At 41.8% G+C, this 144,179-nt stretch overlaps 2 protein-coding genes and 1 pseudogene across 2 annotated transcripts; 2 read left to right on the forward strand and 1 right to left on the reverse strand.

The window, feature by feature from the left end:
• The first annotated feature begins 18,014 nt into the window (after positions 1 to 18,014).
• LOC147888459 (uncharacterized) lies at positions 18,015 to 28,343 on the forward strand. Its single transcript, XM_087392437.1, has 4 exons — positions 18,015 to 19,148; positions 20,285 to 20,490; positions 27,371 to 27,517; positions 27,635 to 28,343. The coding sequence occupies exons 1-4, from the start codon at positions 18,263 to 18,265 to the stop codon at positions 28,082 to 28,084; spliced, it is 1,689 nt and encodes a 562-aa protein (XP_087248563.1). The 5' UTR covers positions 18,015 to 18,262; the 3' UTR covers positions 28,085 to 28,343.
• An 18,711-nt stretch (positions 28,344 to 47,054) lies between these two features.
• Positions 47,055 to 115,970, forward strand: LOC147888460 (ferredoxin-dependent glutamate synthase, chloroplastic-like). Its single transcript, XM_087392275.1, has 33 exons — positions 47,055 to 47,668; positions 49,204 to 49,516; positions 52,203 to 52,645; positions 52,827 to 52,958; positions 53,337 to 53,435; positions 73,215 to 73,285; positions 77,240 to 77,336; positions 77,651 to 77,743; positions 78,153 to 78,298; positions 85,090 to 85,249; positions 85,404 to 85,514; positions 85,969 to 86,184; positions 86,523 to 86,680; positions 89,184 to 89,313; positions 89,535 to 89,593; positions 90,271 to 90,376; positions 96,555 to 96,651; positions 97,501 to 97,616; positions 97,726 to 97,923; positions 98,014 to 98,124; positions 105,930 to 106,169; positions 106,283 to 106,381; positions 106,682 to 106,777; positions 106,884 to 107,081; positions 107,240 to 107,314; positions 111,676 to 111,804; positions 111,935 to 112,033; positions 114,062 to 114,204; positions 114,419 to 114,512; positions 114,610 to 114,848; positions 114,954 to 115,032; positions 115,135 to 115,218; positions 115,486 to 115,970. The coding sequence occupies exons 1-33, from the start codon at positions 47,408 to 47,410 to the stop codon at positions 115,645 to 115,647; spliced, it is 4,854 nt and encodes a 1,617-aa protein (XP_087248401.1). The 5' UTR covers positions 47,055 to 47,407; the 3' UTR covers positions 115,648 to 115,970.
• A 12,083-nt stretch (positions 115,971 to 128,053) lies between these two features.
• Positions 128,054 to 128,867, reverse strand: LOC147888461 (uncharacterized; annotated as a pseudogene).
• Between the last annotated feature and the right edge of the window lie 15,312 nt (positions 128,868 to 144,179).

Consider the following 144,179-nt stretch of genomic DNA (forward strand, 5'->3'; position numbering starts at 1 on the left):
TGGTTAGTCACTTGACCCCCCCTTGCGATCCTCACTACACCCCCTTCACAAACTATAGCCTAAATCTCTAAGATATTAGACTTTTTTAATCTCCCCCTTCCCCTTCTCTCGCTGCTCAGCTCTATGCTTTCACTTCTCCATCATGGATCTAATGCTCGCCCTTCCTCCAATTCCACCCTTGCCTCCACCAACACCAAAAGATGCTACCCCCCACAACCTCTCCTCAAGATCTCCAACTTCCCTTTGTCTCTTCTTTAAGTCTCCCGCAAAGACTTACCTAGGCATATCAACAATCTTAGCCACCTTTAGGATTTCTACATAGATGGCTCCCTACAATGAGGGAGGGTTGGGTAGTTGAGAGGCACAGAGGGGGCATGGTGTGATAGACTCAATCACGGAGTGGGGGGCAACTAAGAGAAAAGGAGGGATATAATGAGAGGGGGGGCTCGATGAGGAGGGGTAAACATAAGAGGCAAGGAGGGGATCGATGAGGGAGCTTAGACAAGGGGTAACCATGAAGGGGGGAATAAGTTTGGTAGTCGAGCGGCAAGGGGTGGGCTCAATGAGGGAGAAGAGGGGGGAGGTGCAGTCAGTGTGAAGAGGGGGGCCGCAAGGGGAGAATGAGTTTGTATAGAGGGAGGGGGGGTGATCAAGAGGGAAAGGGAGGGGGGGTGGATTAAGAGGGAAAGTGAGGGGGGGTGGAGGCAAGGGGGGGTGTGTGAAGAACGGGACAGTTGAGAGGAAAGGGGCAAAAGTCTAAGTGAAGAGTCAAATCAATATTTTTTATTGGGAAAGCATTTGCAACAAGCATTCTAGATATTCAAGTATATCTAGTTGTCCATCTATTTGTTCAATTGGCATACATAAAAACTATGTAGAGTCAATGGATGTTCTTCTTGGAGAATCCCATGAAAATGGTTAGTGAGGCAAAAGGCATGGCCAAAAGGCAACATGGTAGAATGTTGATTAGTATAAGAATCAATGTTTTATGTCGCTTAGTCTCTCATGCAATGGGATCCCTCAGGACTCAACTTTCAGATGATCCACATGATCTAAGAGTTGAAGGGAATGTGGCACAAGGGAAAGGCATGAGAAGAAAGATGTGTTAAATGGGAGATAAATGTGAACACAATTTGTCTCTATAACTATAAGAGAATGGACAAATGATTGAACAAGATGAAGATGACAAAAGAAAATGAGAGGAAGACAAAAGACTTTTAGAAGAAGCAATAGAGGGGTTACGTATCCAAAAGATTCATGTCTATATATTGCCAACCAAATACAAAACTAAATGGCTACAAGATGCAATTATAGCAATCTATTAAAGAGGAGATATTGTGAGTAGAAAGGAATGAGAAATTGCCAAGGGCTGTGATCTTCACATAAGTAGCAGCTTCTCCCTTTATGGTTCTCACGATGAGAACCATAAAGTAGGGGCTTCTCCCTTTATGGTTCTCATGATGAGAACTTGGAAATAATCCAATAATGCAGCAATATCAAAGTTTAAGCTTCTAGAAGTCCAAGCACCTATGGAGATGGAGAGGCTGGGGAAACTAGTAAGAACATCTATTCCATCAACCGACATCAATGAGAGAAAAAGCTCCATGAACCTCTATAAAGAGGTCTTCGATGAAAAAGATGGAGATAAGAATATAAGTTTATGTTTTTTTAGGGTGCTTTTGATTTAGTGTTCTGATTTTTAAGTAAGAGTAATGATCTAATTATTGCAATTGTAAGGATACCATCAAAGTCATAATTTGGAATGCGACATGGGGGTCAAGGGGAAGCATAGTGTTGATTTTTTTCAAATACTAAATTTTCTTTCAAATTCATGTTTAGAATATTTCACTCAATGTAATTGTAAGACATTACAAAGATATGGTGTTGTAGGCATAACGTCAACATTATGGTTGACCAGTAGTACTTGGGTACTATATATACCAAGTACTTGTATTGTTTCATTTGAACATTTCTATTAGATCTTTCTTGTGTGTGCACTCTTGCTCACTTGTGTTCACAACGTGTCTCCACTTTGTTCCTACCTTTGGTATCACTTCGTCTCTAGAGCCCATTCTCGCGCTTGCTTCCAAACACCGACAAGCTTGGTGCTTCAGTGTGCATTCCTAGTTCTCACATTCAACTCTCCAACTTTGATTTGAGGTAGCTCTAGCATTCAGCTCCTTCTCTAGTTCAGTCCGCCTCGTTCTGTTGCCAAAAACTTGTTTTAGAGCAAAAAAAAAAAACATTGATCATATTGCCAGGATCACTGATCTACGTGATCAACTCGCAAGTATTGATGAGGAAATAGAAGACAAGAAGCTCATCTCTATTACTCTCAATAGCTTAGCGCCCTCATATCACACATTCATCACTTCATTGACCATTGTTCTCAAGGCAGCCCCACTCTCATTCGATGAGTTAGTTGGGCTTTTGTTGCAGGAAGAGGAGAGAAGCTCAAATTTTGCCCAAGCCTCTCGTTAGGTTGAGCAAGCGCTTGCTATGGATGGAAAGGGTAAATTTCAGAAAAAGTTTAAGCCAAAACATAGCCATACAACTCATCCCAAGGAGGGGAATGCAAGCAGATCAAGCAAAAATTAAAAAAAGGGCAAATGCAACTATTGTAAGAAGCCAGGACATTACATCATAGAGTGTCAGAAAAGGATTGCCAATGAAAAGAAAAGGCAAAGGGACAGCTCTAGCAATAATTTTGTTGCCCCCACTGAAACTCGTGCTTCAAATGCACATGGTGAAGCTCATCTTGCCCAAGGTGATAGAGATTTTGTGTTTCCTGCATTTAACGAGAAGATGGATGCCAGGGGGGATTTGACTGCTGAAAATCAATCAAGGGATGCTTCCCTTGTTGGCAAGTGATACATGGTATATCGATAGTGGTGCTACTAAGCACATGACTCCTTGCCAGGAGTGGTTTGAGAGCATCACACCTGTTCATGGCAGACAGGTTACATGTGCCAATGATGCCTCTAAAGACATCATCGGAGTTGGGAACATTCCTATTCAGCTTGATAATGGGAAAGTTAAGTATATGCAAGATGTTTGGTATGTTTTAAATTTGAGGCAAAATTTGATTTCAGTTTCAAATATTGCCCATGATCAACATATGTTGGTTGAATTTCAGGATAACCAATGCCGGATCAAGGATCTAAAGAAAGGGTATGAGGTTGTAGCAACAGGCACATATGACACAGGCTTATACAAGCTTGATGCTTAGCCTTATGATCAGAAGGTATTGGCTATAGCAAACACTTCCCAAGCTGATTTATGGCATGCTAGGTTTCGACATGTCCATCACAGGGCATTGTCCTACTTGTTCAACAATAATATGACTCAGGGAATGCCAAAATTGCAGCAACCAGCAAATGAAGTGTGTGAGGGGTGTGCACTTGGCAAATTGCATTGCTTGCCATTCAGTAAACAAGGCAAGAATTGGGTCAAGGCAACCAGAGTGTTGCAGATAGTGCACAGTGATGTATGTGGCCCCATGACTATTCCCACACATAGAGGAGCAAGGTACTTTGTGACCTTTATAGATGACTTCTCCAGGTTCACATGGCTTTTTCTCATGAAGGAAAAATTTGAGGTGTTCTATTGGTTTCAAGAGTTCAAAGCTATGGCTAAGAACCAAACCAATTCTAGAATTGGAACACTCAACTCAGATAGAGGGGGAGAGTACATGTCACATGCATTCTAAGGATTTTTGAAGCAGCATGGGATTAAACATCACTTGACATGCCCTTACACACCACAACATAATCCACTCTCTGATAGGAAGAATCGTACTCTCATGGAGATGACGAGATGCATGCTGAAATTCAAGAGAGTCTCAAAGGCTTTTTGGGGAGAAGCAGTTGTAACAGCCACTTACATTCAAAATAAATGCCCTACCAAAGCTTTGGTTAATGTGGCTCCATTTGAAGCTTTGTATGGCTTCAAGCCAAAGGTTAGTCATTTTAGAGTTTCTGGCTCACTGGCATATGCTTTGCACATTGGACAAAGCTTGATGACAAGAGTGTCAAATGCATTTTCATGGGGTATAGCACTAAAAGCAAGGGATTTAGGCTTTATAATCCTGCTACCAGGAGGGTAATAATCGACAGAGATGTTCTCTTTGCTGAGAATGAGTGCATGCAGCCCACTAGTGCAAACTTGTCTCCATACGATGACACCCCTTTGGACATCATCCAATTTGAGGATGATGAGATGGAGTCTTTGATGCTTCCTCTTACTTCTCATAGTTCAAATTGCTTGCCACATGTTGAGGATGGCTCTCCCTCAAATGTTTTAGATTTGCAACCAATTAATGAGAATAGACAACCTCATGTTTGGAGGCATTATCAACCTTGTGAGGCTACTAAAGATGTTGATGCAGCCTCGAGTGGTACTCAAAGCTTCAAGGATGCTTAGCATAATCCGGCATGGCAAAAAGCTATGGAAGCTGAGATTAAATCCATTGAGAAGAATGCAACATGGGACTTGGTTGATGCACCCATTGAGAAAAATGTGGTTGGCACAAAATGGATTTATAAGGTGAAATACCATTCGGATGGCACAGTTGAGAAATACAAAGCCCATTTGGTTGCCAAGAGGTATGCACAAGAGGAGGGGATAGATTATGAGGAGACTTTTCCTCTAGTGGCCAAGATGACCACTATTCATTCTGTCATCTCTCTTGTTGCATTTTATGGTTGGTCAATGTACCAGATGGATGTCAAGACCACTTTCCTCAATGGAGATCTTAAAGAGTAGGTCTCTATACATCAACCCCAAGGTTTTTAGGCAAAGGGACAAGAGCACAAGGTATGCAAGCTCAAGAAGGCTCTATATGGGCTGAAGCAAGCACCTCGTGCGTGGTATCAGAAGATACATCAGTTTTTGTTGTCCCAGGGCTTCGTAAACACTCATAGAGAGCCAAATCTATATGTTCTGTAGCAAAAATCAGAATTGGTCATGTTGGTACTATATATGGATGACATCATACTGACTAGCAGTGATTTGCAACAAATTACAGCAGTGCAGTCCGCTTTATGTCACAACTTTGACATGACAAATTTGGGCCTATTGCATTATTATGTTGGCATTGAGTTTTGGCAGACCCATGATGGGATTTCTATGTCACAGATCAAGTATTCAAAGGGGTTGTTGCAGAAATTTAAAATGGAGAACTGTAAGCAAACTCTATCTTCTGTGACAGCCAGAGTTGCATTGCCATAGGCAACAATCCTGTCTTTTATGCTCGCATGAAACACATTGAAAATCATTATCATTATGTACGGGATTGTATTTCTGATGGCTTCATTGATCTCATCTATTGTTCATCTGAGGACAATGTGGCGAATATCTTCACCAAAGCCCTGTCAGCAGATCTTTTCTTATGACATCGACCTGGCTTGGGGATCAGAGACATTCTCACAATGTCAAGGGGGGTTGTGAAGTGATTCACAATGACATTGTTTTCATGTACTCCCATAGGGAGCATATCCATCTAGATGAAAGCTCATCAAAGATTAGCCCGGGTTTTGCCCTTTCATAACCGGTCGCTTCGCTTGTCATTTGTGCAACCATCGTACTTTAGGTATTGTAGGGTACACCTGAGATGTTTCCAAGGTACTTTTAGCCATATCTTTGAGGGGGGATTTGTAAGACATCACAAAGATATGGTGTTATAGGCATAAACTCAACCCTATGGTTGACTAGTAGTACTTGGGTACTATATATACCAAGTACTTGTATTGTTTCATTTGAACATTTCTAATGGAGCTTTCTTGTGTGTGCACTCCTGCTCACTTGTGTTCACAACCTGTCCCTACAGTAATGTTGTTACATGGGTGTCAATTCATGTAAAGAAGATTGATGTGAAGTGTAACACATTTGATCATAAATTCATGGCAAAATTTCCCAAGAGAGTCGAGCTATTGCAAGGGGTACCCAAAATAGTGGAAAGTGAGCTGGATTATGTTGGAACCATAGAAGCTATCTTTTGAGAAATTGAACTTGGATTAAGCAACTACGAGAAAAGATTCGAATGGTTTTTTTGTCATTGACTTAACCAAATTTGGGGATGACCATACATATACATTTAACCTACGTGATCGTTGTGAAAAAGTATGTACATTTTTGTGTCATTGACTCAATCAAAGATTGGGAGGACCTTACTAATACCTTTGAACTACCTCATCATTGGGATAAAGTGTGTACATTTTGTATTATTCTTATTCTTATTGGATAGTTTGAATTGTATATATTGTGATTGTTGAGGCACCTAATATTATTGTTGGTGTGTAGATATTCTAATTGTTAATGCACCTAATAGATTGCTTTCATGTCATTTTTCAAGGATTCAAGTTGCACCAAGGAAGCAAAGTGTCTTTGAAGATGAGGACGTCAAGGAAGAGATGCAGGTGGCTTACAAGCTCTAAAAGATTCTGACAATTTCAGCTCTTTGGATTAGTACCTAGACCTAGATGTGGGGAACCTAGTCTTTGATGCAAGGACACTAAAGACTTAGCACATAATGAACATGATGGTGTTGATCTGATATTAGAGGCTCATGCAAAGATTCATCGAATGATTTATTTATTTTTTTGTAGGAAAAGGACTTCAAATTTGTATTAAAATGGAAAATAAGAAATGTACAAATGTAAAAAGAAAATCCAACTAACTTCTTGTACAAAAGCATGAACATCTAGTCCCAAATACGGCCCATGATTTTGAAAGCTTCATGTCTATGTCCAAAAAACTAAACTGTCCTCTTAATGTCCACTATAACCTCATCAACAAGCATCATTCCAATCCGGGTCCTTCTAAAAACCACTTTGTTCCTAAAATTCCATGCAAAATCACAAGGCCTCTTATCATCTGTCAAAGTTCATACATAAGATCATTCAAGCCTCCTTTGTCCCCTAACAATGCCATCTTCCATTTTAGTTTGATGTAAACATGAATATTAGACAACCTATTTGCTCTTTCCCTCCACCAAAGATCATGATTTGTCATGCATTCCCATAGTAAATGCATATGGGTTTCCTTAAACTTGTTGCATAATGGGAATAAAGGGATTACTTTCGAATTCCACTTGGAAATCCTAGCCTTTATAGGGATCTTTCCCACTAGAGCTCTCCACAATAGAAGATTTAGTTTTAAGGAAGGGGTTGCCTTGCAAATTCTCTGCAACCTCATACTCTGCATAGCCAACCTTTCAAGTGCGGCGTGAACTTTCCACTGCTCTCTTGGCACTCCTGACTTCGTCAATGAATTTTCCTCCTCGAAATCCTTCAGGTTCACCTTGGATAGTGGCTTGTCCATCTTCCACATGAACCCTCTAAAGCCGGCATTTTCTTTGAAGATGTGGCTAGTCGGCCACTCATACTTTATCTACTCAAGAAGGCTCTCATCAATTCCCCCTCTCCATTTGTCAACCTAGCATTTGCTCAATCTACCATTCTTGAATCTCCGATCAGCCAATCTTGGATGACTAAGTATCAATGCAAGGCCATTGGTGAAAGCCCAGTCAATGAGCCATAGTGACTTGCCTAGTGAGGAATCTTAGTGAAGTGACCTAAGACCACCCCATGTGCATCCTTTAGCTTTACATTTCCATATTTGCACCATCCTTGCCAACAATTTAGACTATGGGATTTTAGTTGGAATCTTTGAGAGGATTACATCTTGCCAAGGGTCATCAGTCCCTTTGGGAGGTTCAAACAAATGAGCTTTCTTGCAATTTTTGCCCATGGGTTGCCCACTCCCCAACTGCAACAACCATTTTGAGCATAAGGCATTAAGTTTTTGCCTTCATCTTCACCAGCCCAAGGCCACCACCCTCTTTGGAAGTAACAACTAACTCTCAATTAAATGGATGCCATCTTCCTTCCCAAACAAATTTGGAAATACAACTGTCAACCTTCTTAAGGCATGCGTTTGAAAATGGCAACATAAGTAATACATACACGATCATTGACTCCATCACATGTTTTGCTATAGTGATTTTGCCTGCTAAAGAAAGCATTTTCCTCAACTGTTAACCTTTTTAAGGCATGCATTTGTAAATGGCCACACATATAATACATAAACCATCACTAACTCCATCACATGTTTTGCTACAGTGATTTTGCCTAGTAAAGAAAGTTTTTTCCTTGACCATCTCTCAAATTGAACCACCTCATGTAATAAAAGCCGTACTGATTAGGGTGGATTACTCTCCCCACTGTAAACTTTATCATGTTTGCTAACAGCTTGGCTATTATCTTATAAAAGGAGTTGAGCAGAGAAAGCAACCTCCACTAGCTAGGACGCAATCTATTATGGCTCTTTGCGATCAACTTAATGACTCCCATGTTTAACTTGCATGTCATCTCACTACTCCAATAGCACCAGTTCAATTGCAGCATCTCACCTTTGCAAGTCTCTCAATAATGTTGGAAAATTTCAACTGGCATCCCATCAGGCCTAGGACCTTGTCCTTTGCCATTCGCATTAGTGTAAACCTAACTTTCTTTTCCAAAAATGGTCTTTGCAGTACCATTGCTTCATACGGGCACACTCTTCTAGGCATATTAGCTAGGAAGTCATTCAATCTTTCACTGTAGTTGCTAGGAGATTCTGGTCTAGTGCCAGCAAACCTCGTTGAATGCCTTGCAAACCTTTGCAATTACTGCATCCCCCATAATCATCTTGCCGTCTTCATCACAAATCATTGTAATGCACCCCCTTTGCTTTTTCTCTCTAGCTGCCTTTAAGAAAAAGAGGAGGGTCTGTCTCCATCTTCCAACCATCTTAGACTCGACTGTATTCGTGCTACTACAAGTTTGATGTGCTCTTGAGCCCTTAGAAAAAGCTCAATTGAGTTCAATAGAGCCACTAATTGAGCATCATGGGGGGACTCCTGCAAAGCCTACAGTAGTGATACCCTTGCCCCACTAAGCAACCCCTTCTGCATCTAAGCATGCATTTCACCTCCATAGTGGGTGATTATATTCTAGGTGTTGCATTAACCCACACATTGAACACCTTCTCATTGAAATACTTTTTGCCCATAAATGAAGCATTCCATGTGAAAGGTATAGGGCCTTTCGTTAGCTGCCTCTGTACCTACCAGATTGAAATATAGTACAATTGGGAAATGGTCTCAGTCATAAGATTCCCTCAAAACCTTCCCCTATAATAATGGCTTAATCCACCAACTACCGTGACTGAAATAATTTTTGTCAAGTTGGGCCGCCCTCCATGTGCTATTTGAATGCTTGTTGTGCCAAGTAGACACCTGCAAATTCCTTAAGGCATCAAAACTAACCCAATCCACTAATCCGCAACTCATCTCCAGTTGTTGCCAAGCATTCCTTTTACTAAAGTGGAATATCAAAACTCTCATAAGACTTGCCCTTAACATTTCCTTTCCTAAAGCGACATATTAGAACTCTAATGAGACATGTCCTTAACATTACTTACATTATTCCAATCACCAAGCAACACAACATGCTTGTCGGGTATCACTAGCTTAACTCTTTCCCAAAGGCACACTCTCTTACTTGATGAGTTTGTTGCATAAACCAATGCTACAACGAACTTTGTTTCCTCATACACAACATCAACCAAAACAAACTCACATGTAGCACTGCTAACAACCAACTACACAGAAATATTCTGGCTGACTAGAAGGGCACTTTCTTGCATGAGGGGAATTACAAATACACTTGTATCTGAGCATCTGTAAACAATCTAAATTACCACTGACTTCATAGTCAAGTAGATAGCAAAATGCATATACCATGCTAACTTTCCCCAACATGCTCCTCCTCTAAAAAAGCATTACAAGATTGCATTAGACCATCAATGCCTATGACAATAAAACATGCTTGTAAATGAAATTGTGCAACCCAGTTAAGCAAGTCCCAAGCACTATGTGTTGGATGTGCTAGGATTGAAGTACACATTTAATTCTTATGTAAAGCATTTCAACACAAACCATAACTATTTGTTATTGGTGATGGAGTACACACTTGGATCGAAGGAAGACTACCATCTTTTATGATAACATAAGATAGGCCAAGTAGCGACAACAATGTTGTCACTGTCGATCCCCATCCAAACACATCGATTCTTGAACATGTTCATTATCTGATTCCCATCCAACTACATTGAGTCTTGAATGTGGGTGCTATCTAACAAGGTGTGCAGAAGCTATGTAGAAAATTGAGGCAAGTCTACAGTGTCTAGACTAGTAGGGGGTGGAGGGGGGGATTAGAGGTAATAATTAAGAGATGGATTATGGCCTTTAAGCCAAAGGTTTAAGAAAAAGAAAGGCAAGGGATTCTCACGTAGGGAAGAATAGGATATAAGATGGGGTATGTAGCGACAACAAGGTTGTCCCCATCCAAACAAATAGGGTCTTGAATGTGTGCGCTATCTAATTCCATCCAAACACATTGAGTTTTGAATGTGTGCACTATTCGACAAAGTGTGCATGAGCTCGATACCAAGTTGAGGCAAGTCTACACCAAAGTAAAAGCAAGCCCAATTTCTTAAGGGTTAGAGCTAATGATTAAGAGATGGATTATGGTGATTAAGCCATGGGTTTAAGAAAAAGAAAGCCAAGGTATTGTAAGGTAGGGCTTTTCCGTGTTCTTCTTCTAGCATATTGCTTTGATTGTGAAGCTCTTACTAGGAGTTGCTCTTGGACCTCCTCCTTCCTTGTCTCTGCTCCCTTTGCTCCCTCACCACCACTAGTGTGGACCCGGCCAGTGTTACATCAGTAAACAAGCAAGGAGTCGAGAAGATATCGAGTTATCGAGGGCTTGTTTCCACGCATGCCTTAGAGTAGCGTTGTGGATAGGTGCGATGACAGAAGGAGGAATGGCCACTGAGGCCACGCACTCCAACACTAACTTGGGTGTTGCTCTATTCTCATTGAAAAAAGCATGCTTGATCAACGTAGCGACGATGACAGGACAGCTAAAGTGGAGGAAAATGGGTTGGCCGAGGATGGCTTCAGCATAGGTAAAAAAACGACCGTTGCACCTACACAGTGCTCGTTCTTCGAATCAACCAAAAAGCTATGGATCTGCGATCGCACTGAAATGCATGAAAGCGTGCTGCCACTCATTACAATAGGTAGCCTAGGGAGATGTTTGGGTTTTCTCACCCCTCCTTGAGAACTTGTCATGAATCTAAGCCTTTCATCTTATGCCCTTGGTTTTGTTTGATGTAAAAGCTAAGCTTTTGACTAAAGCACATAGGTGCTTTTCACAATAAAAAGGCTATATAAACGTTTCAAACCTATTCGATTTGAAGAGATGGTCTACTTGATTTGAAAGTTTGGGCTTATTGGCATGTGAATCTTTGGAGAGCCTCACGATGACCTTATGCTCCACTCTCACAAGCCTAAAAGCTCGACTTACTACAATGATCAAACTCCCATTTTCCCGAGGTTGGAGAGGCACGTAACGCTGACTAAGTAGAGAGTGAGAATGCTACATTCTCTACTTCAAACTTCCTCTAATGATAGTTGTCTTTTTGTGTTGCCCAAGGACACACACAGATCCTCTCAAGGTCACATTGGCAATTTTTTGAATATTGTCTCTCGGCGTTCAACTACGATTACAACTATTGATATTTAGGTAATATGCCAGTTTCTTATAAATTCGCAAGACTTATCCTCGATGCTTATATTCTCGATGTTATCTCAGTACTCATTCCTTAGATTATCACTTTTGGGGAAGGAAGCGTGCCGCCTCCCCGCCCAAACTGTGTGGTTATAATAATTATATATTAAATATTATAATATAAATATTTTCAATTATTGGTCCATTCAAAATTTCTTGTTTTCAATTTGAATTCTTACAACATTCCTCTCGTTTAATGCATGTTATCGATGCAAGGGAGCAAGGAAATCTAAGATGGATGCAAGATTGAAGGATGACTACACCTTTATTCATATGGTTGTAGTCCATGTGACAATATTGTAAAAACTACAACGAGACTCAGTTATTGTATCTCCTTAGGGCCTATTCCCACTGGCAATTACATTATATTAGTGAGCTTAAGATAACCAATTCGGTTAAGTTAAAGTTAACCTTTAAAAGGGAATTGCATTCCCATTGGTAACCCATTATGTTATGAACTAAGTGGTCTTAACTAAAAATTAAGGGGTATTTTTCCTACAAAATGGTTTATCTCATCAATCCAAAGTCTGTTTTTTAAAGTGGTCACAATGGATTCTTCTTTTTGAGACCTTTCAAACGAGTACCCATCCTGTATAGTTCCGAGTTGATCTTGACTATGAAAATTTCTTAACAAGAATCTTGCTTAAATAGCATTCCCACTACTCACCTTCTATACTATTTCTTAAGGAGACAAATACAGTGCAATTGATGTGGCACGAATTTGGAAGCTTGGGGATAAATTTTAGAGCTTCGAGGGAAAAGGAGGGAGGCTCGGGGAGAGAGGAGGAGGTTTGGGAGTCCAAAGTGTGGAAAGGGCCACAATTGGCAATCTTAAAAGATCCAATAGTTCCCATTCTGGGGGAGGAAAGGAGGATTAGGGAAAGGAACAGACCTACCAGCACATGACAATGAGGTCACAAGGAGAGGGTAAGGAGAGGAATCAAGGGAGGGATTAGGCTCGATGATAGCCTTCATGGTTAAGCAAGGAGATGAAGCCTGGGATTGTGCCCTTGAGTTATGATTTTTGCTCTTCCAACTGAAGGGTTAGGGGAGAGAACAAACCTAGCAGCGATGTCATTGATCCTGATAATGATATGGCAATGGCGATGCTAGAAAGGCAAATACAAAAGCTTGCAATAAAAGAGACGACTGCTACTCACCTTTGAGAAATAATTATAACGATGAGGGTAAATAAGTCCACATATCGACGTTGGAAGTTGCTCTAACCAGATTCTCAAAGAGAGAAGTCAAATTGGATGTGCGATCATCACCGATTTAGGGGATTGGAATGAAAAATATATAGAAAGAGCAAGGGTGGTTTCTACTACTCTAGCATAAAAATAAATATCAAAGAAGAGCATGAGGGAAGTAGATGGTATAAAGATAAGTACATAGGGAGAAAGTATGTAATGCATAATTAGATCATAGTAATTTGTGAGCCACAAATGGGTAAGGCTCACATAGAATTGATGCACGTGCATCACGAATGGATAAGTCTTGATACATGTAAGCATGTGTGCAAGCACACACATATACATATGTAAGCATATGTACACACAAATAGACACGAAGGCACATTGATATCACCTACATATAACATTACACATGCACATGCTCAAATGTTTGGGCACAAGCATGTGCACATGTGTGTGTGTATGTGAGAGAGAGAGAGCATGTAGATGTGTTAATGTACATATGCATATAGATTAGAAAGTGTGCCTGCACGTGTATCTTGCTTCTCTAGGCATGTGTGAGTGTGTCTTTATGTGATTTGGAGGGCTTAAAAAGCTCCCTTATTCTTTTCCTTGCTCAATCGCTAGAAAGAAAAAGGAGGAACATCCATCAAAGCTCAACCATGGTTGGCTCCTCCTCACTTTCGTTAAACGTACCAAATCTTTGTAGGCCTCCCTTCCATCATCCCTTTGACTTTCTCCCCTTAAACTCCTTCCTATGATCTCTTGCTTGCCTTGCCGACACTGTAGAGCTCATGTAGCCTTTTTCCTGTTTTCCTACTTAAGGATCTCGAAACAGGTGACAAAAGGCATGGCATGCTATGCACAAGGGCATTATTTGGGTTGGCTACTGAAACGATTTTGTTGTCCTATCCTATATAAGATACAATGACAAGGTATTGATTAGGAGAATCTCTCTCCAACTCTATGACATGGAGTGGTATCCAAAAGAAAAATTATTGGAATACATCAACAAGGACTATTGTTGCTTCCGTCACATCTATATCACAATATGTGGAAAGAGAGATTCCCACTTTGAGATAGAAGTGGAAGATTTGAAGGTCACTACAACGCGCAAAGAAAAGAATTTGAAACATATGTAAGACATTGCGAATCTTAGTATCATCCAGAAAACAACTCTCCTCTTAAGAGCCTATTCCTAATCAGAATGAAGTGTATTCAAAATTGATCTGTCGAGGTGATGCTTTTGAGGAGGACCAACATGCAACACTTAAAACTTTGGAGTAGGATTGTTAGGTATATTGGAGAAGATCCTCTAAAAATATGAGATCTGTAGACAATAAGTGTTCAAGGACTGATGTTGCTTCTGTCACATCTAAATCACAATATGTGGAAAGAGAGATTCCCACTTTGAGATAGAAGTGGAAAATTTGAAGGTCAATGCAATGTGCAAAGAGAAGAATTTGAAACATAAGCAAGACATTGTGAATCTTAGTATCATCTAGCAAACAACTTTCCTCTTAGGAGGCTATTTCTAATTAGAATGAAGGCATTCAAAATTGATGCGTCAAGGTGAAGCTTTCGAGGAGGAGCTACATGCAACACTTAAAACTTTGGAGTAGGATTGTTAGGTATATTGGATAAGATCCTCAGAAAATATGAGATTTCTAGACCATAAGTGTTGAAAGGTACTTAGACACCACGTTGAAAGGTATTTAAAAATCACTTGGAACGAGACGACTACAAGGTATGAGAGCACCTCAATTTCTAATCTACCATCTCAGATAAAAGATACCAATTAGAACTTCAAAGAAATGGTTAATGATTCAGAATTTGCACCTGCAAGCTTGAACAAACCTACTAATAATTTCAAGTCACCTTTGAATGAAGAATCCTCCCAAATTCCCATCTAGCTTCAAACACACACACACATATGTATGTGCGTATGTATGTATACACACACACACACATATATGTATGTATGTATGTATGTAGAGAGAGAATATATTTATATGAATAAATAAACTAATAATAATAATAATATATATAGACACACACACACACGCATGCACATGCACACGCACACACACACATATATATAGAGAGAGAGAGATAAGCTTTGCAATTGGGAAAAAATTATGAAGGGATGTCCCACCAGAGAAGATTGCTATAGAATCTAAAGATATAAGGGAATTCAAGTTGCCAAGTGTAAAATTGATGGGGCCTACTTTATGTAGTAAAATGCCACAACAAGTCCATGACAGTTATTCCACAGGTATTAAAGTAGTCATAGAGGGCACTAAAATATCCAAATACACGAGACTCTGCATACTTTTACTAAGTAAAGCGTCGCTCACCCATAAAATTTTGCATGGGTGTGACATAGAAGCTTCCAATTTGCAATTCGGACATTGTTGAAGTTGGTGATCACTGAAACTTTCAAAATGATTGTCAGATTTGCATGGAAACAATGCCATGTATTTAATCAATTGTCTGATTGTGACGTGGTTTCATGGACTATTATGATCTTGGGATATGCCAAGCAAGAAGATGGGATGTTGTCTTTGGAATTATATGCATTGATGCACCAAAAGGGTTTCAACCACATTATTGAACTTTTATTGTTGCCTTTAATTCCTACAATAGGATGGTAGCACTATAAGAATGGGATCAAGTGGATGTAAGCTATGTGAAAATAGGGTGCCCAGCAAAAGGCAGAGCTATGCACCCCCATGTAGTGAATCATGGATGTGAGTTAGATGTTTATTGGGCATGTACGCACAGCATGTCTTTGGTGCAATGGTTATGGTCAATGCTTAGAAGGAAGATGATGCGCAAGCTTTGGAGCTGGAGGTACCAAATTACTCAACGAGTTGCTTTGAGTCACATTCATTTGTAAGAACCTCTTTGGTGGATACTTATGTGAAATGTGGGAGCATAAAGGACACATGTCATGCCTTTGATGAGCTGCCTCATCATGGTGTGGTTTCCTAGACTACTATGATATTGGGTTATGCCCAGAAGGAAGATGATTTGTTGGCTTTGAACTCTATCCATAGATGCAATAGGAGGGCAATATCCCAAATCATCATACTTACGTTGGCATATTGAAGGCTTGTTGTAGTATGAAAACACTTGATGTGGGGATAGAAATTGATGTTAGAACATTTTGAAAATAGGGCCCTTCGAGAAAGTTAGAGACATACACTCTCAAGCAGTGAAGGAATGCTCTGAGATATATGTATCCACTTTGGTCAATAACACTCTCAAGCAGTGAAGGAATGCTCTGAGATATATGTATACACTTTGGTCGATACTTCTTATATTCTTTACAGAGACTAATCCCATACCTATGAGGATGGAGGTTTGCATGAGGCTCAACATGAAGAGAGGAGTTTCGAGGGAGGAGGGGGGAGATTCGAGTCTCTATCTAGGATTCATACCTTATTTTGTTGAGTTTAGAAAGACCAAAGTTACTCAAGCTCATTCGATAACAAGATTCGAGAGTTGAGAAAGCCTCTTCTCATAGAGATGGGAGTTGTACTAAGCATGCATCAACCCAACCATGAGCTTCACCATCAGATACAAAAGCATGGGCATAATGAAACGCATGAGAGGAGATTTGCTTACTGTCACTTAGCGGCAGACTGATCACGAGCACAATGTTCAACTTTTGGTATGTAGCTCAAGGGAAAGGTCGAAGAATCCTTGGTTTCCCACATAATAAAAGAGTGATGGACCAAGACTAGCATATACTCTATTAAGGTGTTTCGAGTTTTCCAAATTTACAAACAACAAGAAGGAAACTTTACGACTGAGGTTGACATACATTGGCATGCAAAAGTAGAGATAAACTACTAGGAAACTATGAAATGGAGCAACAGTGGGCAATCATGAATAGAGATTTGTTTGTGGTAAAGAATGTTAGTTGGGGTGTAATCTTGGTAAAATGTAGAATGCAAAAGATGAAGATGAACGGTGATGTGGGATTTTGATTTGAACCGATAGGTGCACAAATCATCTTGAAAGAGGATGTTGTATTTAAAGCACCTTGCCATGGCTGGATGCCCCCCATTCTTACAATGCTTCAATGTCCCTATCTAAGCAACAACCTAAACTTGGGAACAACACTTTAAAGAAGGAAAAGGCCTCTAAGGAGGTCTGGTGGTTGTATATAAAGAGAGAGAGAGAGAGAGAGAGAGAGAGAGAGAGAGAGAGAGAGCACACATACACACACACACACACATGCGTGCATGCACATATAGAGAGAATGAGAGAGTTTATAAGATATTTTAATATTTAGTGTTTTGTGTGTGTGTGTGTGTGTGTGTGTGTTTAGAAGTTTGGTTTAATGGAAGGCTTTTGAATTATTGTACAACTGAAAATTCTTGAATATTTTTTTGTGTGTGTGTGTGTGTGTCTGTATGCATATGTTTTTCATAAATTTTCTTAAAATGAAACCTTAAATTTTATTAAAGTAATCTATGATTGCAACTTAGAGACCTAGCGGAGCGGGTCTCTTGCCCGTCGTAGACGGGTCAGGTTACTCGTTAACTTAAACATAAAAAAGTCCTTAAAGTACCTATTTTCAAGGGGTTAAATTTACAAGAATTTTTAACGAGCTGTTAGGAGATTTAACTTAACTAGACTCTCTAAATATCAATGGGAATGCACACTTAAGAGAACACTCCATTAAGAGCCTTAACTAGTGCTCCCTAACTGGTAGTGGGAATAGGCCCTTATTCATGTATTTGTTGGAGTTCAGCTTCCAAAATATGGACATCACAAAATCAATAATAAATCACCACCCCTGACATTTGCAGGGACGATTTGGTCCTCGTGTCGCATCTCATGTCCACTATTTTACTCATTCTCTTTTTTCCTTAAACAATTGATAAAAGAGTGAATTTCGAGTTAGCAGATACTTGCTCCACAATGGAAAGACTGCCTACCGCAAATCTAGTTGACGTAAATCTAATTGGTGCGGGGAAACAGGCCAAGGGATACCTAATTGGGCCAAGGATGGAAAAAAAAAGCTTAATTTAGGTGAGATAAAACGAAATTAAGAGATGGATTAAGGAAGATAAGCCAAAGGGTTTAAGAAAAGAAAAGGAAAGGTATTGTAAGGTAGGGCTTTTCTCTCTTCTTTTCTGTTTCTTCTTCTGTTGGGCAAAAACTTGAAGCTCCTGCTTTGCTGCCTTTGAGCATTCGAGCTTCTCTTGGAGCTCCCCCTTCCCTTTTTCTGTTTCCTTCCCCCCCTCGCCATCGCCATGTCCCTCTAGAGCTCCTCTCCAGCTTCCCATCCATATATTGTACGCCTGCATTCTGGCGAAAATCGCCCTCCCCTCCTCTCCCCACTTGTTTGATTAGGGTTTCCTTCTCCCTGCCCCTACCATGGCCGGTAACGACTGCTCCTCCTTCTCGGACTGCGATGGCCTCGCTCCCTCCCCCGCATGCAAGGAGGGACCCGTGCTCACCATGCTCAACAAGCGCCTCCGTGCCCTGAAGAAGAAGTATAACCGGATTTTGCAGATTGAAGACAGTAAGTCGCAGGGTAAGACTATCAACAAAGAGCAGGAGGAGGTGCTGAAGACGAAGATTGCAGTCGCTGCGCTTATCGATGAGTATGGGAAGCTGCGGGAGCCGGTGTTGGTGGCGGTCAAGGAGGAGCTGGTCGAAAGAGAGAAGGAACTCATGGCTGCCACTCTTCGAAGAGGAGAAGAGGAAGAGAGTGTGACGGAGGAGAAGGAATCAGAAGTTCATGAAGTCAGTAGGAAGGAAAAGAACGGAATTTCACCGGATGAGGTTCGCAAGGACTTGGAAGGGCAGGCAGCCGCGGTTTGCAATGGAGCATCGACCAAGGAAGCTGATCTTGAGCCTGCGCAACTCAAGGAGGAGGGGGAGAATGCGCAGGAAGAAACTGCGACTGATGGTCTGGAGGCCAGCGGTCCTTCAGACGGGCACATTGCTGACTTGTTGAAGCTTCTGTATTTCGCGCAGCTCTTCGATGTGAGATCGCAGGGAGAAGCATCTTCCCTCGTGTGGACGAAGGTTCACGAGCGAAGCTCTTGCCTTTCCTATGATTTTGTAACAGAGGACTCCACCAGCCCTCTCTTGGAGGGTGATCTCGATGCGCTTTCACTTTTTGGATCGTTAGTCACCTCTCGACCGCCGAATGTAACGTTTTCGCACAAGGATGCGCTGCAACAATGCATTGAGCACGCTTTCCTCTGGCTGCACAGTTCTGATCGTCCGATTCGCCCCGACCTTGGCATAACCTGTATCCTTACTGTCCTTGTGTGGGCATTTGATATTCTAAAATTGTTCTGGATTTGTTTTGCTTCCGTTTAGGTTGGGTGAAGTTTGGTGTATTTTTGTTCGTGTGGGTAGTCCTGCACCCCGAGGATATGTGCTTTTGTGATGGCTGTATACTCTATGTTCGATACGGTGTACTCGCATGTTGAGTCAGAATCAGATTAAATGATTCGCTTATCTGCAGTTCAGCACCCTGAGAATATGTGCTTTTGTGATGATGCGGTGTACTTGCATGCTGACTCAGTACTCAGTTTAAATGATTCGCTTGTCTGTAGTTCATTCACGCACAGTTTTTGTATTTCTGTGTATGAGAGAGAGAGAAAGAAAGAAAGAAAGAAAGTCTATTAACGTCCACTGGACAGCAAGAAACCCTCTAGTACATCTGCTTTAGGGAGGGCACATGGCAGCTCCCAAGGAGTGCAAAAAGCATTTTAGGTGGAACAGGCTTTTTTAGACTCGCGAGCTGGCATGACATTTTGTTGCACGATGTCAGAGTATCTTGTGTAATCTTAAGAATGGATCGCATAATATTCAGCATCATCTTTCCGTAGGGGTGCCTGTCCCTCCTTCCTTCTTCCCACTTCTCTCGTGCCTGTCCCACAGAAGGTGATAGGAAATAATGAGGTTTTGCCACTCCATATATACAAAAGCTGTGGCTACTGCCTGATATAAGATTCCGAGGAAGCAACTAGGGTACATACAACTTAGAGCTTAACGGTACGAGAGAACACTTATTGGAGCTTTGATCTTAGTCAAGGGCCTGGGTTTGTTCTTTAAACAAACCTTGGGGATCTGATCCATCGATCTGTAGATCTGCACGCTGAAAGATATGGCCTGTTTTGTGTTTAGCTGTGGGATATGGGTGTGTTCAAGTTTCTTGTTATTCATGTAGGGCCTGAAGAAAAAGAAAAGAATGGAAAGGGCGAGCATGTTGACACACATTCATTACTTTAGTCGTTGCATCTAGGAAATCTCTTAACATACCGGAGGGGGGCTTATTTTCCAGGAGCTGTTTCTGCCGTAGCATGCTGGAATATAACAGCTTTTTGACCTGCATAAAGCAAATGATTCAGCTTTTATGTTCCTTGACTTCTTGTAAAGATTCACATTTAAGGGAAAGACTCAATAGGATCTTGTCGTCTGAGTACTTCACCATGACTCCGGAGTTGCAAACTGTAAGTCAGCAGACAGCAGCTGCTGCAGCCTCAGCAGCAGGGCAATATGCATCACAAATACTCTTGCACGAGACCTCAGCAGGAGCTGGTGTCCTGGATCCAGATGGTTCTTCAATGTATTTCTCCCATCAGGTGCGAATGGATCAGACCTATAGCATCATTATTGCGCATTATCACAATCACAAACATCTTTGTCAACTTGGTACAAATACGTGGTATGATCTGAGATAACCGAAGGTGATAAGTTTCTCAAAAATCCACATTTTGGAATTGATTGTCTGTCAATTGAGGGCTCCAAACTGTCATGTGTAGGGTAATGAATGACTTGAAAGGGGTTAATTATCTACTCAATCCTTTGGAATAACAGGAAAAGGAAAAAAACAATTCTCTATCATTGCAACTTTTATTTCAACTCAAATAAATGAAACAATTAGAGAAGTCAGAACAAAATAGACGTAGAGACCTCAGTTTGGGCCAATGTGGGCCTCCTGTCTCTGAAGGGAATCTTGTTGCTTGGAGCATTACTACTCATTGTAATTTGGCATTATTGACCTCTACCTAATGAGAACCATAGTTTACCTTTGCTTACTTAGTAGTTTCTTTCCTACTTGTTACATTTCTTCTTAAGACCCTCAAGTGTGAGAGCAACATAGGTAGCGTGCGCACCATTGCATTGCTTGTCATGCAAGATAAACTCCTTAGGAGGCACATGCCTTGTATTGCTCATGTGCACCTTCATTCTTGAGACATTTTCATTGACAGGTTGTATTCTCAGGTTGCAATTCGCAGTTACGAATAATATACTACTTCTCAGAGTCATGCTTTGCAAAAATTGCTTAATAAACTTAGTGTTAGAAAATACCCAGCAGAGGGTACACGCAGCGGAAGACTTATAGTAATGCCCAGGATCTCATAGTGTGCGTGGGGGGTGTGGAATCACAAACTTCTTTACTTATGTGCATTCAATAGATGTGCAGACTCATCAATAGACAATGAACCGGCCAGATAGAGAAACCACCAAAATATATATTTCCGTCCAAAACTATGGACACAATACAAAATAGATAGATCCAGAGTCCCACCAATGGTGTGGTCCTCTGATCTAACCACAAGGTCCTTCTTCAATCTGCTGGCTATCTCTAGACTCGAGCCTGCGTGCTCCACCTCGAGCGTAAGTAGACTTTCTGTCCAAAGATCTCAGCACCTTGCTGCCCTAGTAGACAGCCTAGGCTTCAGCCCCAAGTGAGCTCAGTCTGCAGCAACTCTGGCCCTGCTTTGCCTCCTGGATGTAGGCCCAAAGATCATAAGGCATGCCACTGCTCACTGGCAGCCCAATTTGCTGCTCCACCAGGCCTGCTGGTTCTGCCCTCTGCCAGGCTCTTTCCAGCCACGTGTCCTGCGCCGTACTGCTCCGTACATCCTGCTGAGTCATCGCACCTTTCATGGGGATCTGTTGCAGTCCGTACGCCTGCCATGAAGCTTTGTCTTGCCAGGCCAGATCCAGGGCTACATGCCCCCCGCCATCTTTCCTGCACAAGGTTTTCTTTTCTTGTGAGGTGCTGCCCATGTGGCAGCCCCCTCTCTCTCTTCTTTGGGCATCTTCTGCCCTAGGTCTCCCTCCCCCACGCTCTCCTCATTTGGGGGCTTACAGATGGGGAGGTGACCTTTCCAACACTTAGAATTTCAGATAGTCATTATTTAGAAATTAAAACACACATATTATTCAGGTTCCACTTAAGGATAGGATAGAGAAATGAAAAAGAGAGGACTCCAGAACCCTATGGGGTGTGAATGACATTCTCTACCTAGGGCGACTGCCAATATATTTCTTATTACAATAATGTGAGGCTTTAATTACATTAGCAATATAGACCTCGGTACAGGACCTGAGAAGTCCTAGACATGAATATATAGTCCAATGTATACAATGTTCTCCCTAATGAAAGAAAATGGGAGATGAGAATCCAGAACTGTAGAAAATAGTAGAAAGTAATGCAGCCCTTGGAGATAATCAGGTGAAGAAGGGTCCCTTATCTCTCTGAATGGAGCCCAATCTCAAAATATCAGGGGTGAGTGCTGTAGAATCACTTTATCGGCACATACCGATCTCTCAGGCCCTGAAACACACAGAATTTAGATTAGAAACAGTTAGAGTTAGAAATGCTGATTAGAAAATTCTTAGGAGTCAATGCTTTCAAACCAAACATGTCTAAAATCATTATAGTTCAAAGAAAGTAAATTAGGAGAAAACTATGTTGTGTTTTTAGAGAATGAGTTTGGGAATGTTCCTGGATTCATCTAGGTATATAGGAGTAACTAAAGTCACGTTAAGAATGAAAAACGAAATTCAAGAGTGAGAAAACCAGCTTGAAAGTGAATCTCAATTTTAGGAGTAGGTTGAATTAGAGTTGGAAATTCTGATTCGAAAATTCTTAAGAGTGTTATCAAACCAAACATGTCTAGATTCTTATAGTTCAAAGAAAGTAAATCTGAATTGCAATTTCAGGAATAGGCTGAATTTGCAAAGTGAACTTTACCTCATGGCTTGTCCCTGGTGTGGAAGTAGGAAAAACTGCAAGTTGAAGCAAAATTGCAGCAAATCATCAACTTGGGAGGAGAAAGAACAGATTTAGGATTAAATATGCATGTAGAAGCGATCAACAATGTCATGGGCTAAAAATCCATCACAAGCTTTTTGGGAAAGTCTTGCTGCTGTGAACCGATTTCCAGCACATCTCCTTGCTGTAGAGCCTTTGTTGCAGGTCTGGCCAGGTTCAAAACCCAAACTCCTCTGGAGATAATTACCTCCTGGATGTGAGTGCAAGGTCCAGGAAGCAAGGAAACAGCAAGAGTGCAGCAAAGGGGGGCAAGAGCAAGGAAGCAGTAAGAAAGTGATGCGAAATAAGGAGAGACTCAACCAGCACTCGTGGAAACTGATCGCACTTGTAGCCTCCTATGGAAAGCAGGAAGCTCCTTAAGTTGTGAAAATCAAACAAAGCAGGTTTGGAAATCTCTAGGAACTTGTAAAATGATTTCTAATATATTAGTTTCTAACTAATTAGTTATTGTAGTTTAGAATAGTATTTAGTAATTAGTTTAAAGTTTTAATCAGGTTTTTTTAACATTTTTGCCCCATGAACCCTTTACCCACCCATAAGATCAGGTGGTGTTGAATCGGGAGGCAGAGGTAATCTTCAAAACCCATAATCTTTGAGCGTTAGGATTAGCACCTAGATCACTAACATACATACACATTAGCAAGGGTATATCGAGATCTAAAGGATGGCTTTAGTTTGGGTAAATTCTCAGTTATCTAGGTCAAGTTATGAGCCTAGCAAACCTAGGACTGTATTTGTTCTAGGCTTACTTGTTTGATTAATTGTCCCTGACATAAGCCAAGCATCATTGTCCACCACACAAAGGCTGACTCCCAAAGCCAATCTCAAGGTGTCTGGAATAAACCTTAGGTATTGGAGACCCAATGGGTGCTAGAAAACCCTCGTTAATGTGGGAAGCATTGTCAGTCTGGTACGACATGTCGATAATTTACATCAGGTGGAGGGTGATTCGGTAGAAAATAGTCAAACGACTCATAACTTCACTGATATGAAGTCCACATCATGCACTAGCTCCCAACATCCTGTCACTGGATGTGACTACCGTGGATATTGAAGATCATACCGTAGATGGTGTAAACAAGACCATACTTAACATGGCAAATGTAAACCATAATAAAGATGTTAAAGTCATGCTGAACATGACAAATCCCACTGAAGTTGATAGATCACTCTGAAGGTGACATGGACACAATGAAGGTGTCATAAAGGTGTCATAGGCTATACCGAAGGTAGTGGTGTAAATAATATGCTCATGCTTAAGTTGATATCGTCACACCGAAGGTAACAAGAGCTAGCATACATGGTGATCGGCAGCTCTGAACTGTAAATAATGCTCGCAAATCTTGTAGAAGATAATTGGATGGGGTGTGAAGTCTTGTCACAAGAAATCACACAAAGAAAACTTATATGTGTGGCTAGCAATCATATGGTCTTAAGAAAACCAACCCTTGTCACGATCTGCAACTTCATCACATGGAGCCACTATCTTATGTCTTGTTGATCATTTCTTCGCTGTCATCAAGTATTTTTATCATTGCTGAGTGGTGGTTTTTCTGCTTGATATCTGTTGCAACATGTTCTATAAAAACATGATTTCAATTTCAATGATAGTCCACATTTCTTGTACTTCCATGTAATTTTTCCTTTCTTAGCTTCCTTCTAAGGGCCTTAACTAGCTTTACAATTATTGAAGCCCCCATCTAAGTGTACGACTACCTTAAGAGTAGCAAGGACCTATCGCTCATCTTATAGACAATTATCCTCTGGATCCAGGCTAGGGTGATTTGTTTTTGCTCTCTTGCAGCATGTTCTAGACTTCTAGACTCCTTGATCATAGCACTTGAAACCGGCCTCTAATCACACAGAGGGCAGTGGAACTAAATCTTTAATCACTTCATCACTTATTTACAGCTCACAAAGCATATATCACAAGCATTAACCAATGCATGATCACCATTTGGCATTTATCCATTTGTTCATAAACAAAACCACTGAAAAAGGGATGAAGGCTAGAATGTCCCTGTTCAACAAACATAGACAAGTGCACCCGATTGGCTCCAAACACCGTGGCGTCCCTTTCGGTATTTCTTTAGATTTTACAGCGAAATGATTACAAGTTGCATCTGGGAGACCTTCCTTGCAACTGAGCACGTAGTCCCAATTCACTGAGCCTTCGCAAGGCTTTCAAGCATAGAACATCATCACATAAGTGCACTTAACTCATAGGCTCAATCCAAAGGCATTCTCTTTCCAAGTGCAATTCCATTGGCTGTCCAGAGGCAATCACACTGCATCCCAACTGCACTCTCTTTGAGTGGTTTCTAGATGGCATTCACAAAGCTTTTCAAAGCTCCAGAATAAAAGCAGGAAAGTACCCAAACAAAGAATGATTCATGTAGCATTGCCTAGGCACTTGTGAACTAAGAAAGAGGCGGCACATGAGGCTAACCAATAGCTTATGGCAAAAAGAAATTGCAGCAACAAAATCACAACTCACCGAGCCTTGCAAGTCCTCAATTGCCAAGAGGACATAGTAGCCAATGCCCAATTGCATTCTCAGCCAAAGAGGAGTGCAAAGGCATGAAGAAAGAGCATTTACAAGAGCCGACCAGCAAGAATTTCATTGAAAAATGCGAAAAGAAGCACTTCTGTCGCGAAGAAGTGGAAGTTCTTGGGCTCAAAAAAAGCGTGCTTCAGAGAGGAATGCATTGAGTAGGTTTTGGAGAAGTTTCATCGCCAAAAAGTCCTCCAAAACTGAGAAAAAACAGTCAACCAGTGCGTGGGACCACTCAAAATTAAACAGAAAGTTGTAGCTTTGCAAGAGGAGAGGCCCAGGAGGCTGTACAAGCAAAAAGGTCTAGAAAAAGCCACTTTTGCAAATTTGACCAGCAAAAGAAGTGCTCAGCTCTACCCGTTCTACCAAATGCACGGAGGGAAAAGCATATCACTATGAAGGGAGAGGCAGAGGGGAAGCCATTGGGCCAAAGGGAAGTCAAGGAATCCAAACGGGTGAGGAGTTTTGAAGAAAAACGGAATTCAGCTGAAGGAGGCTGAAAAACCAGTCCAAAATCTCAACAAAGGGAGAAGATGAGAGAGAAAACCACACATGTGAAGTTTAGAAGGTCCAAGAATGGCAAAGGAGGAGCATGTAGAAGGCACTAGAGCCACCTGGAGCTCTAGGGGGGCCACTGAAGATACATGGTCCTCCGAGGGGCCCATTAAAAATGCCACATCATCATTTTCCAACAACCACTCTTTTAATTCCTTGGAATGCCTTTGGGCCTAGGGATTAATTAATTACGCTTATGTGCTAGGCACCATGCCGTGTTTAATTACACGTTATTAAGCCCACGCTTGGACTTTTAAAACTGAAGTATTCATAGTCTTGTAGTACATTCAAGTACTTAGAATTTCACGCCCCCGTGACAGCACTTCTTGCAAATAGTCATCCTGCACAGGGACGACATTTTTTAGACTGGGTAAACTCTTCTCCCAGCTTTTGTTACACATTTACTTCACAACAATTTGGCTGTTGCATGTTATCGTTTTCAGCTCTTAATCATTACTAGTTTTCTAGAGATCCTTGCTTTGTTTCCCTCACCGTGCTGTAGTTCTCATTTATTTTCGAAGGAGTGCTCTCGTGGTCTATTTTTCACGCAGTATTACAGGGCCCTCATTTAATAGGATGCTTGATAGGCTGATTTTAGCTGATACATATTCCTCTTACCGAAGACTTTGAAGCTCCACAAGATTTATATGGAGCATGAAATGTTTTGAATGAGAACTCAAAGATATTGGAAGCTCGTCAAGATTTGCCACAGAATGCCTCATGGAGCACGATTTGTTTTGAATTAGAACTCCTGTATCCTTTGTGTCATGATAATACGACATGCGTTTTGAAGAAAGTAGTTCAGAGAAGAACAAGAGAGTGCATGATGGAGACTGCTGCAATGGAGCTGTGGCGTGTGGCTGTATTTTGTGCGTGGGGGCATGGGGGAGAGCAAGAATGGCAAGGACACTTCCATAGATTGCAGGGAGAGGCTGATGCAGGCCACAGGCTGGAATGGCAGATGTAAAGGGTTCTGAAACAGAATGAGACTGAGTTCAATAAGAGTAGCAAGGATGGGTGGAGAGGGTAAGGAGGACGGATGGAGAAGCAGCAGGGGGAGTACAATTAAATGCACATAAAAGGCACGGCAGGAAGAGCCAAGGTTGCAGATAGTGGAGGAGTCCTATGAGGGAGCAATTTGCTTGTTGGGTTTTTCAAGCATTGGATTTTATGTTCATGATTTTAATCTTTGTTTTCAACCTGTAGCTACAATTAGTTTGTATCTTTTTAATAGCAGGTAAAATACTAGTTAGTGTACTTGAGCTTACACCTTTAAGAACAACAGAATCCAGCTACAGCTCAACAATTGCTTTTTCAAAGTGGGGAGCATTACACGGACAGTAACGGCATAGAAACATCAGACTTGCACCTGACGCTGAATGCTGCAGCACCTTACCTGTCGGATTCCACTGCTGCAGATGAGATACCTGAGGTGCGTCTAATGTCTTCATGGTTGTGGAACAAGTCAGCAAGTTTATTTTTGTTTCTCCAGTTGTAATAGCACTGCTGTGATTTAAAGTGGGTGCTGCATGGATAACTACTGCCACAGGTTGATGATACTGAGAAGTCTGCCGATACGCCATGTGTTGATGAAGCACAACAGGAGCTGCTTCAACAGGAGCAACAAACTGCCCCATCAACCCAACCTTCTGAACCTGAGCAGCCACAGAATTCTGAGGGACAGCAAATTGAGGAGCAGTCGCCTGTTTCTAATGTAAGTATAGGCCCAAGGGGCTATCAAGGACCAAAGGGTGGTAATTGGGGTTCGAGTTATGTAACAGGTGGCCGGGGAAGAGGCTACATGAATGGACGTGGTCGTGTTGGGCGTGGAGGGTTTGCCAATGGCCGTAACGGACAGTATTATGATCAGGGAGGATATTATCCTAGAAATTATTATGGACGAGGGGGTGGTCGTGGGGTTAGAGGTGGTGGTCCTACATACAATGGCTATGCCAATGGGCAGTCTATAAGAGCCACAGCTAACACAACTGTGATGTGACTAAGTGGTTACTTGATTGGAGATGTAACCTTGCAGGTTTCTCCTGTATGAAGTGAAAGGTATTAGGCCTTTGCAGCTAGGAATATAAAGACTTGCAAGTTTCTCCACCACACCAAGTGGCATTTCTGCTCAATTTGGTTAGTGTGGACTGTCTTGGGTTTGTGTTATAGTATAGATATGTTGTTGCTAGCGCTTTACCTTTTTCAGACAGAAAGCAGATTTGCATGTCAGTTGCCTTCTTGTTATCTGTACCGGTGTCTTGTCTAATTCTTTCTTAGATGATACAACTTTGCATTTGTGTCTTTTTAGTTTAAGGATGCTTATGTACAGCCTCTGCCGTTGACGTTTGGACATTCATAGTCCATTTGCTTTTGGAAAGTTGATGCTCTTTCCCCACTGTGACCAATTAAAAGTGTGAAGCTGATTTCATTGACATGCACTGCATGAGGGTTGTAATTTTTTAAGAAAAGCTTTTAAGCTTGCGCAAAGAAAAGGCCTAAAAAACAGCTGCACTTTCAGTAAGGTGCATTGCAAAATTGCGTAGGCTAAGAATTTGTAAGTGTTCACGAGTCAAGCTCAAGTATTTGTGCATCCAAGATATTGCTAGTGTTGATACTGCCATTTCACCAATGTGCTCGATCAAGTGAGTGATAAACCAATAAAATGGCTTGTATGTAGTCTAACATCTCCTATGCAACTAGGTCTGGCTAGCAAGAGCAATTACTGCACTCAGATAGTGTTACTGAGTTTACAAGGAACGCCTTATCATATTGGTGGAAGAGAAAGTAGATAGGTAGTTTAATCACACTAATTCAATCTTCTCTTAGCCAGTAAACTACTTTAACCTCCTCTTATTGAAACGTGCATTGGACTAGGCAGTGTTGGGTAGTGTTAATGCCATTTGGAGGGTTCTTGAGAGACTGGTAATGGTTATAGAACCAAGTTTAGCGTAAGGGAAGCATTAACAAACCCTTCTCCCCATGGAGTGACACTTGAACTACTAACTTTTTAGATGAAGAGAAGACAGTGGAAGAGTGACCATGAGATGCATTCCAAAATTTGACGATCAATTGGGAAAGGGGAAAGTAGCCATTCTTTTGAGTCCTGCCCCTTGTGAATTGTCATATATGTCTAGAACTGATTGGGGCAAATATTTAAAGGAATTTTAGTAATGAAGCCACATAAAGTAGTTAAAGCTTCGACAGGTTGGCTTGTTGATGATGTCTTGTTTTCTAGACAGAGCCGGGTGATATCTATGCCTAACTAATTAGAAAGTATCATGGTGGCCATGGGGAGCCTGCATTTCTCTCTCCACAATGTCACCACTCCTATGGAGAAGATAAGGGTAACTACTTCCTCGTCACACCATAACCTGTCACCACTCGGGAGAAGATAAGGGTAGTCACTACCTCTTCACAATCCATAGGTGCAAATATATATATTTTGATATGCAAAGGGTTGCTTGACGGAGATACAAGTTTTAAAGAGTGGCATCTTTATGTGGACAAAACAGTGCATAAACTTAGTAGGCAATTAGTAATGCCCCTATTTTTACGAGCCCCTTTGTGGTCAATTGTGTTCTTTGAACATTTTCAAATGCATTGTTGTATACTAAGTTGGCCTTCGTGGCTTCAAAAGGATGAGTTTGGGCATGGTCTTCGACACTCTGTCTCTCTAATCATGTGAGGAAGTTTACAGACATTCAAAGAAGTGTGATTGTTGCTACATCAAGTGGAATAGCGCCCCCCCCACCCCTCGTCCCCCTTCTCTCATGCTCTCTCTCTCTTTTTGTTTATTTATATATTTATATCTATAAACAACCATGTGAGAAGTATAGACAGATTTCAAGTATGATGTCCTCTAGCCTTGTGAATTCATTGCAACAATAAATCTCTGATTGTTTGTGAATTGCCTCTTAATCACAATTTTTGTAGGGGGCTTCAAATATTGTTGCTACATCAAGTGGAATAGTGCCCCCCCCACCCCTCGGCCCCCTTCTCTCGTGCTATCTATCTCTTTTTGTTTATCTATATATTTATATCTATAAACAACCATGTGAGAAGTATAGACACATTTCAAGTATGATGTCCTCTAGCCTTGTGAATTCATTGCAACAATAAAACTTTGATTGTTTGTGAATTGCCTCTTAATCACAATTTTTGTAGGGGGCTTCAAATATTGTGATAATTTGCTTGTAATTAAATTTCGTGGTGTTACCTCAATTGTTGACTACATGGATGAACTTCTATGCACTTTGCTAGCTAGTTTATGGCATCAATGATGTATTGAGCTTAAGCCTTTTGCCTTTTGCATAGGGTGTATGAAATATAATGTAATCCTTGTCTTTGAATGGCTATTGGACAAGCACTCTTTAAATTTCCCATCTTGTGGCCAAAGCAGTTTTGACAAGTCTAGGAGTCAATGTTTAAGAAAGAATGGCTCTTGTAATGATATTTCGAGAAACTTAACTTTGAGAAGCTCATTGAGAGATGGCATTGAGCGCCAGAGGTACTTGTGTGCTAAACTTTTTATACAAGGGCCTTAACACATTGATGGGTTTAGGATAGGAATCTATTTCTCTCCATTACTCCCATGGGCTACGATGTGTTTAGGATGGGAATAGCCTCTTTTTCTCCAATCTGGGGCATGGCCTCAAGACCTTGGGAACTAGAATGGGATCCCCATTTTTAGGGATTCGAAAGGCAAAAGAGGACAATGTTAGATCCTACAAGGTTTGCATTTACGGAGAGCACATACATATTTTACTTTTAATTTTCCTTGTCATGAAAAGTTTGACCCAGTGTTTGCATTTCTGTTTTGAATTGCTTCTATGAGGGAACTTTATCTCATCTTGAAGAGAGCATTAAATATAGAAAAGGGGGTTGCGGGAGGGGGTTGATTGTGCCTGTGTGTGTGTTTTAATGATCTAGTGAAGTACAAAGGAGGGACTTGAGAGTGCATAGTCTTCGGCGAGAGGACACAGAGTTGGAGCAGACGGTTGATGGTCCACGGGAGGAGTCTTTGAGTCCGTTGTGCTGACCACGCGAAATTTGGAGGCAGGCATGGGGGCGCAGAAGGTAGTGTTCTCAACGGTGCCTTCCCCTTCCCCATCCCTGCTGGTTTAGCCCCTTCAAACACTAGTTTTCACAGCTTTATTAACCTTGACCTCTTATCCCTTGAAGACAAGGCTTCTTTCGAAACCCTCTCTCTATCTCTCTCACAACCACCTAAGCCCCTTGATAGTAGAGAGGTCAAGAATTTTACTTCTTGTGTGCCCCTTCTTCCTCTGAAACACAGAGAATTGAAAGTTCTTGCTATTGATCATAAGATTTGGTGTCTTGATAACCTCAACTCTCTTGCACTCTTTTCCATTCCATCCCTTGCCTTCATTTGTAACCTCTCATCAAGAGAGATGGATCAATGCAAAGAAGATGCCTTCTAGGGGTGTCAACATCTTAACTCAAATTACTTCAACACCCACTTTTTCCTAAGCTCTATTGACCATTCTAAATGTGGCCTCGCGAAGGAGGTGTTCTTTCGCTCAAAAGGTGCCATTCGTAATGATGCTAGCTCTTCAAACAAAAATGACAATTATTATGTCAAGAATTGTTGGAACGTCTTCACGTCTTACATAAAGTGTACATGTCTTATTAAGAAGATGAACAGATCCTACAAATCCTCTATTGTTTGGTTTGATCATGTTGTCCGGTACATACTCAACCATTTAGATATGTTTGTCTTCTTAAATTGGTTGTCGTAATTACCTAAAGAGGTAATCTTCTCCCTTGTCACCTTATATCATTTCAGGATCCTACTCCTTGAAACAGCAAAGTCTCTTTCCCCCTTCGTCGACTACTCCCTCCCCTCTTCCTTTCTCAACCTCCCAGGTCCCTCCCTAGGCCTTAACATTCTTTCCCTATCCTCTACCGCTAAACTCAACCCTCCTCCACACAAAAGAAGACAGTTTCCCCCCCAAAATACACCCCTAAATTCTGGAAAGTTATCCCTTCTTCCCCGCTCAGCAACCCTCCTCTCATGTTAAAGATTCCCAAATCTTCCGCCACCTTTGCTCCAAAAAGAAAAACACTAGATAATGATAATACCTCACACTACTCCATTGATTGGGATAAACACTGATCGTCTCTGTCTTGTTGGCTTTTGCAGATCGCTCCCTCTGACGTTCCCAAAGTACGTACCACCAAAATACTCAACAATGGGTTATTTCTTTTTCAGCCAATTCCAAAGGAGAAAAGTTCGGAGTACTTTCATGTTCTTTATTCAAATAAAATGTTAACTGAAATTCCCCCTAAATCTCTTTTCAGACATATACTTCTTCTACACTTAAACATTGATTCCAACATTCTCCACACTTCAACTCTTTTTCCTTCAATTGAAAGTTTACTCCACCCCTTAGATCCTTACTTTACAAACCCAAGCTTACCTTCTTAGCTAAACCTTTTAGCTCCACCTATCACTATAATTCACTTAAGAGATATAAACCTTTTGATAATCAGTTGCACATCTGCACCTCGGACTCTAGCTTCTTTCATCATCCTTTTCTTCGTTCTCACATCCTTTTTGGCCTCAATCACATTCCCATTACCCCCTTAGATCCTCATGCTGCACTTCAAGCACTCACTCTCATCTTCCAAGAGGTCTGTCTCTGTCTCAATTTGGATCACACCACTTACAAAGCAAATATTTTCCACCTTTATCTTCTTTCATTTCCCCAACCTTAAAACCCAACGATCCATTTTAGAAAACAAAACTCTTCTTGATGAAATAAATTGTCTTTCTAACCATGTGTTTATCACTGGGTTGGACAAAGCATCCCAAAATCCCATCTTTCTTTGCAAGTATTTAGTACAAAAACTCACCCTTGTCAGAATAAACTCTCCCAAGTTTGTACCATAAACTGCATTGCCTTCTGATACACTAAGATCCATCTCAAATATGCTTGACTCCCTTAAGATTCTTTATAACTCCAATAACTTTCCTTTCCTCATGTGCACTTATAAAGCACACAAACATGACTTTCGTTGGCTTACTTTTCTTTTTTTTCAAAGAAAGGAACCTTCTATTAATGCTTGAAAGATTTCATACAAGACAACATCCCCGAAGGTGCTGAGTATGAAAAAATCGAAAAAGGCTGAAAGAAAAACTGGCCTATTCCAGAGAAGCCCAACTCACTACCTGGGGGGTCTCGGGAACTGGAGCTAACAGCCAAGTGGGGGGACTATACAGCCACCGAATCCCTCGCGGAGTGAAGATGTAGAAAACACCTACAGGCCAAGCCTTGCAGAAACGAGCATGCCTCTCAATAGTCACCCTAGAGCTTGGAGTCCCCTTTGTGAAGACTTTGCATGCGTGTCATGATTCTGAGGGCTCTCATCCAGATCCTCGCTGCGCTCTAGGACACCATCTAAGCAGCAATGGCACTGCCCCTCCACTCACATCTGCTCCAACCATGGGCCGATGGGCAAGCCTCTGTGGGATGCCAGCCAGAAGAAGTAAGAAATCTTCCTCAGCTATAAGCTAGACCACAACCGCATCCAAAACCTGGAGCGAACATCCCAAGGCACTCTCTAGGTCTCCTAGTGTGTCTCCCTCAAGGGATTCCATCTCGACGAGTCCATCTAAAGTCTCCTGCCAATCCATGTGGTGTAGGAAAAGAAAGGCACCTCATCTATTGTCTCAGCTAGGCCGCCCCTGGAGGGCCAAAACCACTCCCTCCGATCCCAGTGGACCTCCCTTAGGGGTCTGCCCTCCCTTAGCTAGAGGCGCCATCTAGAGGCGTCTTGCTCTAAGATATTGGGAGGATCGATGTGCCACTCCTTCCACAAGCATCCTACCACTCTGATCATCTGCCAATGTATCTCATTAAGACTCCCATCCATCTCAGAGTCACTCCCACTGAGGGGCTGCAGTAGGCCTCCAGGTCCTACAGGGAAGAAGCCGAGTGCGTGCTGCCGTGCTGCATCAAAATCCTCAAGGGAACACCAGTACGGGAAAACTGCCCGAGCCATCTATTGTCTCTCCAAATGTGAAGTCCTTCCTGCCACCAGGACTCAAGAATGGCTAAGTCGATCTCGCCCATCCACTGCCCTACCTCTCTCAGATGCGCTAGGGTGTCAAGCCTCACCTCTGCCTCCATAGGTAGTCTGCTTCAGCAACCAAAAGACCCTACTGGACCATTGCCCCACTATGCCCAACCAATGTGAGTTTGCTGCCCAAGCATACGTTCCTCTTGATCTTTGACCTTTGGGTGCCACATAAGGGGCTGACACTCGAACTCCTCTTTGCATCTGGGTGGAGCATGGATGAGACCCCCAACTAGTCTCTGCCAAACTCTGTGAAGTCTCCTCATTAGGGGGGATCCCTTCCCCATAAGGGGGCCCTTTGAGAAGATCCATCTATGTGAAGGCTGCCACTATCCCCCGTGGGGTGTTCCTCAGAAGCCCTCGTTGTAAGAGGAGCTTCCAAGGCTCGGCACCTGGGGTGAGGCCACGAACCACCAGCTTGCCCAAAAGGATCAATGATACCCAAGCCTCCCAATGCCTGCGGCATGATCACCGTCTGCCAAGCTACTCGGGCCCTAGTGTTCCTTGTGCCGTCTACTTTCGTTGGCTTACTAATGCACGAGACTATATCTTCTCTCCTCTCACCGACCTTATTTCTTCAGGACTTTAGGAGCTTAAAAATGTAATCTCCATCCAATGAGATAAACTCCATGCTACCTATAAAAGATTCCTTAATGCAAACACCAATTTACTATGGGGCATAGATTCAAAGTTACAATTCCTTATTAATCTACCCAAGAAATCCACTCTCTACTCTGCTAATATTGCAAACTGTTATGAAGCCATCCCTCACAATGGCACCTCCAATCTCATGGCTTCCCTATCTTACTTTTGTAAACTTGCTACCGATCTAGGTTTTAAGGGATTCTTCCCAAAAAACGGTTGTTTTTTCCTTATAAAATCAACAAAGGTCCAAACCCTTTACGGTTTTGATACATTTCTCAGTTACAACCACTTCCTACTTGCCTTTTGTGTCATTCAGGTTGGCCCACGTTGCTGGATCCAATCTAAAGGCATATCCATGGGTTTCTCATGCTCCCCTCTCTGGTGCCACCTTTATCTTACCTTGTTCGAATTCAAATTCATTAAAAAACTAGCATGACTTGGTTATCCCCATCTCCTCTGTCACTTCCTCCATACCTTCAAATTCATTGACAACATCCTCTTCATAAATAATCCTTCCATCAACAAGTTTCTTGACCCTTCCAGATCACTCCATGAAGAAGACCCCTTTACCATTTATCCACTACACATTATTTCCCTTAAATGTAGTCTTTCCTCTTCCTTTGTTGACTCTAATCGAAATCTCATTAGCCACTCTACCACTTTTCTTAACACGCACATCACCCTTTGTCCTCCTTTCCTAAGAGAATTCTTTACCACATGCATTTGGAAGAAAAAACTTCTCAAATTTCCCACTATCTGCCTCATTAATTGCCATAGTAATCGACCTCTCTCCTCCTCATACAAAGTCTACCTAACCTTTATCCTTCCCATCCTCTATTCTTGTTTGGACAGTGTCAAAGCTTTCCTTCACCTATCCATTCTCATAGACTTTTGCAAGCACAATGGCTGCCAACCTGACAGAATCATAAAACTTATCCACGATTGCATCTCTTCCAATACCTTTGCTCAGCTTAAACTTGATTTATTTACACTTCTATCTCTTGTAGGTAGACAATAGGTCATCACACTAGGTGATGACCTACTGTCTCACCTAGTGTGATGTACCCTATTGGAGCAAAGGTGGGTACACACACACACTTTCTACCTCTTCCTCCTTTTCTCTTTCCCCCCCATTTTTTCGGACTACATTCGACTTTTCCCTTTTTCTCGCATTTAAGGGCTCATTATTTTTTCCTTAATTTATAATTTTCCTTCTTGCTCAAACTTTCCCTAATTTTTTTTAACATTTCCTACATTTTCTTGTATCTTATTCTTACTTTCTTTCCTCGTAATTTTCGACTGAGTAATGCTTTTATAATTCTCTTGTGTGTCATCTTCTTCTTGCTTATTTTTATGTCCTTATTTTTCATCTTCTAATTTCTTATTTATTACCTATTATTTATTATTACTCTTTCTTTTCTTCCTAACTCCTTATCTCTTTTCTTCTAATTTTTCCTTTTGTAATTGTTTTTTATAAAAATTTCCCTACTTTTCTTTCCTCTTAATTTCTCTACCTTTATTTCACAAATTTCTTAAACTTATTTTCTAAAGTTTCCTTCTTTTCTTTTAAAAAAATTTCGCACGTCCCTCCCTATCTTTACTTTAATTTCCTTACTTATCCCACTAACAAACCCCTAACCTTCACTTTCTTTCCTAACTAACCCCCCCGAAATGACCAAAGCATGAGGAATTTTCCAACAGATAAAGGTTAGTCTTACTATAGCGGCATTACTCAAGATTTCACCTTATTACATGGATTTTCTATTACAACAACTTCAAACTAAACAACCCACTATCATGACTATGGATTCACTGGCTACTATTCCCATCATTGATACCTTAATGGTAGGTGACCAATTCCCTGTGATTATAGCTAAAATCAAAAAGCAAATTGTGAATGGTGGTTTCGGAGTCAATATCATCTAGGTAGCTGTTGTGAATAAGTTACAACTAAAGAATATGAAACCATATCCATTCAGAGTTCGAATGGCTGATCAATGGATGAGAAAAATTAAGATTCCAACCAATCCAAGTATAGTGTCCAAGAGTTGCAAACCTCAAGATCTAAAAATCAAGGATCAATTTTCACAAGATGTTGAAACTCGGCTTATGGAGCTTCAGATTTTGCTAGTGGGAGAGATTGACATCTCCTATATAACTGTTGGCTTCAAGTAGAAGATTAAAGAAGAAAAGATAGCTACACACAAAAACTTGTACCCCAGCAATTTCATTGAAGATATAATTAAGAAAAGTAACATTGCTGACTCTCAACTCATAATTACTTACTTAGGTTTTGAGTAGTTACTTCTAGAACCAATTCAAAAACCAAATTTGGGACTAGAACAAGAACCTAATACAGTAGTCATCAGTGCTTATGTGGTAGATGATTATCTAACTAAAGTTTAAAATCTGTTTATGTCGTACAAGGATGTTTTTGCATGGATGTATAAGACAACAAAGTTATATAATGAACCCAATTTCAGAGGATTTTAAAGTTAAACCAACAAACCCTCAACCTATAACTAATGTATGATCTCCATTTGCTTTCTTCTTCTCTTGTTTACTAGTTGAACCAAATGAAAAGGGAACTTGACATGGTTATATCTTGTATTTTGAGACATAATACAAAAAAAGGGAAAAAAATTGCTCGAAATAATAATAATAAACCCAAATTATACCAAGCAAGTTAAAGCTGAGCCAGATAAGATCATTCATCTAGGTTTCATCCACTCTATAACAGAACTAATTGGTTTTTTCCTATAGTGGTAGACCTAAGAAAAATGGGAAACTTTGAGTTTGTGTGGATTACAAAACTTTAAATGCCCAGACTATTAGACCCTTTTCCTATTCCGTTCACAAATGGTATAGTGGATCAAGTTGCAGGTTATTGAGATGTAAATCATTCACGGATGGCTATAGTGGCTATGATTAAATTTATGTTGCATCGGAAGACCATACCAAAATGACTTTTGTGGCTGAATGGGGTGTGTTTGCCACTAAAGTTATGCCCTTTGGACTCATGAATGCACCTTAAACTTTTCAGAGATTTATGGTTGAGACTTTTAGGGATGATCTAACCGAGTTTATATTTATTTGGATACTTTTTGTGTTACTTTGCTTTTACTATTCATTTGCATTATTTGAGTAAGGTCTTTGATAGGTGCATACAAGTTGGTATCTCCCTGAATCCAGCAAAAAGTGTTTTCTATGTCTGAGTTGGTGTATTGCTTTGTCAAGTGATATCTAAAGATGGTATAGAATTGAATTTAGAAAAATCAAAGCTATTGAGTCTATGCCTAAACCAATCAGTTTGACTCAACTCTAACCTTTTGTTGCATTCATCAGTTTGACTCAACTGAGCTCAAAGTAGCTACTCCATTTTATGAGCTCACTAAGAAGGATTTTGCTAAAGTAGCTACCCCATTATATGAGCTCACTAAGAAGGATGCTAAGTTTTCCTAGACTCCCAAGTTGTCAAGATATTTCCATGAACTCAAGCAGAAGGCTTCCTAAACACCAATTCTTAGACAAACAAGATGGGATGACATATTTCATGTGCATGTAGATGCTTCTAGATATGTTGTTGGGATCATTTTCGCTTAGCCAGAGGGTAAAATGGATTATTCAATTATTATGCCAGTAGACTGATGACCTAGCCCAAGTGCGATTATAGCACATCTAAAAGAGAGTATTTGTTAATGGCTTACTACATTAAGAAATTCCATCATTGTTTGTTGGGTAATCAATTTATTTTCTATGTGGATCATCAGGATTTGTCATATCTTATCAACAAAATTGTCATTCAAGGCAGGTTGGTGAGGTGGACGCCTTTGTTGCAAGAGTTTAATCTCAAAATTATTCACAAGCCTGGTGCTTATCTCTTTGCTATTGACTTTAGTGAAACTGAGTAAGATGACTTGCTACAATATTTATCTCAAAATACTTTCCCTGAGCAAATACCAAAATAGCACAAGTAAATTGCTGTCAAATCCTAGAAATTCACTTTGATTGGTTGTCAACTATATCACCAATGTGCTAATGGTGTCTTACGTCGATGGGCTTTATCACACGAATGAACTATGGTGCTCGTTGAGGCTCATAAGGGTCTTGCTGAAGGTCATGTTATAGGAGATCTCATAGCTTAAAATGTGTTGCAAGCAAGATTATGCTGCAGTACATTATTTAGAGATGCCCATGCATTTATTGTTCAGCATGATGCTTGTCAATGCACAGGAAGAATGCTTCCACTAGATGATATACCTTTGCAACCGAGTGAGCCTTGGGAATCCTTTCAAAGATGGAGCCTTGACTTCATTGGTCCTTTCAGAACCACTAAATATCAAAATAAATATGCAATTGTTGCAACTAATTATGCTACTAAGTGGGATGAAGCAAAAGCTGTTAAAGATAACATGTCCCACACTACTATTTTCTCTTCAAGAAAATTATTTGCAAATATGGCTACTCAATTGAGTTTGTAAGTGATCAAGGCACTTGTTTCATGAATGAGGTCTTTGAGATCTTAACAAAAGAATTCATGATTATTCACTGAGTTCCTACTACTTACTACCCTAGGTGTAATGGACAAGCCGAGTCTACCAACAATACTTTGAAGTGGTACTCACAAAGACTATTAATTATAATTGCATTGATTGGGATACCAAATCACATGCAACATTATGAGCTTAGTATTTGGTCCCAAGTTTATGGGAAGCTGCACAACATAGGTTAGGAGAACCTCGTGCAGCACAATGCCACATAGAACATCTCAATAAATTGGATGAATTGCACGTAAGCTATGTGGACACATCTGGTAATTCAAAGGAGGAGGAAGGCTTGGCATGATAGGTACATTGTGTCCAAAACTTTCAAGAAGGGTATGCTCATGTTGTCATCCAATATATGGGATCATAAGATGAAGCCTAATTTGAGATTTGGTTTATATTGGTGGAACTTCATGGACAATGGGATGACCTAAGAGCAAGATGATTCCCGAGTTGATTAATGGAAGCTAAGCTAAGACTTACCATAATAAGACAGTGAGTTTAGTGATTATGGACAGTGGAAGCTTAATTAGGTGCCATGTGGAACTGAGTCTCTTAAACTCACCACTACCGGCACTAATCATGAGGATTATAGCTAGTGGGTGCCGGCCGAAGAATCACATGGGACACTTAAGTTAGATGTGAGTTGTTAGCATGAGTCAACGATGCTGCCTTGTGTTACCCTTGTCTCACCCATTTTGCATTCTGATACCCATAGCTTCTCTCACATCTTTTCTAGCAAACTTGTCTATCCGATACTCCTTGTCTTCCTCATTTTCTCTGTTCCTACTATAGCCATCCGGCAGGAGGAGCTAGCTGCCAAGAGGCAGTGAGTAGCTTTACAACTACAAGGACCTTACACCATCGAGCAATTGAAGCTCACCGTGAAGATGCTAAAGAGGAATAGGCTCTTGGACATGGCAAACTTGCCATGGATAGATATGTGGAGTCCTAGAGTCACTTGGGAGATATTGAATTCTTATGAAGTAGACACTCACATCATCAACATTTTGGAAAGGAGGATCCATTCATATAAGCGGCTCTACACCAAGGTTTTAAGCCTGGCTTCACTGTAGTAGCAAGTTGTAGCAGCTCACTACAATAGACAATTTAAGGACCACACCTTCCATCAGTTGTAGGGTTATTTTATCAGTAAGCCATCAATGCTAACTCCCATCCCTTTTATAGATTCCTCATTGAGTACATCAAAGTCAAGAAGAGCCCAAGTTACATACCCCATAAGTTTGTGGCCAAAGCACTCACTGCTTATAAAGACAAAAACCAGATTGACTGGCTAGACTTTTTTACGTAAACATTTGAAGGGGGTGTGCATAGTAGACCAGGCTCCTTGCAAGTTGGGTCCACATCTATACATGAAGTGGCACCATCTTGAATCTAAAGAAGTAGCAAAACTAGAAGCTTGATAATAAAGATACTTGATGCAACCATGAAGCCAATCTCGCCAATGCTTAAAGTATACTCTAGACTATGTGATTTTACATTTCTTTTAGTGAGTCTTTAGTGATTCCTTGGTCAAAACACACTCTGTATGGTATGGATGCTTGACAAGAGAGAGTGTTGAGACATAGATGATCATAGCATCCACTACCATTGGGGATATGTGTACCTAAGCAGAGTGTGTTTTCTAAGGTTCTAGTTGTTTGCTAGGCCACATATGGGTGCTATGTGGCAACTATTTGTTGTAATCACCTCCTTGCATGTGTAAAACTTAGAGGTGGTGTTATTTGTGCTGGGACAAGTGGAATTTTCCACTTTCCTATTTAAGTCCTTGTACATGAGTGTGCGATAAATCTTTGTGATTTGTATCCTCTTAGTGATCAATACACGTTTTGTTGCTTTTTGACATCTTTCTCTCATGCTTATTCCACATTTCACTTAGTCTCTCTCTAAATTTCATCAAGGGGTAAGTCAATCATGGGAGGAAGGATGGTGTGATGAAGGAAAAAGATGAGATTGATTATAGGAGTTTTGCTACAAAAGGCTAGGGAATCTTGATAATCCCTTGAGGGAGAATTTTCAAGGCTATGGAAGAATGTAGGGGTTAAAGGATGGTATGATTGGGATTTATGTATGATATGGAAATAACTAGAAACATGGGCAAAGAAATATGGAAGGAAGTATGGATTGGATTTCATTGGAAGGTGATGAGAATGGAGGAATGGGGGTTTTGACATTTTGAGAGTAAAGTTTTTTGTGAGTTTGCGAGTTTTTCAAGTATTTTTATGTGTGAATTTTATAGCTAGTGGCTAGTTATAATTCTTGCATATCACCATGCAAGTATAAATAATAATAAAAACACAACTTATCCACAAATTTCACTTTGAAGTCCTCCTTCGCCTCTAAGCTCTTTTTTAATTATTTGGAATTCTCTAATTGGTCTTGCTTGATTTACTTCATGCTAGCCAAAACTTCCTTTAACTAGGATAGTTCTACTTCTTGTGTCTCATATAAGCTTTGAAGCTTTATTGAGATGTTTTTTTGCTTGCTCCTTGACCATTGTTGCATTCAATAGTTTACCTCGTGCTTCTAGCATGCTTGCAACGGCTATCTTTGCACTCCATTGGGTATTTTGTATTACTTGCTACATGCATGTTCTTTCCATTTCTAATAATTCCTTTTAATAATTGATTCTCTAGCAAAATGGTGACTTCCTACTTTGTCGAACATGGCCTACAAGGTGTTAGCTAAGTTACTTGCTACAAGTATCAATTTCTTGCTTCCTTCATGAGCATCCATTAAAATATGGGTTACACTGTGAGACACTATACACCTTTTAAAGCTTGTTCCTTTCCAATTTTTATATACTAACTTGTTGAATGTTGATATGGAGCTACCATTATGATCAATTTCCTTACATCCTAGGTTTAGGGACGGTTTTCCCAACATGAGATAGTCTATGATATTTGCACACCATTTAGATACTATATCTATTTGAATGAATAAAGAATTAGGAATGTCATCTTGCACTCCTGTATCTATTTGAAAGAATGGAGCATCAGGTAGGTCATTATCCACTCCAATCCTAGGTTAAGGGATGGTCTTCCATGATGAGATATCCTATGATATCTGCACACCATTTAAAAACTATATCACGTAGGTCATCATCTACCCCAATCACTTCTTCATTAGTCCTTAAGACATATGATCTACAAGATAATATTGTGTCTTCTGTCCAGTCCACAATTTTCAAACCGAATTCTTGTAAAAGTATAATACATCTAGTAGTTCTACTGATATAGCAAGGTATGATAATCAATGTAGAAGACGAAATCTTGAAAAAAAATACTGTCCAAACTTCTTCATGCTAATATATCATTGCTAATGCTTCCCCCTTGGTGATGGTATAATTTACTTTTGTGTCATCAAGTTGACAGCTTGCAAGGTAGATTAGCTAATTTGACAGCTTGCAAGTTGACATCTTGCAAGGTAGATTAGCCAATTTGACAGCTTGCAAGATAGATTAACCAATTTTTTAAAATATTCTCCTGATGTATAATTCCCGTGGCATAGTTGGATCTATCGGTGTGTACATGGAATTATTACAATTTCCATACCAGGGCTCTTAGTATTGGTGTAGTGCCAAATCTATACATCAAAACTTCAAACTCTTGTTCACATTTCAGGGTATAAAAAATTGTAGAGGGTGCTCTCTTAGTAGTACGAGCAAGCACTCTTAGTGGGCTCTTGCCTTGGGCCACTTGTACTAGCTTAGGAAGCCTAGAGTGGGGGGGCAATTTGATGAGAGGTGGCACTAGCTTGCATAAGGGTGATAGATTCATGGTATGAAAGGGTTTAGATATGTACTTTAAACTATTTAAACCCTTTCACACCAATGGGGTCTAGCGTGGTGGTTACAAGTGTGTGTGTGTGTGTGTGTGCGCGTGCGCGTGCACATGTGCATGCGTGCATGTGCATGTGCATGCGTGTGTGCGTGTGCATGTGCATGTGCAGGTGCAAGTGCGCGCGTGTGTGTGCACATGAGTTTGACACCTAGCTAGGCCCCGACTACACCGTAAAAAACAAAAAGGGGGTATTTTAGCTTTTGTCTCATAACACTCCTCAAGGAACAAGGGGTGCTACTTGATCTCTTGTTTCTTATATTTCTCTTGAATTTACTACCTATCTTCATTCTTATTGTGAAATCCATTTGTTTGATCTCTTTTTTCTTCTATTTCTCTTGAACTTATTAAACCACTCAATTTGTAATAATGAAATTCATTTGGATTGAGTAGTGAATTATGGTTAATTACCCTGTAGTATCTCATAGCTATTACTACTCTCTCTCTCTCTCTCTCCCTCTCTCCCCCCCCCCCCTCTCTCTCTCTCTCTCTCTCTCTCTCTCTGTTTACTAATGTCCCTAGAGAGACAATGTGGCTGGGACCTAGGGAGGGTGACACGATAAACCTACTAGTGTGTTGACCCAATCTTTGAGATATCCCCTCTATATTTATTGGCTCATGGATACAAGTGACTGGGATGATAGTGGCACTTGCCCAGGGCAAGCAACTACAAGATGGCCATAGAGGCTACTCAAGTCTATTGTTAGTACCGCTTCATCATGGGTTCTATCTATGATTGACACACTGGCCTTTGCTGGAGCCACAGCCTGCCATTGAGACCCTTCTGTCCCTCCGCAACCGGCTAATGGAATGGTTTGTTAGACAACATACAGGGGACCTTCACAATGACATTGAATTGTAAATCTTTATTTCATGGGATTTAAGTATCTATAATAGGCTTCGAGTTCTAGAATTTCATGGGTTTTAGATATTTATATTAGTCTTGGTTTTTTTAAATTTTCATGGGTTTATATATTTGTATTAGTCTTGGGTGTCATGCGCAATTAGTGACCCCACCATTGGTTTTTTTAGTCTCATAGATGCTTCAGTCTTTTGAAAATTTTAATAAAATCTCTCTCTCCCTCTCTCAATCCCCTCTTAACATTTATTAATATCTTAACTTGTTCCTTTGACCATATCATGTCATGATAACCTTTCTCTTGTATGCTTTATATCTATATCATGTGATTTAGAGCAACATCTTTTTGAGAATCACATATTTGTAATATATGTCACCATTTACTTAAAATTACCAGTTTTTAAGATCCAATATTAAATACCTAATGGATAATAATGACATTTTAAAAAAGGAATCTCACATAAATTATATCATAGCTTCTTGGTATCATAATTTCATCGAGGGAAAGCATATTGATTACGTGTAAGCTAGATGGGGTTCCTTTTTGCATTGGCCAAATGGAACTAAAGTTGGAGGTGAACCTTACAATGTCACCAAAATTGCATGCTTCCAATACAAGGAAGTTTTTGTCATGATTTCAATGCAAAATGTAAACATTTCATGGTGTTTTTAGATTAGGTGCACGAAAAACTTAATGAAGTTGAAATTCCCTAAAAACAAATGGTTTTTAAAGGGAACTATTGGAGGATTCTTTTGTACATAATAGCTTCCATTTCAAATGTAAACATGTTTTTTGTGGAAATGTCCTCAATCATTTGTGGATGTCTCTACCTCTATTGCATTTGTGGCAATTTTCATAGCTAGTTATTCTATCCTTTCATTGCATTTGTCAAATCCATGATGGCATGTTTTCTATCTTATACCTTCTCACCAAACACATTAAGTTAGGAAGCAAACATCTTACAAGTAATTCGATTGTTAGCTAAACACATATCAAATCCATAGATGACATGTTTTCTACCTTTTTATTAAACACAATAATGTAGGGTTGTTAGCTCCACACATATCATATCCATGATATGTCATATTTTCTATCCTAATTCAACCACATAGCCCTTTTGAAGTGAATTCTCGATGTCACGAGTATTCAAGTAGAACTATGATAAGTGCTTATTGCTCTCTATTCAACCTTGCATAGGTAGCACCATGGGTCTATTTGAAGAAAATGATAACTGTAGATCCAACGATCCATTAGATTCCATTGTAAGAATTTGAATCTTGGAGGGTATCAGTTATTCCCTCAAATTGTCTTAACCAAATTATAAATGATTGATAGCTCGCAAGAGTTAAATACATTGTTCCAATGCAGTAAGCTCATGAAACCAACATGTAGACTTGACTTTGTGAATACCTTAAGCCATTTGATCCATGATTGTTTTGTCCCCTCTAAGTTGCTACCTTCTTTGCAGCTCGCCACCTTATCTATTCTTCAGGTCAGACCTTATCCTTCCACTCCTCTAGCTTTGTATCTCCTTTTGCTTTGTGTGATACCTACATCTTCCCTTTCCTATGCATTGCTTCCCTTTGAGTGTCACCCGCCCTTAGTTGCTCCTTGTTTCTTTCGTCTCTAACATGAAGGGTTGCTTTCTCCCCCATTTACTAATGTTAAACATACTGTTACATTGTTCCATCCTCTTGCTTATTATGGTATATGTAGTGCATAAAAAATGCCTATTTAAAGCAAATTGAATCTATTTTCAACTGGCCATGGTAAGAAATAGCCTTATCCAGTGATTGGTTTGGTAAATTTGACCAGTATAGAGAGGTCAAGTTTGTGATGGATTTTCCTCCTTTCCCTTTGTTATCATTTCATTAGAAAATATGGATAAATGTTGAAGTCACAATGAGAGAATACTTGAAGAAACAATAAGAGAAATTAGAAGTATATGGATATTGTGTTAAATTTGCATGGGAGATGACGTAAGGTTATGTACGTTGGCAATATAAGTCAAATGCGTAAGGGAATAAACCAGGAGACTAGGTTAAGGTGCATGCTAAATGTTGATGATATTACTGATGGTGGATGCTATCTTGATGATGACTAGGATGATGAAAATGATGTTGAGAGAGAGAGAGAGAGAGAGAGAGAGAGAGAGAGAGAGATTCTAAGGTGACAAGCATTAGAGCAGGTCCCCATGGGCCAGATTCCCGGTTTCTCACGAAGGGAGACCATCAATTGCGAGATGGAAGTGGAACACACCCCTAGCTTCTTTGCAAAAATAAGAAAGGAGCCCCCCTGGAAGACGAATTTCTAGCTATAATTGCCTTTTTGGGTGGAAACATTGGAGTGAAGTTCCTTGGCTACCAGGGGGTTCCCAAACACAGCCTCTCGAATGGGGTTAAATCTAGAATTTTGAGGCAGCTTTACTAGCTTCTCCATGGGAATGTGTTTGTTGCCTCGAATCTCTAAACAAATTTGGATCTCTAGTGCATGGGGACTTGTTCTTACCTAGAGCAATGGAATTAGAAGTGTGGTGAGAGCGAGTTCCTGCAGCACGATGGGCTGGCAAATATGCTCGCACTGAGTTGTGTAGCCTAGCCTTCAACCCTATGAAGTGAAATTTGCCAGTCCAGCCTTTCTTTTCAAGGATGGGGCCTTGCAAAAATCAGCCGGCTACTTGTTGAGAGATGCTCTAGCAACAAGTGGATGCAACCGCATTGTCGGACAAGTATAGCAAAATGAGGTTTGCCAGAATGGGCTCGAAGTAGTGGTGTGTGGGGAAATTGGAGCAGGGATGGCATGGATGTGGAAACTGGTGAGAGAAGGAAAGGAGAGAGGAAAGTGGGAGAGGGAAGAGAGATATAATGGAGATTCAAGGGGGGGAGTGGATCTGAGGACAAGGAGAGCCCTCCGTAATCCATCGATGAGGGGGGTGTGGTGGGCTGTGAAGATGCTTCTTTTGCCACACGTCCTTAAGCCTTACCAATCGTGATAAAACAAGGCAAAATGGCCAAAGGAAACAAAATACTTTGAAGTGGCAAAGAGAAGACAAGAAGAATTCTCTTCTTCTTCCCTTTGCCACCACCACTCTTTCTTCATCTTCTTCTTCTTCTTCTTCTTCTGTATGTATAGCTCTGTTCTGCTTTCTTATGCTCTGCTCTGCTTCCTTGCCCTAACTTTCACCATAGCTCTGCTCTCCTCCTCCATCGCTCTGCTCCTCCATCGCTCTGCTCCTCCTCCATAGCTCTCCTCCCTCTTTCCTCCCCCTTTCCTTCCCCTTTCTCCCTCATTTCACTCCTTGCTTCCCTTTCCTATGGCTCTCCCTCGCTTTCCCTCCTCCTCCCCTCATGACACCCTCTCCTCCCTCCCTCACCTCCCTTCCATTTTCAAGCCTCACCACATTTCTTCTCTCCTCCGTCTCCCTCCCTTCAGCCCACCTCTCGCCCCCCATCCCTGCCTCGGCTCTTCCAATGCCCACTCCATCGGACGGAGACGAGCGCGCCGTCTCCGAAGCTGGAAGCATTCTTGCTCTGCTCTCAGTCCGCAAGCTCGTGAACGCTGCCAAGTGTCTGAGGTAGGATCAGTATTGTTTGTCCGAGAGAAAATTCGCACTGCGATCGTAAAGTTCGATTTTGTTTGGTCCGATTTCTGCCCATACTCTCACGTCAAATTGGGTCCCTATCAATGCAATCGGAGAGCGATAAGCCTTTATAGTATCCCAGAAGTCAACTGGCACTTTTCGTATCCAACACCCAATCTTGTTCTTACAAATGGAAATGCACAGAGTGAGTGTCGAGCTCTCTGACAGCATTTGGTTGCCTTATGTGGGTGACCAGGTTGGGATGCCTCCCCAATGCCTACGCCATTGATTGGTGGAAAGCATCGGTATTGGTATTTCTTCCTTCTGAACTTTTAATGGGGTATTGCTAACTTTCCTTCCTCCTTTACTGCATAATTTAACAGCTCCTGGAATCCACCTCTAGTTTCGGTGTGTGGGAATGACGAAATTTATTGTAACAAAAAAGAAGAAACTATTGATCTTATTTTCTGCCCGTGAATTGTTCAGAACAAGATCGCTGAGTGCTTTTAGGCATTTCCTTGTGGTAATGAGATGAATTCTAAGGGTTGAGAGAAGCAAGGAGAGTTTAAAAGGGAAAGAGCTCTTCAACCAAAATTTTCCACAGAAACAGAAAGACTTAAAAATCACACTAATAAGTCAAACTATTCTCTAGTAATTTTCTAGATTGGGTAGACTCTACACCTGCAGGGGGATATTCAATGGGCTCTTTCGTACGACAAGCTGGTTTGAGAACTTTATATGTGTTGGTTTTGCGCCGTGGATGGACTGCCGTCTGCCCTTGCTTCCTTGTAGGTGACAGCTTTTGTAGTGACTGTGCCTTCTTTCTATTGCCCTGGAAAAAAGCGTAGCCTAATGTGAAGGGCCATCCGATATTGTATGACGGAAGGCCTATACATGGTGCTTTGCGTTAGAAGTTGCATTTACTCTGTCAAGGTCAATCCTTGGCCGGGCCACTGAAGGTCACCTTCAGAAAGGGTTATGCTTTTTCAAACTGTGCCTGATTGGACCAATTGCAATCAAATTGATCAACAAATGTTTTTTGCACAACATATCACATACTTGGGAGGGGTTGTGGATAACTTTTGATTGAATTAATGTCTCACACCAAGCTGGAGTCTGAGAGAACAGAATAAGCCAGATTTGTCTCTTGCAGAATAAGCACTTATAACGGTTTGCAGAATTGATCCAGGATTATTAAAATGAATTTTCCTGTTCGACCAAAGTACTTGCTTTACGAGGGGAACACGAAAGCCATTGTTGGATGTTATCTGTTTTAGTCAAACAGCATACATAAAGCATACAATACTACTTTTTTACCTTTTTAGTAAGCTGCAGTGTTACCATCCGTGATCTGATGCTTGACTCACCAAACCTACACCAGCTCAACTAGAATGCCTTTCAAAATTGAAAAAAAGGTGGCAACTGAAGCATCGTTTGTAGCAAACTCGACTCCCATTTTTGACAGATCTGCAGCAGTACATTCAATAGATCACATTGGAAGACAACTTGAACGACGGTTTTGTTTGCAGGTTGTGAAGCTTGAAGACCTGTTGGCAGAACGAGATGCATGTGGCGTTGGTTTTATAGCAAACCTGAAGAATGAGGCATCACACAAGATTGTCCAGGATGCCCTCATCGCTCTTGGTTGTATGGAACATCGTGGAGCATGTGGAGCAGACAATGATTCTGGAGATGGTGCTGGTTTAATGACAAAGATCCCATGGCAACTCTTCCAGAAGTGGTGTGCAGATCAAGGGCTTCCTCCACTTGATGAAGCTAAAACAGGTGTAGGAATGGTCTTTCTGCCTAAGGATGAGTCTCTAGCCTCAGCAGCTAAAGAAGGTAAATCGGGTCCCACACCTACATTTGAAGAGCTCCTGATTAGGAAGAATGCATCAAAAACCTTACCTTGCTCTGGTCGTAATTGTTTATTTTTTAGGTAGACAAGGTCACTTGAGTGCTTTTTGAAATGTGCTTCCCAATATTAGAGAAAGAGAGAGAATTGTCAAAAGTTATGCATGTCTACAAATAAGATTTTGTTTGTGTACATGCCTCTGTGTAGAGAGAGAGAGAGAGAGAGAGAGAGAGAGAGAGAGAGAGGTCTTCTGGGGCTTGACGGGCTTATGAGACAAAGTACAACCAAAATAGTTCTTCATACAGGCCACCATGGGCTGGTGTAAGGGCTTGCTAAAGCCTTGTTGAGTGCTATACTAATTTACTAAAACATGCGGAGTTTGTATGTCGATTGTCCAAGAGTCTATCATGGTGGGGTCCTTTGGTGGGATGCGATGATATTTTGTACCTGCCTCTATTGAGTCGTCTCTTGAGGTGGTGGGGGGCATAGTTGGAACTGGGGACACGTATGGTTACTCCAGCCAGACATATGAAATCCCCCTTTCCATATGCGTATGGAAAGGGGCAAACATACTTGGCTTTTTATTGGTTAAAAAATTGTAGCCCTAGACATTTAAAAAGTGACCTTTTTGCAAAAAGCACTTGTCTTTCATGACTTTAAAAGTAATACTAGTTTGAAGTTAAAAGCTCTGTACAATACATACATATACATAATTATGCTTTTGCCGTATTAGTTTGGGAATGTTCCTGGATTCATCTAGGTATACGCTTCTGCCATATTAGTGGACATGCGAATTTTACCTTGTGAAGTTTTCGTCCAAGTTGCGGCCTGCTGGTATTGCGATAATTCTTTCTATCTTAAATGGTGCGTTGCCCTATCAGCTAGATTCAGATTTAGATGCTCGTTTGGGAGAGACTAAAATGAAATCGTTTAGACTTCACGAGCAGTTGTAGCTTGAATGGAGAGATTTGGACTACTTTTTGATTAGCCTTCTCCTTTAGTGCTAGCCTTCGTCATGGCTGAGTTTGCCCTTCACCTCCGGAGTGCCGACAGAAACTTAGTATGAAGACTTTGTATAAATGGATGCTCAAGTATGTGTGGGTGTGTGGATTTGTATGTGTGAGAGCATACTTTTATACTATGGTCTACACCCACTGTTGGGCACTGATGACGTCAGTGGGGATGTCATAGTAGCTAGTCCCTGCTATGCGTGATGGAGTTTACGGTTTTCAATCTTATGAGTGACTCTCGTGAGATTGAAACTGCACTATGTTGTGTTTTTAGAGGATGAGTTTGGGAATGTTCCTGGATTCATCTAGGATATATATGTATGTATGTATGTGTAAAATTAGGGTCATGTATGATTCAGCCCCAAGGGCTGAACCATACTCCAATCGTACTTCCATATCCGTATGCGCTTTCCGTGTGAAAATGTATGGAAAAGGTATGGTGGGGGGTGTGACCTTTGTGATTTGTGTTTGTGGTGGGCCATATCAAGGGTGATATCTCGCCTCTGATGATCCCCTGAGATAGGTTGAGATATAGTGGACCTCGATTGTGCGTGCTCTAGTCTGTCTCTGCTTTGCGTGCAGTGTCTGTGACTCTATCTCCACAGCCCCTCATCTCCTCTTCCCGCTAATCTACCTTGTCCTCACGAGAGATCGTCCTGCCTCTCTACGAAGATCGTCCTGCCTCTCTACGGAGATCGTGCAATGAGAGAAGATCTGTATAGTACTGCCACCCGTCCTGACCCTTGTACGTCTCGTGTCTTCCTCGTCTCATCCTTGTATGCTGTCTCCCATGTATATGCCTTGACCAGCGCTTGTCTCTATATAAAATCCAATGTCTCATCCCATGTAAGGCTCTGGGAAATTCCCTGGCCTTGACCATTGCAGTCCCAAACAGTGCAGGACAGGGTCTTGATGTGCTGAGTCTCATAGACCCCGCCCCCCTATGCAGAGAGATTTTACACATCAGCAGAGATGTGCTTTTCTCTCGCGTGTTTTCTATTAGTAATCAAGAGTGTTGCATAGACTTTTCCTTTGGTATTTGATGTATCATATTGTACTTTGTTCCATAGGCTATTCTGAAGACATTGTCATTCTATCTGGCCGAAGAGAAGCAACCATCTGATGTCTCCTGTTGAGCCATTAGATGGTCTCTGACTCCATCATGAAACCCTTTCCTCAAGCATTTGATGAACCGGCATCCAAATATCCTGCTTAGTTCGAAGCATAGTACCCGCCTGGATGTATTGCCATACTGAGTTACGTACTGGTCAAATCTCCAAGATGCCTGCCCTGCATAATGTCCACATGTCTATCCAAAGTGTCACCAACATGTGATCTTCACCAATGGTGAGGCTGTCTTAATCATTGCATACTTTTTTGGGGTATGTGCAAGCACGCCACAGTTTGAGCATTTATGCTCTCCTAGTTACCTTCATGTCTTTTGAATTCATTAAGAAATTTGTTTCATTATACCTAAGACTTTGAGTCCTTTGCAACTGTTGAAGAATCGTAAATGTTCAAAGTCATCTCTTGCTCCTTTGAAAGATGTTTGATAACTAATACGAAGTTTGTGCCTAATTCTCTGTTCTCTAGAAACCCTTTGATACCTTTATTGTTTATTGAAAAGTTTGTATTCTGAACAAGTTAGCTGTTTGTAGTACAGTTGTGGAACGGATATTTACACAGGAGGGGTTAGAGGTTATTGGATGGAGACCAGTGCCTGTCAATGTATCTATAGTAGGGTATTATGCAAAGATTACTCTCCCAAACATACAACAAGTTCTGGTTAAACTCAGCAATGAAGGCACGCATGAAGAAGTTGAAAGAGAACTTTACATTTCACGGAAGCTGATTGAGCGAGCAGCAGATTCTGAGTCATGGGGCCAGGATTTATACATATGCTCGTTGTCCAATTCTACAATAGTATACAAAGGAATGTTGCGATCTGAGGCTTTGGGAAGCTTTTATCCTGATCTGCAGAATGAACTTTATATGTCTTCCTTCACCATTTACCACAGGCGGTACAGTACAAACACAAATCCCAGGTGGCCTCTTGCACAGCCAATGAGATTCCTCGGTCACAATGGGGAGATCAACACATTACAGGTTTGCCCAGATATGTTTGAGGATTTGAAATTATGTGCTGAAGCGAAAAGGTTTTTCAACGAAAGAATTTGTTCAATTTAATATGCTCTCTCTTACCATCTACATGTCATAGCAGTTCTATACACATGTAGAGTGATCTTGGAGATTGAAATGGCTAATGCTTTGTTTCAAACATGTGCAGGGGAACTTGAACTGGATGCGATCACGTGAGGCTTCAATGAAATCACCTGTTTGGGGTGGACGAGAAGATGAGATTCGCCCCTATGGGAATCCCAAAGCTTCTGATTCAGCAAATCTCGATGCTGTTGCCGAGGCATAGCCCCATTCTTTCATGTTAATCTTGGAAGATCCAAATTGTTGCATTCCATTCATGTCTTGCTGATCTTGGAAGATTCAAATCGTGTCTGAGGCACCATGCAAATTTTTGCTTGTTGGTCCTTGATTTCGACTGATTAGCCAGACTTTTGGCTCTGCCTTATGTTTATGCCAGTTTTTGCTTGCTTTCTTGATTTCTACACCTTGGCTAGGATTCTCATTCAGTTGTGTCTTGCTACCAACGGGAATAGGACAAATATTACATTTACTGTGCTAATTACAATAGCATCTCCATTCTGTCTTTTGAAACTTTCATTTTGTTAAGAAGTCAAGAAGTGTTTTGTTTCAGTCTGCTGATTCTTCCCAATTTGTCCAGTTGTTAATGAGGAGTGGACGCAGTCCTGAAGAAGCATTGATGATCCTTGTTCCAGAAGCATATAAAAAGCATCCTACTTTGATGATTAAATATCCTGAGGTGCTCTTGACTGAACTCATCTGCTTTTAATGGATTAGATATCAATATATTTAAGGGTAGGCTAGTTTAAGTTCCTATGCTATAGATTTGACTGATGCAAACCTCTACTGATAAAAAAAGTGATCAGAGGTATAATCTGGTTCCTCATAGTCAAGCAAGACGAAAGTATTTTTGTGTTTCTTATTACAGCATGGGAATTGCTGTCGAGTTATCACTACATTTGTATGATGTGCCGTCATTCAGAATGTACACCTCTGGGCTTATTGATAGATGACAAATCTGGGGTTTCATTTTTTCCTCAGCATTAATGTGCACTAGGGACTTAAATGCATGTTTATTTTATAGCATGGATACACCAGTGCATTTTTTAGTCTTATAGAATGGGGTAGTGCTGACCATCTGCCCTGCTAATATTTAAGCAAATTGGCCATGTTCCCGTAAAGAAAGTCAGAGCAGAAGAATTATTGCCCCACATGTGAGCGCCCATGTGATACCTGTTAGAAAATACCCAACAGAGGGTACATGCAGCGGAAGACTTATAGTAATGCCCAAGAGCTCACACAGTGTGCGGTGTGGGTGTGGAATCACAAACTCCTTTACTTATGTGCATTCAATAGATGTGCAGACTCATCAATAGAATGAACTTGCCAGATAGAGAAACCACCAAAATATATATTTCCGTCCAAAACTATGGACACAATACAAGAGAGATAGATCCAAAGTCCCACCAATGGTGTGGTCCTCTGATCTTACCACAAGGTCCTTCTCCTATCAGCTGGCTATCTCTAGACTCGAGCCCGCGTGCTCCACCTCGAGCGTAAGTAGACTTTCTGTCCAAAGATCTCAGCACCTTGCTGCCCTAGTAGTAGACAGCCTAGGCTCAGCCCCAAGTGAGCTCAGTCTGCAGCAACTCTGGCCCTGCTTTGCCTCCTGGATGTAGGCCCAAAGATCAGGCTTCTGCTGCTCCTCTGTCTGCTGACTTGCTGGATACTGAAATGAGGCCACAAGCCTCTCCTTTTATAGGCCCCAAGGGCCCCTTGAACTAACTGACCAGCCAGCCCCAAATGGGCCGACTGGCTGGTCTGTTTGGGCCGACCAGTCTGTCCCAAAACAGCCCTTTAAGGGCTCACAAAACTAGGGCCCTTTGGCCCACACTTCTAGGGCTTTTGGTCCTCCAATCAAGGCAGGGGCCCAGCGTATATAAGGCATGCCACTGCCCACTGGCAGCCCCATTTGCTGCTCTACCAGGCCCCATGCAGCCCTGTACACCTGCGCTCCTGACCTGCCATGTCAGCGCCTGTATGTCCTGATCTTCTGATCTGTCACATGTGCACCTCAGCTCTGTACTATTCCGTACTGTTGCTGACATCATCTGTGGTCTCTTCTCTTGGGTCCCTACTGCTGTCCTCTGCTCCGCCTCATGCTCCTGCAGATCAGCCAGGTACCCGCCTCTCTTCTTTTGGGGCACATCCTGCTCTAGGTCTCCCTCCCCCATGCTCTCCTCATTTGGGGGCTTACAGATGGGGAGGTGACCTTTCCAACAATACCATCAGGGATTGACACCTTTAGATCCACCTTGGGCTTAGATGCATGTGCCATAGTGGCATAGTATGCATCTCAATCGCGGGTTGAGATGGGGACTGATGCATAGGCCATGGTGACATGGCATGCATCTCAGATTAGGGGTGGTATCCACAAATGGACAACCACAGGGAGGCTCTTTCCATGAGCCATGTATGAGCTGCCTTTTGGGCTGCACATAGGCTGCAGTATGGGCAACCATATTACATAATGGCTGCCACATGGGTAGATCTGGAGCGCAGCCATAAAGGCTGGAAGACTTGCAATGAGGCATTTGTACTGGTATGCATTGTCTGCAGACCCGACAAGGGCCCATATTGGCCGCCACAAAGGACCAGAACTGGTAGCAGACCTGCTAACAAGAGAGGGACAGGGCTGCGCATGTAGAGAGGACCTGTTTATAGGCAAGGCAAGTCAGCTGTCTGCAAACAGATACACAGCAGACAAGGTCACCAGGAGCAGGATGCAGTATGAGCAGAAGACACTTCAGGTCGGCAGATGGTGCAGACAAGGTTGGCTGACAGACCGGTTGGCCAGTCTGTCAAATCTGGCTCGATTAGATCAGGGGGCCAACTTGAAGATAGTTGAAATAGACTCTACCCAAGACTTCTAGTGAAGGTGAAGATTCTTAGAGATCAACTCGGAGCAGTTGCTCACAAGCTGGACAATAACCAATCAGCCATGCTCTTGGTTAGTAAGCTTCTGAGGAGCTACCGAGGAGCTACCGAGGGCAGGCTATGACTCTCACTACTGGAGAACGAACGAGGCCATTCATGCTCGAGGAGCCGGGTCCATTGTTGCTTCTGGAAGGAGCTCAAATAAAGTTGTGTGACAGAGAGGATGATGACGATGATGACCAAGAGCAAAGGAGACAAATTGAAGCCACGGAAGAAAAGAATGCCAAGAATGAAGATGGGGATGTTTCTGATGGTGAGAATGAGAAGAAACGAAAGAACCAAAAGAAGTGCTTCTATTGTGACACAATTGGACGCTTTGCCAAAGATTGCAAAAAGAAGGCGGCGGACCAGCCCATTTGCAGAAATGGAGAGGCAGACCTAGAGATAGAGCTTGATGGACTAGAGGGAGCTTAAATACTGGGTTACATACAAACACCGAGGCTGTTTGTTTGGAGATTTCAGTAGATTACTTTGGGACCAGTGTAGCTGCTTATGCTTGGGCACTGATGACGACAGAAGTGTTGCTTTACTTGCTAAGTATGTCTTCCTTTTGTTTTTCAAAAAGTTTTTGTTTTCTCTTTCTAGCTTGCCGTGAGGTAGGTATTAGTGAAGACGATTCCCAAGAAGAGAAAAATCCTCGTTTTTTGATTTTCAGAAAATCATGAGTTATTATATGATTCACTTAATATTTTCTTTTCTAGAAATCCTCCATATTTTTAGCCACTCTCTCTCTCCCTCTCTCTCTCTCTCTCTCTCTCGCTTCAATTCATCATCTCTCCACCCTCTGTTCCGAGCTGCAAATCCAATTGTCTTCTTTTTTGGTATTTTAGATTTTGGTCAGGCCTTATGAATCATTTATTATCATTCACCTTGTTTCTTCTCTTTTGTTTTCTCTCTTATCTTCTGTGTAGATTTTTGGACTTTAGAACAACAAAAAATGTAAATTTGTATGATTGGATATATTCTAATCTTACAAAGGTATAAACTTTGGTACCAGTGTTTATATAGTTGCCTTCACTTGGATGGAGAGTGGAAGGTAAAAGCAGGTACAGCACCTAGATCTCTGTTAGGTCAAGGGTATGAAGGTACCTGGGCTGGTACAGCAGCAGGTACATTGCAGCAGTAGTTACATCATGGGCGGGGCAGTACAGAAGGTTTGCAGCAGGCTGGCAGTGGGAGGGCAGACCTGCAAAGGACCAGAACTGGTCAGCAGTACAGCAGACCTACATACAAGAAAGGGGCAGAGACTACACAGGTACAGAAGACCTATTTATAGGCAACGCAAGCCAGCTGTCTGCAAACAGATACACGGCAGACCAGGTCAGGCCACCAGGAGCTGATGCGGTCAGGGTGGAAGACCCTTCAGGTTGGCAGATACTGCAGACAAGATTGGCTGACAGACTGGTCAGCCAGTCTGTCAGATCTGGGTTGGCCAGCTCAAGGGGCTAGTCGGTCCATTTTGGTGGGGCTTGTCCCCTATGTGAAGTGCTCCCAGGCAGGTGGCCAAAGACAGGGAAGGGCAGCAAAGAGGGCAGGAAAACAGTTCGTGTTGGAGCAAAACCCAGCAGATCATGATCAATCCTAGGTGCACACATACATCCTGTAGGAGAGCATAAGGAGCTGCAGAGGAAGTGTCCGTCAACAAAGAACAATGGAGCAGAACTTTTGTAGAAGTGCTCAGCCTTGAGCAGATACTTTGACATGCGAGGCAGTTTGGTTTAGATGGATCTTAAATGATGTGTTCCACGCTTGGAGAAAGCACTTATCATATCAGTGTTTATTTGTTAGAAGACAGAGACGGAGCAGATCTGCAGATAGCTGACTTGGCCACATAAGCTCCCCCATGTCCTCCTCATATGGGGGGGAGGTGACCATGACAATCCCAACGCTCCCTCTCACAGACCCATTGTGGGCCAAACACCCACATGTCAATGCGGATGCTGCATTGGTTCCCACTGAGAAGCACTCGGGAACAAGTCGGAGACGTCTCGATCATCAGTCTTTGAATCTTCTCCTCCAGGGCTGGTCTTATATAGCAAACCATTTGAATTCGTACGATTGGATATATTTTAGTCTTACAAAGTTATACATCTTGGAACACATCTGCCATCTAGGTAGCATCAAAGATCTATGGCATCACGATTCCCAAGCACGAACCCGCCAGCGTCCTCCAGCAATCCTAGCACAACAATCATACTTATTGAGCTGTCCCCCTCCAAATCTAAGGACAGCTAGCATCTTGTCAAGCACTTTGCTCCCAATGTTTGTTTCAACCCATCTACTGGCACGTATCAATATGTGCAACCAAGTGCTCCACCTGAAAACATGAAATCTCTATGGTTGATCTACATAGATTCCCAAGGCCAAGTGTCTTTCCAGAGATCTTTGACCATAAGCTCCAAATGAGCTCACAATTGAGTAATCTTGGTGACACAAGACTCTTTGATCTGTAGATGTCCTGAATAGGTTCACCTTGTTGTACTTCCAATATTTTGTAACTCAGCTTTGAAGAAGCCTCCAAGCCTCCTATCTCTGTTGCCAAGTCATGCTCTTTAGAGCCATAGTCAATGTCTTTGACAAAAGTCATGCTGGTATTGTGTTAATTCTTCTATCTTAAATGGTGCGTTGCCCTACTAGATTTAGATGCTTGTTCAGGGGAGACTAAAATGAAATCGTCTAGACTTCACAAGCAGTTGTAGCTTGAATGAAGAGATTTTGGACTAGCCTTCTCCTTTAGTGCTAGCCTTCGTCATGACTGAGTCTGCCCTTCACCTCTGGAGTGCTGCTAGAAACTCAGTACAAAGACTTTGTATAAATGGATGCCCAACTATGTGTGGGTGTGTGGATTTGTATGTGTGAGATCATATTTTTGTGCTATGGTCTACACCCAATGTTGGGCACTGATGACGTTAGTGGGGATGTCATAGTAGCTAGTCCCTGCTATATGTGATGGAGTTTATGGTTTTCAACCTTATGAGTGACTATCATGAGATTGAAACTGCACTATGTTGTGTTTTTAGAGGATGGGTTTGGGAATGTTCTTGGATTCGTCTAGGTATATGCAGCAGGCTTTAACGTTCTGTGTGACAAGACATCCTCCTCTACCTATGAGGAAGGCTTTCACTCTCCACTCCCTCATCACTTGAGAAACACAAGGCAAACATTTTGCCCAAAGCATGCTATTGAAACGTGAATGTATGCACAAATATATATATATGCCAATGGATCCAATTATTTGAATGCTTGCTTTGAAAACAAGCCAAGTAGCTCCCGGATGCACCCACAACATCCATGTGTAGCCTCATACTACCATCTTCAATGTCTATGTACCCTTTGACTCTGATCCTTGAAGTCTCCATAGAGACCCCTCTCTTATACAAGTGGTGTCAGCTTTGCTCTTCGAACATCCCAAACAAAATGTTACAGCCCTTCACCTTCACTAAGGTCTCCGGTCTCTGTGACTCGACATACCATCTCTCAATGCCATACATTTGAGCTGGTTCATCTAAATTTGCATATCTGATCTCAACAACACCCAAAGTTGTCAATAAGAAAAGGTCTCCTATGAGAGGTGGGAGTGAGAGAGAAAGAGGGAGCACACCGACACACACAGTAGACACAAGAGTGTGGGGATAATGAAGTATGTGTGTACCTCCCCAAGCACACAGTCAACCTTTTATATCGATGGATAAGGTTACAACACTAAGTACACCGTACTTAGTGTACTTAGCAATAAAAGTACTAACTGTACTGGGGTGGCCATAATGCCTTTACCCCAACAACCTCCCACTTAAAGGCAATATGCCCTCAAGTAAAAACAAATGAGAAAAATACAGCATATACACAATGGAGTACATGGCCAAATGAGGCTCAACCTATACCCATCAACTGTCGGCAATGTGCAAACCGCTCTACAGGCAAGCCTTTTGTCAACAAATCTGCTGGATTGTCATCCGTGTGAATCTTGACAAGCTGAATCAGCTTATCATCTATTACCTCTCTGATGAAGTGATACTTCACATCAATGTGCTTCGTCTTTGCATGAAAGACAGGATTGTGTGCCAATTGAATAGCACTCTGACTGTCACAATGCAACAATGGAATATAACCTGTAATGCCCAAGTCTCCCACTAGTCGAGATAGCCATAAGGCCTCCTTGCATGCCTCTGTGGCTGCAATATATTCAGCTTCCGTGGTAGACAAGGCTATGCACTGCTGCATCCTTGACATCCATGACACTGCACCTCCAGTGAATGTATAAACATAACAGGTAGTAGACTTCCGGTTATCTGGATGACCAGCATAATCTGAATCCACATAACCATGCACCTTTGCATCCTGCTTGCCAAAGCATATGCACAACTCCTGTGTGCCCTTCAGGTATCTCATGATACCTTTCACTGCATTCCAATGCTTTTTGCCTGGATTTGCCATATACCTGCTAACCACTCCCACTGCAAACGCAATATCAGGTCTGGTAGCAACCATGGCATACATGAGACTGCCACAAGCTGAAGCATACGGAATCTTGGCCATTTCAGCCCTATCAGCATCTGACTGTGGGCTATCCATTGCACTGAGTTTCACATATGGAGGCAATGGAGAACTAAGGGTCTTCCCCCCCTCCATATGAAACCTTTGCAATACTTTGCCAATATACTCGGTCCGAGACAAATACAACAAACGCTGTCCCCTGTCTTGCCGTATCTGCATGCCCAGTGTATGTGATTTGCATCACCAAGGTCCTTCATATCAAAGGCCTCATGCAATCTTTTCTTAAGGTCATCAAGCTCCTTACGAGCCTTACCAGCAATAAGCATGTCATCCACATATAAAATGAGAATGATTAAGCTTCCATTTGCAGCCCTTTTGGTATATAAGCAGTGATCGACATCACTTCTCCTGAAACCTTGGGACTTCATGAAGGTATCAAATTTCTTGTACCATTCCCTTGGTGCCTGTTTCAGCCCATAAAGGCTGTTCTTAAGCTTGCATACAAGTGACTCCTTGCCCTTGACTGCAAATCCCTCTGGCTGCTGCATATAGATCTCCTCATGAAGATCACCGTGAAGAAAAGCTGTCTTCACATCCATTTGGCATAATTCCAAATCCTCACATGCAACCAAAGCAAGTACAGTCCTGAGTGTGGTCATCTTAACCACTGGAGAAAAGATTTCATCAAAGTCCACACCATACTCCTGCTTAAAGCCCTTGGCAACCAACCTGGCTTTATACCTTGGCTTAGCTCTAAGTGTGACTTTCAATCTATACACCCACTTGCATGGCAGTATTTTCATGCCCTTAGGCAACTGCACCAATTCCCAAGTACCATTTTTATGGAGACTGTCCATTTCGGACTTCATGGCGAGTTCCCATAGCCTTTTATCATGCATTTGCATGGCTTCCTTGTAAGAGGAAGGTTCTCCACAATCTGTAAGCATAATAAAATCAGCCCTTGGAACAAATCTGTCTGGCTTCCTCGTTTGTCGAGTAGACCTTCGGACCCATTGGTCTTGCTGTCCAGCCTGCTGTTCACCTAAAACAGGTGGCTGTTCCATTAGATCAGGCTGCAGAGTTATGCCTGGGAGATTTTCCAAAGGTGGTATATCCTGTAGGACATCTTCCGCCACTGCGGGCTGTCCATTTCGACCTGCTGCAGCATCATGCATTGGCTGATTACGCTGCTGTTGTGGCTGATTTGCAGCCTGCCTGAATTGTATAGGATGTCCCGAGTCATCAATGTCAACCTCTGAAGCATCAGAAGGCTTATCTACTGCCTTAAACATACATGACTCATCAAATGAGACATCATTGCTGCGTATAAGCTTCTTATTCACAGGATCCCATCGGCGGTAACCCATCTCACCATTGTCACCATATCCAAGAAAAATGCATTTAAGAGACTTAGGATCAAGCTTGCTGCGATCTTCTCTGCGTATATGCACGTACGCAGTGCAGCCAAAGACCCTCAAGTGCTTATAGGAAGGAGGTTTTCCTGTCCAAAGCTCCTCTGGCACTCTGCCATCCAGTCTTTTATTTGGTGACCTATTGATGAGGTGTACTGCTGTTTTTACAGCCTCAGCCCAAAATCTATAAGTTAAAGCAGCATGTGATCACAAAATGCATTGAATGGATTAGATATATACTCCCCACCGTTATTTGACCGCAAGGCCTTTAGTGTTCTGCCTGTTTGATTCTCAACCAAAGCAAGCCATTTATGGAACACTGGAAAGACATCACTCTTCAATCGAAGAGGATACACCCACACCCTCCGTGTGGAATCATCTATAAAGTGTGACAAAGTACCGTGCATCTAAGTGAAGGACTAGGCATTTCACACACATCTGTATGCACAAGCTCAAGTTGAGCATCTTTATGTCCTAATCTCCTCTTATGAGGACACTGTAATTGTCTACCATATATGCAGTGCTCACAAAACTTTAAATCAGAAAATTTCAGAGACGGTAAGTAGCCAAGACGAGCCAATTGCTCCATTCCACTTATGCTCATATGTCCCAACCGGCTATGCCACATAGAAATATTCGGCAGCTCGGTGGCATGAATATCAGTATGATTACATACTTTAGCATGAAGGGTATACATCGTGTCAACCTTGGAACCTCTGGCAACAACCAGGGCACCTTTGGTGAGCTTCCAGAAACCATGACCAAAGCTGGTCACAAAACCTTCGTCATCCAACATGCCAGTAGAAATCAAAATTTTCTTGACTTCGGGTACATGCCTGACATTGTGAAGCACAAGCTGAGTACCATCAGCAAATACAAGCCTGACATCTCCAACACCAACAATACTGCATGCATGATTATCCCCTAGAAACACAACTCCATTTCTGCCTCCTGTATACCTGACAAATAACTCTCTGTAAGGTGTAACATGGAATGAGGCACCTGAGTCAATGATCCAAGAGTGCATGTTTGCAAAACCGCCTGCATGAAGAGCATGAGCATCCAAAGTAGAGAGAAATAGAACCTTTCCCTCATTGTCATGATCGTGTGTAGAATTAAGCTCCTCAATCTTCACACTGCTCTTGCCCTTGCTTACTGGTAGAATTGCCTTTGCATCTGATGTATCAGTGTCCTTGGCCTTGTCTCTCTTATCATTTTTCAGTTTAAAGCACTGCTTTTTGGTATGTCCCTTTTTGCCACAGTAGTAGCACTCAACATCTTTGTTGGAGCGGGACTTGCTCCTGCCTTTTCCCCTTTCCTGAGATTTGCCTCTTTGCTGGCTTCTCCCCTTGCATTCAAGGCATTGTTAGGCTTTATTGCGTCTTGAGCTTTCAGCTTCTGCTCTTCTTGCAAAATCAACCCTGTAATGTCTGCAAAGCTTATGAAAGTGTTTGCATTTGTCACAGCTGTGGTGAATGTATCCCAACTCTCAAGAAGAGAGATCAAGAGTGCCATACCTTTGGTTTCCTCATCCACCACATACTTCTGATTCGCAAGCTGAGTAACAATTGAATTAAACTCATTGAGATGTGCATCCATGGAGGTTCCTTCCTTCATCTTCAGATTGAAGAACTTGCACAACCAATATATCTTTGTGGCTGCACTTTGCTGCTCATATGTGTCTTGTAGCTTTTTCCACACACCCCAGGCTGTTTTTTCACCGTCCACATTCCAAACAACACTCTCATGGAGTGACAATTCAATTATGGACTTTGCCGACAGATCGGCCAGTGCCCAAGCATCATCAGATATGCCAGTGGGCTTCACACCTTTGTGTATAATAGGAGCATGAAACTGCCTGAGAATTAGCACATTCAGGACCATCTTTTTCCACATGGGGTAGTTAGCAGCACCCTGCAACTTCTTAATATTAAGAAGAGAGGACTCCAAGGATGAAGCCATTACAACCAGCAAGAAATATAACCCACACTTGGGTGTCTAACTCCCTGCAAACCAAGTGCACACAGGCACTTGAAATGTGCTCAAAAAATTTAATTCCTGCAGCGGAACAACAGGAACTGCACCTGCAACTGTTTCTCCCACTTAAACAGAGAATTATAACTGTTTACTGCTTGCTGCAGTTTCCTAACAGCAACTCTGTTTGCATCATTAAATGCACTGTTGTACAATCAGCAGTACTCTGATATTAAAGCAGCATCTGCCCTGCAATTGCAGTGAAAAAAAAAACAGCAGTGTATTTTGCACTCTGTACTTCTGTATGGTGATTGTAATCAGCCCCACAGTTGACACAGAACAGTACGTGACTGTACCAGAAAGTACAGAATCAGTAAATGACTATTTGACTGTTCAAACCTGTCAACTTCAAGCTTCAAGATACCACTAAAACTGTATAACACAGTTTAGAGTAGGATTTAGGCAAAAGCCCCTTGACTGGAAGAAAAATTCTCAGGATTTGAGTGCATTTACCGCTTCACTGACCACTGTAAGGCATTTAATTGCTTCCCCCAGCACTGATATGCATCGAATTGCAAAACCCCCAATTTGACTGGCACATACAGTGCTCAAGTCTACAATGCAGTGCTCAATGCATCTTCCACTATCCCGTAGGTTAACAAATGCATACGAATCCTGCAAGAATCAACTCCAAATAGGAGGATAAACGCAATGCGTGCGTATACAAGCCAATACTTGGCACTGGCTACAAAAGCCCCTTGATTCTGCAATTCAATGTTGAGGATTTCCTCACACAGTAGGCATAGACTGTTATCTATTCACTGTACTTGCATTTGACCAGTAATTCTCACAATGAGCTCGAAGACTGCACCTGTACCTGTAACGCTGCTGGAGCAGTTGGCGAACTCCTGGCGGGAGCTCGTAGGCCTGGCGGGCGGTTGGCGGGTTGCTCACTTGCGTGGCGAGCTGATGGCGGGATGCTGAAGGCATCGCCTGGCTGGCGACTTGGCGGCGCTGCTAGCTGGCGTCGCCTGGTTGGGCGACGCTGGCCGCATTTGCTGGCGTCGCCGCTGCTGGCGTTGGCTGGCTGCTGTCGACCCTGCTAAAGCAGCAGCTCGCTGCTGCTGGCGACGAAATGCAGCAGCTTAGGCTGCTGCTGCTACTACTTGAAGGCGCTGATGCTGGCGAGCTCCACACCACGATGCTGCTGCTGCTGGACGAATAGGAGGGAGATATGCAAGGTCAAGCTCTGATACCAGTTGAGAGGTGGGAGTGAGAGAGAAAGAGGGATCACACCGACACACACAGTAGACACAAGAGTGTGGGGATAATGAAGTATGTGTGTACCTCCCCAAGCACACAGTCAACCTTTTATATCAATGGATAAGGTTACAACACTAAGTACACTGCACTTAGTGTACTTAGCAATAAAAGTACTAACTGTACTTAAGTGTACTAACTGTACTGGGGTGGCCATAATGCCTTTACCCCAACATCCTATTTTAGCATATTTATTGCTGGCTTTAATTTCATTGAATTTTAAATTGGACTCCTTTCTTCTTTTCTATTCAACGCTCTTCTTTTTGCAGTCCTTTGCAACACACCCTAGTTGGTTGCAATAGAAGCTTTTCTTCTTTTTCTTGGTTACACTAGATGAAGAGTCCTCCAGCACTAGGATTTGTTGGTGTCACCACCACTTACACGGTGACATCTAGGATAGATGAAATTGGTCCTTGTCACGAGGGCATGAGTTTTTGGGCTCGCATATGTGCAAGGACCATGGGAAAATTGGGAAAGGCCATGGGTTGCTAAGCATGTAAGAGTCCCTACGAAAAAGGCTTGGGGGTGAATTTGTTGTTTGGTCCAAGAAGGGGGCCTAGGACCCTTAGGATTTAAGTTGGGCCATTGGTATGGTCCCAACATGTGCCCCACTAGAGGGGGTATCGGGTGTGGGGGAATGCTCTCCGAAGTAGTAGAGGCCAAGGAAGCGCTCGGAGGAGGAACGGGAAAGCGGAATCCCCGAATCCAACTATAACATGCAACGGTAATCTGATCGTGTAATTCATAGCAAGACCTTCTTTAAACCTTTAGCGAGGAATTAGCATTGTTTACCATAGAGAGAGAAAGGAGATGAGGGTAGAGAGAGAGAGAGTCGACAACTGATTGGGTCCCTGTACCCACTGAGGGCCCCCTCCCCCAATCAAGGGAGAATTTGCTTTATACTTGGAGACCTGAGAAATACAAAGAACACTCTTCGAGAGAGCACGGAATGCGCTTCTGAAGAGCTCGTTGCGCACACGTATAGTAGACCCAAAGACCTGAGAGGCAATGCTGTCCAATACTGAGACCTTGATGCTGTCCACACTGACGATGTAGGACGCTTTTGCAAGGCAAGGAAGAGGCTTGTGCTGTCCACCGTAATGTAGCGTTATTACATGAGAGAGAGTGAAAGCTAGGAGTGATAGATCCTATGAGAGAGATGAGGGATGACTGAAATAAAGAGCTGAGAATGAGCCGTGTAAAACCGTAAAAGATAACTGAAAAGAGCTGCTGAAACAGACCCCAAATCTTACTCTGTTCGCTGTGCCGACTCCCTGTCTGATGTGCTGTGTAACACTGTTCCCAGAGGGCTGAACTGATGCCAAGGGCTGAGGCTGATCAAGGGGCCACTAGAGGTGAGTGTCAGGCTGTTCAGAGGGGGCTGAGGAGGAGCTGTAGGAGGCTGAAGTGCTGGGAGAACTGAATGAGGCAACGCTGTCCAATACTGAGACCTTGATGCTGTCCACACTGACGATGTAGGACGCTTTTGCAAGGCAAGGAAGAGGCTTGTGCTGTCCACCGTAATGTAGCGTTACTACATGAGAGAGAGTGAAAGCTAGGAGTGATAGATCCTATGAGAGAGATGAGGGATGACTGAAATAAAGAGCTGAGAATGAGCTGTGTAAAACCGTAAAAGATAACTGAAAAGAGCTGCTGAAACAGACCCCAAACCTTACTCCGTTCGCTGTCCCGACTCCCTGTCTGATGTGCTATGTAAATGTTCCCAGAGGGCTGAACTGATGCCAAGGGCTGAGGCTGATCAAGGGGCCACTGGAGGTGAGTGTCAGGCTGTTCAGAGGGGGCTGAGGAGGAGCTGTAGGAGGCTGAAGTGCTGGGAGAACTGAATGAGGAAAGAGGGCCTGGAGGCCCCTATTTATAGGGATTTTGGGTCTGGTTGGCTGGCCCCATAAATGGCAGCCCTAGGCCCCATAAAGGCAACCCTAGGTCCCATAAATGCAGCCTAGGGAGGGGTGGAGGGTAGCCTATAAAGGCAGCCCTTCCCTTGCCATTCTCTTCACTTGTTCCAGCCTTGAGGGGGCCCAAAAGGGCTCCTATCCTAGGCTGGACCTAAACCTAAGACAAAAACACTACCCTACGGTTCTCCAGTGGGTACTAGTGCACAAGGATTGATCTTCTGACTTGACCTAAGTCTGATAGACAGACTTACGTAGCTTGTGCCTGACTGTCCTTGGACAAGGGCTCACAAAGGGGTCACAACATACGACAAAATCTCCTATTAGGGAACTATCACGTATTTTCGATGTAGCCAGTGTGTCACTTTGCACCCAAGTGCAAGGGTGCATGTGGTACCAACCTTTGCAGAGGAACTATTCCTTGCTTTATGAGAGGAGCAAAGCTGGAAACACTAATGAATAGTCGTTGAAAGACCTCTGTTTCTATTTGCATTGGGAAATTATTCCTAAATGAAATGTAGGTACTATGTGGCACCTACTAAAATGACTAAGGCTACATGCATGGTTTAGGAACTGCTGAAAGATGAAGCCTCTCGAGGTTGTACGCTGGTTTAAATGCTATCATTTATTCCTTTGGGTGCATCAATGGTCTAATGTGCATCTGAGTTGGCAAGGGAGTTGTGTGACCCCCTTTGGATTGCTAGTAACAGCTCCAGGCTTCATGCTAGTAATGGGAATTGATTTGGATGCCTATAAGATCGTATGGTGTGAGCAGAGCCGAGAAGGGTTTTTGCTTGGGACACTGATGCCTGCCGAGAGTGGGATTTGCATTGAATGCAAGTGTGGTTGAATCTATTGTGTATCTTATCTACAAGGATCTCCAAATAATAAAGGAATACCATAAGGGGCGCCAAGGTTGGGGGCCAATCTATGTCATTGTCTTGAGGAGAAGCATTCTAGCTCCCATACTACTAGTTGTTTGTTTGCTGAATTGTTTAAGTGAGAGCATTGGCTAGTTCATTGTCTATTACTGCCCTCTTGTTGGCCTCGAGGCTGGTTTCATGGTTCCCTTGCTAGGACATCACCATATTCTTGAAGGAGGTGAGTGTGTGGTTATCTCTTGTGCAAGTATTCCTTGTTGCAATTAAGAGAAATTCAGCAAGTATGTCACTCATGATGATGATTGGGATATGGAAGAGGAGTCGTCTCTGGATGAGCAAGATGGACAGCCCTGGAATGAGGGACTTCTCAAGAGTGCTCAAAATGGTGATGGACAACGAGCTGTAAATGCTCTTGATGTGAATGAAACACAGCCTGGAGGGTCTAACAATGCTTAGGACGTAGAGGAGGCTGATGCACGGTTCAAAATATAACTGTTAAGTGTAGTGGGAGTACTTGCTCATCTCACTCTGGACCCAAGGTTTGCCGAGTTTATGCAAACTCCTCCTAGGTCTAAAAAGAAAAAGGGTCATTCACATCCAGGTGAAACCGGTGGGGCTCAGAAGCAGCCCTATAGTTCCATGCCATTCAATGGACAGCCTTCAGTAATGCCAATGTACAGGGTGCTCCATCCACTCATGGTCCTGGAGTTGAGTTGCATGGTCAAGGGAATAATTTTCAGAATGCAAATCGGGGACAGCAAACCTTTCCTCAACCCTTAATGCATCCAGGATATTTTGGTGGTGGTTCAGTGTTCCAGGTAATGGCTGGGTAAACTGTGGATTATCATGGAATGTCTGGAAACTACCGAGTGGGTTTTCAGCCTGGTATGCAGGGTATGCAAAAGAATATGTTTGGGGGTATGCAGTGCGGGATGCATAGTATAATGTATGCAATATTATCGTGCAGCCAGGGATGCAAGGAGGAATGCATGGTAATTTGGGAGCTCCTGCAGGTATGTTTAGAGTGCAAGGAACTGGGGCTGGTAGGACAAACCCACCTATGAGCGGTGGTGATGCTGGTCAAAGTGGTGGCAATGCTCGACAGGGTTGAGGTAATGCTATGTCTCCTCAGCCACCTGTGTATGACAATTTGACGCCCATAGGGAAAGCAAAGGAATTTAAGGAAGCTGGGGCAGCAGTTTAAGACCTTCAATCGGGCATTAACTTTTGTTCAATAGTTTGATGCAGCCTTCTCAGGAGGAAACTTCATTGAATCCTTAAAGATGCGTAAGTTAGCTACCTTTCTGAAAGGGAACGCCCTAGAGTGGTGGACAAATTTGCTGCTTCAGAATAGAGCAGTGATTAGCTGGGTTCAGTTTAACAGTTATTATCAGCCACCTGGTTGTCCACCACATTTGAGGTTGATGTTATGACAGCATGGCATACGTTGGATGTAGCCATTTGCGAGAATTTGGAGGAGTACAGTAGTTGTAGGAAACTTTATTGCTGGTTAGCTCTTATCAGCATGTGCCATTGTCAGAGTAGTTTGAGAAATACTGCTGTGGGTTGCCTAAAGACATCAGAGATTATTGCAGGAAGACAAGGATAACCAATATGTCCCAATTGATTGAAAATGCAACTACTACTGAGGTGTTTTGCTTGGGAAAACAAGTGGTTACAAGAGCAACAAATTTGACACCTTCAAGAAATCAGGAAAGCCAAGAAATCCTTCAAAAGCTCCATTTAATAAGGGAAAAAAGCATGATAGGCCAGGCTCTAATTGGCTGTCACGTGAGGAGAGTAAAGCCTTAATGGATGGTAATAAGTGCTTTTATTGCAAGGAAGAGGGGCACATGGCACGTGATTGCCCAAAACACAAGCTGAAAGGGAAGGCCGATGATAGGGATGAGCAGAAAGGCAAGAAGCACAAGCCCACTACGGGGTTAATGCCTAATGTGATTGGCGTGCAGCCAAATGGGGATGCGTTAGAGTTATACAGCGCATGGGGCAAAGTGGGAGATCAAATGACATTGATTTCTTTGATGTTGGGGCTCGTGCAAATTTTATTTTCCTTGAGTTGGCAAGCAAGCTTGGAATCTGTGCAGAAGAGATGGGGCCTATGAGTAGGGTTGGCTTGTCCAGGGTCACGTACACCAGTCCCCCCTATTATTGGGAAGCTCCATTTGCACATACAGGTTTTATGGACAGTGATGAATTTTATATTATGCCATTAGAGGGCTGTGATATTTTGCTAGGGATGCCGTGGTGTCACAAGGTGCATATGCTATGTTGGACAATTCAATCAGAAAATTACTGTGATGCATAGATGGAAGACCCATGCATTGGATGTCAAACTCAAGGGAGAATCAGTCCCCTCTGAATTTCTTCGGTAATAGAAAGTCATATTTGTGCGCATTAGTTTTTATAAAGTATATTGAGTTTGACGATCCGCAAGTTGTTTTATCTAAGCTGGATAAAGAGCGGACAGGTTTCCTAAATCAATTTGGGGACTGTTTTTCTGACTCTTTGCCAGCTGAACTTCCACCCGAGAGGCCCGAGGATCATGGCATAGATGTAATACCTGGTAGTAGCCCACCAAAAAAGTCACTATACAAGGTTAGTACAGCCTAACAGGAAGAGATCATGAGCTAGACGAAGGACTTACTATAGGGGCTGATTCAGCCCGGTTTATCTCCTTACTGCTCACCGATTCTGTCAGACCAGAAGAAGGATGATTCCTGGCATATATGCATAGATTATCGCGCCTTGAACAAGATTACAATTAAGAATCGATTTCCCATTTCGAGAATTGATAATATCTTGGATTGGTTGGACAGCCGCATAGATTTGAAGAGTGGCTATCATCAGTTACACATTCAATTGGAGAATGTGTCCTAGACAGCTTTTACAACCTACTTTGGGTTATATGAGTTCTTAGTAATGCCATTTGGGCTTACAGATGCTCCTACCAAACTGAATGATGGACAAAATCTTTTTGTGAGCACAAATTCTTTGTGGGTACTTTCTTTGACGATATACTCACGGGATGAGAAAGAGCATAAGAAGCATTTGGCCATAGTGTTTGCAGATCTGAGAACCATAGGCTAGTTGTTAGTGCAAATGAATTCTTTATGCTTGAGAGTCACTTACTGGGACACATTGTCTCCAAGGATGGAGTGCATATGGATCCTGATAAGAGGAAAGCAATCCACAATTGACCACAATTAAGGAATTTGCATGATGTACGGAGCTTTTTGGGTTGATGCTTGTACTATAGATGCTTTATATGCCATTTTGTTGAGATCCAGTGTTGATTTGGCCATATCTGCAAAAATCTGGGCCTTGGAGCAGTTCTGATGCAGGAAGGGTGGGTTGTTGCCTATGAGAGTAGAATCTTGCAAGATGGTGATAAATATTTGGGGATTATGAGAAAGAGATGTTGGCTGTAATTCATGCTCTTTCTATTTGGAAACGTTATTTGCTTGGCCTGGAAGGCTCCTAGAAGAAGTGTGAATCAGATTTGGGCATCTATGAAGGTACGAACAGCAGGCATGCAGGAAAAACGAACTGATCTAGAGGCTCTTGGCACATAAAGAAAAATCGTTTTTGAGCTTCTGCCAGCCCACCTACAGCCCACAGACTGCCTTAGTAGTCGAAAATCAGCGAGTCGATGTGATAGAATAGCCCTGGAGCACTTTCTCAGCCTGTGACTTTCAAGTTTTTGCCTTGTCCCTCAAGTCAGCTTGCCAAACGTAGTTCTGGAGCTATTTTTAGTTAAAGGGATTTTTACCCGGCCCATGGTATTAATTGCACTGAAGTTTCCTTTGAACTGTTTTAATCAGTTGGAAGCTAGGGCATGCACTGTAAATTCCTAAAGCTTAGAAATTCACATGCCCGTGATAGGAGGTGTCCATGATAATTCCAGCATGAACATCACCTTCCCTCCCCGATCCAATATATGAATTTATCTTTAAGCTTTAGAAGTCAACTGCCCACTAGGGTGATGTGCGTACAAGCTTTCGTGGGCTGCTTCACAATAATCCCTACAAGAACTTGTGAGCAGCCACAATTGTAAAAGCACTCATGACTCCGATCTTGCAGGATCCCTTCGATCTTGCTTCTAGGTAGAGCGCAAGCATAGATGATGTCAAGCTAGATGGCTATTAAAGCAGCCACATGTCAACAAAATTCTGAATTTGTACAATTGGATATATTTTAGTCTTACAAAGGTATATATGTAACTAGTCACATGTCAAGTCTATCGGCCATTCATCAGAAGCCCAATGGGTAGTCTAGATATGCATGGTGGTAATGTTGACCCTTAATATGATAAGCTCGAGAGCTGTCCACAGCCTGAATTTGAAGCATGCTCCATCTTTATGAGTGAGGCAACCATCTAGGTCACTGCCCTTGGTGCCCTTGGGTATGTGCGAGAATCCTAAGGGCATGTCTCTAGAGCTGTAGTGCTTCTTTGCAGCTCTCAAGGCAATGTTGTATGGCCACTAGTGGATGACTTCCATTTTCTCCATTTATGCAAAGGTGAGGGTTGATAGGTTGCTGACGCCACCCATAAACGGGATGAGATGCGTTGTGGAATGGCTGGTTCATCGGCTGAGTAGGGGGGATCTGATAGTAGACATGCTCTCGAGGACATCGTTCTCTTGGGAGGGTGTTCAATCTAAGCAAGCAATTGGCAAGCGCTTGCAAATCTGATGCTCAATGAAAATTGTAGACTAGTCTCTTGAATTGGCCGATACGACTTGTGTTGAAGCATTAGTAGGTGGCAACATAACAAGCCATTGCAAACTACTCTTGGTTATTTATCAAAGCTATATCTAGATGCAAGGGAGAGTGTGGTAGTGGTCCAATAGAGAAGCATACATCAAGAATCGTAGCAACTTGCTACCATGCAAAAATGGTAGTAGCTTTGTTAAAGCTTAGGTAATCCAAGGTTAGATTTTGAGTTTATTTTTCCTAGAAAAAGCACGTATGCATGCATCGCAGACGTTTGCACAACCCGCAACCATGCTAGACATTTATATATGTATCTATATATACGTATTTGTCATTGCGAAAAAGACCAAGCTTACATAAATACGCATCTATATCTACATCATTACAAAAAAGGCCAAGCTTACATAAATATGCATTTATATATGTGTTTGTTTATCTATCAATCTACGTTTCTTTATTTCTTTGCTCATATATATTTGTGTAGCATGCTCTTTCACAATCATTTTTAGTTTTCTAATGTATTCTTTCTAGCTTTCACAATTATTTTTAGTTTTCTAAGAACATCAATACCTTGACAATACTAAGAGGGGATGGAATGTTTGAAGTATCCAAACTATGTTATTTTCTTGGGGTTCTTTCTGGGAGGCTTTGTACTAGTGGCAACATGTCGATAAGCTAAACATATCATGCTAAGGTTGAGCAATGCTTATATGTGTTTCTATTTTACATTTATTTACATATGTTTCAAAAATTTCACTATTGAAGTGACGATGTTGTGCACTTGATGTCTCAGGTGGTCGATTTTTATGACTACTACAAAGGACAAATGGAGCCTTGGGATGGACCAGCTTTGTTACTTTTTAGGTGGGAAACTCTCTTGAAAAGTACAAACCATACAGCATTGGGACAACCTCTTGGCCACATGCCTGTCTGAATTTGAAAGCAGAACTTTGTTAGAAAGGAAGTTTTTTTGGTGGAGTTGTATTAAATTTTCATAATGTTTATTTCAGCAAAGTCACATTTTTGGTCTTGCGCTTGATGGGATAGTGTCATGTGTCATTTTACAGGTTTTACATGTGATTATATTAGGTGTGATGCTGACCCAGCCTCATAGTTTTGTGTGACTATGGCGTGTGGATCGATTGGGCACAAGGCTAATGGACTACTAATTGGCCTCGTTAAGCTTGCATGCATTGCTTGGCTCTTTTATTCACACATGTTCTGTGTAAGGTTCCAACTGCTTTAAGGAGCTTGGTGTGGATCCATGTCATACCGAATGCCTCTTTTATTTGAGCAATGAGAGTTTAAAATTATCTCATGCTAGTCTTTTATTTTAAATGAATGTTTTTTTGAAGTAACCTAAAATAGCTTGTTAGGAACCATCCCAATTGCTTTTTAAAGAGCATTACTATGGATACTGATTGTGATTTCAGCAGGGCCTGGCATTACCTTTCCGTCCATAGGGGAGCTAGATAGTGCTCTTTATTGGGTGAGTTGTGCTGGAAACATTGATAGCTAGAATTTGGCTATAGTTAGTTTGAGATATAGACAATAGTATTTTACGAGAGTCATGACTCTTCTTTCGCTTTTCAATTTGCAATGCCAAATTAATTTTGGACAATAGATAGTAGAATGGTGAAGATGAACATTTTTTGCCTCATGAAATATGACTTGATCCGAGCACTCTTGAAACCTCTAACCTGCAAGCAAACACAAGAACACACGAAACATGAGGAATCTGAGTAGGTTGCTCACCACCCAACCATGACATCTTCGGGATAAGATCTCGAATCGTGAGATGTCCCCTCGGAGCCACGAGCTGAGCTATTGGCACGAACTCCCAACTAGATCCTGACCAGCCTGGTGTCGCCCAAAGGCCTTGGATCTGCTACTGAGCCTTGGGCTACGCTAGGATGTAGCATGCGTCTGCGACTCAATCCAGGATCAGACCTAGCACTAGGGAAATAAACTTGCTCCCCTTGGCTCTCTGAAGACGGAACCATTGGGCCCCCTTTCTACGCTCAGGCCCAAATTCCCAAAAATAGTGGAGACCTCTATCTGGTTTGTACCCTTGCCACTCATCCCGAGAATGAAGCCTGCCTAGCCCTAAGCCTCCCCAGGCTACTTGAGTTAGTCTTGTGTACCACAATACACATCAGATACCAATTGGCTAGGGAGGCTTGACTCTCGGGTTGGGTGGCAAGGGTACGAGCCAAATAGAGGTCTCCGCTATTTTTGGCGCATTGGGCCCGAGCCTATAAAGGGGGCTTAGAGGTTTAGTCTTCAGAGAGCCAAGGGGAGCAAGTCTAGTTTCCTAGTGCTAGGTCTGATTTTGGATCGGACGCGTGCCTGCGTCCTAGCGTAGCCCAAGGTCAGCAACAGATTCAAGGCCTCTGGGCGCCACCTGATGGTATGGGACACCAGGCTGGTTAGGATCTGGTTGGGATTTCGTGCTAGTAGCTCAGCTCGTGGCTCGGAAGGGACATCTCACGATTTGGGATCTTATCCCGTAGATGTCATCGTTGGGTGGTGAGCAGCGTGCTCATATTCCTCATGTTTCATGTGTTCTTGCAGGTCAGGGGTTTCAGGAGAGCTGGTGTCGTGTCAAAATAGATGGAACGAAAGATGAGCAAGTCAAAGGTAGTAAACACGAAACCCTTATATGCATGACTTTGGACATGAATGAGCCTCGGTCTTTTAAAGCAGGAGAAAATTCAAAGCAATGGATGCCATCCAAAATTGAGAATGATGTCATTGTGAAGGGATGCTTGGGTACTTGTGGACTTACCAACAGTTACAAATTCTTGGATGCAAGTGGATTTACAGGATTTACATTGGACTTGCCAGCAGTTACAGATTGTTGGCTGTAAGTGGATTACAGGATAAAGTACACAGCAGATGATGGCATAGATAAGTATAAAGCAAGACTTGTTTCTAAAGTATAGAGCAAGACTCCTTTCGGACCTTTGATCTGTGGCTAACTAAGTACAACAGTGGGAAAATATTGATAGTGATAGCAGCACAGCACAGCTGGATGCTTCACCAAATGGATGTCATGATGAGTATGGAAGGAGTCTCTCATTTTGAGAGCACTCATGAAGTACTTAGGCTTGCCTCGACAACCTTTGATGATGTGATGACTCTTCTTCTCGAAAAAGATCGCCGGAACAAAGAATCTCCGCTTTTTACATCAGGCACTGAAGAGGCTCTTGCCTCCACCAGCAAATGGAAAGCCCATAAGAACATCACGTGCAGCCTTTGATGCTAGTTTGGCCTGATGGTTAGCTTTTGGATGCTGCCTTTCATCCTTTTGTTTCTACTGCTCTATCTGTTCAGCTCTCAAATTTGCTAATTTTGGCTTTTCTCTCTTCAGCGATTTACCAAACAAGAACCTTCGAATTTGCACGTTGAAATCAAAAGGAAAATGAAAAATTCTCAAACAGATTCAGTTCTCATCACGATATTCACTCCATACATAATTGTCAAAAACCTTCCTCAAATTTTTGACTGAAGAGCTCTATCTTGTGCATAAGGAGACGGAGTATTTTGTGCACACAAGGATCTTTCAGTATAACCTCAACACTAGCAGCATCCAACATTGTGATAAGTTCTTTCAACTTTGGGATTGTCTCCAATGTGGTGCTTTTTTTATAAAATTGCCTTGATATTCCAATGACTATAGATCTATAGCTTTTGTATGCATGTCCTATAGGATAGTCTTGCATTTAATGCATGGTCACTCAAAACCAAAAGACTCAGTCTTAAACTGATGTAAGGCCAACTATATATATGTGTGTATGTTTTATCTAGGCTACGATATAGGTACTCTCTAAATAAATGGAGCTGCTTTTGCACTCCTTGGGAGCTGCCCTGCGCCCTCCCTAAGCTGATGTACTAGATGGCTTTCATGTTGTCCCATAGACCTCTTGGTCTCCCGTGGACGTTGATAGACTTTCTTTCTTTCTTTCTTTCATGATTTTCAAATGTAATGCTCAACTTATGAGTTGATTGTTCGATAGCCCTTTGAATTGAGTTGATATACAAATTACATGTTGCAATATTAGGCCGACATGGCAGCTATTGCCATGTGTCACTAGGAAGTGCATCCTAGAGCAGGGGGTTTGACTTCAGCATTCTAGCATTTACAAGTTTAAGCATTCTTCTTTCTTGTTTGTGTTCTACTAGTTTTAGGGTTTTCTAAGATCCTAATATCATTGGTAATATAAAAAGTATGAATTCCATGTTATGTTTTCATTCTAGCATTTTCAAGTTAAGCATTCTTCTTTCTTGTTTGTGTTCTACTAGTTTTAGGGTTTCATGTTCTAAGGTCCTAATACTTTAGTCAGGCTAATATCATTGCTACCCCTGCTCAGAACATTAAACAAGCGGTGCTGCCATTACAATTCTTTCTTATTGTTGTTGTTCTCACCTATTGTTTGTGTTCCCAGTATTTTCTGAGAAGTATCGTTGTTTAACCCTTAACTGGACCATACAAATTGAACAATTATACTGTGTATCAGACTCTCAAAATTTTTTTTCTGTTTATATACACTGTATGCATGATATACATTGATTCTGTACATGATTTTCATTGTAGCATTTTGCATTTGAATATTCCTACGGGTTATTTGGGGAGATACATATTTCTGGTTAGCCTTAGAATCTTTGGATATTTGTAAATTATGACGACTGTCTCTAAGGTATTTACTTTTTGATGGAGTGTTCATTTTCTTTTTTTTTTGGTCATTGTAATTCGTTTAGACTTGTGCAAAAGCTTTACTAACGTGTATGGCCTGTTGCTTTCTTTGCTATGTGTAGTGATGGAAAAACTGTTGGAGCTTGTCTTGATCGCAATGGGCTTCGGCCTGCTAGATTTTGGCAAACAGCAGATGACATGTTATATGTGGCATCTGAGGTTGGTCCCGTTTTGTTTTTTCACATGTTCACAGCCCCGCCCCTGACTCCAGGTCTTTTCTCGGCATGAATACTGCAATGATGCACATGGGAAATATCATTGCAACTCTCTAAGTATGCATGCAAGTTCTGTGGAGATACCGTGATTCGCTCTCTGAAACTATTTCTAATGCAATGGGTTTGTTGAGCTGGATACACTTCAATGATTACATTTTTGTTTGGTTTCAGCTCTGAGGCATGTCCCTTTACACACTGTTGTCTGTTGGACAAACTCAGAATGTAGATGCATAATGATCATGGTGTGTGAATTGGCAGGTTGGAGTGCTGAACATGGATGAGTCAAAAGTTATAAGCAAGGGGAGGTTGGGTCCAGGAATGATGATTGCAGTAGATCTTGAAACTGGACAAGTAATCTCAGAACACTATCTTCTGAATTATTGTTTTTTGCATATCCATTAATTTCTAAAAGTTTGTATCATGCTTTGTTTTATTTTTCCTTTACAATAACTCCAGATGACAATGCTGAAGTCTTGTTGAATTCTTGTCAACTCTGGTAGCATCCTATTCTTTCTCCTCTGATACCAAAACCAGCCTTGTTATGAGATAATGTCGTGTAGTAAAACGTGCAGGGGTCTGAATAGTAGCAGACAACTGTCTGCAGGCCTTAGTTGCAAGAACAATTTGTATGTTTAGTACAAAAGATACTAACATCTATTTAGTGACAAGGCAAGATTGAACAGATGCTCCTCATCTGCTCATGAAGCAATTGTGCATAATAATCCAAGTGCTTTACACAAGCTTCACAATGTCTGGACAGGTTTTTGAAAATACTGAAGTAAAAAAGCGTATTGCAAATGCCAAGCCTTACAAACAGTGGCTGACCGAAAGAAGCCGCCCTTTGCAACGTGCAAAGTTCTCTGGCACTAATCATTGGGACAGTGACAAAGTTTTAAAGCTCCAGCAGTAAGTATTTTGTTGTTGATGTTCGCCTTAGCATATGGCAGGAATTTATGAAGAATATTGTTTGTGTGTGTGCTCATGCAATGAGTCGGGCACATGATAGTTGCAATTTGACAGAACAATGATCTGGCAAAGTGCCTGTCACAGGTGGTGATGTTGCCACTTTCCTGTGTGAAGTTAGTAGTTTTAAAAGGAGTTACCCTTTGTTCTATATGTACTGAAGTTTCTACATAAGTGTAAGGTCTGCTATGATGCCACTTTCCTGTGTGAAGTTAGTAGTTTTTTAAGGATAATAGGTTCTACGTAGCGTAAGGTCTGCTATGATAATAGTTGCCACTTTCCTGCTTACTATTTGTGTGTAAGGTCTGTGATGATAATAGTTGGAATTCGCCTTTGTATAATCCTTTTACTGTCCACATTCATGAAAGAAACAACAAAACTGTCACTATGTGAAGTAGCAGATAACATTGCTATCATATCAATCTGCCTTTTGCTTGCACAGGCTCAAAGATTTCGGTCAAGGTGAAGCTTGATAACCTTCCATCTTGGCCAGAAAGGCTCATGGACATTAATGTTCTTCAATCGTAAGCATTTTTGCAAGAGGTTAGAAAGAAAGAAAGAAATAGAGAAAGAAAATTTATTAGAGTCTTCCGAAGACCGATGGGTCTATGAGACTGAAAGAAAACCTGAAACAAATCACAGTAAGGGTGGAGCTACTGAAACGAGCGTCATCACCCGTGCTGAACCCTAAGTCTGATCATACATAATCAAATACATCTGGATGTAACAATGAAAAGAAAAGAAAAGGACTGGAGCGGAGCGGAATCCTCCGTATGTCAGGTCGCCTTGGTTGGTGCATAGCCAGTGATGGGACGCTGGCGCCCGTCAAGGTGTGCCGTGCGTCTCGGTCTCCTAGACGAGGCTCGATACAAGACCAGAGCCACCGTGACTCCCATGGGATGTATCCCCGGTCTAAACAATGACAGGAGGTCCCCCAGAGTGATCTGTGTTCCCCCTCGATGTCTCGTGTGTCGTGTTGCGGTCGTCGGGTCAGGGTCTCTGTCACGTCTGCGGCTAGAGACTAGACGATCAATGTCACTCGATGGGTAGAACTCTGTGATCCTGCTCTGAGAGGTGTCTGATGATGTGGCCAAGCCTCGTCGCTTGAGTAAGTACTCTCTGCGTCGGACCCCTCGTGAATAAAGGCCGCGAGGCATCTCTGATCTGGGTAGGCGAGGAATCTGGAAAGGAGCTCGGAGCCGTCTCTGAAGAGGCAGTGGTAGCAACCTCGGATCTCGTAGTACACTGGGCACCTAAAAATAAAATGCTCCTCCGACTCAACCTCTTGACAGTTGCACAGATGCTCCTTAGGAACTCTGCTCTGCCGCTCTCTATGCGGAGGCGGTGTGATGATACCCGAAACTGTCCGATGGAGATCCGTAGTGAGTGAGGCATATGAAGCTCAGTGTACCCCGGTGGTGTGATGAATCCCTCCTCCGAAATACGAAGATAGTAATCTCTGTAGAAACTTAGCTTGAGTGGGAGCTCCCTCGGCTCCAACCAGGTCCTAAAGGTGTGTAGCTGCAGGAGATCCTCTCGAATGACATGGTTGGTGTGTGGCCCAATCGGGATGGTGGGTGGGAGTATCGGAGGGGCATCTAAACTGTAGTGAAAAGGAGGTATCCTATCGATGTGGAATCATAGTCTCACAAACCATGTGTGAGTCCGTGCATACCAGCATCGCTCGTCTCCCTCTGCTGCCAACCTCATGGAGGAATCGAGAGCCAACCATGGCAACCTCTATTTCCCTGATGTGCAGTCCCCATATGATCTAACCCGGTGTAGACCACTGGGTAGATATGTGATGGTCTGAAAGGATGCATCTAGCTGGAGTGGAGAAGCACCAAACTTGGCCTGAATCATGTGATGTAGTACAGACGGTTTCCCCCGGATCATCCGTGAGAGCATGAGGATCTGCAGGCGCTCCACTCGTGTCCACTCTATCTCTGACATGTCAGGCCCCTAACAAGGGCTGCCATACATACCGGCTTGTCGGACCAAGGAGTCACAGAGAAGAGCCTTGGTCCGAGGGTCTTGGAATTGGGAGTGAAAGCATTGTCTCTCTAGCCGAGCCAGTGAGGCGTATCCCCTGCTCTGTCTGGCCTGCATCGCTGGTCTCCTCGTGAAGATCGGGCCGGAGAAGATGACCCCCAAGTAAGTGTATGAGGATACAATCTCAATTGGTGGCCCATCGAAAGTATAATTTTTGGAGAGGAAGTGTGCCAACTCTCCCCCCACATAAATTTGTGGTTATATGCTAATCGCAAAGTACTACATGCTAAGTTCAGATAGCTATGTGCAAAATGCAAAGTGCTATGTGCCAAATTCAAAATGCTTTGTGATAAATTCTGAATGTTGAGCCATCAATGGCTGTAAGTTCAACTTCTCCTGTACCACGAACTGAATAGGAGGAGTTGTTGGCACATGTGACCTTTTTACCAACGGGTGGTGGATGCAAAGATGTGAAAAGACACTTCCTGGAAGTGATATGCTTTGAGGCACCGCTGTCAAAATACCATGTATTTTGTGTCTTATTGACACTGAAAGCTGATGCATCCTTGGAAGAATCATAACTGCATGTCAGAAAAGCATAAGAGTCATCATTACAAGTGGCTGTACTATCCGGAGCAGCCAACTGAGAGTCTGAAATGCAAGACAAGAAGGCATAGTCGTGCTCCACAAAGTTGGCTGTAGCTTGCTCATCGGCAAGTGAGGAACCGGTCCCTCTGAACGCCCCCATAAAAGTCTCAAGCTCATCGATGTAGAGGCCAAACAGGGTCGGTGATAAGGGACAACCTTGTTTGACCCCTCTGGTACTTAGGATCTCATCTGTCGAACCTACGCTTGTGTGAACTCGGCCTGAGACTCTCTCATATAGTGCCATGATTGCCTAGATGATCTCCTGATCAAATCCCAGTGTCTGTAGGCGTGTGATGAGACAAGCTCGAGATACTGTGTCAAAGGCTTTGCAGAATTCCACAAAGCAACAATACACCTCTCCTTCCGTGATCTGGCCTCCTCAATGACACTCCTGAGTGTGAGTATGTGATCCATAGTCCCATGGTCTCGCTTGAAATCAGCCTGACCCTCTGCTCTGAGCCCTCTCATCTGTGTGAATAGGCTGACCGATGCATCCAATACAGCTGCATAGATCTTGGACATCACATGTCCAATCATGATAGTCCTGTAGTTACTCGGGTCCATGGGATCCGCTACCTTGTGGATGGGGGTGATGGTGTTGAGTGTCTAGGTGCGGGGGAAGCCAAGGCAAACAACGTTATTGAATAGCTTTGCTAGGATCGGGGCTAACGTGTCAATCCCATATGCGATAAACTCAGTGCATAGGCCCTCGTGATCCTTTGCTTGACCATTGTGCAGTTTCAATGTCGCGTCCTTGACTCCCCCTCTGGTGAACAACGTGCAAGTGGTGGGGCGAGGTGTGTGTATGAGATCTGGAGTGGGCTGGTGTGGGACATCATAAAGATGGTGTGCATACGTGTGCGAGACTCTCGTGTCGGTGAGGGGTGATGGGGACCTATGCTCAAGGAATCTCCGCAAAAAATCCTTAGAGTTGCTGCTATACAAGATGTGCATCAGCTCCTCCTCATTTTGATGAAGAAATGGCTGCTTCTTTCGACGTATGAGCCGTCGGTACTTGCATACCGTGTCTGGTGTGTTTGGGAGGTAACATCTGGTTTCAAATTGGAGCTGTCGGCGATAAGCCTTGCACTCCGCATCGTACCAATTGTTGCAGGATACAGAACCAAGAGGTAGGTGTCGTGCTTCCTATGTGGTGTGTGGTGTGGCTAAGCGTGGGGTGGCGATAGTGAAGAATAGGTTTGTGTGATCAGCTCCTAGAGGGAGTGGTGCTACGGTGAAGTCGGTGATACATGAAGTGAAGGTAGGGGATTCCGTAATGTAATCTACTACACTAGTGCCCCCCCGTATGTGAAGCAAGTAAAACCACTTGAGGAGGGCCATAGGTCGAGCCCATTGTAGATGATGAGATCATGCATCTTGCCCAGATTAAGGAGCGCGTGTCCATATGGTGTAATAGGCCCGTGTCGGTCCGATGAGATCTTGGTCATACCTACTCCGTCTAGGTCCATGTCTGGTAGCATGATAGAGTCGTCTCGGAAGTCCAAAAGTTGGTGCCTGGCGCGTGCTCGTCTTGGCGTTGAAGTCACCAACGAGGAGAACTTTCCCACGGGCTGAAAGGTCTGGGATATACTGATGTAAGGGTGCATATGGCGATGTTTCACCCTCCTCTCGTGCCACTCTGGCGAAGTGGGATGTGTCTGGCTGGAAGTAGCATATTGCTATGAAAAGGTCACGAGTGTCTGTGCGTCGGATCCGGATCCACATGAATCGGGAGTGTGCGTCCTTCCTCTCAATGGAGATGGACCCCAAAGAGGGAAGACCTGTACAATACTGCGACCCCGCCTGATCCTCGGACTCCTCCTGTATCCCTCGTCTCATCCTTGAAGGCTGACTCCCATGTGTAGCCACTGGCTATTGGTAGTGGACGCTCTGGGCTCTGGTGTGTCTCCGTGTAAAAGACTATGTCTCGTCCTGTATAAGACTCCGAGAAGTTCCCTGGGTCTGACCATAAGGTACCATTACAATTCCAAATGGTGCAGTTTAGGGTCTCAAAAACTTGAGTCTCATAGGCCCCGTCCCCCTAGGAGGTATGGGTGGGAGGCCGACGGTTGTCGGTCAGCAACCTACCATCTCGGACCACGGCCCATTTTCCCTCCTTGCGGGCAACATCCCACTGATGCAGAAGAACTCGTCGCTCCTCAATCTGTAGTGGTGTCAAATCCTCGTCCATGGACAGGGTGGGATGCTCTCGTAGAGAGGCTTGGCGTCGGAGTGTCGCTAGTCGAGCATGTGAATCTCTGAAGCGAATGACTAGGGGCTGCTCTCGGTTGGGATCTCTCCCAACACGCCATGCTCCCTCTATGCCATGGTCGGGGACTCCCATGATTGTGGTCACAAAGGTGATCGCCTCCTCCATGGGTGTCATAGTGGTGTTGTTGCTGTCTCGCATGATCCCTCGTACCCGGATGTTGAGGGCCTTCGAAGCCCTCTGCTACTGCTCCTGTATGGCGGCTGAAATGGTTGCCTTTGTGGGCTCCCGTTTCGCCACGTCCACCCATCTAGTCGTCTTTGCTATAGCCGACTGTATCATGGCTATTTGTGCCTCCATCTCTGAGACTAGGGCCTCCAGGCGTTGCTCTGAGGGTCCCGAGCTCCTCTCGAAGTTGTGTGATGTCGTGTCTGAGCCCTGGATAAGGGTGCCCTACTCCTGTATAATGCGGACCTGATCCTGGGTGTATCGGGCCTGCTCCTGGGTGTAATGTGTCAGCTCTGCTGGACGGGCCCGGATGCTGTGTATCTCAGCCAATAGGGAGTCCCAAGCATCTGGCGGGGGCCTAAGATGTCCAGGTTCAGGTGGGAATTGGATCTCGAGAGGGGTTGGAATGAAGGTGGGCTGCTGAGGTTGTACGACAGCATGATCTAGGCAGGGGAGTGATATGTAGGAGTAGCGAGGCTGGATGAGGTGATGAAGGGTGGCTGACTGAGAGGTGGAGGTGATACGAGGGGAAAGTACTGTGGAGCCGTGGCTAGTGGGGCTAGTGGTGAGGCCACTGGAGAGGAGACTTGTGATGATGATGTAGGAGAGGGGGAGGAGAGAGGTGGCGTAGATGATGAGGTGGATGATGGTGGTGAAATAGTGGTGGTAACCATAGAGGTCGAGGATGTGGTGAGCGGCATGGGTTTTGGGTGGGCCCCTTTCTTCTAGGCCGCGGTGCTGTCCACTGTCAAACCGCTCCGGTTGCTGCGTTTGTTGAAGTCCTCCAGAGTGAGTTGCTTTTGTGTTTTCGCCTTGTCACCGTTCCCCTTCCTCATCTCCACGCGTATGCAGATTTGGATCGAAGGGTCTCCCGCCTAGTCTCCTGTCCTCACCCCTTCATTATGGGGGAAACAGTAGTGGGCAAAGAAGGGAGTGCAGGAGGTCGAAGCTGCTTCTCTTTCCCCCCCCCCCCCCCCCCCCCCCCCCCCCCCCCCCCCTTTTTTTTTAACATGCTGGTCTGCCAGATATTACTTTTCTTTCATGCTGGTCTGCCAGATATTGCTTGCAACAGGTGAGAGAGGTGGGTTGAATGATGTTTCAAGAAAAGCAGACTGCATCTGTCTTCATGCTCGATTCTGCCAGTCTCTTCTAAGGTCTAGTAGGTTTTATATATTAGTTTCATGATCCGATACCTTTGCTCTTGTACACTGCTAAAATGAGTTGGCTATATTATTCCTTTTTGTACACTGCTAAAATGGTTTGGTTTTCCCTTTTTGGATTGTTTTTTTCTTCTTTTTCTTTTTCTTTCGTTTTGTTACCTCTTTTTTCTTCTCTTTCGTTTTCTCTTTTATTTTCTGTGTAGATTTCTTAATTTTTACGATTGGATATATTCTAGTCATGCAAAGGTATATTTTTGGCTTTTCTTCATACGCAACTGAGGATGTGTTGTATACACAAGTTTTGTAATATACACACAGCCCAACAATGTTAATTGTCTTATGGCCTTTTTGTGATGTGACATGGTATTGCCATCATCCTTGCTTAGCTAATTTCTCGGGAATCACTTAAGTCAGGATATTTTCATTGGCCAGATCTTGTTATCTATATTTGGGTCTGTTTGTTGTTCCTCAATCAAATGTTGTGTTGATTCTCTCAGGGCCTTTGGCTATTCTTTAGAGGATGTACAGATGGTGATAGAAAGCATGGCTTCGCAAGGAAAGGAACCTACTTTTTGCATGGGAGATGACATCCCTTTAGCTGTGCTCTCGCAGAAACCACATATGTTGTACGATTACTTTAAGCAACGGTTTGCACAGGTAATTTGAAGTCTATGAAGCTAGAAATGTGAGTTTGAAGGTTATAGATAGACTAAGATAGTGTATCTTTGTTTTTAATGTAGTCTTAGTTACTTTTTGGTTTGAATTGAGGGGTCCAAAGTATCATGTTGTGCTTGCGGTTAAATTGTTGCAGGTGACCAATCCCGCCATCGACCCATTACGTGAGGGCCTGGTAATGTCTCTTGAAGTCAATCTTGGAAAGAGAGAGAACATTCTGGAAGCAGATGAAAAGAATGCAGATCAGGTGGGTGCCCTTTGATCTTTTGGAGACCCGTTCCTTTTTCCACGTGCCATCTCTGTATGCTAAGGCTCAATGATTCTTGCAGTCATGCTGTTACGTCTATAAATCTTCAACTATCATGGTAGACTCGGCCCGTCATCTTCCAAGACTTGTTAAAATTTCTTTATGAGGATGTTTTTGCGTGTGCTGTGTGGGCACACACATGTGTATGCGCGTGTGCCCCTGCATTTTATGCTCTTCCGGTGTTGTGATGGAGGTTGCTGTTCATGATGAAGTTATGGTTTGTAACCTTGGTAGTGACTATCTTGAAAGTGAAACGACTGCTCTCTGAGAGTTGGGGCAAGTTTTGTGAACTCATCCTTACTTGTTTCTACTCTCCGTCTGAAATCACAGGGCATGTTGATCTTTTTAATGTTTTTAATGGGAGAGTTTGATTATGTTTGTTGGTATTTTGAAGGTGACATTAACAAGCCCAATATTAAATGAAGGAGAATTGGACTCCTTGAAAGCAGACACAAAGCTTAAGCCTTGTAGGCTGCCGATTTTCTACGATGTTAGCAAAGGGGTTGAGGGATCACTTGAAAGGGCTCTAAACAAACTATGTGAAGCTGCTGATGAAGCTGTCCGTTCTGGATCCCAACTACTTATTCTCAGTGATCGAATTGAGGAATTGGTACTCTACCTCCTCCTGTGTATCATAAACCATAATTGTCTGAGGATGGCTTCTCGAATATACAAGTTGTTTTAAGTGGACATACTTTTTCATGGTCCATATGCATTGTCTAAATTTCTTTGTTTGTTTTCCGCTTGGGGTTTCAAAACTTGCTTGTCAACAATTGTTTCCGTACGTAGAGTAGATAATTTCCAGCAGTTTGGGAAAGTTGTAGACCAAGATAGCTCTGTACAGTTTGGTGTGAACAGGTGCTTCCAGCTTATGAGTTCTGCACAGTTCAGATTCCGCTGTCCAATTGTTGAATGATATTTTCCTTCCTTTCTTGGTGGGATTGTAAGGTACCAACCAAACCAGCGATACCTGTACTTTTGGCAGTTGGAGCCGTACATCAGCATCTTATTCAGAATGGTCTACGCATGGCGGCATCTATAATTGCAGAAACAGCCCAGTGTTTTAGCACACATCACTTTGCTTGCCTCATTGGTTATGGTGCCAGGTTTGTGCATTTCCTTGTTGTAGCATTTGATGCTGCGCCTGTAGTTTCAGTTCTTGATGCCCCATGTGTGTGAAGTAGCTGGTCTAGTTACAAATGCGGGTCCTTATTTCCAATGCCATAACAGAGTGATTCTGTGGTTAGGTATACTATATTGATGAACACGGAGGTGATGTTGTATCATCTTATTTAATGGTGATTCATGTTTGTGAAAGATGATATAATACTATTTATCACTCCATCTGTCTGTGTGTATACTTTACTGCATGTTGTAAAGCCTGTTTGTTGCTGCACAAGCCTGTCTGTGTGTTGTATATCCTGTGGGAGAGATGGCATCGGTCTGGGATGGAGACTGGTGCAGTCAGTAGCGACTCTATGTAATAAGCAACTAAACAGCCAATACTCTCACATCAACCAACAGATTAGGAGCTAGAATGCTTCTACTCCTAAACAAAGGCACAGATTGGCCCCAAACCTTGGTGCCCCTTTCGGTATTTCTTTAATATTTGTAAAATCCTGTAAATGGGTCACACAACGGATACAATCTCTCTTGAATTCAGTGCATTCCACAACCCATTAGACATCAATGCCCCATGCATTGTCTCTGTTGTTCACTGCTCACACCAAGCATATCCTATGCTGGACTCTGCTTCAACCAGTCGCTGGCAAAAGGCATTTATTTCTGTCCAATTGTAGGCACACAGCCCGAAACTGTTACTAGCAGCCACACCTGGCCACATAGTCTTCCACAGCAGCTATAAGTGGCTACAAGGCCACTTAACTGCTTGGAGCAGAGAAATAAGGCATATATACACCGCCAACATCAAAGGAAGCTTTGAACAGAAGAATCAATTGCCCATGTGAGATCCCTCTGTGTTGAGCCAAGCTTCGAAATGCTCAGCCAGCTCCCAAAGTCAATTCGTGTCAACTTGAGGCCAGCCAGGCTCTCAGTGCCCAATTTGCTATGCCTATGTCCAGCTAGCTTCTCCCAAACCACCATTTCGATGCCTTGGACAGCCAGGCTCTCTCTGCCAATACCCTACAGCCCTTGGCAACGTCAAGTCAGCAACCATGCTTACCCTCCCCCATATGACAACGTACAAGTAGAGCTCTTTTGCAACCAGCATGCACCTCAAGGCCATGGCCATGCTATGGCCTTTTACCAGCCAAGCTCTCTATGAATGGACTTCATCAGCCCACGGGCCTCTTCCTTGGGATTGCCATCAGCCCACGTGGCCTCTTTACAGCCCCAATCAAGATCCTTGCTCCTGGCCAAGCAGCTGTATGATCGATGCAGTCGTGACCTCAGCTATTGGGAGAACGGCCTCACGGACAATAGCAGATCAATGACCAGCCAATGGCTCCCCAAGCAGCACACGGCTCCTACGATGCCAAAGATGCTCTTCTGCCTGTAGCCAGTGAGCTCTCTCTTGATGTCCGTCTCCCCGTCGTCCAGCCAAGCTTCTTTGTTGATCCTAGGTAGACTCATCCCGAACCCCTTGTAGCCACCCTCCCATGCATGCACGTATTGTGCTTGGGAATAGTAGGTGCCATGTGGCAGTCCATGGTCTAGTTGCCCTTGGCTCCTCTTGGACCACTCTATGAGTCTTCTAAGGACTTCAATTCAGCCCAAGGCACACTTAATGCCTTGGGGCCCTTTGCTTCACCTAGCAACCGTAGGCCTTGCCCTTTATTTTCCCAGGGTCCTGCCCACAGGCAAGCTCGCATGCAAGCACTAAATCTCATGCCCTCGTGACAACTAATGCAACAGGCAGATTCATGTCTGCAGTCATGGATGCTTGAAAACAAAGCTTGTACCTATCTTTTTCTCTACACATGATACCAGTAGCAATTACTAGGTCTGGCTGTTGTCACACCACATCTGCTGTAGCTTTATCATGGTGTTTTCGAAGGGTCCATAGGCTGTAGTCAGACTCTGGTGGATGCTGACATGATCATTATGTCATCATCATGATCATGTCCCCTTTGTTCACTCCATATATGTGGCGCTAGTCTATGCGGTGGTGTGAACAACCACCGCACCACCTATGCCCACCACCAACCTTCCCTCCCTCCCTCTCTATTTTTCTTCCTTACCTTTTCTTCGAGTAAAAAAACCTGTCAATTTGGAAGATGCAGTTTTTCAGCCTTAAGAAGGCCTACCACTAATCAGTCATTTCAGATTCTAAGTTATGTTTGAGTGATGTGTCACAAATGCTTTAGGATTTAGTATGCCACATTGTTATCTTTTGGAGCTTGGTTTGTAAGCCTCATTGCACTTGGTTGGTGGCTTATTTGCGGAATACACACTTCACTATAGTGGAGCCTTCATTTTACTTTACCTTGGAGATAATATCCTTCATGTTGTTAAAGTTAGTTTTACAAGAGCTCAATTTTTCTGTGATGTGTTTTCTTTTTACCTGTGCTGATTGCAACTTGAAGAATGATGGAAAATAAGGAGCTCGCAGCTCCCTAAAACAGTTCTATGGCTTGTGGACTGTTGCAGTGCAGTATGCCCATACTTGGCTCTTGAAACTTGTCGGCAGTGGCGCATCAGTACTAAAACCATTAGTCTTATGAAAAATGGTAAAATGCCCACTGTGACTATGGAACAGGCTCAAGTGAATTACTGCAAGGTGGCTTATCTACTTTCTCCTGCTTCTATTTATCGCAGAAAAGGTCTCTCTGTTCCTCTTTTTCAAATTGGTTTTCTGTTCCTGCTGTTTTCGCTAGAAGCCATCTTATACAGAAAAATACATGCTAGATCTAGCTTCCTAAATGCAATTATGCAATGCAGATGTAGTTAAGCTGATTTATCTTTCTGTCTCTTATACTTAAATTGTTGTTACATGTGCAGTCTGTGAACGCTGGGATTCTTAAGATTTTGTCAAAAATGGGCATTTCCCTGCTATCAAGGTAAAATTACAATGCGAACATTGATTTCCATCAATATGAATTTATTTTTAAACCCCCTTCAATCTGTTTTACTTAAACAGAGTTGAAATAGTGGGGAAAGGGATTAAAACATAGCCATGATTCACCCACGGCCTCTCTCATGAAAAGTTGGAATAAAGAGTCTGTGATTCAGATTGCCCCCTTGAGAACAGGTCGAGGGGTACCATATCATTACAGTATATATGACAGACATGTTGACATACAAACCCAAATCTTATGAAAAGTCTCATCCACTAATATGTAAAGTCCAGAAAGCATTTCCACCTGCATCATCCTCGTAAAGGGGAAGCGGTTGCACATGCTGGGCATTCAGGCTGTGTGGATGGGCATCTTAGAAAAGAAATTAGGATCCCTGGTTCTAGAAAGAAGATGAATGTTTCATAAATTTATTTTTATTCCGGGCTGCTAGCATGCAAAGTCCCAAAACCCTGGAACTTGTAAAGAGCTACAGGGGGCGAATGCTTGTTTGGCTTATAGAAAAGCTCTCTCAAGGTCATTTTGCAATGTGGGAGCTTTGTAAGTGTAGTGAAAGTGTGCAAGGCTTGGATTAGCTGTTTTAAAGCTGAAAAGAGCGACTTTGGAAAGACATGCTTCAAAGCTATTGAATGAAACTTTTTAACATGTTGCAATGCTTGCAGTTATTGTGGAGCACAGATCTTCGAAATCTATGGCTTGGGTGAAGACATTGTGAATACATCCTTTTGTGGAAGTGTATCACAGATGGGGGGCCTCAATCTTGATGAGGTAAAGCCTCCAGATGGGTGATTATGCTCAGTATATTCTTTCGATGTGTATATGTAAGGTTTTGTAGGTCTAGAAAGTTTGCATTTTTGCCATGTGCCTGATTTTTGTTGTGTGCTTGGAATCAAGAGGTCTTGACAGTGATATCATGTGTTCATGGCTTGCTGGGAAAGTGTTTCAAGTCATTAAATGCATAGTGATATCACATAGCTGAATCTGTCGTTTTTCCTAGTATTGAATTATCGATAATATGGCCTGAGAATGGATGTATGTCCTGGTCATTAGGGATTGTAACTAACATGATTTATTAATCTTATTGCACATTTGTGTTTCGTATAAATAAGTTTTTTTGTTTTCCAATTTTTTTTGAATAGAGCTGTGGATAAGAGTTCTGATGTTACATATATGTGTTGGCACAATGGACTCTTGGAGAGAGTGGACAGATTTTACATCGGCAAGCGGGCCTTGCATAGCGAGGGATCGACTGGCATTCTTCCCATCACGACAATTGTCTGATCACTCTCCCATTGTACTACATCTGGAACGGCCACTGCAGAGGCTTTCCTAGAAAATTTTGAATAAACCATAGTGCACCCTAGTCGGCTGGATCTGCGTGATCCAAAAAAGGGAGTGGAATTGGACGAAAATCCGCTAGTAGCACCTAATTATATTATTGGACACTGCCTACAAGATCTCAGCCAAGGTCTTCAACTTGAGGCTCTGTCACCATCTCCCCGACATCATCCAAGACACCCACATGTGTTGTTTACGGGAGGAGCTTCATGGACAACATCTTCCCTTTTTTGGAGGTGGTAGAATGGGCATGAGGGGAGGCCCAGCCTTTGGCTATCCTCTCGTTCTATTTCAAGGTCGTCATCTAGAAGACGGTGGACTAGGCTTTCTTGGAGGGTACCATGCGAAGGGTAGTGGATGCAGGGGATTTCTACCCTTTATGCAGGCAGTTCTAGGCAGGTTCTCGTTGGGGGGTACATAGGGGAGGCCTTCTCACTCTTCCGCTCAATGTGGCAGGGGTTTTCTCTAGCTCACTTCCTTTCCCACTTTGTAGTAGAGGCGTTGAGATATTTCCAGCAATCATGGGTGGCTGACCTGGTGGGAATGCACCTTTTGATTCAGTAATAGTTGCTGGATATCAAGAGTTCCTCAAGGATACAACCCTTTTTATGGAGGGAGGTTTCACTTTCCTTGAAGTATAGGGTTTGCACTGGAGACCAAAAGGTCTATGGGACAGCAAGAAATCCTCTAGTACATCTGCTTTAGGGAGGGCACATGGCAGCTCCCAAGGAGTGCAAAAGCAACCCACATTATTTAGAGTACCTACATAATAGTATGAAAGAGTAAACAGCCATACATCAGTTTATGACGGAGAGTCTTTTGGTTTTGATTTAAACTCTCTGATTAGGGCTACGCTTTCACGGTAAACTGCCTATTTTCCATCCTTTCTGGCAGCCCTGACTTTAGCTAATTCAGTTGCCTTATTCTTGAGTTGAGCTTGTTTAAGGTCCTCAGCTATCCATACTTTGGTACCCTTCAGCTTGTAAGATTGTTGAAGAAGCTTCATCCGCATATCTTTTGACTTTAGTGTAAGGATTGCATGACTTTTATAGTGCATAATAGGAGCTGACTTGGAGTCGTCATGATCCTGCTCATCATCATCCCCCCATTCAATGTTGGGCAGGCTTGCTTTGATCTTTGTCAATATTTCACTATATGTGTCCTCCTCTTTGTACCAATCTTCTAGGAGTCCCCCTATTCTAATCTTTAGCGCATTATCACATCTAGCTTCGTGTTCTTTAATCTTTGCTTGAATATCAGACTTACTTGCTTTGGTGTCCACTTCCACAATCACTTTCTTCTTAGCAGTTTGTACTTCAATGTGAACAAGATCTTTGACTGTAGAGACTAGTTGCGGGGTAGGGGGGAGTTCTTACAAGGTTTTACAGCCTCATCAATTACGGCCTGCTTACCAGGCCCTTCCAAAATGTGAAGTTGAGCCTTTACTTCTCCCAGTTCCAATCCTAGCTCTCTCTCCCTGCTGTAGATAAAAAATCTGATCCTGTTGCCCAAGGATGGGTCGTTTTGAGCCTTCTTGTTGGTAATTGCGTACAGAGAGGGTGTCATGGCTGCAACTGTAGAGTACTGAGTCCTGATGGAGGTTGAAGGAGTTGAGGGGTACTTGGAGGAGAGGGTAGGCTAGTCCATAATTGGCTGTCTGTTGACCCCCCTAGCTGAACTAAACCCCCAGGTTGAGTTGGGAGTTTAGCTCAACTCGGGGTTAGGGTTAGTTTGCTGTTGGCTGAAGCGAAGGGCTGACGGCGACGAGCTACTGACACTGATGAGAAGAGATGAAATGAGGGGCTGAGGTGGCGAGCTAATGTGTTGAGAGAAAGAGAGAAAGAAAGAAAGAACGAAAGAAAAAGAAAGTTTTTTAGAGTCTTCGGAAGGCCGATGAGTCTAAGTGACTTTTAGAAACGTGATACAACAAGTTGAAAGAGTGGAGCTACTAAACCGAGCAACACACCCATGCAAAGTGTTGAGCACCACATAGTCATAATATCATCAGTATTACATAGTCATAACATCAAGTTCATTATCATCATCATCATCATCATATCTAGTGCCAAGTCTTGACCTATATAACACAACTGGAGGCCTCGAGAGTAGAGGTGATGATGGACCCAGTGGAGGGTACGGCTGTGATGGTATGAGGTTAGAGATAGATAGCTGGCGGCTATTTGTGGTCCTTGGATGTGGGCTCGATGTGGCCTCCTGGCGAAGTATTACGACTGTCAAGGGCCACGGTAACCCATGGCAGTCGTGCCTCGATCCTGAACATAGAAGGGATGTCCCGAATTGTGATTTGTGCGTTCGGTCCCTGTTGTGTCATTGGCTCTGGTTCTCTACCTCACCGACTACTCGTGATGTGGTGATCGGTGTGATCTGGATGGAAGAACTCTATAATCACACTTTGAGATGAGTTGTCCAGTGCTTGTCTTTGCTCTCTAAGTAACTGCTCTTTGTGCCTAACTGCCTCATGGATAAGGTGGCCAGACATCTCTAATCTGGATAAGGTAGAGAACAGGAGAGGAGTCCGAAGTTGTCTTTGAAGAGACAATGGTAGCAGCCACGATTCTCGTAGTATACAGGGCATCTGAAGATGAAGTGCTCTTGTGACTTGATATATAGGATCACGGGTCAAGTGAAAATAGGGCTAGAGAAGAGAATTCTTAAGTAATTGTATGATGAAACAATCTCCACTGGCAATCCATCTGAAGTGAACCGCTCTCTATGCATAGCTGCTTGGGATATGTTGAAGATTATGACCTTGGTCTTACCAAGGTTGTCATCTGCATACAACAATCGAAACCAACGAGAGAACATCCAGGTGATTGGAGCGGGTGGTGTAGGGGAAGGCGTGAAGGGTGGCCTCATGTAGTGAACGAGTTATTAGAGCGGGGCGGTCCTCTTGTAGTGATATGCGATCAATGCATGTGAGTATTGTGGATAGGCATGTAGAATACTTGGGTGAGCTATTGTGGTCAAAGTGTATGTCATGGTAGTTGGTGTGAGTGGATTGGTGGTGTGGGTGTAATCGTGAGACGAGGGGTACAGATGCTAATGAAGAGGTAGGTGTGGTCTACCCCTAGAGGAGGCAGTGAAACGGAGAAGTCATTGATGCGAGATGTGAAGGTTGGGATCCCATGAGATAGTCAACTATAGTGGAGCCCCCCATGTGGGAAATAGATGAAACCACCTAAACAGGGCCATCGATTGAGACCTTTGTAAATAATAATTGTCATAAATCCTATCCATATTCAAAAGTGCATGTCCATACGATGTGATTGGGACCCGGCTATCAACAGAGACTCACATCATATGTGTATTGCCTAGGTCAATATCTGGTAGCCAGATAGCATCGTCTCGGTGGTCCAGAAGCGGTACGTGATGCGCACCTGCTCTCGCGTTGAAGTGCCTAACCAAGGGGACTTCTCCATGACTGGAGAAGTCTAAAATGTCTAGATGAAGGGCTGCATATGGTGATGTGTTGGTCTCCTCACGTACATCTCTGACAAAGTGGGATGTCTCAGGTGAAAAATAGCATTCTGTGATGAACAGGTCCTGATTGGCTGTGCGTCGGATCCGGTTCTAGAGGAATCTAGAATGTAGGTTCCTCCTCTCTACTAAGATCGCCGCAAAAAGAGATGATTTGTGGAGTACAGCTCCCCCTCTTGACCCTCGTGCTCCACATGTATCCCTCGTCTCATCTCTGTAAGCTATGTCCAGGTCTTGATTGGCCGTGCGTCGGATCTGGTTCTAGAGGAATCTAGAATGTAGGTTCCTCCTCTCTACTAAGATCGCCGCAAAAAGAGATGATTTGTGGAGTACAGCTCCCCCTCTTGACCCTCGTGCTCCACATGTATCCCTCGTCTCATCTCTGTAAGCTATGTCCAAATTGTATCCTCTAGCCATGGGTAGTGGGCGCTCTGGACTCTTGTGTGTCTCTATATAGGACTTTGAGAAGTTCCTTGACTCTAACATAAGGTATCATTGCAGTTCTAGATGGTATAGGACAAGGTCTCGGTATCCTTAGTCTCATAGACCCCACCCCCCTAAGTAGGAGGGGGACAGGTGCCCAACGAGGACCAGCGAGGAGTCGGCCATCTCATCCTACCGTCCACTCCCCTCCTTGTAGGCCATGTCCCGCTGCTGTATTAGAATCGTTCTCTCCTCAACCTATAGGGGTGTCATGTTCTCATCCATGAAGATCAATGGGTGATCTTGCAAGACCGATGTATGATGCAATGTTGCTAGTCGGGCTTGAGTGTTGCGAAAGTGTATGACAAGAGGTTGCTCGGTTGGGGTGTCTCCCCACACGTGCCATGCCTCCTCGATCATGTGCTTTGTGACTCCTATGGTAGTAGCCACGAAAGTGGTCGCATTGTCCATTAGCATGGCAACTGTACGAGGAATCTCACGAACTCTGGAGTCCACTATTGAGAGCCTTATTGGCCCACTGCTATTGTTGCTCCAAGAGAATAGAGTTCTCTTCAAAGCACGATGTTTGGGAGACTTGAGTTCTTTCCAAAAGTTACACAAATAGAGTTGAAGTTCATGATATTGAAGTACACAGTTTTGAAATTTAGATGCATGTGTATAAAGCTATGAAGTTCATAATATGGAAGTACACAGTTATGAAATTTAGATGCATGTGTGCAAAGCAATGTATGATTTCAAATGTTTAATGCCGGCTGTTTTGTGGAAGTGGCTAATTTTAATTTGCTGCAGTTAGCGGACATTGTTAGATAGATGGTTTAAGCATTTTCTTCCTTAGATGCTCATCGTATAGTCTTCACAAGAAGTTGTAGCTTGAATGAGGAGAATTTGGGTCTACTCTTTGATTAACCTTCTCCTTTAGTGCTAGCCTTCGTCACGGCTGAGGCTGCCCTTCTCCTCCTGAGTGCTGATGAAGACCTTTGTATAAATGGATGCTCCAGTACGTGTGGGTATGTGGATTTTATGTGTGAGAGCCTATGTTTATACTATGGTCTACACCCACTGTTGATAGCTGATGACGTCAGTGGGGATGTCATAGTAGCTAGTCCTTGCTTTGCGTGATGGAGTTTAGGATTTTCAACCTTGTGAGTGACTATCATGAGATTGAAACTGCACTATGTGTTGTGTTTTTACAGGACGTGTTCTTAGATTCATCTAGATATAGACATTGTTAGCTAGCTGCATGCCCTGCAGTTCCTTGCAGCTAGAGGACACTGTTAAGTGATCATATTTACTTATATGTGCTTGAATATTGCTAGTAGGTTGGGTAGGTTAGCCTTGCACCTTATTTCCATAGAGCTTGTTTAATGTTATTTCCCAGTGCTACATTAAATGATAAAAAAGGGTTTGACATCATTCGAGCTACTATAGGTAGCATGTGTCTGTGTTTTTGCCAGACAAAGGCTATGGGTAATGTTTGCTATTTGGGGCCTGATGGCTTGGTTTACCTATTTATTCTAAGATTCATTTGCTGGGATAGTCTGTGTGTTTCCTTGTTGTCACAGTAGGCAATATCTGTTTGAGTGCTTCTGTGTCGTTTTTCTATTTTGTGGGTTGGTGGGCCTCTTGTGTTGCAACCTCAAAGGAGCTAGCTCTCTCTGTTTTGCAGCTAGCTAGAGAAACTATGATGTTCTGGATAAAAGGGTTCTCAGAGGAAACGGCAAAAAGGCTTGAGAACTTCGGTTTCATTCAATTCAGACCTGGAGGTTAGACATGATTTGCTCATGCATTACTTGTAAACTGTAAATGTTAAGCCTTTTGGGGAACTCTCTCTCTCTCTCTCTCTCTCTCTCTCTCTCTCTCTCTCTCTCTCTCCCCCCGTGTCCCTCTAAACGGAAAAGGAAATGTCTCGTGTTCTCCTTGTCCCTCTAAACGGAAAAGTAAATGTCTTGTGTTCTCCTTTTGAATTGAGGCTGTTTAAAGTTTCTTCTCCCTTTAAAAGCATGATGTTTTAGAAGGAGATGGCTTTTGTGCAGTTTGTGTGAACATGGCTTTAGTGTTGAACTGAATTTGTCAGAGCATATCAGTTCTGACCTCAATCATCCTTGGTTAGGCTAAATACGGTCAGTACTGGGTGATGGAAATTGGAATGATACAAGTTTCCATCACCAAGGTAGGATGAGGGTCTCCCTTGTCTTTTTGCCTACCCTTTTTTCAGTATGGATATAATCTTGAAGTGACAAGTTTATCTTTATGATTTAAGGTGTCCTTTTGACAGAAGTTAATCAAAGCACAATTCTCTTGGACATTTATTACTTAGTATCAGTTCAGGGGGATTGCAAGAAAACATTTTACAAGTTGGAACAAGGTAGGGCAAGGTTGCCACTTGGCTCCTTGTCTACCTTTGTAACTCAGTTTTTGTAGTATGAAAAATCTTCTATGTTTGGTTGTCATAAATACCTTTCCTCTTGATGTTAAAACTTTGCATATGTGGGTAGAGCTGGTGGCAGGTATAATCATATGGTCCATAGCATTGGTTCTCTCTCTTCCAGATGCAGGGAAATAATAATTTGCTGATATCTTCTGTACGCTTGTCTGCCATTGGTGTGCAATAGGAGAGTACCATGGCAACAATCCGGAGATGTCAAAGCTGTTACACAAAGCAGTACGTGATAGAAATGAGAGCGCCTATGCAGTATATCAGCAACATCTAGCAACGCGGCCTGTGAATGTAAGATAGAGAATGAAGGATGTTACATTATACTTGAGAAAGATGCAGCTCTGGATATGGATCATTTTTAAAAGAGCTACATGTTTCCATTCTTCTCTGCTTGTTTCAGGTTCTCCGGGATCTTCTAGAATTCAAAAGTGATAGGAAGCCAATATCAGTAGGTAAAGTTGAGGCCGCATCCAGTATTGTAGAACGGTTTTGCACTGGTGGTATGTCACTTGGAGCCATTTCAAGGGAGACACACGAGGCAATTGCAATTGCGATGAACAGGCTTGGGGGCAAATCAAACTCAGGAGAAGGGGGAGAGGTATAAAATTTTTCCGCATGTAGGTTATAAAATTTGTCCGCGACCTGGCAATTTGAAACCATTGTGCTTACGATCTGGCACCTAATGCAGGATCCTGTTCGCTGGCGGCATCTATCGGATGTCAGTGATGGTTATTCTCCAACTCTGCCACATCTCAAGGGTCTTCAAAACGGGGACACTGCAACAAGTGCAATCAAGCAGGTAACACAGGCATCTTGCTATTTTTTCAAAAGGTAATATTTTGAATGGAACGATGTATCTATGCTGTATGGATGACAATGTAGAGCACCGCTCACAACTGCCATGTTACCTCTAGAACATACTGTAATAAAGTCAAGCTCCCCCTCTAGTCAAGATGGTGTGCCTATAGGTGTCCAAGCTTAATGAAACTCTTCATCGTACACAGTTTTGTCTTTGTCCTCATTTGCACAGATAAGTACACATGTGACACATTTTCTTTCAATGTTACTCAACTTGTGTGAGATGACTTGCCGTAGAGACAAAATGGAGTCACCTTGGCGTCTTAGAGTCAATTTGGAATTCACCTTTAAGGCAGTTTGCTGGTGATAGTTGTAAATACGCGCTCAAGGGCATGGATATGCAGCCTTTTTCTCTTACTGATTTGTTTGTTGGCATGTCAGATTTCCTGTCAGTCATGAGAGGTGCGGATCATGCCATTCATTTCAAGATACGGAAAAGTAGGCCTCCATATAGACTCTTGAAGGCAAGTGAGGGAGTTTGTTGGCAAAGGTTTCCATCACTCTTTGCATTTTGCCACTAGCCCTTCATGTAGGATCTTCACCGATTGCTGGCATTTGAAGACACACATGATCAAACTAGGTTTTCAAACACGTGAGTCTCTGCTTTCTTGGATGGACTGTAGGGAGTCGTGCTTTTCACCAAGATTCACAGAGATAAAACATAAGACGACTTTGAAAGCGAAAAGAGTTTTCTAAGAACCATAGTTTTAAGGGGTGGTGCCATTTCCTCTGTATTTCAATGCCTACTTGATTTTTACCAAAAAGGGGCATTTCAGTAAGTCCGTTTTGAGAAGTATTTGGAGAGTTTGGCTGCCCAAATTTCTAGTGCCAGGGCCGGAGGGGCCTCTTTCAACTTCCTCCCCTTTGTCCCCCTTAAAAGAGGGATGGGCTATCTTCAGGGCCCTTATCATGAAGCCTGCCCCCCCTTTCCAAGCATGTTTCCCTTGCTCCTCCCCCTTCATTCTGATCCTCATGTCAGGTTGGGGCTTGCTGAATCTCTCTCAAATTTTGAACCCATCGATATTTTTCTCGTGGATTCTCAAGCAGTATATGCAGGTTAGAGAGGCAGCTGAATTCTTACTACTTGCAGGACATTGATTGTACTGTTAACAGAGTTTCCAGCTAAAGGACACACTATTGTGGTTTAAGGATATTATTTGTCAAGTACTCAATCTCAACCGCAAACTGCTGGATGTTGAAGAGATACAACATGGGTTGACATAAGACATATCAGGACATGGCAAAGGATGAGAGAAGTTTTTGTTAGAAAGGTTGTGGAAGGATATGATTTAGCTTATTACAGTGTTTGCCAAGGCTGTAGAACATGGTGCAAACTCTGATGTGTCCTGGTTTACTTCATCCAATGCCATTCTTTTGAACGAAACTAGTTGTTTTGCCATGAAATTACCTTGGGACTGTTACCTTGCATTATTCAGCATCAATTGTTTTCACACAATGCTGCTAAGTTTGATGAATGCCTTCTTTTGGGGTTGAATGTAGAAGGGTTTGCTCTCAGTTTTGTGTTTTGATGTTACCCCCCACATCATATCAGCCTCAAGTAGGGTGATTGTACAAGGCCTTCAAGTCAGTACATCCAAGATGCTCATGTGCCCTTGAAAAGTCTTTGTGAAGCGTTTAAGAAGCAAAATGCACAAGTTCGATGCATAGCTGCCCCTGCATGAAGCTTCTTTGCATTGCTTGATTTGTAGTCCCACTTTCTCTCACTTGTATCCTGGTTATCTTCACCACACTCTGTTTGGGGGGTGGATCGAAATAATTTTCAGATTCCTCCAATATCCTCAGTAGAGGATGAGAAATTTGATCGCATCATCAACAGCCAATAAGATTGGTACTAATATCTCTCTTAATGAGGATATTGTTTTCTATGCCACATCACCCCTTTAGCTGGTCAATTATAGCCCTAAAGGAGGAAAACAAAGGGCACCCTGACTCTAGACCAACGAAGGAGAAATAGCCCTGCCAAATGAACAGGTAATTTGTAGTAAATCATGAACAAGCCTGATGTTCATGATCCCCCCTCACATGCATGGGAATGCTACTCACTGCGAGTGAAGTATAGAGTAGTCCAAGCAGGGGCTCTCATATATAACCCGTGACCTCGGCTTTTTTCGATTATACCCTTTCATCAGAAACAAATGAAAATGTCTATGTCTACAATGGATGCATAAAAATCTTGGAGATGACAAACTAATTGTGCTCCCTGCTGTAATTGAAATGGGATGTCTTACGTCAGCAAACAACTAAGCTTTTCTATGCACTTAACAATTTGAATCGTCAATCCACTCTCTAGGTCACTTAGCTCAGATCCAATACATTCCAATGCACCATTTCCTCTTCTTTCTTGCCATGTGATTTGGTAGAAGTTTGCTTTGCTAGCCATGAATCCCTTTGATGCTCATTTGGGAGGACTAAAATGACATCATTTAGACTTCACCAGCAGTTGTAGCTTGAATGAAGAGATTTTGGACTGCTTTTTGATTAGCCTTCTCCTTTAGTGCTAGCCTTCATCATGGCTGAGTTTGCCCTCCATCTCTGGAGTGCTGACAGAAACTCAGTACGAAGACTTTGTATAAATGGATGCTCAAGTATGTGTGGGTGTGTGGATTTGTATGTGTGAGAGCATATTTTTATACTATGGTCTACACCCACTGCTGGGCGTTGATGATGTCAGTGGGGATGTCATAGTAGCTAGTCCTTGCTATGCATGATGGAGTTTATGGTTTTCAATTTTATGAGTGACCATCGTGAGATTGAAACTGCACTATGTTGTGTTTTTAGAGGATGAGTTTGGGAATGTTCCTGGATTCATCTAGGTATATGAATCCCTTTGAAACCAAAGTTATGGTGTTCAAGACATCTTAGCTTGGCATATGCAGTTTCTCATTCTATTTTAGAGGAGTAAGTTGAGGTAGTATATTTTGGAGTCATGTTTGGACATTAAGCTGCCAAAGGCAACCTCTTAGACAAGGAATGGTGTCGCAATTCATGGTGGCACAAAGAAAACTATTTTCTCGAGCTTAGTTTTGGGCGATTGTTACCAAAACTGTTAGAAACATGATGTGAGTGAGAGAGAGAGAGATTAGAAGAAGTGATACTCAAATGAAGACATAATGAAGGCTTTCATTCATTCATCAAGTATATCATGATAAGTGAAGTACAAGCCTTATATAGGCTAAGCGCGCACACACATGAAACAAGTGTATATGGGATAACTCCCAAGTGACACGTGGCACTCACACATGACACACACGCATGAACTAGTACTATAACTCCTAGTACTACACACCAACACATCACATCACCACTCTCTTTGGCTATTATATCTCCAACACCCCCCTTTAGAGCAAAGAGAGTGAGACCCAACAAGCAAAGAGTAGACCGTTTCCCCCTCCACCGCAATACTGCAAAGAGCAAGTCCAACTATCCAACACCTCTTTGTGATAGTGACTTCTCTGTCAGCTTGCGATTGGCAAGGGTGAACCATGACTCGTCACACCCCCCCCTCCTTACTATGAACTTAGTAGTCAATACCATCAAACCAAAGCAAAAGGCAATACAATCATTTTTGGGGGATCCCAAGGGAAGAGTACCTCTCATTGACTCCACATACATTCTGTTTTGAGGGATAACTCAAGGCTGAGAACCTTTATTGACTCAACACAAACACACATAGAACTAAGCATCCTCTACCTCCTCAGAGAGGAATAGATCATGCAACATAGTAGATGAAGCTTCCTGCTTAGGTCCAGCAGATGTAGCATAAACATTCTTGAGCTTATCCAGGTTCTCCTTGGCTGAAGTGGTGAGGTCAAGTTGATGAAGCAATTTGTTGACCAACCTCACACCAGTAAGCGCCAGTGCTTGTCATGGTGTTCATCCCTAGCTGAGAGTGGTGTTGATGTGTCTTAACCACGAGGATGAGGCTCCATAGTATCAATCTGAGGTAGCAAAGGCAGCAAGCTGAAATGGATACCCAGCCAATAAAGGGGCTGGTCTAGGGCTTTGAAATAAATCAACTACCTAAGAAATGCTTGAATTAACGTGTCTAGCTGCTAGTGAATGACCTCGGAAACCCTAATGGAAAAGCAGCAAGAATATACCTGGAAATGTAGAACTGAGTGAACCAAAATGTACCAGGAGGTCCAAAACTGATGTAGCGGGCCTCTAGAGTATTCCGAAATGAATCAGCAGGCCTCCACGATGAAAAACGTCTGTTATATGTATGCTAGAGGCCTCAAAACAGCTTTGAAAAGCTCAGGCGGCTATTCAAAATGCACTGGGTGCTGCAGCAAGTCTTCACATAGAGAATCGATTGATTTTGATGTGCTGAAAGGCCAGAAACACCTCGAAAGTGGCTGGAAATGCAGCTCCTAGGTGATTTATGGTTTTGAAATGCTGGAAGAGTTGAGGAAAACACCCGAAATCACCTCTAATGTAGGCGGTTATGCTGCAGTACCAAAACAGCCCGAAATTGCAGTAACAGCTCCAAACTAGGTTGAAAATGCCTCCAAAAGTGATGAAAATCTGTAACAAATGTTCACTGAAGGTCGACTTCTGCTGCAACAGCCTGAAAACCCTAAAAATGGAGAAGAAACAGCTCCAAAATGGCTCGAATTTCCACATGTGCAGTCGTCTCTTGGAAGGTAAGCTGTGGAGAGGTTGGGTGGGCAGAAAGGGGCACAAGAAGCTGCAAAAGAGAGGTGAAATGAAGGCAGCAATGAAGGCGAGCTGTGGAGGTAGTAGGCAGGCTGTAAATTGAGGCAAAACCGAAGTGACTGCAGAAACTTTAACCGGGTAGAAGCAAGGAGGAGGTAGCTAGAGACGAATTAGGGATAGGTCAGAGATGATGTGGCAGGGCAGTTTGGCAGGATGAACCTGCTCTGATATCATGTTAGAAACATGGTGTGAGTGAGAGAGAGAGAGATAGGCTAGGGAGTGAAGAAGTGATACTCAAATGAAGACATAATGAAGGGTTTCATTCATTCATCAAGTATATTATGATAAATGAAGTACAATCCTTATGTAGGCTAAGCACACTCACATATACCAAGTGTATATGGGATAACTCCTACATGGCACTCACACATAACTCACAAACATGAACTAGTACTAGAACTCCTAGTACTACACACCAACACATCACATCATGGCTATGATATCGCCAACAAAAACACAGATCATAATTAGTGGAGATGTTGAAACATGTTGATGTCACCTCTCCTGGAAGGAGTTGGAGGTATTCTAGTTGTACATATCCAAAGCCACTTCCGTCGCTCCAACTAGTCCATTTCCGTAATTGGTGATGAAACAGTGTCGGGTAAGCATGCAAAGTGCAAGCAAAAAACAACATTGAAGCAACAACCTACCTAGCCAGGAGATATAATTGCTATCAAATAGAACAAGGGCTCTGTAATGTAATCATGCATATACAATGACTAGGAAAATTGATTCTAAATACAATGACCAGGAAAATTGACCCTAATTTATGATAACCACACCCTAAGCTTCAAAGTTTCATTCAAACTTGAGCTTCATAGATTTATTAAAAAATGTTAAACTATGCACACTTGATTTCATAGTGTCATTCACAGTTAAAGCATGTGCACTTGATTTCAGCAACAATTGCTATTGTGAGCACGAAGGAAGAAGATGTCATGGGAAATAATGTGAAAGGGACACAACATTCTGCCCCCACCAATATTCTAGATTGTATAGCATTGGTGCCAACAAACTTAAAACCGCACGATTCCAACAAACTTAAAACCGCACGACTCCAATGACTTGTTTGAATGTTACCATTTTGTATTCGAGGGCAAAGTCCTCGCTAAGTATAAGGCATTCAAGGTAAGTATTGGGAATTGGCATATTAATCTAAGTACAAATGAATTCTGGACTGGGAGATTATGAAGTTCATTTGGAGCAGATAGTAGGCTTGTATGGATGCCAAGGCTAGGCTTCAAGCCTCATTGTGGAATGTTTGAATAGAGGCAAAATGGCTTAAAGAGGATTCAGTAAAGAACAATTAGGGTTAAAGGTGTGAGACTCATACCCTAAACCAAGTTGTATGCCAACACATGCAAGAGTTTCAACTCAGATATGAAAGGTCTGCAGACTAATTTACCCTCAAGGCAGTAGAAGATCCCCATGCAAAGGTAATGCAGAATGGGTAATGAAGGAATATCCACTATGAACCTTGATGACAAATACATGGCAATCAGGAGATTTACAATGTAGAAAATTTTTGACAACATTTGGAGGGAACTGAAGGAAAACAGTTTAATAGGAGAGAGGTCAACTGATTTATATAACCGTAAGTAGAAATCCCTTAACGGTTTCTTTTAAGCTAACATATTTATTTTGTGAGTGCATTCTGAAAATGGAGATGACACATAACATGCAGGATTAGACCAACTCTCCGATCTTTAGCAGAAAACAGACAGATGAAAAGATATTTGGAAGACAAGAGAATTGACAAGATATACAAGGAAGGTGACTTTGAAAACAAGTGCCTTATACTGCTCAGTTGATGCACATGCAGGCACACACATTAGTACCAAAATATTTACATAGCCTGTTCGAGCAGCCACCCCAAACAAATGGGTAGTTCAGGAATAGGACAAAGTGTCTTTAATTAGAGCGTACACACTGCTAAGGAATTTAGAACAAACATGTAGAAATAGGCTGTTGCCAGTTGTACATAGAGTTAGAACTTTTGATGAATGATGCTGGTTTTTTCCTTTTATTTATTTATATCTCTCTCTCTCATAAAGCATGGAAGGCCAGCACAAAGGTTCAAAAGAACTACAAAAGTAAGATCATCTGCACAGGATTGGCAACCGACATAAGAAAATGGTTCAGAAGATGGAAAGTGGAAGCATATTTGACCACTCCGCCTGCAAAGGTCAACATGCAAGATTTTCAACTGTCTTTACTGAGCAGTTTGCAGAATCACTGGCTGACAAGTGAAAAGACGGTAAAGCTGGAATATTATCAAGACAACATAAATCCCACATGTTGGTCTACATACATTTCCATAGAGACACATGCTCAGCCTTATATTAGCACACCTATCCCCCTTCATCGCAGGAACATAGCGAGGTTCCGTACCAGATCTCATACATTTGCCATTGAGCAGGGAGCTTGGATACACCAGCCCAGACATGCTAGAGTCCGTACCCTTGCAGACAGTTGAGACGAAGGCACATGTAGCTCTACAGTGCCTCCGTTATGCACATATTAGGGAGGACTACCAGCAGATACTAGAGGACTCCGCTCAGTTGACATCAGTTCTCTCCACTGCCTCTGCGGTAGCTTTGGGATCTTTTGTCACTCGTCTTTTTATTTGTTGTCAGGAACTAATAGACTCCTGACCCCTCTTCTTGAGGAGACTCTTTTTACATTGTATTGAGACGGGTCCCATGGGTCATTTTTGCCCCCCGAGGACGCTAATAACTTCTACTTCTACTTCTCTCTCTCTCTCTCTCGCTCTCTCTCTCTCTCTCTCTTTCTCTTTCTCTCTCGTTTCTTAGGTTGGGTTTTAAACTCCTTTGAATTAGTGGCATTGGATATGCTCGTCTTATGGAGTGCATGGTTGCTTCTGCATATGGAATGAGTTGTGTATAGTTGTTCTTGTATAAACCTTGATGTACTTAAAAGTCATATAGTGCTAAAGAATGCTGTGGGTTGGTTTTGAATGCTATCGATTCATTGTCTTTGTGCTTCCAGGTTGCATCAGGCCGGTTTGGTGTCACACCAACTTTTCTTGTCAATGCAGCTCAGCTGGAGATAAAAATAGCCCAAGGGGCGAAACCAGGTGAAGGTGGACAGCTTCCTGGGAAGAAAGTAAGCGCTTACATTGCAAAGCTTCGAAACTCGAAGCCTGGTGTACCCCTCATATCCCCTCCCCCCCACCATGACATATACTCTATTGAGGATTTGGCCCAGCTAATTTTTGATCTTCATCAGGTATTTGTGTCCATGCTGTAAGCAGTTGATGCACTGGATGAAGGAGCAATAAAGTTGGTTCAAGGAGCACAGATTGTAGTATTTTCTGAGCTTGGTGATAGTTTACTTTCTAGGTCAATCCCAATGCCAAAGTATCTGTGAAACTTGTTGCTGAAGCTGGAATAGGCACAGTAGCATCTGGCGTCGCAAAGGGGAACGCAGATGTTATACAGGTTTGCATAAACCTTCGGCTGTAAGGTCTGCTTGCTTGTTTTTGTTTTGGGGGGGTGAGCAGTTTGCCACTGCCTCATGATCAAAAGCTAGGAAATGTTTGGAATCAAAGCTGCTTCAGACTTTCTGATGGTTATCATTGCAGACAATCATGCTACCTTATTTCTTGAGAACCAGAGGCCAACTTGAATAGATATAGTTGAATTTATTCAGTCATACAAATAACGTTTGTTTTTTCTTATCATTACGAGAGAGATTTTATCTGCCCAGAAAATGACTGCTTTCTGGCCAATCCAACTCAGATCTCTGGACATGATGGTGGTACTGGTGCTAGTCCTGTTAGCTCAATAAAGCATGCTGGTGGTCCATGGGAACTGGGGCTAACTGAGACACATCAGGTGTGCAAGGACTGCATTTGATTTACTGTCCAGTAAAGTCAGTTTAGTTTGGGTTTGTTGCGAGCATTTTTGGATTTCATTTTCTGATTTTAATATATGATCACAGACACTGATCAATAACGGACTCCGGGAAAGGGTAGTTCTGAGAGTGGACGGAGGGTTTAAAAGTGGCGTTGATGTGATGATGGCAGCAGCTATGGGGGCAGATGAATATGGGTTTGGTTCGGTTGCTATGATAGCAACTGGATGTGTCATGGCACGTATATGTCACACAAACAATTGCCCTGTCGGTGTTGCTAGCCAGGTGAAAGGATGGTTTTTATTTGTCTGCATGGGGGTTGAAATTGTTGTTTGAAGTTTATACTGTCTTTTTTCACCTTTTTTAATGCATTGGCTCATGTTTTTTCCAAATTCCAACTTCAAAGGCCTGATTATGATGCTGAATTGAATCAAAACCTGTAGAGAGAGGAGCTTCGGGCACGGTTCCCGGGTGTTCCTGGGGATCTTGTGAACTATTTTTTATATGTTGCTGAAGAGGTAACATTCTGCTCCTGGTTATAGCTTTTGCCTCGTCTTCTGAAGATTTACATGGGAAAACAGGTTCTGTTTTACTTGTCATAGTTTGATTATCAGATTATGTGCATGCTTGATCTTGCAGAAACGTATGAGTAGCTTTTAAGTTCAATCTCCATGAAGAGAAAAATATAAAGTGGAATATTAAGCTTACTCAAATAAACAATGAGTAGACGGGCTTATGAGACTCAAAGGACCGAGACCCAGACCAGCAGTGTTAGGGATCGCCATGGAACCTTGTGGTTGGAGCTGAAGAATTCCTCAGAGTTAATAAACAGGTTGTGACATTGTCTTCTACGCAGACACTCACCAAAACCGAGCGTTCACTACCATCAGTCTGTGGATATACATGGGAGTTGGCCCATCGTGACTAGACAAGAGAGACAGGCAGGGCAAGGGGATCAGATGGCTTCACAATTCTATACCAGTCATCTCTAATTATGCTGTTAGAACTTGACAACATGATCTTTAGATTCTACATTTCCTAATTCACAGATCTACACTGCTTTTTGGGTCTAGACTCAGCGCTTAAGAATTCAAGACAACATAGATCCACATGTTTATATTTATTAAACCGAACCATTTATAGTGACCAGACAGATCAGCAAATTGTGTGTGTCTCAGTGTGATTCCTTCAGCGTCCTTTCTTTTGGTGATTTTCGCTCATTATTTTTGTAATGCCTCAGTACAGCTCTTCCTTGATCTGAGGCACCGGGATGATCGTTGTGGAGCGATGTGACCCACTTGCCATATTCCTATGGATTTGGATCAAGAGCACATCTTTGCAAGGCACCTTATTGCTATTGGCTACTTTTCCCTAGAGACCTCAGACATTGCCTGGGATCTCCAAGAGAAGGGTGAAGTGTCGCGTTATATTGTCCTTTTTTTGTTCGACCAAATCATAGATTTCCTGAGCCATGGGGAAGTTGTCGTCCTTGGAGACTTGAATGCCAGGACTATAGACTGCCAGGTATAAATCATTGACTCTCATCACGACTTGATCTTATTGCCTGACACTCACCCACGTGACACAGGTATTTCTTGAGTTTTGTAGATCGACGAGGTTCAGTAACCTTATATGGGCATGTTTTTCTAGATATGAGGATGCTGTCAGAATATGCAGTGTGCGGAAGAGAGATGCAGGAATGCGTCTAAAGAGAGAAAACTGCGTTTAGAGAGAGAAAGTTCTCCACAGTGCTGCAAGGAACAAGTGGTGGGAAAAACTCTGCTCTTTACTGCTGAGAAAAGCCTCAATAGGAAGATCAAACGCAAGGCAGGAAGTGCACCTTCAAAGACCCCAAACTTAGGCTGAAAACTAGGGCAAATTACCCTAGGGTATTCTACCTACGGTCTGATCTAGCCCGATTGGGGTCTGGGTTGGCTGGTCTGCTAACCCCATCTTGTCTGGTCAGGCTACCCAACCTTGGTCAGTTTGGCTGACCCACCCTTGGGTTGGGTGGCCTGACTGGCCCCAACCCGGCTGCTGTTCCTAGCCCAAATGTGGCCTTTAACCAGCCCTCTGACATGCCCTAACCAGGCCCTCTTTTTATCCCCTAACCACGCCTACATACCCTGGTCAAATGCCCTGGCACAGCCCTGAACTAACTCCATAATTTACAGGGAGAATAGTACAACTATCCCTGGTGGGCATATGCACAAAGAAGCCCTCACTCCCCATCGTACAGACAGGAGATGTACAGAACTTTAACACACCCTCTTAGCTCTTGGATGTGGAAGCAAACCTTGGGAGCTGGAGTATTGATGAAGCATGTGAAGAAGTTTCATGTCCTTCGAACTTCCTGGTCGTCAAGTAACCTTGGTAGCCACAGCATCTCGTTTGCAGCTCCACAAGCAGCTGGTTCTCAGCCTGACAAGGCTGGCTGCTTCTTGTTGCTCCATGAGCTTGCTCCCAAACTAGGGGTACACTTTCCTTTGATGCGGGTCTCCTCGTGTGTGGATCTCGTCCTGAATTAGAATCGCTCCAACTTCACTCCTGCTCCATGATGGTATGCCACAAATCACTAAGATGAGTACTTGCAAGAGGAGAAAGTATAGGGAGTTTGTAGATGCCGTTGTCAACTGCTTCTTCCCAAACCACCCGGCTTGTCATTTGCTCTTGATAGCCATTGACTCCTCGTCAAACTCCACACGCTTGCGAGCCTTGCAAGCTTCATGCACTGACAATAGGTGGAAACCAAGAGTTAACACATAAAGAACCTTGGAGGTATACTTCACCCCTCTGCCATTGGGAATAATGTTCAACTCACCTTGAATAGGTAGAGTGGATTTATCACCAATGCAGATATTACCTCACCACCACCGAAGGTCTTTGCACGATTCTCTGGAAGGAGTCATGTTCTTGTAAGAGGAGAAAGTACAGGGAGTTTGTAGATGCCGTTGTGAACTGCTTCTTCCCAAACCACCCGGTTTGTCGTTTGCTCGTGATAGCCATTGACTCCTCGTCAAACTCCACACGCTTGCGAGCCTTGCAAGCTTCATGCACTGACAATAGGTGGAAACCAAGAGTTAACACATAAAGAACCTTGGAGGTATACTTCACCCCTCTGCCATTGGGAATAATGTCCAACTCACCTTGAATAGGTATAGTGGATTTATCACCAATGCAGATATTACCTCACCACCACCAAAGGTCTTGGCATGGTTCTTTGGAAGGAGTCATGTTCTTGGAAGCACCACTATCCACAATCCACTCCTGAGACTAAATCTACATTGTGACCTACTGCCTCCCTACTCGAAGAAGATGGACCTTTGGTGTTCTCCACGTGCAAAATGCTAGGGTTGTCATGATTGCAACAGAGGAACCACCACCCTCCTTGTGCCTTCACTTAGGGCAATTCCTCCAATATTGACCTTTCTCGACACAGTTGTTACAACTCCGATTTGACTTCAATGTCTCATGATCTGCATAGGACTTCTTTTTAGAAGGCTTTCCTTAACCCTTGCTATTGCTCCACTCATGTGATCGCGGGGTGGCCAAGGCTTCCGATCCATCGCCCTATGGGGGTTGTCGAATTGCTCCTCTTGATCCAACATCATCGGCACAAGCTTCTCCGACGTGTAGTCTCCCACTGGTAATTAGGAAGGAGTAGAATGCTGAGTATTGCGAGGAAATATTTGACTTCGTGGGGTTCTTTACTTGCATCTGCGCTTCCAAGGAGACGGGCTTCATGGGTGATACCCTATCGTAGAGAGATGCACATTCCTTCGGCCAGCGTCATGTGCCTCTTATGATTGATGCTTGAAGGGTACAATTGAGGGAGGTGAAGGAACGTACTCGAGCATTGACACGACCCCACAACTGTGCCAAGGTTTGCCATAAGAAAAGGACTTACGTATGTTTTGTTCATGAGCATCTTGTGCGCTGAAATCTTGTATGCACTTTTCTCTCAAGCAATAAAGACCTTTGGGTGTGTCCAGTCCGACGTTTTGTCCTGGGCCCTTATGTTGTGCAGAATTCAAAGATTGAGGTGACAAGCCGTTCTAGAAGGAGGCGAAATGTGATTGGAGAAAGTAGGCTTGCACACATGAACTCTTTATGTGTTAGGGTTTATCACCCCAAGTGATGCTCTTTGGGCTGAAGAGGGAGAGCCCTGATTATGAGCTGGGCCAGCTGGAAGAAGTTTTGGGAAAGACGTTGGAGATGGATGGGTTGACCCTGTGTTACCTTAGCCTTGTTAAATTGGGGCTTAGGGTTCGTGACAGGCTGCGGTTGATATTACATAAGTCCAGCGTGCCTGTATTGCCTTTTTCAGTTAGTTGTGCTCATAGTAGCACGAAGCGCCGTTTTCATGCGGCCGAAATGGAAACAGAAACGCCGGTCGGCGTCTCCATACTCCCAGTCCCCTCCTCATACTCTTCCTCCTCCTGCTCCTCTCCCTCCTCCTCCTTGAGTTGTCCTACTCTACTCCTTATACTCCCCCTCCCTCTTCTCCTCATAAATTACTTTTACACATAAAATGTACCATATTGTCGTTTCTTATTCTGCCGTTTTGGCTCGGGCCGAAAACTCCGTTTCCGACGTTTTTGCCGTTTCCGTTTCCATTTCAGCGTGCAACTATTGCTATGCTTTGAGTTTGTTAGAGGAAACTGTCAGTATAACATTAGGTCAGTTAGTGCATAACGTGTTTTTCAAGTATTAGTAGAAGTCTCCTTTTCTTGCCAAAAAAAAAGGTGCATACTGCATGTGCAATTCTGCATTTGTTCTGTAAAATTCATGCTGTACCAGAGTTCTGATCTTCAGTAGGGTCGAATGAGAATGCCTGGTGTCTGACTTGTTTGTCGTTCTGTTTCACACTTTGTTGCAGGTCCGCGGCATCCTTGCTCAACTGGGATACGAGAAACTTGATGATGTGATAGGCCGGACAGAGCTACTCAAACCAAGAGGGGTCTCTGTTTTGAAAACACAGGGCCTTGATTTGAGCTTTTTACTCTGTGTGAGTCTTTTCCCAAGAGATTCTAGAATGCATCTTTTTTCCTTTTTGCATCTTTGTTATGCAGACTTGTAACTGTATAATCAGTACACATGTAAATTTATGATCATTTTTTCAACTATGCATGATGAAGAGTGTTGGAATGCCGAAGTGGAGCAGTACAAAGATACGGCAGCAGGAAGTGCATAAAAATGGACCGGTGCTTGATGATGTGTTGCTTGCAGATCCTGAGGTTAGTGTCAAATGTATGGAGTCATTGCAGTGTTTAATACTGCCAAAACGGTTAGAGATGATTGTGCTAATGGCTTGTTCTGGGGTGTTCCAGTAGGTTTGCAAGTTATCCTCAATTACTTCTTCCCGAGCAAGATGACTATTTTCTGTTTATTCTGTCCCCATATGTCTGGTGGATGTATCCTGAATAAAAGGTGTTATCAAATGTCACATAATTTAGATGTTATACCATGTTTGTGTTGCAAAAGTGGCTCCATAACTAAGCTAACGTGAGAGCTTTAACACATATATTTATGGGCTGCATGCTGTAAGAAAAATTGTCCTCTCGAGAGCAGTCATTGCTGAACTGAAGTTTTAATTTGTAATATTGGATATTTCTCCGATGTACGTACATGCATGGATGTGTGTGCCTGCGGGCTCCCAAGTGTAGAGATACGTGTGTACAAAACATACATGAAGTAAGGCTGGGAAACTTTCTTGATTGGTTTTTCATGTTTTCTTAAACTAAACATAAGAAAACATTGTATGACTGAGTGCTTCTTTTAATATGTTTATAGATAGTGAATAGATCCCTCTTCTTCTTTTGTTCTTTTGATGGTAACCAGCTAAGTGAGTCAAAATTTAGGAATTTTTTAACTGAGGTCTGGGCACCCTGGGGATATGCATTCAAGTTTAGACTTATGGGACCTGAAGACAGCTTATCTAGATGTCTTGTCGTTCTCACTATAGCCTGGTGCTCTGTGCTTTGCCAGCGCTATTCTATGGTATGGCCCCCTCCATCCTTCCTGCCATCTGGCTGATCCAGCTGGACAGGCTTTGGAGCTGTGAATTGAAGATGAACGGTTTGGTGATGGCCTATTGTCCATTTTTCAACAGGGTGCTTAGTGAGCACCGTGAACACTCCTCTAGAGCAAACCCGACCCTTCAAATGCCCGGATTGAGATGGTGAGAGCTTTCCAAGTGGCACAATGGGGATGTGCACTATGTTTTGAATTTCAAGGTAGACTTCACAAAGCTGCCACTGAAAGGCTCCTTGCCTTGCAGATGTCTTACGCAAAGGTTACCCTGCCATTTGCTTATCTGTATCTCTACATAGTGATGTCCCAATAAGCTGTGGAAATAATTTCTCTTAAATTATTCACGGTCCACGATGTTGGTTGAGTTGGTATGTCCTAGGACTTTCTCTAAAGCTTTGCCGTAGGTAGAGGAAAGTACCCCAGGTCAGGTATGCTTCTATACAAAGTAAGATTTTGACAGAGGGATAAATCCATTGCAAAGCCTTCCCATCTGAAAGACTGAAGGTGATTGCTCTGTTGACTTCCTGTGGATTCTCACTATTGCGCTTTAAAGGTCTGTCATTGAGGTTGTTCATGTAATACGGAGATTTAACAATTGGAGCATATCGACTTTTGTGAAAAGACTCCGTATTCGCCTCCAATTTGAGGATGGATGCTAGAAATTTTACATTCTTAGGATGGAAGCATACTTGGCTGGGTGTTTTGCATGATGTTTAGGACAATCAAACATAGTTACCAGGGAATGGGAATGTTCTGGGAACATCGGATGCCGGAATGGAGCGTACCAAGATGTGGGAATGTGGAAGGGGGAATGGTAATGCCACGTCATATGAAACATCATCAAATCACATGGCAATATACCATAATATGAAAACAAAACCTGCACGGGAATGCTAAACCCTGCACCGGAACGGGTTCCGGGAATGGGGGAACATTTCCTTGGCGTTCCATACCCGGTCCGCGTTCCAGGATTATGGGACGCTTTCTGTTTTCCCTTACATCGTTCCAGAAGGGGAAACGGTGTTCCATGGTAACTATGCACTCAAATAACCTTCTCAAATTACGATGTGTTCTTACTGTCTTGTCTTAATTGCCATGGAGTCCATTTAAGATTTCACTGCTCAGGTTAAGGAAGGGTATGGGATGTTTTTTATTTTATGTGCTGAGAGTGGAATTTCTGCCTCGATAGTGAGTACAATTTCTTTTAATCTACTTTCTTTTCATGGCTACAGATTGCAGATGCCATAGCAGAAGAGAAGAGAATTGAGAAAACAGTCAGAATATTTAATGTAGATAGGGCAGTTTGTGGAAGAGTTGCAGGTGCCATAGCAAAGAAGTATGGTGATACTGGCTTTGCAGGGCAGCTTGACTTGAAGTAAGGAACTCTTCCCACACAGCGTTCGGATCAGTATAAAGTCGATTTGCCAATTTACCATTTATGTGTAAAAGTGATCCCAAATTTTCTGATTATTACCCACTCACTCTTGGATCTGATTTATGCTTTCACTTCCTGGTATGACAGTTGATTGCTTCTCTTGCTAGTCTTTTTTGTAACTACCCAAATCACCAGCTGCTGGAAAATGCGTCAGGTTTATTGGGAGCGCTGGCCAATCTTTTGCTTGTTTCCTGACACCTGGAATGAACATCAAGCTTGTTGGAGAGGCTAATGACTATGTAGGCAAGGTACGGAGCAGACTTTTTCTCTTTAAGTGAGGCTGTTAATAACTAAGTCTATGTCAAAAGGCTATACGGATGTGATGGGTCATTTGCACTATTGCAGAGTATGGCTGGTGGAGAGATTGTCATTGTTCCAGCAGAGAACGTTGGTTTTTGTCCAGAAGATTCCACTATAGTGGGAAATACATGCTTGTATGGGGCCACAGGTGGGCAGATATTTGTAAGAGGGAAAGCTGGTGAGAGATTTGCTGTCCGCAACTCTTTGGCTGAAGCTGTGGTAGAAGGAACTGGGGATCACTGTTGTGAATACATGACCGGGGGTTGTATTGTGGTTCTGGGCAAGTATGTCCTCTCAATTTAAACGATACTCTCTGAGATGACGTTCTTGAATCCTTTGATTTGAATGTGAAATTTAAGGTTAAATGAAAAAGGTATTTGATTTTGCAGGGTAGGGCGGAATGTTGGTGCAGGAATGACCGGTGGTCTAGCTTATCTTCTTGATGAAGATGATACCCTCCGACCTAAGGTTAGTTTGGGAAATTTGTAACTAAATTCCATCAGCTCCAGCAATATTTTACAAGATTCCAGTTCTACGATCAATTTGAACAGAAGTGATTCCCTTTTTCAGGTGAACAGGGAGATTGTAAGGATGCAGCGGGTAGTAGCTCCTGCTGGACAACAGCAATTGAAGGATTTAATACAATCTCATGTGGTAAGATGAAAAAACCTGAATAAATATATTTCCTAGGAGCATAATTGTAGAGAATGCTGGATCTCTGAAAATTGTTTATATAAGAAAATGAATTCGAGCTGAGGCAGAATGTCAACCCAGCTCTTTGACCTGCAGTACAGACTAAGCTATGTCTGTTATTTTATGTCAATTGTGAATTCTTATCCACAAGGGTACTGTTATTTGAATTGCTGAATGTAGTCTTATACCGGGTCTGCAAGTGTCTTGACCAAGTGTCTCTTTTGCCAGGACAAGACTGGCAGTGCCAAGGGGCTGGAGGTGCTGAAGAACTGGGAGCAGTCGTTGCCTCTTTTCTGGCAACTTGTACCTCCAAGTGAGGAAGATACTCCTGAGGCAAATCCACGTTATGGAGATCAACCTGTTCAGGAGCTTGCAACCTCTTCCGCTTGATGGGCTAGCTGCCTTTCCAATTGGTGGCAAGCAATATGTACAAGGTGACAGGATAGATCATGTTGTGCATGGGAGGTTGGTGCCCTTTTTTGTAAATTAAGTCTGAATTGTAAAAAGAGTATATTGTGGGCTGCAAGCTGGTGTTGGTTGTGAAGAGGAGCTAGGAAGGCAATGTATAGCCAAAACCTTCGCGAGTGGGTGACGAAACTTAAGGTAGGAGTAAATATTGCTGATCATTGAATTTGGTCTGTATTCTTTTCGCTCATCAGGACTGTAACTTCTTGTAATCTAATAAAGAATTGCTGGGCCATATTATTTTTGAACTTGTATCTCTGCATGCTTGCACATGATGCACTCAGAGCAACCTTATAGCACAAATACTAGAGAGGCAGGATAGCTTCAAGTGCTGCAGGATGCGACCTTTTAAAAGAATTCATGTGTGGGTGATGCCGTATAAAGCGTGGGTCTTTTTCAAGAATGACACACATAAGGTTGTTGTCTTAACATCATGAAGGAAAGGTTGGAAAATCGGTATGCAAATTCTATATTTGAATTTCCTGCATGAATGTGCGGAAAGAGTAAAAGCTCTGATGACGTCAGTGGGGATGTCATAGTAGCTAGTCCCTACTATGCATGATGGAGTTATGGTTTTCAACCTTGTGAGTTACTATCATGAGATTGAAAGTGCACTATGTTGTGTTTTTAGAGGATGAGTTTGGGAATGTTCTTGGATTCACCTAGGTATATGCTTCTGCTGTATTAGCGGACATGCAAATTTCACTTTGTGAAGTTTTCGTCCAAGTTGCGGCCTGCTGGTATTGTGATAATTCTATCTATCTTAAATGGTGCGTTGCCCTATCAGCTAGATTTAGATTTAGATGCTCGTTGGGGAGAGACTAAAATGAAAATGTTTAGACTTCACAAGCAGTTGTAGCTTGAATGAAGGGATTTTGGACTACCTTTTGATCAGCCTTCTCCTTTAGTGCTAGCCTTCATCATGGCTGAGTCTGCCCTTGACCTCCGGAGTGCCGACAGAAACTAAGTACGAAGACTTTGTATAAATGGATGCTCAAGTATGTGTGGGTGTGTGGATTTGTATGTGTGAGAGCATATTTTTATACTATGGTCTAACCCACTGTTGGGCGCTGATGACGTCAGTGGGGATGTCATAGTAGCTAGTCCTTGCTATGCATGATGGAGTTTATGGTTTTCAACCTTGTGACTATCATGAGATTGAAATTGCACGATGTTGTGTTTTTAGAGGATGAGTTTGGGAATGTTCTTGGATTCATCTAGGTATATAAAAACCCTGAGTTCTAATGCAGCTAGTTCATTTCTCAAATGATTGAAATGAACAGGGAAATGAGGCAACTTTTTCAACAAAAATAAGGATCTTTATTACGAATGGAAATGTTTTTTCAACTGTTTTTAAGTACAACATTTTCATCTCGTCTTTATATGCTACAATAACATTATGATAAAAGTCTCTCTCCCCCCCCCCCCCCCCCCCCCGGCTTTTCTTGTAATCTAATAAAGAATTGCTGGGCCATATTATTTTTGAACTTGTATCTCTGCATGCTTGCACATGATGCACTCATAGCAAAAGAATTCATGTGTGGGTGATGCTGTATAAAGTGTGGGTCTTTTTCAAGAATGACACACATAAGGTTATTGTCTTAACATCATGAAGGAAAGGTTGGAAAATCGGTATGCAAATTCTATATTTGAATTTCTTGCATGAATGTGTGGAAAGAGTAAAAGCTCTGATGATGTCAGTGGGAATGTCATAGTAGCTAGTCCCTGCTATGCATGATGGAGTTTATGGTTTTTAACCTTGTTACTATCATGAGATTGAAAGTGCACTATGTTGTGTTTTTAGAGGATGAGTTTGGGAATGTTCTTGGATTCACCCAGGTACATGCTTCTGCCGTATTAGCGGACATGCAAATTTCACTTTGTGAAGTTTTCGTCCAAGTTGCGGCTTGTTGGTATTGTGATAATTCTATTTTAAATGGTGCGTTGCCCTATCAGCTAGATTTAGATTTAGATGCTCGTCGGGGAGAGACTAAAATGAATATGTTTAGACTTCACAAGCAGTTGTAGTTTGAATGAAGAGATTTTGGACTACCTTTTGATCAGCCTTCTCCTTTAGTGCTAGTCTTCATCATGGTTGAGTTTGCCCTTCACCTCCGGAGTGCCGACAGAAACTCAGTACGAAGACTTTGTATAAATGGATGCTCAAGTATGTGTGGGTGTGGATTTGTATGTGTGAGAGCATATTTTTATACTATGGTCTACACCCATTGTTGGGCGCTGATGATGTAAGTGGGGATGTCATAGTAGCTAGTCCTTGCTATGCATGATGGAGTTTATGGTTTTCAACCTTGTGAGTGACTATCATGAGATTGAAACTGCACTATGTTGTGTTTTTAGAGGATGAGTTTGGGAATGTTCTTGGATTCATCTAAGTATATAAAAGCTCTGAGTTCTAATGCAGCTAGTTCATTTCTCAAATGATAGAAATGAACGGGGAAATGAGGCAACTTTTTCAACAAAAATAAGGATCTTTATTACTAATGGAAATGTTTTTTCAACTGTTTTTAAGTACAACATTTTCATCTCGTCTTTATATGCTACAATAACATTATGATAAAAGTCTCCCCCTCCCCTGCTCCCTCCCCCCCTCTCTCCAAACACACACACACACACACACACACACACAACCGCCCTGCAAAGCTTCTGATAGTGCCAAGAGCTTGTCTCATCAGAAGCTTGTAGGATCTTAGGTAGTCTTCAGGAGATGCTGATGTTGTCCTAACAAGTTTGGATATAGAGGTTCTAAAGTTTCTATTGAAACTATCATAATGTGAAAATTTTTTGACCGATGCTATATCATAGTTTGATGCACTATGGTATATCATAAAGGATTCTAGAGAATCTAACCTTGGAAGACTCCTTCGAGTACTTCCATGTTGAGAGCTTGATTGAATAGAGAATGTCGATGTGGATTCAAACTAAATGTAACCATCATATGAATCCTTGGAAATCACAACAAGATTTTCATTGATGTTAACAACGTTGGTCATTAGAAAAAAAGGGAGCTCATGTTGGGGCCTTTTAGAAGAGAGAGAAAATAGGCTCTCAACCAATCAGGAGTGGGCCAACGTAACGTTGAAAATTCAACAAAAGAAGATGAAAATAAGAAAAAGAAATAGTACTATATGTTCGTAGAAGCATGTCACATTAATGAGGTGATCTAATTTGAATCTTTTAAAAATTTATTTTCTGTGCAGAATTCTGATACCGCAGATGCATCCGGAACGGCCTTAAACCCCAAGAACGGCACTGGAAACGTTGGAATCAGACATTCGGAGGCCCGAAAACGGCCAAAAAAGTCTGAAAAGTGAGATTTGCAACAAAATGCGATTTGGTACCTTCTGAGATTTTGGCCGTTTCCGGGCCTCCGGATGTCCGATTCCAACGTTTCCAGTGGCCGTTTCGGACGCATCTGCGGTGTCAGAATCACCAAATTCTGCACAGAAAAGTGTTGCTCTTATATGAACATTAAATGTAAAGCATGTGAAAGAATATATTTATTCCTTTTCACACTAACATTTCTCGTGCAAGTATCCATATTTTCTTGCTTTTGTAGAGAGAGAAAGAGAAAATAGTGAATTTCTTACAGGGCCCCCAAATGAGCTCCCTTTCTTCCAAATGGATGTTGCCTTTATGACTTAGATTTGGACTTGTTGGGATTGATGCACATTTTTTAATAATTTTGCTTAGCTTTACATATGAGATGAGAATTTGGATAATTCTAACCACACTAGGAACAAACAATAATTATTGTGATTGTTTCTTTTGATGTAGGGATGTGATGTCTAAACATTGAAAATAAACTGGATTCAGTATTAGGAGCAATTATCTAGGAATGAACTGGACTCAAATAGTGATTCCGTCGTCTCTAAATGTGTCATTGTAGGCAACCGTATCTCCTTTGGCTAGGATTTCAGTTTATATGCTTTGTACTCCTAAATTTCTTAAATAGAATCTCTTTATAAAGCATTGGTATAACCAAAGATGGCATATCATCTATCCATTATTCTTCATTTTTAGTGTCACAAACATTGAAGCTTTTTAGTACTCTTTTCAAGAATCTTTTTCTTGAAACTTTTCCATTGAAGAAAAATCATATTCGCAAGTGAGATTTAGTGTTTCATGATGAAGGCGTACTTGAAAAAAATAATTGTAATGTTGATGCTTCTTTGATAGAAGGTTGAGGAAGAATATGATAAACTACTTTCCATTGGATGGGCTAAGTCACAATTAACTATCTCCAAGCGATTACTTCAATTGTGGAAAGGCTTATGTCAACACATACTTCATAATGACAAGGTAATCATTCCAGGAATATTTAATGGTGCTCAAGTTTAAAACATGTTCATTATGAGCATAATGCCAAGCCTCAAAGATCACCAATCATATAGAAAAACATCTTTGATATGTATCCACCCATCCTTTGCAACCATGCACTCCCACTCTCACCAATCTACAGCTCAAGCTACATGCATTCCCAAACTGTAATGTGGATGATTGTGGTAAATACCACAAATTCAAGCAATTTAAGCTTAGATGCGAACAAATTCAAGATTCATGCCAAAGATTACAAATGTTCTCAACTCACTCTTGTGATAGTCGATTCAAGAAAATTACCAATCCTAGTGTCCCATAAGGCGTGATAATATTCCATGACTGTCACATCATAGACACATCCTTGACTTAAAATTCTGGTTACGACATTCCTACTACCAAACATTCCTCTTGTCATGCTCTCCAACTCCATCATGCTTCCAACCTTCTCAATTGTCTAACCCAATGTGCCTTTGCCAACAAAATATCTTATGTGTTCTTGTAAGAAGCTCCTTGAGGAAAAAGATAGTGTCTCAAAGGACTCCTATCTACGAATGTCCTTGCATAGATTGCCTAACTCGATCTACTTTCCCCATCACAATCTCTCCTCAAAGGCCTCCAATGCACGAACATCCTCGTTGACCCCAAAGATGGTTGAGCCTACAAGTGTGACTGTCCACACATCATTAGCCAAATTCTATGAAAGATTAAGCACTATCTAGTTCCTCGAGTCCCTCCTCCATTGCTTCAAGCAAGAACTTCAAGCTCACCCTTGATAATGTTGCCTAGCTTTCTTTTTTGTTACTAGGGTGAGGATGTGGAAATGCCACAATACTGGCGTTGGTGGCCAACTAAGTTAATATGCACCTAGGTAGTTAGTGAAGGACAAATTAATATAATGGATCATTCGGAGGTCTATGGTTGTGAGTGATGAGTGAGTGTGTGAACACGTGTGTGTAGAGGTGTGCCTGAGTTAGGTGTGATTGATGATGTGTCAGTTAATAGGCGTGAATGAGTGAATCTAGGAGTGTGGTGTGTGATTGGGACATTCATGGAGATGATTGTGGATCTAGATGCTCACTATTGAGCTCATATATGATGTAATCTATGGATGTACCCGGTGTTTATATAATGACAGTCTCTCAATGAATAAACAAGCTTCATTGTTCCTCTTGTTGTCTCTATCTTGTCACCATACTTCTCCAACATGTGGTATCAGAGTCATACTTTCCTCCTTGAGCCTCCTTGAGCCATGTCATCATCTTCTTCCTCACACTCTCTTCTTCTCCATTTTTTTTCCTCGTGTGAGCAAAATTTCCAAGCGCTTGTTCTCCCTGTGTAGGTGACCATTTCCAGAATGCTTTCAGCTGGAGATACCTTGTGATAGGGAGAAACTATAGCTTCAAGCAATTAGAGGATAGTTGCGTCTGTTGCTCGTGCCCCCACTCTGACAGTCTACACCATTTCGCCAATTGCGAGCTGTTGGAGACAAATCTCTCTAATTCCTCTCAAGAGAGGCTGGGTGACACCAAGAGCTATCTATAGCTTAATCCTAAAGGCAAATGCTCCAGTATTTGAGGTGCAATGACGAAAAAACCAGTCGACTTTTGAGCTTCTGGGTATGGCGATCTGGCACGACATTTTGCCTCTGCTCCCTGGTGGACATTCTTTGGTAATAGAGCTTCCTTTCCATGCTAAAAGCCCTCAGAAAGCGAACTCCAGCAGTGCGAATTTGATCCTCTGGTTCTTGACTATTTGATTTGGGGATTTCTCTCAAATCTCCATGGCTGAAGCATTGCAAGTAGTTAGATGCTCTAAAGTTTCAGTATTTTCCTATTTTTTCTTGACATTGATGGGTGTTGGTCATATGAGTAGATGGTTGAAGTATTTAATGCTCCAAAGTTGGTCGATCACTATGTAAATCATGTTTTTAAAGACATGCTTGGATGAAAGTTGGTCACAAGGATGCATCATTCATGATGTTTCACACTAGCTCAGTGATGTATGTAGCCCCTTTGTATTTCTATGGGGATCATCTGATGATTATGCTTATGCTTTCGGAGAATATGTCTTGGTTGAATCTATTTGTTAACTCTTGTTTGACTATCACTATGAAGTTCTTGAATTGCAAATATGATCTTCTGAAATGGTATATTCCTCATGGTATTTACTACCCTTGTACAAGAGGTGCACTGCTCTTGTTGCAATGACAAGTGGTAAGACCCTCTTATCCATGATGAAGATTGAACATCCCAAGAAGATACACAAAGAAGGAAAGCCTTGCTTCATCGACACCAAGTACAATGCAACGGACAAGCAAGTTTATGAGTTCGATACAATGGTGGCTTGGAAATGACGCCTAAAAAAGATTGCCATCAAGGGGGGGAATTTCCCCACATCTTCAAAGTAGATTTTTTGATGTGTGTGGTCAATAAAGGTTCTCTGCCTTGGGATGTCCCCCTCAAATAGAGCTAACATTATAGCTAGCAAGGCACTCCTAATGATGTTGATAAAGACGACCATATAACTAGCAAGGCACTACAAGAATCCTTCATGAAATATAATATAAAGTCCAATTTCAAGGCCACTAGCATATGTTCATCAGGAGATGCTAATGCAATGAGTTTTTCAAAGCACACTACATGCTAAAGCAATGACTTAATCTATGCACATCACATGATATTAACATTTGGCATAGGGATAGAGGAGAAGAGCAATGAGATAGGTGATGGAATGGAGAAATTTCCTTGATTATTGATTGCAAGCTTTAGAGGAGGACTCCATATGGACAATCATGGTCTCTAATTCTAACCATGCTAGAAATTTGGACTCAAGTGCAAGGATCATGTCCAAATTCTTGAATATAGAAGAAGACAATTGAACTCAAAGGAAACTCCCTAATCAATCTACTAAACCTGAATTTTCCATGAATCCTATTATAGGATCCCTTAGACAACATATTGGATCACTACAACTAACAAATACTCACTAGAACTACTGGGTGAAGGTGCAAGATGAGAAGAAAGTACATGAAAGAGAAGTAAAGACATAGAAACTTGATAAGAGGAAGGTTCCACTAAAGGAGCATGTTGATAGACAAGGTGCCAAAGAAAAAAATACTCCCAAACACTCAAAAGAGTGGGTGAAGGTGCAAGAGGATAAGAACATATATTAGATGAATGTGGGAGCAACAAGACTACATTTTGAGATATTCCTCAAAGTTATGTTGTGGGAAGCTGTGACTATATCCCTCTAGTTTGCATGCCCTCCACATGTGGTCAAGAAGGTTTAAGGAAATGGGACCCATTTTCATGCTATTGCTTAAAGAAAAAGAAAAACTAAGAATTTTTGTTGCTATTAATGTTGTTTTAACCATAAAATTGTGACCTCAAAATAAGCATGTTAAAAAAATATCAATGTACTTCTAGAAAATCTATTGGCATCTTTACTATGTCTCCCCCAAAAAAGGGCAAATTTCACCAAGCTATCCAGATGTAGTTAATGATGTCTTTATATGGTGTATGAAGTATAGATAAAACCATTGTAGTTCAAAATATGATCCAAAAATTACATTTGGGTTTGGATCCCCAAAAATCCCAAAATAGTACATTCTATTGGGTACTAATCTGTAACCCTAGCTCCCAAACATCCCAAAAATGATTTAAAAGACTAGCATCCTATCTCAAGGGGTAATAATGTAACATTTCATTTGAGAATTATAACCTCAAAATGAGAATTCTAGGTTAATCTTTCAAATGTTTCCTTTTTCTTCTAGTAAATTCAAATTTTGATAAACGATGGTTATTTTATGCAAATACTATTCAAATAAGTGACAAAAACTACATGTTTTCAAAAACTAGCACGAAGACCTTTCCTTTGGATCATACAAATCCATAAAATACAACAAATTTCAAATCCTCTACAATATGGCCTTATGCATACTAAAGAGAAACAAGATCCATGGCACAACATATTTCCAAAACACAAGTAAGCTAGAAATCATATTGCTTCACAAATTATAAATGCAATGATGTATAGCAAGCAATCATATGCCTTTGAATACACTAGAGTGCTCTATGAAGAACATAAATAAAATTACAAGACAAAAAAGGGGGGGGGGTAATGGATTAAAAAAATGATGGAGTCACAAGAGGTAAAGAAAGTACACAAGAGGGAAGCTAAACTAGAAATTTTATAAGAGAAAGGTTTTATCATCAGAGTGTGGCTAACAACGCTACCAAATATAGAATATAGTGACAAAGACTCACTAGCAAGGAGTGGCTAAATGTGCAAGATTTTAAGAAAGTACATGAGGGGGAAAGTAAACTACAAAAATGTCATAAGAATAATGTTCTAGTGCGGCTATCCAAGTTATTAAAGATGAAAAAGGATGCGTAAACAAGAGGATGAAGTGAGATGTGAGTAGTGGGACAACCTAATAACCACAACATTTTGAGATATCCCTCAAAGGCATGTTGTGGGAAGGTGTGACTATAAATCCCTTCAATTTGCATTTCATGCACACCCCAAAAAAACACTACAAGGAAATGGGGCCTATTTCTAGCTGCCATGCTTATAATGTTAAAAAACAAGAAGGTTTGCTGGTAGTGGGGGAGGAAGGGGAGCACTTCATTGATGACTAGGGGAGCTCTTCGCATCTACATGGAAGGGAACATAGCCCCATATTATGGTAGTATAGGACTTATGGAATTGAGCCCCTTCTCCCCATTTGTGTGGTCACAAGAGGTTCCCCCTCATGAGTGAAAAACCCTCTTCATAAATGAAGGCCTCTACTTCTTCCCTGCCATCCCTTCACAAATGGTTGGTGGTAGCTCAAGGGCCTCCCAAGATAGGACAAAAAAGGCCTCAAATTGGCAAACGAAAAGGGGAGTAAAAAAAGAGCAACAGTCCTTTTCCAAGGGCCCATAGTAGGAAATAATCAAGAGCCCAAAAAGGGCCAAAAAGGTCCAAATTGGGGAAAAAAGGGGGAGAGAAACAAGAGGCCCCTCTCCCCTAGCTCCTCAACTCCTTGCATGTCCAATCCCATCAATGATATTCTGTGCCCCCAATTTTTTGGCCAATTTGGCCCCTTCATCATTTTTGATTTGGGAGGTCCAAAGACTAACAAGAAAAGGGTGGGCCCCTTGAGGCCCCCTTAAAATTAAATCCCCCTCTCACTTTCCCAAATACACACTCTTCCCATAATGATCTCTTCAATGAGCAAAGCTGAGTTAAAGATCACATTGATGAGAGAATCATGGTGTGATTTAATCGATGCAAGATAATCTGGAAGAGTTTTTTGTCTTTCCAAGTTAAAAAATCCTGACTTTCAAGTGGGTGATGGTCTCATCAATGGATGAAAATTAATGGGGTGGGTGGGGGAATATGGGTTTCCTTTGCGAGAAATAGAGAAGGGGGCAAGGGTGGGGTTGATATGTGTTTGTCTTTCTGAGAAATAAGAATTAAATAAAAGAATTGGATTAACCTTCATTTATAATTGCACATCCCTAAATCTTCTCTCATCAATGAGATCATTGATAGGAGAAGACTTGGGAGCAAGGAATTTTTTTCCTTAAAATATCCTCAAAATGTCATTATCTCATTTAAAAACCATTCTTTAAAAGAAAGATGAAAGTATCCCTTGTCAATCAAATTATTAATGAGATGAGAGTTTTTATAAGATGACTTGTTCTCTGGAGCTCATGGACGAAAAGTTGGCTATGAATGTTCATCCTGGAACAGGATCCAGCCTAATAGAGGTAGATTTGGAGTAGCACCAGATGATAGAATATACCTAGGAGAAAGGAAAGGAAGAACTTGTTGGTAGTGCTTGTGGGTAGGAAATTGACTTGCAGCAGTAGCAGCAGAGCAAGGCCCTAGAACTGGCGTAATACATAGTAGGGGGACAACAGAGGAGAAGAATTTGGTGGACAGGCTGATTGGGCTAGATATAGGTAGCCAACCAGGCCTAACTAGAGGGCTGAACCAAGGCTAGAAATTGTGTAGTAATTAGAGGGCATTTATTAAGAAAAAAGGGAGCTCATTTTGGGACCTTTTACGGTCTGGAAAAATAAGTTCTCAACCAATCAATAGAGGGCCAATGTAATGTTGAAAATTCACGAAAATAAGAGAAAATAGAAAAAACAAACAATACTTTATGTAGGTACAAGCGTGCTACATTAATGTGGAGATTGGTTTTTTATTCTCACAAGATCTTTGGACATGAAGATAGAATCTAGTCTGACATTTTATCTGACAAGGGCCTTCCCGCTTCCACATTCCTTTGAACTTTGAAATGTTGTGCTACCTTTCCTTCGAAAGGTCTACCATTCTACACCACTGCCTCATTGTGCAGCAGCCTCTTCTTTTCCAAAACTGCTCCCTTGATCCTGTTTGGTGTAGAGTAAGATGTTTCTTGTCAACTGTCTCTCTGCCCACTTTCTCTTTCTTAAAACTTCAATTTGTTATCTTATTTACATTACTTTGCTATCGTTACAGATTCAGAAGGTCTCCATGGTGAATAAAAACCATGGCCGTTCTTGTGGAAGACGCTTTGTGGATGATAATGCTATGAAGGCAGAATTATACCACACATCCTTACCTCGTCGACTTGCTTCTTCTATTTCTTTGGTAGAGTATTCAAGTACAATCAAAACGGAAGGAACTTGGGAAAGGTTTAGTGTTTTAAAAGGAGCATGACTGCTCATGCAACCTAGCAAACTCATGGAATGGAAGAGTATGAGATTTTAAAATCACTAGAGGGAAGATATCGGTGAAAGAAGTTTTGATTCAACATGTGTACATGCATAAAGAACTTGTCTTGCGAGACTATCCAAATGATCTTCCGCAACACAGGCCTAATTGTATATTCTTCTATTGTGTTTTTTTCTTTACGAGGTGTATGGATTTTTAAGATGAAGCTTTCTTTCTTTGCTTATTGACATTGTTGTGTTGTTTTATTTCAGATTTATACCCTTCATCGTATGAGACATGGCAAAACATTGATTCTGGGATTTATAGATGTTTTGCATGGATCGACAGGAGAACAACAATACCAAGGTTGACGTGCAATAGAGCTAGCTCAATCGGGTATATTTTTTACTAATCATTTTTATTAGTTGCTGGACAATGCTAACACACATGGTGTGTTAAGGAAACAAGACCTTTCGGCATGGAATTTAGTGGATTGGCCTTACCCACATTCTAGTGTTATAAAGGCATATAGGGCCAAGCTTTTCAAAGAAGTACAGAAAGCTCTGAGGCCCAATATTGCCACAAGGATAATAAAAATTTCTTTATGCATGCCTCTCACAGTTTTTGTGGACTTGTTTAATACCTTTCTAGTGAAGGTTTCAAAAACAATGTTCACAATTAAAGCAACAAGTTTGGTATGCGTGCCACAATTTTTGGATAAAGGTTGGGATAAGAAGACATGTAGTTCAGTGTTTTGTGAGGTTGTCCAACCTTCTATGCAACTGAAGTACATGGTTGCATCACAAAATTTTATTTTTTCTTTTTATTATAAGCGTAGTCGAATGCTAGGCACAAAACTAGTCCTAATGGATCAAGATGAAGATTCTTTTGGTGCAAAAAGTAAACTTCTTGATATTGATGTTGTTGAGAATGGTGATGTGCTAGTCAATATCTCATTAACAGAATGTTGCTCCCTAGCTCAATTGCGCAATGACATTCTGTTTGAGACAAAAGGTTCTATTTCAAACGACTTTTTATTTATCTACAACAATAAAAAGGTACACCATCTGATTTATCCTAGTCTCATTAAGCACTGCTATTAGTTTACTTTACCCTATTGATTCATATTGCTTTTTTGCAGGTGCTCAAAAGAAGAGAGAGCTCAATAAAATGCAAAGACATTGAAAATTTGAAAATTGAGATAACACAGACTCCATAAACAAATGTATTGTATTCAATAAAGTAAAATTTTGTATAGAAGTGTTTAATTGTACATGTGGAACATATTCTTGACAACCATTTTCTATTTATCTATAGCTTTATCCAGAGGCTGCTCTACATGGTCCAAGCTCTCCGTATCATCATTTTTTGGAGAATCTGTTTTCTGCTGCTGCATCCTCTCCTGTATAGTATGTTGGTGCTACTCCATTGCCTCCTCTACTACCCTTAGAGCATCTATTTGTTGCTGCTCCATATTCTCCTCAACAACATTAGCAGCAGGTCCTTGTTCTTGTGGCTTCTCCTCATCAGGACTAGGTCCTTGTTGCTGTGGCACCACATTAGCTTCATCTGTGTCATCAAGGTGTATGACACCTTCTCGTACTTTAGAGCTCTCACCCAACTCGATAGTAGCTAGTACAATAAGTTTGGGGGAGGCATAGCTCAAAAACTTCCAAATTGTATCAGCTTTGAAATTATATACATAGTTTGAGCTGAAGCTATCTTCTTTCATCTGCAATAGCATATGATGATTTAGAACACTTTGTACCACTATCAACTATCTTGAAGCTAAATGAAAATTATTTTTTCTTACAAGGTCTGGTTGTTCTTTCTCAAAATAGCTTGAAAGTAGATATTTGGCACTGATAAGCACTCTCCATCCACAGCTACTTGAATCATCTTGTTGTGGTGTCTGTACAGTTGGAAAGATATGTTAGAAACTATTAACATCTGAACAAAACAAAATTATTCAATAAGTTTAAAGGCATAACATGAAATAGACATCAGTAGAGGGAACGACTTTTTACCTCTAGATTGATTGGCTCTATTGAATCCAAAAGAGAGACATTAGGAGGATAGTGATCCAATGCATCTAGAAGCCTTCTATTACAACTCATAGGCCCTCACCCTAAGTGAGAGGCATTTATTGGATTCCGATCATCATGCAGCACATGTATAGGCGAAATTACCCAAGAAGGACATATATGTTGAATAAGACATTGTCACTCTATTTGTATACACCTCAGACAAACTTTATCCACTTAGTGTGTGTAAATTTTATGAAGGCCTCTAAATGAGGGGTTCCATTTCATAGATAATGTGCCTCAAAGAACGATTGCATGAATTTTGCATGATAATGCCATGTTGTAGCCCTACTTTTTTGCCCTTTGGATTTGCAAGTGTTCTTCTTCATGAGAATTCCATCAATATGAAATTTGGAAGGTAGATTAAGTTACCTTTGTCCATTGGAGAGCTTGGGGATTAGCGTCCCTTGTAGGTTTGACCAATTAGATTATGCTAATATTAAGCACTCGGAAAATTGGAATGGTACATGCCACCCCAACTTGAAGTTTGGTTTGCAAGGACTGAGTTTGACGTTATAGATTACCCTAAGCACGTTTTTTTAAAGGGTTATTTATATAATGTGTTTTCCATGCCATGCTTCCTTTGTCATTGCATTACTTGTTGTGCCCATGATGTTGCTTGGACTTTGGGTACATCTAGTTGTTTTAGTTGATGTAATATTCTATTGATACTAGCTACCACTCATAAGTCTAGGACCAAAACCTCTAAGGGGACTAATGCTTCCAACCCATATGCAACTCAAAAGGGCATTAGCTTTGCCATATCCTTGTAGGATGTCTTGAATGCCCAAAGGGCAGCATTCAAGTTGATGTTGCAATCCTGTCTATATATGCTAACCATGCATGCATGGTGGACATTTTTATCGAAATGGACTTGTGCTATGGGTAATAGGTTGTTGCTACTCAATGTACTATCATGAACTCCTTGGTGTGTATGATAAAAAATTTATTCATGAAGTATGAGCCGTGCTTAGATTGACAAACTTGAGTCGTCACTCAATATTTGCTATGACATTCTCATTGATGAGCTTGACTGTGCTTTGAGCCAAGGTGTCCTGCATTGGCTTCACCTCTATCCACTCGATTGCATAATTCGTGGCTATGAGGATGCATTTGTTTCGTGTTTTTTGGGCAGACTCCTTGAAGGGTCCCATGAAATTTAAGCCGCATCACTAAAAGACTTCCCATGGGGCTTTATTGAGGTTTTGAGGTAAGAGCTTTACTTTTCTTTGAGTTTTTATTGAGGTTGTGAGGTAGGAGCTTTATTTTTCTTTGAGGTTTTATTTTTCTTCCCATGGTACTTTATTGAGGTTTTGAGGTAGGAGCTTTATTTTTCTTTGGCATACATCACATTCCACACATCAGATGTGGGCATCTTTTAACAAGGATCTCCATAAAAGCCTCACTTCAAATACTTTGAGCTAAGATATCTCTATTGAAGTCTCCTTTAGTGAGTTGTATATGTGTCTCATGGAGCATGCTAGCTTGCTTATGTGGTACCACCCATCATTGTAGAATACCATCTTCTCCCTAGTGATAGAGTTGTCCTCTTAGATTATACCTCCAATACTTTAGCCCAAGTTTCCTCCATTTATCTTTGGGCATATCTTTTGGAAATGTTGATGTCAATGCAAACAAACAAGTGTCTACTAGCCTGATAGTGACTCCCTTTTCATTTGTGAAAGGCAATCCTCTTTGACATGCAATGTTTTGAGCTTGTATATGATTTTGAATTTGAATTCCTGTAACAACAACATCCAATGTATTGGACTTCCTTGGATGTCTATTTTGTTGACAGTTATAATAATGCTTGGTGATCAACATAGGAAAAAAATGGTTACCAAACAACTTATGCTGAATTTTTTTAATATTGTACTCCATGTTGAGGGTTTCGAACTCAAGTTGCATTAATTTGCACCTTTTTTTTTAAATTAAAAAAAAACACTTATTCACATTTTTTATGATTTAAAATGTTTCAAACATTTTTTCCCATTTTATTCATACAAATAAGTGGCTTTTCGTATGAATAACTTTATTCGTACGAATAACAGTTTATTCGTACGAATAAACATAGTATAAAGAAAGAACCACACTCATTTTTGGTATTCGTATGAATATAGCCACGTTCCTTCCTTGCCACCTTAGCTACTTGCTTGCTAGCCTTGCTACCTCCTGCTTGCTTTACGGTACCTACTAGCTTACCCACCTTTCATAGGTACCTTCTTTGCCCTTGTTTGTGAGTGAACTCTCTTGTGAGAGTTATGTGTTGCAGTATTTCTTTATTGATTAGTGTTTTTTTTGTTTTGTTTTGTGTTTTCGACTGGCACTCAGCTCTCTTGTGAGAGTTGTGTGTTGCAGTCTTTTTATATTAATTAAAGTTTGTTTTGTATTGTATTTTACTGTCTAGACTGGCACTCATCTTTGTTGCGAGAGTTGTGTGCTGCAGTCTGGTTTTATTAATTGATGCTTTTTTTGTATTGTAGTCTTTTTAATGTTTGTTTTGATTTATGTTTGAGACTAGCACTCATCTCTCCTATGAGAATTGTGTGTTACAGTTTCAATTTCTATATAAATAATTGTTTTTTATCTGAGGTTGGCACTCATCTCTCTTAAGAGAGTTGTGTGTTGCAGTCTCAGTTTGTATAGACATGTTTGTTTGTATAGGAACTCTTGGGCTGGCACTCATCTCTCTTAAGAGAGTTGTGTGTTGTAGTCTAAGCTTAGTGATGTTTTCATAGATGCTTATTATTCTGGCACTCATCTCTCCCTTAAGAGTTGTGTGCTGTAGTCTAAGTTTAGAGATGTTTTCATAGACACTTATTCTAGCACTCATCTCTCTCTTGAGAGTTGTGTGATGTAGTCTAAGTTTGATATCATGTGATGTGCTCATAGACACTTAGTCTAGCACTCAACTATCCATTGATAGTTGTGTGTTGCAGTTTAAGCATAGTGTTTGATGTGAAGGCCATGGTTAGTCAGAGTTACACACTTATTTTTTGTAGTCTGTTACATGAGTTGAGCTTGAGTTGAGAGGTTATACCTAGGACATTTTTGAAATTTCTTGCATTGTTAATTGTTATGGCTTAATCAGTTTTTATCACAGATAGCACTGAATTCGTTTTTCAATTCTGTGTTGCAGCTTATTGCATATTAGATGGCTCACATTGGTGAGAAGAGGAAGTTTCAGCATCCCGATCTCATCAGGTAGACTTAGAGGAAGGTGCTGAAAAATGAGAATGGACAATGGTAGAGCATGGAGTGAGGACCCTATGTGAACGATATCTAGATGTATTTCTAGTAGAGTCTGTGGATCAATTCATGTGCCACTTCACCTTGGAGAGTCGACGATGCCTTGGTCAAATAGATAGAGACATCACCTCGTGTGACACGAAGCAGGAGGTTCCCGCTGTAGAAGCAAGGGTCACGTACATTAAGAATGCATGGCGAGGTTTCAAAGGCAAAGGAGTTGCCTCGTCCTCCCTTCCATCAATGCACCCATGCCCCCAAGCATAACCGTAGCTACCACAAGCATCAATGCATCCACCACAGTCACAAGCCGCATTGCATCCACTGCAGCCATGCCACGCATATGAACCAATGCATCCACCATAGCTTGTCTTCCCCTGTATCCCTTTTCCCCAAGTTCTTCCATATCCACAAAGCAATTCCTCCACCTGGTCCACATCTCCCATCACATGCATGCCCAAATTTTGTTACTTCTTTTGCATCCCTATTTGTGTCTCTTGCTGCACATGCTGACCAATTTTCCTCGCCTTCATACTGGCCTGAACCAAGAATGCACAATCTATCCGCACACGTTAATAGGGTGCCCTCTCCCATAATTATCACCTTCATTCTCGCCTACACAAGCACCAACCACATCACATGGCCTGCATGAACATACACTAGTGGCAAGACCCATGCGACCCATACTACTTACGTGATGTGATGTTCAATTCACACCCAGTGCAGCTATGGGCATAGGCACATGTGGAACTGTCAGCATGTGCAATCTTCTTGTCACACCATTTGATCCGCACATAATTTATGCTTGTAAGGTACTGAAGCATTCTATGCCTATCGAAGCATTGAAGGCAAGAGCCTTGGAGGAAGCCACGTGCTTGGGTGATGTCGTACATCCGAGCATCATCTGAGCTATAGGTCTAGCCCATGATGATAATCCAATGATACTATTTTCGTTTTGAAATGGAAATCATTTGGAAACCTATCTTGGACATGACGGAAAGAGACCATCTCCGATGGGACACAGAGATGATGTGAAAATGCATGCTAGAGCTCCACGGGTCTGTTAGCATGTATTTGATATTTTAAGTGCACTTGTTCGCACTATTCATTACATGCACCAACACAATGTCCTACATAATGATTTGTATGCACAAAACATTATGCTACATTTCTCCAAGTCATCCGAGGAACTGTATTTGGGCATTTGTGATTGGGGAATGATAACACCGACAAGCACTAGCAAGCATTATCTAGCATTACTCAGTGACGGTGTGCAAAGTTCTTGTCTAAGATTTCACCACGCCGCTTTGGAGTGCCTATACACCAACGCCCCACCTTTCAATGTTGAACAAGATGTGTACGCAATGTCTCATCACATTTTGAAGATCCTAGACATTTGTGCACCATCGACTAGTACTGGACCCGCAGAAGCTCTAATTGGGCAGCTACAACAATTTGTGGTTCAAGGAAAGTCTGCACAACCTAAAAGACTTCCAAGCACTATTGATTTTTGTGGGGTTTTTGATATTGCTCATAGATGTGGCATACAACTCAGTCCCCATCAAGGACTTAGACCGCCCAAATGAATGAGTCTTTCTTGGACAATTTGTAATATGAATTTCTGAACATGATTGCTTGTAACATTGCTATTTTTGTATATCATGCAAGTCTCCACTCCATGATTCAAGTTTGTATTTTTGAAATTGGTATGATTTCTTGAGATAATAAATGTTTAAATATTGTTTGTATAATAAATGATCCGATTCTTATCCATGTTGAATTTAATTGTTTAATATTGTTTAGGGTTATAAAGTAATTCTATTGTATTGTCATTTTGTGGGTTAAATATGAGTAGGGAGGGAGAAAACGTTCTCCCACAGGATCCTCCCTAACCAAAGGAACCTACGATTCATGAAGGTCTTGAAGCCTCATTTGTGCCTCAAGAGGCTGATTTAGTAGACCAGCTAAATCACATCGAGGCTCAAGCTATCTTGCAAGCATAAAGAGAGATGTTCTGAAGGGAGGGGATTGGTATTTTTGCCATTGGTCTAGTGGATAACGACACCATGCAAGGTGACCTACTCTCTCTTTGGCAAGTACAAAGGCTTTGTCCATCAGAGCTCGTGAGAAACACCTTGTTTCTTTGATTCAAAAATGCTAGAAATGAATATACACAGGCCAAGTTATTAAAATTGTGGCTCAAAACCCTTGCCCACATCCTTCTCTAGCGATTCATAGAGGTGGACGTGTGGATTGGAATGACAAGCATCACTTGTCAGGAACAAGAAAGGGACATCCTACGGAGCACAAGTGAGTAGGAACAAAGAACAAAGAGCCCATGTCTCTAAGGTCTTACGTGCTAACTCCCTAGGCACATAGTGACCTTGTTCACTTGGCAACATCTGCCATACCTCTCTGTCAGCAAGGTGTCATTGTGCTGAGGAGTTACAAGCTCACCTTGCAACTCAAGCAAAAGAGATTGAGGACTTGCAAGCACACGTACACATGTTGAAGGTTGAGCTTGCACACTATAGAGATACTTTTGGAGACTTGGATGCCTCTGTGGATATTGACACATTTGATTTTGAGGACCTCACCAATATAGATTCACAAGCTACAGGACCAAGCACTTAGGGAGCGGTAGACATGGGGACCTAGTACATAACTATGTGAACTTCATATATAGCTTTGTAATTTTCTTCTTTAAACATAATGATCTGGATTAAGTGCATAAAGTGGATTAAGTTTTAGAATTGATTAAGTGGTTTAAGTGGACTAAGTGGGTTAAGTAGTTTAAGTGAATTAAGTGGACTAAGTGGAGCTAATGTAAAGTTTAATGTGAATTAAAAGCATAATGTGGATTGTTGTAGTTTAAGTGGTTTAAGTGGACTAAGTGGGTTAAGTGAATTAAGTGAATAATATGGAGCTAATGTAAAGTTTAATGTGGATTAAGTGCATAATGTGGATTACTGTAGTTTAAGTGGTTAGAATTGATGAAGTGGTTTAATTGGAATAAGTGGTATAAGTGAATGAAATTGTTTAAGTAGACTATGTGGTTTAAGTTGTATAAGTGAATGAAGTGGTTTAAGTGGACTAAGTGGTTTAAGTGAGCTATGTGGTTTAAGTGGTTCAAGTGGACCAAGTGGTTTAAGTGGTTTAGGTGGATTATGTGGACTTGTAAAGTTAATGCTAAAATGTCAAAATTGTTGGATAAATTGATGTTTAGGGGACACACTTATGGACATGGTCATGTGCTGTGTGTGTGCGCCAATGTGTTAGTGCTTGTGTAGGACATGATGTGAGTGCTAGTGAGCACCATGGTAGGTGTGTCACATGACTCATCAGTTAGATGTCACCTATGTGTGTGTGTGATTGAGAGATTCATGGAGATGGTGGCATGATTATAGGATCTTGGTGTTTGTACTATGACATCATCTATGATGTTCATTAGTGTATCTTGGTGCCTATATATTGGCCTTCAACTCATGAATATAGTATCTACTTTTGTGCCTCATCCTGTCTCCATCATGTGATTGCCTATCTCCCTCCTTGTTCCTATTTCCTTCATGTGATCCTAGTTTCTACATGTGGTATCAGAGCTGGCTGATCATCCCTAGTGCCTCAAGATTCCAAGAAGATTCCTTTGCTTCCCAAATGTTTCTCATGTTCCCCTCTTCCACCGTGACCTTGGAGAGCTGAATCCTCTCAATCACCTTGACCTTGGAGAGTGATCCTCACCAACATGGAGAGATGTGAGGCATTGATGGCACGGCCTTTGTGATATTTAAAGTGCACTATGGAGGCTTGGGGTGAATAGAGAAGTGTAGTAGTAGAGAAGGAGACGACGGAGGAGCTTCACCTTCATCTTAGAGCTTAAATTAGCCACAACACACTCCAAATCTTCTCTCATAATTTTCGCAAGAGGACAGGACCTTCTTCTCATTGAATAGACAGCAAATGTAGAAGTAGAAAACACACTCCAGGTGATGGCTATTTTTGTGTGATTAATCTCATTCTAAGTATCTTGCCAGTTCCATGTTCATCCTTTCGCTTCCTCTGTGCGCAATTGTTGCCCAGAAGGCCACCTCAAGCTCGTGCTGCTTTGCTCTCAAGGGCTGCGATTAATCGAAGGGTGGTCGAGTGCAATACTGATGGTGAAAATCCTTTGGTTATAGCATACTTTCCTACCATTACATTCAATGAGAGAATGTTCACCTCCATACAGTATGCAATATCCACACTGCTGCTCCTGAAGGTAAAAGACATATCAATGTTGTTGATCAATTGTAGTGTATCAAGTTCCTTTATAAAATCAATAGTGAGGACAAATTTAATGCACTAGCACTTCACTTTTTGGGGATTTTCTCAATTTCATTCTCTGTAAAAAAAATCAAACCATCAACCATGTGAAAAATTGGGGCTTTCATGAAATTAGTACACATTCATCTCTGGATTATAAATTAACTTGAGGAGTTTGCCACTCTAGGCAAAATTGATCATGCTTAAAGCATGCTTGAAGCATGGGAACATCTCTTAGCCCGAGGGATCTACATTTTCCCTTTATTTACTCTGTGTGATTTGGGTTCTCTGCCTGGGTTGTCCCCCAAAATGAATGTAATGAATTGTTATTGAGTGTCATTGAGTCAATAAGGTGCCCTGCCATAAATAGTCCATCCTAAAATGATATGTTATTTCCATTTGAGTTAGTCATGTTTGCCTGCTTTGAGTCAGGGAAAAATCTTTTGGCGAGCTTTTTAATGTGAGCTTTTTTACCATTTCCTTTGTTTTTATGAGCTTTTTTTAGAAATCCATACATGTTTTTGTTATAAGAAAGATGGGGAGGTTAGAAAGAGGGGGAGAGGATATAGGATATATTCATTTTCATAGCATGTGGAAGGGGTGGAAGAGTGTATACTATGCACAAGGGGGGGGGCGGATATGAGTGGCAGTAGGAGGCAAAAAATTATGGAAGATTTGCTGTCCATATTCAAAGTAGAAGGGAGGAACTATGGGAGATATGTTCATTTTAAAAGTGTATAATTTGAAAATTTTAACGTCACATTTGGATTCCTCGTCGAATTTCGGTCATTTTGAGTACCAACATGACCATATTGCGATAAAATTTGGAAAAATGGTGTTTTTGTCATTTTGGCCTGTTTTGGGCCTATTTTGAGTCTGCGCTACTCAAAATGACCGGAATTCGACGAGGAATCCAAATATCTATCAAATTATACAATTTGAAAATGAACAAATTTCCCATATGCTCTCCCTTCCACTTTACATTTAGTAGATGAACATAACTTTCACATTCCTCATCCTCTCTCTCCTCCTTGCACTCCTCTTTGCATACCTTATAAGTTCCCCCTCTAACTATGATAACGAATATATGTTCCAACTCCCCTCCCCTCCCTTCTCCATGCCACTTTACCCATGCGCCCATCCCTCCCCTTTTCCTTTATCTCCCCTCCCCCCCCTCTCTCCTCTTAACTGCAACCACAACCCAAACTTTCCACCCACCCCACTCCATGACCCCCCCCCCCTCTCTCTCTCTCAGGTGAATGAAAAGCTCACAATATTCATGAAAATTAAAAAAAAGCTCATGACAAAAAGCTCACAAAAAAATCACAACCTTTGAGTCATATGTCCTATGGTGATACCCAAGACACATATTCCAGGTGGACTTTCTTATTGTAAACCGAGGTAACTTGATTTGGAATGAGATCATGGTGGAGCTAGGGTGTCCACATGAGTCTACTACCGATGCAACTAGAGTGAGAACAAGGTCGAGAGCATGAAAACCATGTAGTATCCCATTGTCTATAGCTAGGGTAGAAGGTCATCAATTTAAGGGGGGTATATCGGATAAATTAATGTTTAGGGGACACACTTATGGACATGGTCATGTGGTGTGTGTGTGCCAATGTGCTAGTGCTTGTGTAGGACATGGTGTGAGTGCTAGTGAGCACCACGGTAGGTGTGTTAGGTGACTCATCAGTTAGGTGTCACCTATGTGTGTGTGATATTGAGAGATTCATGGAGATGGTGGCATGATTATAGGATCTTGGTGGTTTGTACTATGACATCATCTATGATGTTCATTGGTGTATCTTGGTGCCTATATATTGGCCATCAACTCATGAATATAGTATCTACTTTTGTGCCTCATCCTGTCTCCATCATGTGATTGCCTATCTCCCTCCCTGTTCATGTTTCCTTCATGTGTTCCTAGTTTCTACAGAAATATCTAGATGTGAATTAGTGCACATGATAGCTAGATCAACCCTTGCGACTTGAAAATATAAACTTTGATTGCACATATTTGATTGTTCTCCCCTTTGTCTTGATGTTGCCTTGAAAGTTTTTGCAAGTCACAAGGTTGGCTCTAGCTATTATGTATACCAAATCATCCATAGACTGAATAATTACAACACAATAACATAACTCGTAGCCCATAAGTTATTAGCTTTCAAGTACAAAATGAGATGAGATGGATATGAGCACACGCGCTCTTCCATTGCTTGCCATATTCTCCCATCCATCCCCTCACATACAACATATCATCGTACATATTTAGAGCTTCATCCACCACTTCCAAGTACAAAATGAGATGAGATGGATATGAGCATATGGCTCTTCCATCACCTAACATATACTTCCTATCCATCCTCCCATGTGTAACATACAACACTCTACATTGCATTTAACATAGGTATACGATATCGTCTATCTTTTCAACTTCATTGTTGTCACTGAGTAGCTCAAGCTCATCTTCTTCTTCACTAAATGCACCCTCGGCAACTATTTCTGTAGTTAATCATTGGCTAGCAATTCTCATTACAGTGGCTTTGCTTGCTGCCCTAGCCGCAACATTAAACCCTTTCAACAATCATAGATTCCCAAAGCAAAAAACTAAATCGACAGCTCTTGATGGCTTTAAAAAATTGTATCTCTTAGAATGAATAAAATCGTATGCACTCCAATTTCGCTCACATGCACCCAATGATGGAGCAATGGATAGCACACGTGTTGTAACTCCAATGTCTCTCCACTATATTCCTTCCACCAAGTAGGTGCAATTGTCATCTTAATAGCATCAAGATTCCAGGGATCTCCAAAAGAGCCTTCACGGTTCGTATACCTCACTTGTTGTTGGTAGGCCAATTTGCCATGGTCTTTTGGAAGTAAGTTCTTACAAGCCTCTCAAAAGTTACTTATGACGTCTGGATTCTGTGATTGAGCATGCATTTGATATGTGGATGTATAGCAAACATGGCTCCATGCAAAGGGGTGTGCATTTGCTTCCATCTCTTATCGGCTAAATATACCACTTGTTGCTTTTCCTTAGGTGCAAAGCGCATGAATTCTTTAACCTGTTGCATTGCTTCGGACATCTTCCAATACACTACCCATAACAAAGGCATCAGTGTCGACCATCCTCAACACTGTCACAAATGGCTCCACACCCTCTTTTATTCTTTCTACATTTTTCCAGAATAGTGATGATTGCACAAGATGTATACATTTATTGCTTGGTATTGTGTTCTCCTTATTTTTCTTGAGCCGATTTGCTTATCATCTATCAACAACAGTCTCGAATAAAGCTTGGCACACTTCCAACAACCTAGCAAGAACCATAAAAGAAGTAGCAAATCTAGTTGGACAAAACTGCCTTAGTTGCTTCACAAAGTGCTCTTTGAATACTGCCTGCAAGTATTGATGGCTCTTTATAAAACTCATTATACATTGTTAGCATCTTGTAGCACTGGTTGCACAAATGGCAATTGTCCAATATCTTTAAAAAATAAGTTGAGAGTATGAGTGCCACATGGCACCCATGTCAAAGTGGGATACTTTGCCATGATCATCTCACCCGTGGTCTTATAATTAGATGCGTTATTTGTTACTAATGCAGTAACATTTACACTGACACCAACTTTATGAATTGCTCTTTTGTATATTTTAACAACATATGCTGAAGTTTTTTCTTTCAATACTCTCCAAAAACACTGTTCCCTTTTGGGAGTAAAGCACATTACATTTGTCAAAGGTGGGCCTACTTGCTAGTCCATCCATCAAAAGCAAGAGTGCACCCATATGTAGGAATAAAACCCAATATCTTTTTTAAAAAGTAGTCCACCATAGTCTGTTTAACTCTATCAAGATGATCTGTATGCATTTTATTATAATCCGACAAAACAAATCCTAGCCTAGCACATGACTTTAAGGCATTACGAAATATCTCATCTCTCATGACATTGAATGGTATACCATTTTTTACAAATTCTTCTGTCCATCTTAAGTGCTCTTCATGCACTTGTTGTCAAAGAAAACCATCCTCCATAGATGATTGTTCTCCCCTTTTTCTCTTCTTTACCTGACAGACATTAGTCACCTCAAAACTCAACTATGACCCGATTGCTAGCAAATATACATCACCTTCATGTATTAATACACCACTCACAGTTATCGGTGCTTTTCCTTCAACAATCTCATCAACCTCATCGCTCACATTAGGACTTGGATGATTCCTTATCAGGGTCAGATTAACCACTTTTTTCACTTTCTCTAAATATGATTTGCATAACAAAAGAACATTAGATGGAGTGCATGAGCAAGCTTCAATGTCACTACCAATTCTGAGAAAATGTTGCTTGATGTGTGTAGAATTGCCCGCCGTGAACTTGTGTCCATAATATTTACACTGCACGAAGGAGATCGAGGCATGCACTTTTTGTATCTCCATCACATACGACCAAATATTGCCATGCACCATGCCTTTGAAGTTGCAAAAAATAAAATAAAATTTGCATATACAATAGAAACATACTGCAATACACATTTTGTTGAAAGCGACACATATACTTTAAAAAACACTTTCAAGAATGCAATATATTAATTGTCATTCATTCAAATATCATTATAAAAAAACAAGATTATTTTCATTCATCAATAATTATATTTCATTCACATTAGATTCTATCCTCACTAGAATATGATAATTCATTTTAAAACATTTTTTAAAAAGAATATAAAATATTCTTTAAAAAAAATGTAAATTCACAAACATGGACTCATGTTCTATTGAAAGAATATACTCAAATTGTAAATGGTTCATTCACATTCTATTGAAAGAATATTAAATATTCATTCAAAAGAAAGTGTAAGAATGAGTAATGAAAATTGAGAGACCAGGATCCATATTCTATTGAAAGAATATACTCAAATTGTAAATCATTCATTCACATTCTATTGAAAGAATATTAAATATTCATTCGAAAGAAAGTGTAAGAATGATTAATGAAAATTGAGAGACATGGATTTATTGCTATTCAAAGAATATATTCAAATTGGAAATCATTCATTCACATTTTATTGAAAGAATATTAAATATTCATTCAAAAGAAAATGTAAGAATGAGACAAGTGTTCTAGTAACCTTTAAAACTCTAGATTCATAGACAGCTTTAAAACTCTTTGTGATCTTTCACATTCTATTGAAAGAATATTAAACATTAATTCAAAGAAAGTGTGAGAATGAGACTCTAGGTGTTCTATTAAACTAAGACACAAGAAACAAATTTACTTTAACATCATAGACAAACACAAAACAAAATCACTTTCCTCACAAGAGATCTAAGGAACTCAACAAGGAGATCCTAGAACTCCCACAAACAAATTTCATAGACACAAAAAGACCGAAAGCACATTTCTCACAAGAGATCGAAGGCACTTAACAAAGAGAACCTAGAACTCCCACAAACAAAGACACAAAGACCAAAACCATAATTCTCACAAGGGCTCTAAGGAACTTAAATAAGAGATCCTAGAACTCCCACAAACAAATTCCATCTTAGTTTAGATCTTCTAGATTGCTTTCAAAACTTTGAAGGGCCTTTCTTCTTTCTTTTCCTTGTTTGATCTCTTATGCTTGGTGAGGGAGCCAAGCATGAGATAAGAGAAACTAGCAAACTGTGAGCTTAAGTATAGGAAAAGAGCCACATAATCATCCAATATAGGTTTATTCGTACGAATAAGTTATTCATACAAATACGTATTTGTACAAATAAAAGTTATTCACATAAATAAAAGTTATTTGTACGAATACGTATTCGTATGAATGTGAATGGATGACTTGTTGATTTATAGAAAAAACGTGACATGTTCACCGCTTTTTGCATGATTTTCCTCCCTTCGAATCATTCATCTAGATTTTTGGAATTTTTCAAATCACAAATTCAAAATTTTCTACTTAGCTCTTACTTGGTTATGCTATAGTTGCATCGATGGGGGGGCCATGGTGTATCCCAATGCATTAGCATGTACATGAAAGATCACATTGTTACACAGTACAAGAGTGTAAGGAGGAGAAGCTCCCAATGGGAGAGGAAGGATGGAGAATGGAGGATCACAAGTGTTGCCACTTCTCTACATCATTTGAAAGGCACTGAGGCTTTTTGTCACCTACAGCTATAATGGGTATCATCGGTCATGGTCCAATAAAATATATGGGCTCTAGTGTGGTAAGTAGAGGTTGGGCATGCTTGCATGAAAGATCTATTCACCAACATGGTTGCCATAATGAAGGCTTTCACCTCCATTGTGAGTGTATAGGATAAGAAGGAGTTTAAGGTTCAGAAAGAAGGACATGGTTTAGGATTCAAAAGAAGGTTCGAGGGTTTAGAATAGAGTATAGAACTAATATCCCTTGTAGATGTTGGAGTGTAAGGGTTGAGAAGTTGATCTAGAAGCATAAGGATTTAAGCATAGAAGTAGGAGAGAAGGAATGTGTAAGAGCAAAAGGGATTGGGGGAGAGAAACAAGAAGAAAGGAGGGGGAGAGGGAAGATGAGGAGATGTAAGGTTGGAGAAGAGGGGAGTGGGAGACAAGGATTAGACATGCTATTGGACATTGATAGTGCAAGGGAGCATGGCCATTTCGAGAAAATTGCAAAAAGAGAACAAAATTTGAGCTGAACACAATGCTTTAAAGGGTGTGGGCTTCATTCCAAAATGAGATATTTATACAAATTTGAAGATCTTCTCTCTCCACATGTAGGAATTGGATGTAGGATGTGGGAGTCACATGTAGATTTGCATATAAGAATCGCATGTAGGATGTGCATATAGGAATTGCATGTAGGATGCCATATAAGAATTGCATGAAGGATGCACATATAGGAATTGCATGTAGGATGTAAATATAGGAATCACATGTAGGATGTACATATAGGAATTGCATGTAGGATGCACATATAGGAATCGTATGTAGGATATGTAAGAGACATTCTTGAGGGATTACTTTTGGGCACATATAAGTGCAAGCAAAGATTTTCCACCACTTTAACACACAGTTGAGACAATTTATTGAGCCCTTGTTGATATAGGGTTAACATGCCCTTCATTATCTTTTTTCTTGGGTAGGGTATGGGTTATTGTGATCATGGAATTGGGAAGGTTTTGAACTATTTGTGGTAACCCTTGCCATGTTGTTGTGTGGTCCTAGAGTATCTCATCTCTCATGGATTGCATAAAAATGAGTTATTAGTCAATGATGTGGCACTATGTTCGGTACTTGTTTTGTTAAGAGTAATGAATACCATGTGTCTCAGATTTTGCATTTTGATCATGATTCATTGTCTATCAAGCAAAATATTTATGAGAGAAACAATGAGGTTGTCAATGATGAGGCTATGAGCTTGTATGCATATTTTTGAAAAAACATGGGTGAATTTGTGGTATTGGAAATGTCAATAACTTTGACTTAAATGTAACTTCTTTTTGTAGTTATTTGTATTGCTATCATATGTTGTACTCTTAATAGCTTGCTATTTTCACCTAGAGGCAAATTTATTAATTGGTGCCATGGTTGAGAAACCATGGTATTATTCGAGGAGATTTCCACTTCTTTATTTGTTTTTTTAAGATTGCCTCTTTTTTCTTCTGAAGACCGAAATCATAAGTGGGAACATGTTTCATGGAGAAACTTCTTTCATGTTGGCCTTTGGAGTTTGTTGAAGTTTTTTTAGGGCCCTTAGCATGCTACGTTGTATGTTAAGAGTACTCTTTTTGGTGGCAAAAAAGTACGATGAAGTTCTAAGTGA

Source organism: Dipteris shenzhenensis, chromosome 21 (genome assembly GCF_047967505.1).
Source record: "Dipteris shenzhenensis isolate YYH24624 ecotype China chromosome 21, Dip_SZ_1.0, whole genome shotgun sequence".
Lineage (NCBI taxonomy): Eukaryota > Viridiplantae > Streptophyta > Polypodiopsida > Gleicheniales > Dipteridaceae > Dipteris > Dipteris shenzhenensis.

Coding starts and splice junctions, on each gene's coding strand:
- LOC147888460 (XM_087392275.1), top strand. CDS start 47,408: ATGGCTCTCCCTCGCTTTCCCTCCTCCTCCCCTCATGACACCCTCTCC. Junction 106,778..106,883: donor GGCTAACTGAGACACATCAG/GTGTGCAAGGAC, acceptor ATATGATCACAG/ACACTGATCAATAACGGACT. Junction 107,315..111,675: donor TTTTATATGTTGCTGAAGAG/GTAACATTCTGC, acceptor ACTTTGTTGCAG/GTCCGCGGCATCCTTGCTCA.
- LOC147888459 (XM_087392437.1), top strand. CDS start 18,263: ATGGCCGGTAACGACTGCTCCTCCTTCTCGGACTGCGATGGCCTCGCT. Junction 20,491..27,370: donor CAATGTATTTCTCCCATCAG/GTGCGAATGGAT, acceptor TAAGAACAACAG/AATCCAGCTACAGCTCAACA. Junction 27,518..27,634: donor CTGCAGATGAGATACCTGAG/GTGCGTCTAATG, acceptor CTACTGCCACAG/GTTGATGATACTGAGAAGTC.